Raw genomic sequence first — 144,179 nt, forward strand, 5'->3', positions numbered from 1 at the left:
TTGTCTGAGCCACCAAAGAAGAAAGAACAAGAAAAAGGGGCTAGCTCAGGTAAAAGAAAGAAAACTCAAGAAAAAACTGAGCCAAGTCACCCTAGTAAGAAGCTAGGGAGGAGGCTAGTCTTGTAGAAAGATGAAGAAGATAAAGAAAAATGGATTCTAATGATGTCATCCAATTCAAGGTGGTTGTGGATAAGCATCCAGCTAATGTGGATAAAATTTATCAGAACATCAGAAGCTATGTAGGTTTGTCAGGATTCAAATTCATTAAGTATGAGAAATTGACTAAAAATGATAAAGTAAAGATAGAACAAGGTATATTATAAATGATGGGAACTTTCAAGATGACCCCAATAGAAATCAAAAATATCATACCTAAGGAATTATACTTTAAATTCAATGAACGTTGGCAATTTGCAATAACAAAAAAAAGGAAAATAAGAGAAGGGACTCTAGCCCAAGTGATGCTTGATTTGACACCAAATAGAGAAAAAAGTTCACTCAAGAATACAAGAACATATTTTTTCCCAAATATAGAGAAATTTCTATATTGAAAAATAAAATTGAAGAAGTTGTTCAATAGAGCACTCTAATTTGGAAAGTGATTTTTGGATTATTGCCAGACAAAGACACCAATAAGGATGAAGGGACATCAAACCAAATTGAGTTTGATAACAAAGAAGGTTTTGAGGAGCCTAAAAGCTTGGAAGAGACAATAAGGATGAAAGTTGAGGAGAGTGAACAATGGGATGTTGTCACCATTGAGGACATGCCAAGAGATACTCAGTTAAATGTCAATGTTTTGACAGAAGAAGAGCTTAATAGTGAAGCAATCATGAACCCAACTTCTAACTCATCTCCCTCATACACTAATCCTATCCTCATCCAAATTAAAGATTATCCAAAGTAGAGAGTGTATCAACTATGAGTACAATATCAGATAGTTCCATAATTCTACTTTCATAGTTGGGATGAAGTCAAAGGAAGGAACTCCAATGATTGCCAAGGTCGTAATTGTTATTGATGAAGAGAAACAAGAATAAAACATACAAGTGCAAGCATATCAGTCTGTTGTGATTGTTAAAGTAATAAGATATTTCCTTATTAATTAAATTATTTTGATTTAATTATTAAGTCACTTATTATCTCTAGTTTACTTAAGCTAAACTTTAGGCATATAATAATTAATTATTTTATTAATTATTATAATGCAACCTAGGTTTTACACTGTTAGGGTTTTGATCTCCTTTTATAAGGATTGATCACTTTGTAATTTTATTTATTCAATTTTGATATTAGTAATCTCTTTTTTTGTTCATCAAGAATGTCTCATCTATGGATCTAGCAATTTCAACCTCCATAACTTTTTGCTTCTCTCTTTCTATGATAGGTGTTTGCATGTAGGTGATTCTTGGGAGTTGTGTCATTGATCTTTCATCAACTTCAACATGGCATAAAAGCTCCAGATCTTCATGCCCCTATTCTGTTTATGAGAAGTTTGGCTTGGCTTTCATATATGTGTTTTTTCTTTCAGAAGGTTTAATTTTTTAGAGTTATTTTGTATTGATTCTAGGGGGTCACTAATTTTTGGGTCACTTTGAGCCCAAACGAACATCATCATTGAGCTCAGAGTGCCCAAAAACCCCTATTTTCATATAAAATTTGTCCAATTTGGAGATAGTTGGAATTTGAGGCTAAAACTTATTGCTCCCTAATTGGGCAATTTTTTTGAGGCGATGATTTTCTAATTTTTTGCTTGCAAATCGAGATTTTTGGTTTCAAAATTGGGATTTTGGCATGTTTCTCGAGGTGACAATTTTATTATTTTTGGCAATAAAATTAAGATTTTTTGTCACAAAAATTAAGAATTTTTGTTCAAAAATCATTTCCCAAGATTTCATTTTGTGGTTTTTTATTTTAAAAAAATTGAGATATTTTGGCATGCAAATCGAGCTTTTTGGTAACAAAATTGAGACAGTTTGGTATAGAAATGATACGCTTCTCGAGGCAATATTTGGTACTAGTGGGCATGCTTTTTGATGCATTTTGGCATGGATCCTGAGGTAGTAAAAAAAAAAATTCTTTTCCAGTATTTTTTTGACCTACATGTGGTTTTTTGGGCATAACTTGCTCATCCGGACTTTGTTTTTTCGATCCAAAAGAAGTGTCAGAAAATTGATTTTGAGACCATCATGATGGTGTAGTTTATTTGGATTTTTGATACTTTTTGGTGGCCTATTTTGGCTATCAAAGTTAGAAGCTCTATTTTGCACTCCAAGAGACATATTTTGAGACATTCTATATTCCAAATTCTGCTCCAGGCACATCCCATTTAGTTGTTTTTTCTTTTCTGCATTTTAATGGATATCTTGGTTGTTTCAGGTCAAGGGATTGATTTTGTTATTTGAGATGATTTTTTATGAGTTGTACTATTTATTTTATCAGCCTTATGTCTCTTTATATCTTTTTTGGCATCCTTTTGTAGTATTTTTGCAAACGCACTGAGATAAGTGTCACTCTATTGCATTTCAGGATCTTGGACATCTTTTTGTTTTGTTGTACTTGCACAACATTATAAAGTACCTTAGGGGGTTTTATGTTGGCCATATTCACCATCTTCCTTTGTCAAGTGAGTGTTCCTTCCATGACATTAGCCTCATAATGTGTCAAAGACACGTACTAGTATAGGTGTTTGTACTTCTTTTGCACTCTCGATGTTCCTAGTTCTTCTTTCTGCATGAGATACTGCATTCAGTTTCAATGTTCATGTCTTACTTCTCAAGGTTAGAGGGGTTATGTTGGTTCTATTACTTTCTTAGTTTGATGGAGTGAGCTATGTATTCAATATTTGATCCTATTTACTAGGCAATTGCAGTGGTTGGATACCTATGCATTTCAGTAAGATGGATCATTTACCATAAAGACATTCTTTCATTCCTATTTTTGGAGGCCATGAAGAAACCTTCATGTTAGAAACAATAGTATACCAAGATAACTAAGAGGGAGGGTGAATCAGTTAGCCAATAATTAAAACATTTATCCACCTTAAATAATCTTAACCATTCGACCAAAGTAAACAACAACCATAACAAGATGCACATACACAATTACACTAGATATGTTAACTAGGGAAACCCTTGATTAGGGGGAAAATCCTGGTGGGAATGATGCCCACAAGATGATGTACAAATATAAATATTCCTTGTTAGAGGATAGACCCTATTAGGAGTCTATTACAACATTTAGTACATATGAGTCCTTGTTAGGAGACTTTGAATCCTTGTTAGAAGATTCCAACCCTATTAGGAGTTGTAGAAGATAGAAGGACCCACTATCCAAATAGCTTTTGAGGCAAGACCACTGAACTCTTTATCCAACTGATCTCTCAACTATTCCTTGTAGAATAATTGTCTATACTATTCTTTAACTTCTTTCCTCTATCTTGTCAACCAGACCAATCACTGTCAAACCTTGTAGACTAGGTCACAGACCTTGGATTCAAGTATCAAACTTTTGATCATACAATAAAAACCTTGGCAATGAAGTTTTCTTCACCTTTTCTCTACTTTTCTTATCTTCACATTTTGCTCTTCGTGCTGCTTACAATCATTCACTTTTTCTCATACATGATAAAGGAAGATTTCCTTCCTTTATACTAAATCCATACAACAATTCCCTGATTTGGCTATTACACCTTCTCAATTAATTATTATAGGACCTCATTAAGAACATGTTACACTTAGCGGTAACATTAATCTTTCACCTTGTAACTTGAATAAATTTATGTATATGTAACATTATGATGAGTGAGCTTAGCTACGTCATCTCCAGAATGTCTTCTTCACATCTTTAACTTTGGCTTCTCAAAATAACAACTCTGCTAAGAGATAAAACAAGTTTACTAGAACATGCCTCTATAAACTCTATCTTAGAGTAGTATCTCCCTTTAACCTCGCTGAGTGAAAATGCTCAACTGTCTATATGTACCAAATTGATCTTTTCATTGTTCTTCTGTTAGATATCAGAAAATTGGTATGTTGACATCAATGAAAAACACAATCATGAATATAACATATCATTATGATAATGATCTAATCATGTTTCTACAATACTCCCCCATAGGAATATCAGCATCATTCATGCTTCCAACACTTCCACCTTTGATTGATCAGCTTTCAGACTTAGTCTTCTCTACTTGGTCATGTTCTATACGGTAGAGGTTCTTCAAATCAACAATTTGGCAATGTTTGTAGCTTCATGCTTCAGTGGTGTTCTTCATGATCATCTTTTGTTCCTATCTTCTAGAACATTCTTTCTATCTCTTTTCGAGTAGGGTTTTTCCCATGTGGTTTTCTTTATTTCTCCTCTTTATAGAGATTTGGTTGTGCTTGGGTGCCTCATGAGGCCTTGTTGCTAGGACCCAATTTCCTTTCACTAGTAGTTTCTAGGTTTTAACTACTCCCTAATTTTATCTTAAGGGGAGGTGTTAGAGTAATAAGATATTGTCTTATTAATTAAATCATTTTGATTTAATTATTAAGTCACTTATTATCTCTAGTTTACTTAAGCTAAACTTTAGGCATATAATATTTAATTTTTTATTAATTATTATCATGCAACCTAGGTTTTACCCTATTAAGGTTTTGATCTCATTTTATAAGGATTGATCTCTTTGAAATTTTATTCATTTATTTTTATAGTAGGAATCTCTTTTTTTTCTCATCAAGAATGTCTCATTTGTGGATCTAGAAATTTCAGCCTTCATAGCTTTTTGCTTCTCTCTTTCTGTGATAGGTGTTTGCATGCAGGTGATTCTTGGGAACTGTGGGGTTGATCTTCCATAAACTTCAATAGTGATTACCTCAGGACCTCATGTTGAGGAAACAAAGGAGGTTGTACAACTAAGGACCAAGGAGACAAATGAGCCTAAAGAACAAGAGGCCATCCAAATTTAATGCAATTATCAAGTATAGTTCTAACTCCACAAGTTGAAGGAAAAAAAGGATGTCACACTTAAATAGCAGGTGATTGTTACTCAATCTAAGACAGTTTCAATGGGTATTGATAGTAGTCACATGAAGGGTGAAAAAAAACCAATAATTGATGTCTCAACATTGCAACACTTCTAAGAATAAGTCATTGAAGAAGGTAAAGTCCCCTAGTAACCCCATAATATTAGATGAGGTAATAGCGCTTCCTAAATATGATCCTAAAACCATTACTTTTGAGCAAATGCAAATTTTGTAAGAGCTATTGAAGAGGTGGTCAAAACAAGAATAGATGAGAAGGGAACATCAACAAAAGAAGGTATTGCATGAAATTAATGATATTTTTGTTTATGCCTTTAATATTCAAGATATTCATGATGATGCATCTATAATAAATAAATTAATTCAAATTTTTTATTAAATCAATGATAAAGATATAGAGGCCAATGAAAATTTGATGAAAGGGTCTGAGAAGAAATTTGAACACAAAGTTTTGGAGAAAGCTTCAACAAAGATAGCAATAAAATAGGTTGAAATTTCTACTCTTGTAAATAATTTAGAAGTATTTATAGTGAATTTATATTCCTTATGCAAAAAGCTACGTGATGCAAAATTCTTTACTCAAGACAATCAACAATTGGTTGATAAACTTCATGCAAAGTTGAAGTTATCTAGACATTCAATGAGCATGGATGCAAGTTCCACCTCTACTCACTTTAATAGATTGACTTATACCCAAGGGAGCTTTGCCAAATTGATGGATAAAGATGGTAAAATAAGAGAGAGAAAATGACTTATATTCAATCAATGCTCCTACCTCATTTGGAGGTCATGCAAAAGGAACTAAAAATTGCAAAAGATTTAGTATAGAGAGATCCTTATCTCTCTATTGTTAACAATCTAATTGCTCTAAGTGTTGAGCTAGAAATAAATATTTATAATTTTGAATCTATTATATCTAGGTGGGACAATGCTCTAGCTATGATCCTCCATATTCATAAACCATTTTTGGACAAGTATAATCTGACCCCAGCTCCCCATCAAACATAAGTGACAAAAACAAGGGAGAAATGAAATGATATGAAATTTCATGGATTAGTGAAGAGGGAAATAGATTGAAGTCATAATATATGAACTCAAATAGAAGAAATATAGAGAAAGGTATGACATCAAATTTTAACTGTAGATTATGTTCAAAGTTGTGTACATATGTTGTATATAGTTAAGTATTTCTAAAGACCAAGTCATAGCCAAAGGGGCAGTACTATTTTGTAATTTTGAATGTAATTATAATTCATTAAAAAGTTTTTTTTCCACTAATGTCAAAGGGGTAAATTATTGATCTCTAAGTCGTGTTTCCCATTAGTGTTAAACATTTAGTCATTTGCTAGGAAGAGTTGGCCAGTCATTACTACAACTGAGACAAACAATGAAGGTCGAGTGATGTATATTTGACTTGTTCACATTTTAGTTTGAGTTGAGAAAGTCTTTGGTTGCTGAGTACTCTAGTATGGACCAAGTTATAGCATATGTCGATTAAGTTAGAAGTCAGTGGATGAAAAGCTAAAGAAAGATAGTTCATGTCGAGTTACATAGTATGTGTTGAGCATTTAGAAGTCGAGTGATGGCATGACTTTTAGTCATGATCGAGTGTTAGGGTATACAAGTGCCAACCAAACTAATTTATATATATATATATGTTTCAAATGGAAAAAGACAATGAGGCAAACCATTTTTCCAACTTCTACACATGTTTAGATGATCAAGGATTAATTTAAGGAGTTAATTGTGCATTTTGTCAAAGATCATTAATCCCTATAAAGATAGTGTATCCAATTAGAAAAAGAGAATGGGTAAATGAAAAAAGAGATGAATCTAGATAGTCAATATTGATCTGGAAAGTTTATCAATTGGTTATTTAAGGAGGGTCCAAACCTTGAATCAATATAGATGTGAGTAGAGATGAAGAGATAGCAAAGGAAGCTATGTTTGTTTTCTAGAAGCAAAGAGACTAGATAGAGAAACCTAGCAAAGTAGTGAAGGATAGGAAAAAAATTTATCAAATAGGAGATAAAATTCAATTGGAAAGAGGAGATCATTAATCTAGCATCAAAGTGCTAACTGAAGGATTAGGTACCAATACATTCCAACAAGTGAATTAGAGTAAATCTCTTAACAGAGTGGTCCTAACAAGCCTATGTAAATCTCCTAATAGAGTGCTTAATTAGTTGTAAGTTTAAAACATTTTAATCAAGATATAATTAATAAGTCTTGTATGCTCTTAGCATGGTAGACCCCTCACAAGGTAGATCACTAGAAGTGATCAAACATTGTAGCCTTAACAGGCACACTTTATTGTTGTAGTAGTGAAGATCTGTGGGTGTCATCCCCACCCTAGTTTTACCTTCACCTTGGAGGGTTTTTGGATAACCAAATCTTTTGTTTTATGTGTTTATATTTACTTTCATGTTTATGGATATGATGCACACTTAGATATGTTTCAGCATTACAGTTTATGGTTATATAGTTTATGATCTAGATATGAGATGGGTTCATGGTGAATGCATTTGATTCGTTATTTGTTTCAAGAAGTCAAAATTTATTATAGATCATGATTCCCCTACCCCTCTCAATATCTTACTTTCCCAATAGAATTCCAAAAAAAGGATCTAACAAGTTTTAAGGAGAAAGCATTCACAAAAGTTAAGCAACAAGATTCTTTAACTAAGTAGTCTTTAACCTAACTTAAGAGTTATATTTGTGAGCTTATTGTAAATTCTTTAATGGGGTGAACACTGCAAAAGTGGGATAAAATATCTTAATAGAGTAGTCTCTAACAAGATCTTAAATACTTCCAACAGGGTATTAGTCACTCCTAACAAGGTGAATTTATTCAGAAGATGACATCATTGTAATCTCTTAATCAAGAACCTCGTTACTATAGTAATGAGTTGTGGGTACCATCCCCACCAGAGTTTTTCCCTCTAACCAAGGGTTTTCTATGAGACCAAAATAATAAGTTATGTGTTATGTGTGTGATTGTCTATGGTTTATGTTGATTACTTTGTAAATTTTATATTTCAATAATAGGTAACAAGTTATTACATATCAATATATTAATTGGTGAAACAATAGATATTAGTGAAGTTAATTCATAGTTTATCACTTTATAGTTAAAAGGTTAAGTCAGTGAGAAAAGTGTGATTTATTGATTCACCCCCCCCCCCCCCACCCCCCTCTTAGTAGCTGACCTGAATCTTTCCAACACCTATACCAAAGAAAGCCCAAAATGGGAAAATATCAAATACCTCAGGTGTGTAAATGAATTAGGGAAAAGTAGAGGAAATTGAAAAGAAAAGACATAAATACAACTATTTTCCAAGAGATCACTAAAATGGAGCCTAATAAGTCCTTGAGCTTCCAAATTAATAGGCTCTAACTTTTAAGATGGTACAATTACAATTAAAGTTAATCCACTACCATTTTTCCTAAATCAAGCTCATACTTAAGAGATCATTATAACATGTTATAAAATGACCTAAATATAGGTCACACTTAAGATACGTGCACTTAATATCAAATTGATAAAAATATAGGAAAATTTGATACCATTGGAACCCTAGAACCAATACCATGTCTAGATCAACAAACTTTCTACACCAACCAATAGATAAGAACTATTAAAACATATCTAGAATAAGACATAGTTATCATATCAAAACTTTTGATGAAATGCAAAAATGTCCAGGAAGTAGGAAGACTTGGAAGAACTTTGTAGGGACAAAAATAAATAGGTACTATCAAAAACACCATGCAAATAAAATAATTAAAATCATGTGATTATACCAAAAGATGTAGTCCATAGGTAGAATCAAGTACACCCATCAACAAGCACCATCAATGCACATATTTAACCAAAACCATTAATACTTCACTAACAACCAAATGATACCACCAAGATGTTGGTATGAAGGCTTTGACATAAATAACAAAAATGCCAAGAACATCTCAATATATATAACATATAGAAGGATGACTTGGGTGACATTATTAAGATAGAAATCAGAGGCATTTTGTATATTTAATTATTTCATAAATATGGCTAAAAAGAAATCATATTTGAAGATAAAGTGTTTGATATCAAACAAGGGTGAAGAATATACATTAAAAAAATTGAAGATTTTTTTGAACAATGTAACACTAAAAGATTTTTTTTCGCAAGGACACCTCAAAAAAATTAGGTGGTAGAAAGAAAAAAAACAAAAGAGTGAAGCATGGATATAACTATGATGAATGAAGCCAAGTTTCCTAATATGTATTGTAAAGAAGTTTCTCATATAGTTGTGTACACATTGAATAGGGATCAACTAAGGATCAAACTAAGGTACACAAGTTATGAGTTGTCTTATGGTAAATTAGCCTCTATTAAGTAATTTGGAATTTTTGGAGTTAGATGATTTATTAAGAGAGATATTGATCATTTTGGCATTTTTGAGTCAAATTGTGATGAAGATATTTTCCTTGGATATTCAACTTGCATTAATGAATATAAGTACTTAAATAAAATCTTAAAAAGGATAATTGAAAGTGCTAATGTTAAAGTTGATGAGAAGTTATAGATTAATAAAAGAAATTTAAAAGATGTTAAAGAAGAATCTAAATTGAAATTTGAAGTTGGCATTGAAGCTCTTAAAGAAGAAGAGAAAAAAAGAATATATTGGTTATCATGGTCAAAACTCCTTCCAAGACACTTGTAAACCATCATCCCTAAAAAAATGGATACAACAAGGTACAAGTTCAAAAAAGAAGGGCTTCATAAAAAATTTTGATTTATTATCCAAAGAAGAGCCAAATAATACATTAAGGAAAGTAAAGAAGAATGTATACTAAGGTCACAGAGAAATACTTGAGTCAAATTGAAAATAACAATAATTGGGAGCTAATCCCTAGGCCTAAAAGTAAGAATGTCGATGGAGAAAAATGGGCATATAGAAACAAGTTACATGAAGATAGTAAAGTTGTAAGAAAAAAAAAGACTTGTAAGTAAAATTTAATATCAAGTTGAACCATTGATTTTGTGGATACTTTTGCACCTATGGTTAGGTTTTGAATAATTAGAATATTCTTAGTTTTCTCAATTCATTTAAACTTCAAAATATACCAAATAGATGTTAAGAGAACCATTCTATCTTGGCAAAGAAGTCTATAATGGGAATCCTAAAGGTTTCAATATAAGGGAATATCTTATTATTTTTATATATTTAAGAAGCCTTATATTTCTTGAAGAAAGATCTTAATGCTTGGTACTCTAGGTTGGATAATTACTTATTGGAACAAGGGTTTACTAGATGTGGTGCAAACAACAATTTGTATGTTAGAATACTAGGTATAAGATGTATGTATATATATGTGTGCACACGTGCGTGCGTGTGTGTGTGTGTGTGTGTGTGTGTGTGTGTGTGTGTGTGTGTGTGTGTGTGTGTGTGTGTGTGTGTGTGTGTGTGTGTGTGTGTGTGTGTGTGTGTGTGTGTGTGTGCATGCATGCCTGCATGTATGCATGCATGTCTATATTTATGTATGCATGTATGTATGTATGTATACATACATACATGCATACATAGATACAGACATGCATACATACATACATACATACATACATACATACATATACATACATATATATATATATATATATATAACATCATGCAATCAAGATTTAAAATGTTCATGCTTTGAGGGTTATCCTTCTTTCTTGGGTTATAGATCTCCCAACTTGAAAAGGGCATATTTATATCTCAAAATAAGTATACAACATACATGCATGAATAGTTTCATATCGAAGAATGCAAAATAGTGAGTACACATGTGGTAATAGATATTAGGTTGAGTAAGATTAATAATTTGTCTAATGAAAAAAGGTATAGGTCCATGATACGAAGCTTATTTTATCTCACAACATCTAGTCCTGATATCTTGTAGGTAGTGTGTTTAGTTAAAATATTTCAATCATCTCCCATATATTTTCCTATAGATATTTCCAAGAAGATCTTTGAGATACATCAAAGTAACAGTGGAATATGGGTTGTGGTATCCTATTTATAATGACTTTATTTTAACTGCATATATTGGTGGTAGTTGGGTAAGGTGTTTGATGATAGGAAAAGTAATAGTGGTACAATATTTTCCTTGGGTGATTGGCTAGTGGTATGGTATAGAAAAATAAACAAAGTGTCTATGTCTCTATCAATAGTAAGTTGTCACTAATATTATCTTGAAAAAATCAAATGATAACCCCTATGAGGTTTTTCTATAGTCATGGTCTATGTGCTTAGGGCATTTTTTTTAAAGTATGAGCCACAAGTGTTCAAAAAAAATCATTTGCATGTCATTTTCTGTTGATAGGTAAGATTCATTTGTCTCCTTTTTTTCATGGTTTTCCAATTTTAAAGTTTTTTAGAGCTTTTTCTTTCCATTGCAAGTGTTTTTTTTTTTTGTATTCTCTATAAAACATTGGAATTTTTTATTATCAATTTGCATTTGTAATTCAAACATTTAGCCATGGCCTACATCTAAGAGGGCACTTAATGCACATATAGTCAAAAATAAAAAATTTGACAACAAGTGAAGTGTAATTAGTTATCATGTAGATGATTTTTTATTTCATCTAGTATTCCATCTTTGTCCATTTAAGCTTATTTTGAGTTTTTTTCATCATTCTAAATTTTCATTTCCCATGAAACACCTAAGCAAGCATATCTTCAAATTGTGGTGATCAAAACAAATCATTACCAAATGGATTTCTCACATTCATAATTATGCATTGTTTTTTCCTTCATGAGTAGGGCACAATTATTTCTTCTAATTTTTTTATTTAAATAAATGATATTTTAATAGAATTTTTTATTTTTAATTTTATATAATTTTGGGCCTTTTTTTTTAATCAAAACTAGAAGTTTCAAGTTATTTTTTGAAACCCTTCTCTTCTACATGTTTACTAAGATTGGTAATTTTTACTCTAAGAACATGTTCATGTCTACATTTTATTATGTCATTTCACAAACCATATGTGGTTTTTTAATATCCACTGCAATCAAGACATTTAGTTCTCAATGCAAGTACAATATCTTGCAAATATACTCATGGGTAGTTGATACTTTTATTGGAAAGATTAAGGTGCTAAGGGGGGGGGGGGGGGGGGGGTGTGAATCAATACTATAAAATTATTTACTAATTCAATCTCTTAATCTTCAAGCTATCAAACTAATTAACATGCTAATATAAAATAATTGGTTTCCTATTCTGAAATATAAATTTGTAAAATAATAAACATGTAAAATCAACACACAAACTTATAACATCATATTTTGGTCTCGCAAAAAATCCTTGGTTAGAGGGAAAAACTATGGTGGGGATGATACCCACGACTTGTCACTGTAGCAATAAGATTCATGTTAAGAGCTACAATGGTATCACCTTTTGAGTGACTCACCCTATTAGGAGTGATTGATACCTTATTAGAAGTATATGCATTCCTATTACAGACTACTTTGTTAAGATATTTTATCCCACAAATTTGACATTCACCTTGTTAGAGGATTTACATATAATCTTGTACAAAATACTTTTAGTCATGTTAAGAACTACCTGGTTAAGGGATTTCGCATACTTGTTGCTAACCTATTAGAAATAAAACAAGGATGTGATATATTGTTGCTTCCTTTGAAATCTTGGCTAATCCTTTAGGCTTTTCTTTAACTTTGTAACTATTCTTCTTTGTGATCACTCCTTGATTCTACACTAGTTCATTCACTTCTCCAACTTTCAACTACTCAAAATAATTTTTCTTGATCCTAATTAGGGCTTCCTTTGACTTCCTCTCAAATCTTCCTAAATATCAAACTTTCCATAATATGTTTTACTATGTTGGTTTCATCTAATTTTCTCTATCATTCCTAAGATAACTAACCTTATTTCATTCACTAACCTTCCTTGAATTCATTACTTAGATCTTTGTACAAATCTCTATAAATTATTTCCTCTAATTCTTAATCCTTGTACTACATTTCATCTTTTGTCCAGATTTAACGAATCTTGCTCCTTGATAGTTGTACATCTTCTTTTTTTTAATTATTCCATTTACCTATTCATTCCATCCACTATTTACTAATAGTATCAATTTTACCTTTGTATCGATAAGACTTCTCTCTTTCTATTTAATTGATAGCATTTTGTCTATTGCCTTTATTGGTGGTACTAAGGGTACTTGTTTTCTACTGTTCACCAATAGTGTATAACTGTTTAGCTATTGTGTTAACATGTTTACATGTTGATCTATCTTCTTAATAGAGATATTTACCTCTTCATGATTCTCCAATAAATGAAAAACATGTTCCAAAATATTCATCAATAACCAATAAATGATTTTGTCAATCAAAAATCTCCCCTTTTAGTGTTGATGACAAAAACTTCACAATTTTCAAGGTTGTATCTTCTTGACTAATTATTGTTCTCCTATTTCTTTACGTGTTTCCTTTCTCTTTAATTCTCCCCCTTAGGTAAAATAATTTTGAAAATTGGTGATAGCTAACTTCTCTACCCCTTTCTATTTTATTTTATTTGAGTACATATACTTCTCCCCCTTCTTTGGTAGCAGTTCCAAAAATCATAGCAAAAAAAGATGTGTGTATTGGGTACTCACCTATTCATATCATAGGAAAGGTATTTTTGAACTTGACCTTGATAGTCATCAAAAGTTGGCTCCATGACTCCTTGAGTCTATTTAGTTTAGTGATATGAGCATTTAGATGTATTGTTTTTTCTTCCATACTTTCTATAGTGTTATGATCATGTGTACTGATTGGATCTTCATTTATCCTCAACCATTTATGCATCATATACATGAGTGGTGTGATCATATTCTTAAATTCAAGCAATTGCATCCTTATCTTATCTTTTGCATCTCTCAGCTCTATTATGCTATATGATAACTCCATTGATTTTACTATATGCTTCATAATGGTTATTGTCATAACATCCATTTGATTTACAAATGTCACAATTTCAGCATTTACTTCTTCTATCTTGAAATTGGTTTCTTCGATAAAATTTTTAACAATGCAATTCTTGTCATATATCATATTCACCTCTATTAGATTTTCCTTTGTTTCCTTAACCAATTTAGATAATGAATTTTTAAGTTGTGCAATTCTCTAAATTAGTTTTTCGTCCCTATCTCTTCCCTTTCCTCTTTCTCATTTTTTGTTTTCTAGTAGGAATAGCTTCAAGTGATGTTCTTAGGACCTATACATTATAAGTAGAGGTATCAACATTTCCTTCCCCTATTCCAATGGTTTTACCTATTTCTATCACTTAGTTTTTCTCTTGTTGTTGGTGCTCCTCACCCTGTGTCTTCTAACTAATTTCCTTTTATTTCTCAATAGTGTCCTTGGATTGTTCATTTTTCTATCTGTTTCTTTGCCAATTTTCTCTATTGGTATCAATATCATCAGCATTATCTTATAACTCAAAAGGGTCAACTTATAATGATGCTTGGACTAGCTTATCTTCAACTTCAATTGTGTTTTTTTTTGTAGGTGTATTAGAATCTATAGAAATGTTGTATATATCATCATCATGTTCCTTAGAGAGGTCATTTTATACTTCATCTCTTACATTGTGACCAAACATGTTACCAATCAAATTTCTCATAATATACATGTTTCCAACTTTTCTTGTTTCATCACTCTCTAGTTCTTGAGGTAAACCAATATTAAAAATATGTTTCTAGCTATGTATTCCATCATCTTCAACTTCTTAATCTATTCTTGCTCATAGTTTTGCAGTTTTATTTATTGCTACAAATCTATAATTTAATCACTCAATTTTTGTATTATAATATCAATCATAAGTATAGGATGTATTACTGATAGGGGGTGAATAAGTAATCACTAACCCAATAAAATATATTGGCCCAATAAAACTTATCAAATTGTACCTAGTGAAGGTTACAATGATTGATCATAGACTATGATCTACTCTATGAAAGGTCTACCCTGTTAAAGGTTTACAAAGATTGTTAGATCTTACCCTATTAAAGGATTTCAACACCCTATTAGAAGTGTGCCTATTCAAAGGACTTCAACTTACAATGAAGGAAGCACTCAGCTAAGAGATTTATACAAAAGTGTTCTAGAACTTGAAACCTATTAAGGCTACTCTGTAAAGAGATTTTACTGATTCACCTCTTAGAATATCTCAACCTTGATCCTTCAATTAGCACTTCTTTCCTAGATAATAGATCACCTCTTTCCTAATGTATGTTTGATCCTCTCTAATCGGATGTATCACTTTTTTCCTCTTTTCTTTCCTCTATTTTCTCTAACTAATTTTGCAATTCATATCTCAATTCACAACTCCTTAGTCACCATGAATGCTTTGTCTGCACATGCAAACTTCTCTCTTCGCTTCTTACAATCTTTTAGGGTTTTCCTTCCTTAAGAAGACCTAGGTGACTTAGGGTTAGGTAAGAATCAATGATTGTGATTCACCCATTTTTCCACTTAAAACCTCCCTCAATCTAATTGGTTTCATGTGTTGCATAGGGATTCTCAATATAGATTCATCCTTATCATCTAGAATTGCAAAAAAAAATCCTTAAGTCAGCCCAAAAATGGTTTACATAGGAGTTTGTGCCATTACAAAAAACTATGTCCAAAATTATTTACTCTTCACTTAAAGCCTTTGATGCTCAGCATCCACCATATCTTCAATGTTGTAACTCATCTTCTAAATGAAATGGCATCCATTGTTCACTTGGCATCTGAATCACTCGACATATACTAACTTGCTCAGCACTAGAGTGACTTAGCACTAACTGTCTGCTCAGCACATACTAGTGCTCGGCACTTACTATATATTTCACTCAACTTGCATGATCTGACAAATTATGTTCGACGTTCACTACTTTCTTAGCATGCACTTTGTGGCTATGACTAAGTGTGTAGTCACTCATATGTCAAAACCAATCTGAGATTAACAATCTCCCTCTTTGACATGAGTAGAAAAAATACTTTGTCATGCATATATAATCTTAACTTAAGGATAACTCAAATAATCTATAATATTTACTTGACTTGCATGCTGTTGATCTCAGATTGGTTTTGACAATTGAGTGTCAATATGCTTAACCAATTCTTCAGTTGATGCCGAGTATAATACAAAAGTTGAGCTACAATGTATGTTGAGCCAGAAAATTCAATAGGTGCCTACTGAACTTCAAGTGCCGAGCAATCTTTAGGTGTTGAGAAAAGTATATATGTCGAGTCACTATAGATGCCAAGTGAAATAGAATTGCTATAGGAGCTAAGTGAGCCAGTTTTCCTATATGTGTCAAGCATCAGCAACTAGTATGTGTCAAGTAATACTGAATTAGCATATGATTTTGTGCCTTCACAAACTCAGATGTAACCATTTTTGGAGCCGACATGGGATGAATCTTGAAGGATCTTGAAGATAAGATCAAATCTCTTACATTACCTATGTAATCAACATGTAGAAAATAAGAAAAATGCAAAAGGCATGCAACCAATAGGAAAAGTACAATAAATAAGTGAGAAATGAATATTTAATATTGATTGTAGATTCATACCTAACCCTAAGTCTTCAAAATCTTTAAAAGATGGACAAAGCCACATTATGCAAGAGAGAGGATATGTAAGAAAGAAGTATATAGGTAAATTATAGAAAAATGCATAAGGGTAAAAAGACTTAGTGAAGAATAGAGTAGCATAGCAGAATCTAGTTGTTGAAGAAAAAAGTATCAGAACCTCATAGAGTGACATATCAGATCAAGCAAGGATTAGATCAGTAAGAGTAGAACAAGGATCTAGAATCAGCAATTGAAGATTGCAAAGCTATTAGGTCAAAGATTTTCTAATACTCTCTAGCAATTGTATTAGATATGGAAATCCTATGGACTTAGGTTGGCCTAGTAGCCATTTGTAAATCCTTTAACAAGGTGGCATTCTAAGTGAATGTACTAAAGTCCTTTAACCAGGCCTACCTTTAGCAAGGTAGTGAAATCCTTTAACTAGGTCACTTTTAACAAGGTGTAAAGTCTTTAACAGGATAGGCCTTTCACCGGGTAAACCATTGGAAGTGGTCAAAAATTGTAACCTTGAACAGTTACACATTGTTGCAGTGATATTTTGTGGGTGTCATCCCCACCCCAATTTTACCTTTTCATTTTGGAGGGTTTCTGGGTTACCAAATTTGTCTTTTGTCTATTTTCATGCATGTCTTTACTTTCATGTTTATTAGATGAATTAGATGCATGTGAATGGTTTCAGTTAAGAGGATTTGAAAAGGTTAAAGTTAGCTACTTTTGATTCACCGCACCCCCTCCCCCCTCCTCTCAGAAGTAGATCTTCCCACTAGTTAACTCCAACACATAAAAAATTTCAAAACTTCAAAATTTTGCAAAACTGATGACTTATCAGTCATATCTCAAAACTTCATAACTCCCCCTAAGTTGATAGTTCTGTGTTGTATCTAAATCTAACACTCTTGCAGAGTAAATTTTCTTCAACTATTGGCATGTTTTTTCTTGTACTCCCCCTTTGTGTAGTCTCTTATTTTTTTATCTCAATTCCCTTTTTTCTCAATTCCCCTTTTTTTTTACTCTTATGTCATGGGTGGTACACAAGTGTGTTTTTCCAAAAATGTTTGATGGACCTCCATTATAATCTTAAGTGTTGCATCCCAATTGTTGCACGCCACCTCTAGAGATTTAATCTAAACATCTAGCTCAGTAGCAAGGTCCACTAAGCCTTCATGAGTATAAAGATGATCATCTTTCTTCATTTCTATTTTTGCAAAGGCTAGTTCCTTGTCCAACACCTCCATCTATAGGATCAGCATGGCTTGAATATTTGTCAAGGTAACCTTGGTATTTGCATCTTGTGCATATAATGTAGCTATTTGACCTTGAGTAGATAATAACCTTTGAAAATGAGTTTGACTATGACCAGGAGATGACTTAAGAATATTACCTATCATCTTTAAGTCTCCCTACAACTGGTCATTAGCCCTCTGTGCTTCTTGTGTGAACAAATTCACATCACAAAGCTTTGTGTATAGAGAAAATATATTCTCTAACACCTTTTTCACATCTTCCATCTTAGTTTCTAAGTCAACCTTTCTGAGTGCAATGGCACTAGAAATCTTCTCATCAACTTTTGTTAGAAATCTCTTCTCATACCATTCTAAAAGTTTGGTGTTTATGTCCAGGTCTGCATCACTGATTTTATCCACTAAGTTCACCAGTTTCTCAATAATAGGTTTATCTTCATTAGGTTTTGGGAGGCTAAATGCATCAATAAATATGTCTTTAATGTCATAGAGCACTTGTCTTTTCTTATGCTTCCTTCTGAGTAACTCTTGATTCTTCTTCTTTGCGAGAGCTTCTTGCAATATGCTCATATGTTCTATGGTGATTGTTGCTAAATCAAACTTTGGAAGCTCAATCACCTCATCTAAGTTGACATCTCCATAATATGTGCCTTCTCTAACCTTATATTTATCAGTACTAGGCCTTGATGACTTCAATGTTGTAGCATCTACACTCAGCCTTTGAAGAGTTTGACTAGGAATAGGTGATGCAGAGCATGGTAGGGTAACCAATGTCTAAATTTCTATCTGTTGCACTAGTTTTGTAGTCAAAAACTAGCTTTTCATTCCTATCCTTCTCCTTCTCAATGTTTTCTTCACCTTGAATCTTTGAATTAGGTGCAGGACTTCCTTCTTGGCCTATTTGGACTTGTGTCTCATCCTTCTCAACTATCAATATTGCTTTCACTAAAGCATTTGGCACCAATGTGTTGACATGTGATGTCATTGTGTCCTTTCTTTGATATACCACAATGGGAATTAAAACATGAGTGTCAAAGGTGACACCAAGTTTTGCATCTGGACCTCTTGTCTCTGTAGATGAAAGGGGCACACTAGATGTGTTAGTGTTATGTTTTTCCCCTGCTGATACCTTGTCAATTTCATTTGTACTGATTAATACAGGATTAGTTTAAAGTTTAGCAACTAAATTTGCATCTTGTAAAATCCTCTTCAAATCATCCTCTGTCAAAGGATTGATTTTTTGCATAGTATTATCAGAAACATCCTTTTTCTTGATAGTATCTTATTGACTTCCTTAGTCCACATGAGGGGAACTGACACTCAGCATATGTACCTTAAGTATATTCTAATCTTGTTGTTGCTCTTCTTTAGTTGTTGCCTCTGTATCTGCTTCTTTTCCAATGCCTCCCTCATGTCTATCCTTGATAGATCCATCCTTGGTAATATTAACTACCTCTTGATCATCTTTGTCCTCACCTACCTCCTCAAATGCTTCCTCAATTGCCTTTTCTGTATGCAACCCATAGATAACTTTCCATATTTAGGTGCTTTTTTTGATAACCTCCTCAATGTTATTCTGTAATATGTTAAAGTCTCTCTATACTTGGGAGAAAATTTCCCCTTGTATTTGTTTATGGCCTTAGTCATAGATGACTTATCCAATTCTAGCATTACTCTGGCTAGAGTAGTTTCCCTTATATTCCTTTCACTAGTTAAACTGTATTGCCACCTTTTCTCAACTCTGTCATATAGACTTTTGGGTAAAGAGTTGGAAATCATCTTGTATACAAATTCCTCAACCTTATTTGTTTCTACATTTCCTAGTTTGTCAAACTCAACATGTGTGAACCTTGACAAATCTGCATTGTTCTTAATGTTATCACACAAGTTGTCTAAATCAGAAGAGGGATTGTGGCTTACCACTTGAAATTGACTAATTTCATCTGACTTGGTCCTCTCCTCATCTAATTCATATAGATCTATATAATTCCTCCTCTATGGTTGATCTTGTTGACTATGCTTTGCAGTAGCAGTTGGTATTTTTCTTTTGGGTTTGACAGCTTCCTATGTTTTCTTTGTAGTAGCCCTTGTGTTAGCCTTGGTGACAAGTACTGTTGGATTTTTTTGTGTTGGCTTCACAACCTTCTTAGATTTCTTTATTGTTGGCTCCTTGGGTTTTCTCTTCTTCTTCGTTGCAGGCTTATGTGCTTCACTGGCTTCTTCTCCCTTGGTACCTTCATCATGTTCCACTTACTCTTCTTCTTGATCCTCTCCTTGACCTTGTATTAGTACAAAAAGGGCTTGAGTAGGTTTCTCTTCTTCTTCATCCTCATCTTCTCCTTCTTCTTCTTCTTCTTCTCCCACTTCGCCAAATCTTTCTTTAAGCTTCTTGACAATTTTGTTCTTCTTTCTCACCATAGAAGTTGTCTTCAAATCTATTGTGATTTTGGATTTGGCTTCCTCATTATTTCCAAATGAGATTGCACTCTTGTCTACTTCCTCTATAAGTAAATTTTTTATGGTTGTTGATGCCTGATCCACATTGATTTCATAAGGAAATGGCCTAAGCCATCTGACCCTAGGAATAGCTGCTTGTACATAAGTATGATCAGCATCAACTAGAAAACAAACATCATCATAATATTTCTCTACTAGTGACACTGGTATCCTCATTTTTTGATTCATATACTTCTTAAAGTCTTCAAAATAGCTTGTCATGACTGACTCAAAATTTTCCCCAAGTTGCTATATGAACTCTCCAATTTGAACTGTAATAGACCTATTGCTCTTCCAAGAAACTTTGCTAAATGAAGTAAATGTATTATACACATAGAAGAATATGCAAAACCAGTAATGAACCAAATTTGCATTGTGCACTCTTTGTCTTTCTTATGGCTCCCAATTTTTTTCATATTTGTTGGAGTTGTAACTCGGCAAGGTCATAAGAGTGATCCTTCTTCACTATCTTGTAGCCTAAATCTATAGGAATACAAGATACATTGTTTAATTTGCTAGATTGAAATAATTTGTGAGTGATTATTCTCACTACAAATGCAATTAGGGAATCTAAAATTGTATTAATTGTCATCTTTCTTTTTTTCCATACAACCCCTATATTCTTCTCAATTACTTCCTTCACATCACCTTGCATGGTCTTGGGTTTATCTAGGGTAGGGTACCATTTTACTCATTGAATGATCATTTTAGTGATCTTTGTAGGGCCATTTTCCAACCATACTGAGTTATCATGTATTCTACTCAACATTATATTAATCCATTCTATTTTAAATATATTTAGAAAATCTAGGGCATGGGTTAACCCTTTTCTCTCAACAATCTTATTTTCCTCCTTCAGCATTCAATCAACACATAGTTTTCCATACAAATATTTGATTTCCATGTCTCTAATACTTCCAACCTTACAAGTGTAACAACATCTTACATCTTGTATCATTAAAACCTGTGGTGGTATCATCAATAATGCACCAGTTGGATCTCCCTTTTATGCAATCTCAAGAATAGCTCAGAAGGGTGGTTGTTTAATCTCATTTCTTATCAATTGAACATTAAAAACCTCTTTTCCTTCCTTCCTAACAATGGTAGAAGAACTAGACACCATATCAAATAACTAGGGTTTGCGATAATTCAAACAGAGTAATTCGACACACAATAAATACCTTATGAATCTAATGATTGGTGATGAGGAGTAGTAGCTAAATCTAGTTCACAAAGGCTTGAATCCTTCTCCTCAATTTTCCTTATGCTCTTTGTGCTCTTTTCAATCTTGAATAAATGAAAATGTGTAAAAAATAGACCATATAGCCCTTAAAACTTGGTAATAAATACTTGGTTCTTACACAGCTATAAGCTCGACTATCATAGAAATTTCAACTCACTCAAATTATACATGATTTCTTTTATGCTCAGAAACCACAACGAGCTTGACCAATATTATTACCTTTAATAACTCAGCACCAACTAAAATTTTTCATGCTTGGCAACAACATAAAACTAACAAATTTTATAGATTTCCTCCAGGTTCTAACTAATACATTGCATCTTAATTATCCATATATACTCTTTTCAGAACTTAGATTCTTGGAACTAATGTAAAATATATCAATGCAATATTAGTCCCACATACCTTTTGATTGCCTAGTTGGGGGTGATGTGATCACCTGATCCATTATATGAAGTGACCTCATCTGAACTTGATGTGCCACAATCTTCCTTCTTCTTCCATGTCTTGTTCATTTTCACTTTGACATTATCAACATCAATCTTCCCTTTGCCTTTGTTGAATTTACTACTAGATGTTTTTTACCTTGTTGGACAATTCATGCTGGTGTGACCAGTCTTCAAACAGCTAAAACATGTAGTTTGACTCAACTATCACATGTAGTCACTTCTAAAATGTGTTCTAATGCAAATCTCAACAACATGTCCATACTCTTGATAATAGTGACAATTATACCTTGTATTACAATCCCAATTGTGGAGTTTTCCATTGTGTTGTACCTTTGCCTACTTGTTTGATGTCCACTTGGCATTGGATATGCATTCATATGCTTTATGTCCACACTTCTGACAATTGTGGCAATATCCTTCAAATCTTTGTGTGCTTAAGGTCTTGGTCCTACATTCATGTTCCTAATGTCCTTGCTTGTTGCACTTATGATAGTAACCCATGAATTTCTTTTTAGGGCTCTGATTCGCATTGGTGCTTCTACAAATATTTGTTGTATGACCTAACTTTCCACAATTGTGATAAGTGGGTTTATAGTTCTTACATTTGTTGCTTCTTTGTTCACCACTTTTAGATGATTCTTCTTCCTCAGTACTAGTGTATCCCAATGCAATAGTATTATTGTTAGATCTAGGAGATCTCATCAATTTCTCAAAGTACTTGATGGCTTCATTAGGTATGTTGAAACTTTCAGCAAATTCCTTTTCTCTTCTTAGATCATTTCTCATTTGTTCATTCTCTAACTTCAAGGTTGTGATCCCTTACCATTCAATTCATGATTGGAAATCATCACTTGGTTCATTATTTCCAATTGCATGCTACCAATCCTATGTGCCTCTGGTGTCTTCTTTTCTAGTTTGTTGGTCAGTATCCTTTTGTCATCTTCAATCATGACTTTGTCTTCCTCAGCTTTTTTTCTACTCAATCACCTCACATCTAGAAATACTAATTTGACTTCTTATTCTATCTTATGATTTCTAACCTCTTCAATTAGGGCACCATTCTTTTCCATTAGATCTGCAATTGTTGTATGAAATTCACATGAGTTTCCATCTGCAAAAAATTCAATGGTGTCTTCCTCTTGGTAATGTGTGTCATTCTCCTCAATAGCTATATCTTTCCTTCTCTTTAGTGAGTGCTTCAACTCATCTCTTACTTCATTCAGTTAATGTAGGGCAAGTTGGATTTCAATCTTCTAGTTTTGACTTTTCCCAACTTGTAGGCTTCCATCTTCAAGATCTTTCCTCAAAGTTTCAAAGCTTTCCTTTTCAAAGAAAAGGGTTCTGATACCAATTGTTGGAAATACAATAGGGAAAGTAAACTTTGAGAGAAGGGGATGAATCATTCCTTCAAAACTTTATCCATTAAATCATTCACCACACATCCATCTCACAATTTGCATATGAATTGAAAAACCAAACTAAGCATGTTCATCCATAGCATGTAAATAATTAACATTCAACACATATATGATAAAAGATATTTGGTTACCCAAAAACCCTCCAATGAGAAGGTAAAACTAGGGTGGGGATGACACCCACAAATCTTCACTACTGCAATTGTAAAGTGTATCTAGTGAAGGTTACAATGTTTGATCATAAACTATGATCTACCCTATGAAAGGTTTGCCTTGTTAAAGGCTTACAAATATTGTTAGATCTTACCCTATTAAATGATTTCAACACCCTATTAGAAGTGTGCCTAGTTAAAGGACTTCAACTTACAATAAAGTAAGCACTCAGTTAAAAGATTTATACAAAATTTTGATAGAACTTGAAACCTGTTAAGGCTACCCTGTTAAGAGATTTTATTGATTCACCTATTAGAATATCTCAGCCTTGATCCTTCAATTAGCACTCCTTTGCTAGATAGAAAATCACCTTTTTCCTAATGTATGTTTGATCCTCTCTGATCAGATATATCACTTTTGTCCACTTTTCTTTCCTCTATTCTCTCTAGTTGATTTTGCAATTCATATCTCAATTCACAAATCCTTAGTCACTATAAATGCTCTGTCTGTGTATCAAATTTCTCTCTTCACTCCTTGCAATCTTTTAAGGTTTTCCTTCCTTAAGAAGACCTAGGTGACTTAGGGTTAGGTAAGAATCAATGATTTTGATTCACACATTTTTCCACTTAAAACATCCCTTAATCTAATTGGTTACATGTACTACATAATGATTCTCAATATAGATTCATTCTTATCGTCTAGAATTGCAAAACAATCCTTAAGTCAACCCAAAAATGGTTTACATAGGAGTTTGTGCCATACAAAAAACTATGTCCAAAACTATTTACTTAGCACTTAAAGCCTCTGATGCTTAGATTCTACTATCTTCAATGTTATAACTCATCTTCTAAATGACTCGGCATTTGAATCACTCGACATATACTAACTTGCTCGGCACTAGAGTGACTCGGCACTAACTATCTATTGGGCACATACTAGTGCTCGGAACTTACTATATATTTTGCCTAGATTGTATTATCTGACAACTTATGCTTGGCATACACTACTTACTCAGCATGCACTTTATGAATATGACTAAGTGTGTAGTCACTCATATATCAAAATCAATCTGAGATTAACATATTCTCCATGTTTTGACTTTTTGTCTCTTTTTCTTCTTCTCTCCCTTTTTTGTATCTTCAATCCTATCTATACCAATATTCTCCTCTTTATTCCTTATGTATGTCTCTACTTCTCCCCATATACTTTTAGTTCTATCTATAGAACATTATCCTCCCCTTTAACAAAATCTCTAGAGGTGTATAACTTTCTGATTTCTCTTGACCTAAGTTGTTCATGTTTAACCTTCTTCTTATGTGCTATTAATACTTCTCCCTCTCTTGGAGTAGTCCACCTATACATCAATCCATTCTTAAGATCTTCTACTTTGTGCATATGAACTAATACAACCTACATCTTTCCTCTTAATTGATATCAGATAGGGGTAGGACCCCTTTCTACCTCTGAGATATTCAAAGGTATCCTTCGAAATTGGTTTAGTAAATATGTCTACAATGTTTTCCTTTGTGGGAATGTATTTCAATCTAATCTCATTCTCTTGTACTTGTTCTCTTATAAAATAGTATTTTATAGCTCTATGATTTATCTTTTAATGCATTAATGGGTTCTTTGAAATATTTATAGCACTTTTATTATCACAGTGTATCACAACAGGTTCATTTACCTTCTAATATATTCCTTCAAGTATTTTCTTGATTCAAATTACTTGTTAATAGTTAATTGCAGCAACAACATATTTTTCTTTAGCTGTAAATTGTGAGATACAATTTTGTTTCTTGCTTGTCCATGGAAACAGTATGTTTCCAAGATAAAAAGATCCTCCACTTGTACTTTTTCTTTCATCAAAATTCTCATCCCAATCAACATTTGTATATACATTTAGATAAAAATCTCCTTTTTTTCATACCATAAACCAAAATATTCAATTCCTTTTAGATATATGAACATCCTTTTAATAGTTGTCATATGTGAATTCCTTAGATTTCATGAAAATCTTTCAACTATTCCAACTGCATGAGCTATGTTTGGTCTGTTATGAACAACATACTACAACTTACCTATCATTGATCTATACAATGTTTCATTTATCTCCTTATAATCATCCTCCTTAGATAATTTACAATCAATGATCATAGGTGTACCTACATGTTTTGAATCTTCCATACCAAATATTTTCAGTATCTCTTTAACATACTTGGACTATATTATGTAGATACCTTTCTTCATTTGTTATACTTGAAATCCAATAAAGAATTTGGTCTCTCCTATCATAGACATATCAAATTCCTTTCTCATCAACAAATGATCTACTCATTCCCGCCAAATATTATATCATCTACAAAGATTTCAGCTATAAGTATTCTATCCTCATTTTCATTTTCCAAATATACATTACTATTATCACTTACTATTATAAAGCCAATTAGAATTAGATAGAATGTAACCTCCCATACCATGATCTCAATGATTTTTTTAATCCATAAAATGATTTATCTAATTTACAAACCAAATTATTACCTTTTTATGTTATAAATCCTTCAGGTTGTTCTATGTATACCTCTTCTTCTAGTACTCCATTCAATTAAGCAATTTTCACATCCATTTGATAAACCTTGAATCCTTTGTATGTTGCATATGCTAGTAGTATTATGACTCCTAATCTAGCAATAGGTTCAAAATTCTTGCCATAATGAAGAGCTTCCTCTTGAGCATATCATTTTTGTGTAGTTAGGATGTTTAGTCCCAACTACATTCACAAGTTACAAGATTTATTATACAATTTGAACTTTAAATTGTGATTGCAATGTTTTGTCTATGTTACCAAATGCAATCAGAACTTAAAATTTTTATTATACTTAAGACACATATGTGTAGTGCTTTGTGGAATGGAAACTTATAGTCCCAATTTTAAAAACATACACATATATACCTTGTGTAATTACAATGTTAAGTTCTAATTACACTCTTTATCACATGAACTGGTGTAATCATGACTTTGAGTCCTAATTGCATTAGTCTTATATTTTTCTCTATGCACTTGGAACTTTTATTTCAATTTCATATTGTCTTTTCCTTGATTGTTTACTAGTAGAATCAAGAATTTTAGGATTGGTTACACCTTAGAACCATATTTTTCCTCATTTGTAATGCACTTTTTAAGACCCAAATTTTAACCTTTATCTCACGCGTGTCTCTTTTCTCCCATCATTATGTATCATCTACATACATGTTTTTCAAGATTTGTTGAATTAAGGCATATGCCTTATTTTTCAATATCTTAATTCAATGGAGAATGTAATAGTGCTTATAATAAAACATCCTAATATTCTATTTTTTTTTTAATTTTTTTTTTATCTTAGTGTTATAGATATTTACTTGATGACTAAAGAGGTAGCTACTTCTCTTGATAAAAATATGAAGTATAAAACAATATTTGCCAAAACACCATTGCACCTTACTTGGTGATCTCCAACATTAAGGAGATAAAAGATATGGATATCAAGCATGCACACGTGTCCAAGTTTATTGAGAGGAAATTACTAGCATCGTGCATGAAACAACTACTCAAGGGTCATATCCATTTCATCTTAACCTTCTTAGTGGTGGTTGATGAGAGCTATTTATGACCCATTTTATACCATATTTTAATCCATTTAATGTACCTCCATACTCACTCCCATATTATATCTATGTCTCATTTCACCATTTTATGTTGCATGTAATTTGAAATATGTGAGTAATATTTACCATGGTTTTGGGATTTCAACATAGAAAATATATTATTGATTGTTTTACTAATAAGAATTATAATCATAAGCTTCTGGAAAATTAATCTTGCAACATACAAATTACAAGAACTTTCTGCTATAAGAGCTTTTTGGTCTTCCTGTTGCTCTCTTCACAATAATCTGTTATCAAAAAATCATTCTTGTCATCTACCAACTCAGTCCCATTTGTAGTCACGTGGATTTATTTGATTATCCACTCCAAATTTTGTATATTAATATTTTTTACAATCCTCATACATGGAGTTATTTGATTACCAATTATTTCAACAACTTTATTGAGGATTATGGAAAAGAATGCATTTATTGGCTTTGTGGAGGATCTCTAGATATATTATAATATCCTATTATTATTTTTTGTTATAAAAATGGCTTTAATAAGTAGCTAGTATCCAAGATGTTGTACAGATTATTTGTTGGCCACAGTTATAACAAATTTGTTTTATTATGTGGCCAACAAATAATATATTATGTAAGACAATTATTTTTAGCTTGTTGGCCACGTTCAAAAACAAATTATCTATTTCCAGATTATTTGTTATAGGTTGCAATTAAATAAGAAGCATGTGTAAACATTTGAATGTAATTATTTTCGGTATCAAATTGCTAAGAAATAAAATAATTGTGTTGATCACTTCTATCATAGTTCTTTAATCTTTATCTCTATCATCTAATGGGAGGAAGGGCACCTATTCTCCAATAGCTAATAAACTATAAATAATTTATTCTTGTGAGTTTTGATAATAAAAAATTATGTTTCATAGTTTGATAGTTTTTGGTAGTTAATATTACATTTTTATATTTGATGAGTGTTAATAATCTATTTTTATTTCTATGTTGCAGATCTAGTTGATATGGCTTTCAGATTCAATATCTATTATAATATGTCTTAATTTATGTCTTGTAGTTCCTATCACATTTTTGTATTGTAGTTCCTATAGAATTTTAATCACAAAATTAGAAGAGAAAGTATTCTGCATTAAGGAATCATTTTACTAGATTAATCATTTATGTCTTATGCAAGTTTATGGTCTATACATTAGTTTTCTTTGGGTTTGTGATTTTTATTTTCAAAATTATTTGATTTGTTAAAATTGTTGTGGCTAAAAAATGATAGTTCTTGTCACCAAGAAGTGATAGTTCCTATCCCCAAAATTGCTTTAGTTTGTTGCAAGTTTATTTTTGTGTGTTCTAGTTGAATTCATAATCGCTCGGCTCACAATTATTAGAGTAAATTATTTATTACTCTAGGTGCTTTAGCTCTCTTAGGTGCATATAATTAATACTTTATATTAATTATATTTTGCAAACCTAGCTTTCTTTCCTTTAGGGTTTCATTCACCTTAAAAGGTTGAACTTTTGTATTTTGTTTTCAAAACTTAGAATACATTTTTTGCTCTCACATTTCTGAGAACTTCTAAGCTCTGCTTTTTCCTTTTTTTGGCTTCTCTTCATTGCAAGATATTTGCATGTAGGTGTTCTTGAGGGTCTATAAAGTTGGATTTCTCAACTTCTACATGGTATCAGAGCCTCCCTGTTGCTTCCTCGTCTGAAGATTCTCGAAGCCACGATTCGCAGTCAAAAACCCTAGCTTTTTTGAATTTTTTTTCTTCAAAAGGGTGAAGGAAAAATTTTTGGAGCACTTTGGGCTCAAACGGACATCGCCATTGGATCCGAAAGGTCGTTTGCAGTCAAAATACATTAAAAACTTGTTGTTTTTGGCCTCAGGGCATTAGGGAAAAAAATTTTGCCCCCCGGGAGGCCATACGAATGCATTTATTGCCAAAAAAAATTTAAAAGCGGGTTTTTGGGCTGCTCCATCCACCGGCCACCCCAGTGCCACCTCGCAGTCATCGGAGTACCACTTGCACCCAGCTTGCGCTCAGCTGCAGCCGACGCACCACCTGCGGCGCGGCCTCCGCCCCACCGCCACCAACAGGCCTCCCTACCGCCACCACCACCGGTCAAGCCACCAAATTTCTCCACCCACGTGCAACCACTGCCAGCAATGCTGTTGCATTTCAACTTGCTGGTGCTAACGTCATTTTGCGGCAATATTACGTCAGCAATTCGGTGCCACATCATCCTTACCGATAGTTTGACGTCATCACTTTTTTGACCAGTTGATGTCACTTTTCGATAAGATGATGTCATTTTTTGATTGGTGATGTTAGTAATTTGGTACCAATTTTTCTTCTGGTGATGTCCATTTGACGGCTATACGGCCATCAATTTTTTTCCCTTGTCTATAATTTTCCAAAGAGCTCTTTTTCTAGACCTACAGTCAGTTTTTTGCTCATAACTTGAGCATACAGATGTATTTTTGTGATCCGAAAGAAGCGCCAAAAAGATGACTTAGAGATGGAGACAATGGTGCTAGTTTCATGTGATTTTGAGTTCATTTGAGCTTCCAAATTTGGTATTGAAGTAGAGGCTTCTATTTTCCTCTTCTCTGCATCCGAATTCTAGGTTCTTTTCTCAGTTTTTGTGTTTTTCCATAGTTATTGCTTTGGTCTTGGGGGATATTTTTTATTCATTGTGGGGGGGATCATTTTCTATTCTGTAATTTTCTTCAAAATCAGACCCTTCTACTTTCATCTTTTCTTTCTCTCAATGTCGGATCTTTCTGTGATCTGGCTCACACTGCACAACTATCACACCTGGAAGACATAGATGACCAGGCTTCTCATGTCAAGAGGCTTATGATCTTGCCTGGATGCGAACTAGCCAGCTCTTATGTGCCCTTATGAGGTTCTTTAGCACAGAAACAAAATGGATGAAGCCATGGGACTGATTGCACTGAACAACTAAGATCCAATAGGTGGATGCCTCTAGCTCTTTCAGCCAAGCATTGGTTGCTCACACTTTTCAGGGGAAACCAAAACAGAAAGCCAAACCGAAGAAAGATGCACCAAAGACTAATGTCAAACCTCCAGCTAACCCTTCCAAGGGTAAATCTACTTCGAAGTCTACTGAGTCTACCTCCAAGACTAAGAAGAAATCAACTAAGACCTGCAATTTTTGTGGAAACGATGGACATCCCATTTCTAGGTGTTGGAAATGTTTGGAGGCTTTAGAGGAAGCCATGCAGGAGCATCACATTTTAGCTCCTAAGTCTGCATCCCCCTGCAGGGAAAGGTCACGCTCTTACTACACGAGCTATGACTTCTGGGCCTACTTGGATTCTTGATTTTGATGCCTCTCACCATATGACAAACACTCAGCAGTTGGTCACCTCACTTGCCCCTTCTCCTACTACCTAGATTGCTATTGGGAACTCATTACATCTTTTCATCATGGGTTCTAATTCTGTTGCATTAGCTGGGGGCTCTCTTCAAGATGTTCTTGTCCTTGACATTTTGACAAACCTATTGTCTATATATCAGATTTGCCACTCTGGCTCTGGTAAGACAGTTGAGTTCTCACCACATGATGTGGTTATCTAGGACTTACATGATTCTAAGATGATTGTGGCTACTGGGAGTGTTGATTCTGCATCTCACCTCTATAGATTTGATGGATTTGAGTCTTTAGATGACACAGGTTCATGTCTTGTTGCACATGTAGATTCAGTAAGTAGACTTTGGCATGAGCATTTTGGCCATGTCAATTATAGATATCTTTAGCAGATGAGCACACTGGCACTTGTTCTTGGGCTTCCCCAAATTTTTTGTACATATGGTGTTTGTCAGGGTTGTGCTCTTGGAAAACAACATAGGGATCCTTTTCCACATGGACGAGCCATTCGTGCTTTGGCACCACTGGAGTTGATTCATAGTGACCTCATGTCATTTCCCACTCCTTTTTCAAGTGTCAGATATCTGCTTACTTTCATTGATGACTTCTCTAGACGTGCATGGGTGTATTTTTTAAAGTACAAGTCTGATGTCTTCGATTCATTTCAAGTCTTCAAGACATTTGTTTAGAAGCAATCTAGTCTTTCTATTCGACAGATACACACAGATAATGGGGAGGAGTATGTGAACCAAGCTTTTAGGGATTTTTGCTCTGAACATGGTCTTTAGCATCAGTTTTCAGTGCCCTACACCCCTCAGCAAAATGGTGTGGCCGAGAGGAAGAATAGAACCCTTCAGGAGATGGCTAATTGTATGATTCAGGCCAGGTCCATGGATTCTTGTTTTTGGGCAAAGGTTGTCAATTGTGCCAACTACATTCAGAATCGGATGCCTCACAAGGTAGTTCAAAATATGACTCCTGAGGAGGCTTGGTCTCATGTCAAGCCTGATGTATCTTCATTTCGAGTTTTTGGTAGTGAAGCATGGGCATTTATACTCGATGCTTAGAGGAGAGAAATGGAGCAGAAGAGCCAAAACCTCATTTTTGTTGGCTACTATGACAATGTTAAGGCCTACAAATTATTTGATCCTGATTCCCATGAGGTCCTATTTTGATGAGATGTCCAGTTTGATGAGCGCCTTCCTGCAGTAGATACCCTGCATCCAGAGTCTACTTCACTTACCACCACTCCCTCATCTCTTCCAATCTCTTTTTCAGATGATGAGGATGATGATCATGTTCATCTCCATTTACCTCCGCCACAGGATCCTCCCCAGATGCCTAAATGGGCTCGAGCTACAATTAAGGTTGCAAGATCGCTAGTTGGTGACCCTACCACTTCTCGTCGCACCCATTCACATATTGTGGGTTCTAGTCTACTCAGTCATGCTATTTGTGATGATCCTCAGACTTTTGCAGTAGTGACAGGACATCCTAAGTGGGATAGTGCAATAGAGGAGGAGTATTCTTCTTTGATGAAGAATCATACTTGGGATCTTTGTTCTCTTCCTAAGGGAAGAAAGGTTGTGCGATGCAAATGGTTGTATCATACTAAGTTTGTTGCTAATGGTTCCATTGATAAGCGCAAGGCTCGACTTGTTGTGAAGGGTTTTTCACAGGTTGAGGGTATTGATTACACTGAGACATTTGCCCCTGTCGCCAAGATGAACTCTATTCGCATTGTCTTATCCCTCATAGCTTCACAGGGATGGCCCATTTTTTAGATGGATGTGAAGAGTGCATTCTTACACAGTGATCTTACTGAGGAGATTTACATGGAGCAGCCTTAGGGATTTGTGCAAGATTCTACCTTGGTTTGTAGACTTCACTACTCATTCTATGGTCTCAAACAGGCCCCTCGGGCTTGGTATGAGAAGATGGACTCTTTTCTGCTTTCGACAGGCTTCACCTATTGCCATTCTGATCCTACAATCTACATTCAGTGTCTTGAGGCTGAGGTTTTGATCCTTGTGCTATATGTTGATGATCTTCTTCTCACAGGTAGCTCGTCCTCTATAATTAAGGATGTTCAGAGAGCATTGATGGACCAGTTTGAGATGACCGATCTTGGCCTACTACACTATTTTCTTGGTCTCCAGATTGTTTAGTCCCCTGTTGGAATCTTTGTTTACCAGTAGAAGTATGCTCTTGACATGCTTCGACGCTTTGACATGCTTGATTGCAAGCCTACTCCTACACCTTTTCAGTCAAGTGTTACTTTGTCTACCTCTTGCACTTCGCCTTCAATGGATCCCACTTTGTACTGGCAGTTGGTTGGCAACTTGTTGTACCTGACACACACTCGTCCTGATCTCTCCTTTGTAGTGGGTCTTGTCTCTCGATTCTCCCATGAGCTTCATGAGAGTCATTGGCAAGCTACCAAGCGTATTTTGAGATACATTCAGGGCACCTTGATGTATGGCATTCATTACACAGTAAGGACTCCTCACATTGTTGGCTACACCGATTCGGATTGGGTCGGTGATGTTGATGATCGAAAGTCTACTTCTGGCTTTGTTTTCTGTCTTGGCTCTAGTCCTATCACATGGTCATGCAAGAAGCAGCAGGCTCACGTACATTCATGTACAGAGGCTGAGTATCGAGCCGCAGTGCTTGCTAGTCAGGAGATTTTATGGCTTCGACAATTGATGACTAAGTTTGGTTTTCCTCCTCATTGTCCCACTATTCTGTAGTGCGATAATCAGAGTGCTATTCACATTTCCCGCAACCCGATGGAGCATCAACGCACTAAACACATTGAGCTTCACATGCATTTCATTCATCATTTGATACAGGATGATGTTCTCTCATTGGAGTACATTTCCACTGATGCACAGGTTGTTGACATCTTCACCAAGTCATTTGCATCGCCTCACTATCTTCAGCTGCGGTCTATGCTTGGGATTACAGAAGTTGTCCTTGGGGGGTCTTCTTGAGGCCTTCCTTCCTTCATGTTTTTTTCAGCATGTTTATTCTATCTCTTTCTGGAGAGCGGTTTTTCCCATTGGGTTTTCTCCTTTGTCTCTGGTTCATAGAGATTTCCTTGTATTGGGTACCTGATCAGGCCTTGTTGTCGGGAGCCATTTTTTCTACTTTCATAGCTTTTCTAGGTTAGCTTCCTCCTAAGCTTCGCTTAAGGGGGGGTGTTAGAGTAAATTATTTATTACTCTAGGTGCTTTAGCTCTCTTAGGTGCATATAATTCATACTTTATATTAATTATATTGTGCAAACCTACCTTTCTTTTCTTTAGGGTTTCATTCACCTTAAAAGGTTGAACTTTTGTATTTTGTTTTCAAAACTTAGAATACATTTTTTGCTCTCACATTTCTGAGAACTTCTAAGCTCTGCTTTTTTTGTTTTCTGGCTTCTCTTCATTGTAGGATATTTGCATGCAGGTGTTCTTGAGGGTCTGTGAAGTTGGATTTCTCAACTTCTACAACAACATGCACCATTTGATGGTATATTACTCAGACACCTTTTGCAATCTTACGGCCCTCGATTGACACGAATAGGCCAAGCTAAAAATTATCTTAATTTATATTAAATATTTCTCATTATTTACCCCATGTTCTCCTATCAATGGTCTTAGAACTATTATTTATCTTGGCATGTGCTTCTCATTTTGATAAGAAAATTAGAACCATAAATGATGAGATGGTAAGGTGATAATGAAGTTTTATTTAGAAACAACTAATAATGTTTTCCAAGTTCTAGCTCTATCTACACATGCTAACATCACCATTGAAAAGGTCTGAGCCTACTAGAATTAGAATGAGAATGATTTCTCAAAGACTATCAAATATCAATTGTCTTTCAAAATCCATAATAACAATATCAACTAGATGGCCTAAAATACTCTATAGGAGTGATTTCAAAGAGGATATCAATAATAAAGCCACTCTTCTAAGAAGAATATAAGGATTAAATAAGTCAATTTTTTGAGAAATGTGGGCGTACAAATATACCTCTATCATAAAGAAAGGCGCACAAGAGATATATTGGGTTGATTTAGTTATTGATTCATTGTGTGAGTAGCTATCGCAAGTGTCTACTACTCTTATGCTTGCGAACTCTTGCCTAGTGTATATTGTTTCTTTATTCAGGTAATTTTCAAGACCTACTTATGAAGATGATTGATCTAAAAATACAATGTAAAAATACTACAATAAACTAACTTTTGGTACCAATACTCATAAAAAGGATTGAATGTTCCTTCTTCAGTGTACACATGTGTTCATTTGACAAAATACTAGAAAAGGGCAAAGTTTCTGAGGTAGCCTAGAAAAATATTAAAGAATATGGGTGCTTATTTTTACAATTCTCTACATTTACATACATGAGAGTTGGTTTATTTGATGGTCATTCATATCCTTTTCCTAAATATCCAAAAGATAAGATTATATCGATGCAGCTAGGGAGGTAGTTAATGGTTATCCATGCAAAATAATCAACTACTCATAAGATAGTATTTTTTATGTCTTCACAAGATCCTTTAGCTATAAGAAGGTACCCACTAGCATCTACCATCAAATCTTAGGTCATGGAAACATGAATATAGATAATCAAGTTGAAGAAATTGAAAAAAAATAGAGACTTGGATTATTGGGTTATGAAGGAAAATAGTAAAAAGGATTTCACTCATATACACCATGTTGAAGATGTTTGGATTTATTTTTGCATGAAAGAGGACATTAGAAGAATAGACTATTGTAGGCTCACATTGGAGTAGGTCATTGATCTAGACTTCAAAAATATCCCAAAGGGTATGGTGGGTGAAAGAAATATACTTGAGATGCTCTCCTTCCACCAATACAATGGTCACTAAAGGAATTCACTTCCACCTTAGATAGGTTCAACCTACTTGGCCAATACCAATAATTGGTTAAGAAGAAAAGGTATTTAGATTTTAAAAAAGTTAAAACTAGATCAAATGATGAAATGAAAGTATTTTTTTGACATAGTTTCTAGATGAGGACCAAGAATCAAGATGATGCTTCCTCTACTAGGACAAAAATCAAGATCACTCTCACGAAATATAAGGTGGATCTCCAAGAAGAAACATTAGAGAAAGCAAAAGAACAAGTTTACATAAAAAGATGTGAGTGAAGAAAATGATCGAGAAGAGGAAGAGAAAGAACCCCTAGCTATAGGTGGAAGCAAGGAGTTGGGTCTCAAAACCACAGAAGTTTATGGATTGAGATCTTAATCTTTTAGAAATGGTCATCCATTTTTTTTTAAATAAGTTGTGGATTGAGATATTACTCTTTTAGAAATGGACACCCTTTTTTTTTTTTTTTTTTTTAAAGCTCCTGTTTAGGCTCAAATGCCTAATCCAATTTTTAAAAATTTATTTTTAAAAAATAGGTGCCCATTTTATTAAAAATATATATTTAATATTTCTTAACAATAGATAGACTTTTTTTTTTCCAAATGGGTGCACAATTATTTTTTAAAAATTCAAAATGCATTTTCAAACGTGGATTTTTAATAATAAAAATGTACACCCATTTTTAAATTGCAAAAAATGGGCATCTGCTTCTTAGAACATGTGGCAATATTTTTTCCCCTGCCTCAATTTTTGGTTTGGGATAGGCTTGGTGGGACCAAGTCTATGCCTTTACCTCTCAATATTTGGCTAAGGCATTAGAACTGACAAATTTGGGTCTTGCCATAATTTGTAGAGGGTCTTCCCAATCAAATTTTTTAACATAATGAAAACACATTACAGTTCTCACTATCCTAATATCATTAATGTAAATTTTATAGTTTTATGATTTTATTTACTATTTTTGCATTATTTTTTAATCAAAAGTGATAACTAAATGTAAAATAGTGAGGTTCACTAAAACTTTAATAACTTTTTTAATTTTTTGTTTTTCTTAAATTAATGTATATGTCATCAATCTACATACAATTCTTTTGAAGTTCAAAAAAAAAAAAGGTGAAGTTTTGACCAGATTATGGTGTACGTACACAAGAGGTTTTAAAAATTAGCTTAATAGTCAATTAAAAATTAATAGAAAAAACATTATTGAATTAAAGATCAAGGAAAATTAGTATCATCAATCTTTGGTGTGTTAGGTATCTTTCTTTAAAAGGATTTACAAAAATTCATTTACTTGTATCAAATTATGGTGTTTGTACACGACTGTGGTATGGTCCTAAAACAAGCATTTTGAAAAAGTGGTTTTTAAAGAATCATACCAAAACAAAAAAATTATGTCATACAGGTATTCAAATAAATTACATATTCAAAAAGTAGGCTCCGAGCACTATACTTTGTAGTACCAAGGTTTTGTAATATTCAATATCTAAGTGCCTCAAATTTTGACATCAATTGACAAGAAATTTCAAAAATAGGAAAACACTTCCACTTTATGAAAGTGAGACCCAACTTCTTGCACTTACCCCTACATCAGATGTAGGATCTACCCCTATCTACCCTTATGAATAGTATTGTCTTCATGTTGCATACAAATGTTGATTATATTTACATAATAATGATACCCTATGTAGTGTTAGGATAAACTACGGACAAAAATAAAAAAACTACATGCAAATATAACCAATAACAGAAAAATAATAGAACACACAAAAAATGAACACAAGGCACCAAGATTTAACGTGGTTCACCCAATCCCTGGGCTACGTCCACCGAACAGCAAGTCTGATCTTATTACAATCCAGTGATTACAACCTGATTACAATCTGTAATCCCTTACAGCTCAATACTGCCGCAAGAACCAATTTCGCATCACAACATTATGAAAAATACCCAATCCTAAGCCCTTTTATACAAGTATTAAACCGCTTTAGGGTTATAACATGTCGGCCATAATATGTCGGCTACTGCCCAAAAAAAAAATTTCCCACTATTTATGAAGTATGTACAGTACTTTCCTGATCAGTCACCACAATCTAACAATCTCCCACTTGGGGACTGATCAGGCTCCACACTAAAAAACAATCTCCCACTTGGAGACTGATCCTATAGCAATACCACTACGACATGGGGCTCCCACTGGATCAAACCATCCTGGACTCTACTGTTCTTTTATTCATGTTCAGTCTAAAAGACCAACCGAAGCTGAAGAGGAGCTCAGCTTCTCCCTTGTGACAACCTTTGTCAACATATCTGCGGGATTGTCATTGGTATGTATCTTCTCCAGCTTTAACTGTCCATCCTCCAAAACTGAGCGAATGAAATGGTACCGCAACTGTATGTGTTTGGTCTTAGAATGCAGAGTTGAATTCTTAGCAAGATGAATGGCACTTTGACTATCTGTAAACAAATAATTATCCTTCTGAGGATGTCCTAATTCTTCCAAGAAGAACTGAAGCCATATCATCTCCTTGGCTGCCTCTGTAGCAGCAACATACTCTGCCTCTGTAGTGGAGAGAGCATTAATCTTCTGTAACCTAGAAACCCAGCTCACGGTTGCCCCACCAACAGTAAAGACATAACCTGTAGTACTCCACCTGGTATCAATATCCCCAGCCAAATCTGAGTCAACATAGCCCTGTAAATTAGTAGTAGAGCCCCCAAAGTGTAAACACTTATTGGATGTTCCTCTCAAATATCTGAGAATCCACTTGACAGCATTCCAATGCTCAAATTCGAGATGACTCATATACCTGCTAATGACTCCCACTACATGTGCAATATCTGGCCTAGTGCATACCATAGCATACATCAAACTTCCTACAGTTGAAGCATAGGGTACCTTGGACATCCTCCTCTTCCTGTGTCTTGGGACACATCTCCTTAGTCAATTTCAAATGACCAGGTAAAGGTGTGCTGACAGATTTAGCATTCTCCATAGAGAAACGTTGCAACACCTTCTCAACATAATCAGCTTGAGATAGCATCAATGTTTTGTTCTTCCTATCTCTGCAAATCTTCATATCAAGGATTTGTTTTTCTGCCCCCAAATCCTTCATAGCAAATGCATGTGCTAAATGGTGTTTCAGCCCCTTAATATGATCCATGTTAGACCCAGCTACAAGCATATCATCAACATATAAACATAAAATAATGTAGCTATCATCATCCAACCTCTTAAAATAAACATAGAATCTGAATGACACCTATTATATCCATGCTCATGCATAAAACTGTCAAATTTCAGATACCATTGCCGAGGTGCTTGCTTCAAGCCATATAAACTTTTCTTCAATTTGCACACTAGGTTCTCCTTACCTTTGACCTCAAAACCCTGTGGCTGAGCCATATATATTTCTTCATCCAAATCACCATGAAGAAAGGTTGTTTTAACATCCATCTGTTCTAAATGCAAATCTCCAGTAGCCACAAGACTTAAAATAGTACGAATAGAAGTCATTTTAACAACAGGAGAAAATATCTCATCAAAATCAATTCCCTTTTTCTGTGCAAATCCTTTTACAACTAACCTGGCCTTAAATCTTTTCTTACCTCCTTCCTCTTCTTTCAACCTGTAAACCCACTTATTCTGTAAAGCCTTTTTACCTGCAGACAACTTGCACAAATCCCATGTCTTATTTTTCAGCAAAGAGTCAATGTCATCTTTCATTGCAGACTCCTACTGAATCTTAGTATCCACTTGCACAGCTTCATCATAACTTTCAGGTTCACCCACATCAGTAAGTAAAATAGAATACAAAGAGGGAGAAAACCTTTATGGAGGTCTAATTTTCCTTGTTGACCGTCTAACATTCACTGGTGTGTGTGGTATTTGTTGTTGCAGTTGTTGCACATCATGAGGAATGGCTGGAACATCAGCTTTTGGAGTATCATCCAGCACTACATAATCATCTTCTTTCTTCTCATGTTGCTGCAACAGATCTTTGTACAACACTTTTTCATTGAATATGACATCCCGGCTTCTTATAATATTATGATTTTCAAAATCCCAAAGCCTATAACCAAATTCATTAATGCCATATCCAACAAAGACACATTTATTTGATTTAGCTTCTAGCTTGGTTCTATTTTCAGAGTCCATATGAGCAAAAGCTTCACAACCGAAGGTCTTGAGAAAAGAATAACTCACCTTCTTACCAGTCCATGCTTCCTCTAGAATACCACAGCCCAAAGGAGTAGAGGGACCTCTACTAATCAAATATATTGCAGTATTGACAGCCTCCGCCCACATGTGTAAGGGCAACCCAGCATGCAACCTCATGCTCCCTGCGCGCTCCATTATAGTCTTGTTCATGCGTTCAGCCACTCCATTTTCCTGTGGAGTCCTTGGAACAGTTTTTTGTCTACGAATACCATTAGTGGAGCAATAATCTTCAAATTCATGACTGCAATACTCACCACCATTATCAGATCTGAGACATTTTAATTTCTTACCAGTCTCATTTTCAACCAAGCATTTCCATTTCTTAAAAGTTTGAAATACATTAGATTTTTGTCTAAGGAAATAAACCCATACTTTTCTAGTTGCATCATCAATAAATGTAACATAATAATGAGAGCCACCAAGGGAAGATACCTAAGCCGGTCCCCATACATCTGTATGCACAAGCTCTAATTTCTCCTTTTTGTTTTCCTTCCCTGTCTTTACAAAACTCACTCTCTTTTGTTTTCCATACACACAACTTTCATAGAAATCCATTTTCACACATTTTAGACCTGGTAAAACTTTCCTTCAATGAAGTACTCTCATACCTTTCTCACTCATGTGCCCAAGTCTATTGTGCCGCAGCGCTGTATTAGAATCTACAGCAACTATTTGTTCTCCCTGCTCAACTGCAGTAATTGTTCCTGAATATTCATTTTTCTCTGAAACAATCAAAGTAGAAGGAACAATATGACCTGTACAAAGATATAAGGTGCCTACTTTCACACCTTTTGCTACTACAAGGGAACCTTTTGAAACCTTCCAATTTTTATCATTAAAAGTAACTACACAACCCTCATCACCGAGTTGCCCTGCTGAAATTAAATTTCTACTTAGTTTTGGAACATGTCTTACCTCATGTAGTAGCCAATGATTCCCATTCTGCAACTTAATTTTAATTTTTCCCTTTCCAACAATCTGACAGGGTTCATTATCCCCCAAATAAACAAGCCCAAAATCCCCTTGGACATAATCAATGAAATAACCTCTATGAGGTGTAGCATGAAATGAAGCACCAGAATCTAAAACCCATGAATCATCAACACTCTCTAAAGACAGAAGCAAAGCATCCTCTTCGGATTTGTTACTTGCCACATTTGCCTCCTTGTCTCCATCTGATTTATCTCCTTCATTTTTCTTTCGATTCCAGCAATCTTTCTTTTTGTGCCCTGGTTTCCCACAATACCAGCAATCATTTGGTCCTCTCAATTGAGACCTCCTCCCCTTTGACTTTCCTCTTGATTTCCCACGATTTCCAGAGTTACTTCCTCTTTCAGTCATTCGGCCCCTACTTTGTGCATTTAAAGCACTTCCTGATGTAGATCCACCTGAGGATTTTCTACGAGTTTCCTCACTTAAAATAACACCGATCACATCATCATATTTTAGGGTACTAGATCCAGGAACAGAATTACTCACTGCCATTACCAAGCCATTCCAGCTTTCAGGCAAAGAACACAAAATCAAGAGAGCCCTAATTTCTTCATCAAAATTGATACCCACAGAAGATAATTGACTAGTAATAGTATTAAACTCATTTAAATGATCTGCAACAGATCCACCTTTTGCCATTTTCATATTAAATAAACGCTTCATGAGAAATACCTTGTTTGAAGCGGAGGGCTTTTCATATAGTGTCGCCAAGGTTTTCATCAAATCTTCTATCGTCTTTTCTTTTGAAATATTAAATGCCACTGATGGTGCCAAGCATAATCGAATGCTTTCGAGTGCCTTTCTATCCAAAAGATCCCATTCAGCCTCTAACATAGTTCCCTGATTCTTGGCTTTGCCTTCCAACGGCTTCCATAAATCCTTCTGATATAGATAGTCTTCCATTTGCATCTTCCATAATTGGAAGTTCTGCCCATTAAACTTTTCAACCCTTAGCTTACCCTCATCTGCTATCACTCCCACTCAACCGTGAGACTCCCACTTAACCGTGAGGCTTTCCTGCAGAGGATAACTGAAAAAATAACCTCGCTCTGATACCACTTGTTAGGATAAACTACGGACAGAAATAAAAAAACTACATGCAAATATAACCAATAATAGAACACACAAAAAATGAACACAAGGCACCAAGATTTAACGTGGTTCACCCAATCCCTAGGCTACGTCCACCAAACAACAAGTCTGATCTTATTACAATCCAGTGATTACAACCTAATTACAATTCGTAATCCCTTACAGCTCAATACCGCCGCAAGAACCAATTTCGCATCACAACATTATGAAAAATACCCAACCCTAAGCCCTTTTATACAAGTATTAAACCACTTTAGGGTTATAACATGTCGGCCATAATATGTCGGCTACCATGTTGGCTACTGCCCGAACCCCACAATTTATGAAGTATGTACAGTACTTTCTTGATCAGTCACCACAATCTAACATGTAGCACCTTCCCTTTTCACTCAAGTCATTTATTCTTTAGTTACAGAATCTATCCCTAACACACCATAGGATAATCTAGTTATTGTGTTTTCATATGCCTCTCATCTAAGTAATACCCTACCAAGGAACTCATGGAAACATAAGGATAAATATGTGTTAGAGCAAATAATTAATTAATTATTCTATTACTTAAGCTTACTTAGGTAAATGCATGTAGTTAATAGTTGTAGTGATGAGTTGTTGACAAGACGGGAGTTTGTTCCCTTCTGGCATGTTCCACCTTTTTGTGGAAGAGTGCTTAGTTATCAACCTTATCTTCTACCAACTTCTGGCTTGTTCTACAAGCTTCCTTGAGGCCTTTATATTTGGTCTTTCTCTCATTGTAAATTCATCCATTCACATAGCAATTTCATTTTCCTGTTGTGAAATATTTTCTCTTGCTTTGTTTCCTTCAAGCTCTTGCTCCTTTGGTTTCTCTTTAGCAAGCTATTTGAATGCAGGTGATCTTGGCGAGATGTGGAGTTGGATTTCATCAACTCCTACATGGTATCAAAGCCTCCCTGCTGCTTCTTGGTTGAAGGATTTTTTAAGCTGCCATTCGGAGACACAAACCCTAGTTTGTTTGTGATTTTTTCTTTAATCGAGAGGAAGAGAATTTTTCCAGTATTTGGAGAAAAATGAAAAAGAGGGTTTGACATAACAGATCTATCATTTTTTGGGCTTTTTTCTTTATTTTTTGGAGGTGTGATGGCGGCGATTTAGAAAAAATAACTACAGAGGTGATTTTCAAATAGAGATATCTCCCTCATACGGACTCACTTTTTCAAGCAATTTTTTTTGTTTTGGGGTAAAATTTTGTGATCTACACATTGGTGTAGGTGGTTTGACATCTCTATTCCTGTATTTTTTTTGCAACTCATAAATCTTGATTTTTACCACTTTAAATGCTTTGTATGGGTTCCATCTAGACACATAATCAAGTTCCATTTTTTTTAAAGTGCATTTTTTTTTTCTACTTTCCAGATCTGCAATTAGATTATAGGTTCTGTGGACAAAAATATTACTTTCAAAAATAGGCCCTAAATTGGCTATTGTAGTCGCACTAAGTATAGAGTGCCCAAATCATGCATTAGGGGGGGCTTTGGTGTCTTTTCTATATCTCATGGGGGGGCTAGTTGTACTTATGGTTTTGAGAGAGTCTCTTGAAACATCTCCGATGGAAGTTGTCCTTGGGGGGTCTTGTTGAGGCCTTCCTTCCTTCCATCCTTCATTTTTTTTGCATGTTTGTACTTACCTCTTTTTAGGGGAGGGTTTTTCCCATGAGGTTTTCACTCTTTCTTCATCTGCAGAGGTTGCATCTCTTTGCATTGTACATGGGTACCTAATATGGCCTTGTTTTCAGGACCCATTTTTGCATTTCATATTAGTTTTGTGAGCTTAAGGTATTCCCCTAAGTTGCACTTAAGGGGGGGTGTTAGAGTAAATATTTATTTATTAATTAATTAATTATTCTATTACTTAATCTTACTTAGGTAAATGCATGTGTTAATAGTTGTAGTGATGAGTTGTTGACAACACAAGAGTTTGTTCCCTTCTAGCATGTTCCATCTTTTTGTGGAAGAGTTCTTAGCTGTCAACCTTATCTTCTACCAACTTCCAACTTGTTCTACAAGCTTCCTTGAGGCCTTTATATTCAGTCTCTCTCTCATTATAAATTCATCCATTCACATAGCAATTTCATTTTCCTATTGTGAAATATTTTCTCTTGCTATGTTTCCTTCAAGCTCTTGCTACTTTAGTTTCTCTTCAGCAAGCTATTTGCATGCAGGTGATCTTGGCGAGCTATGGAGTTGGATTTCATCAACTCCTACAATATGCGCACAACATTTTTTTGAACATGGAATAAACATCATGTATACAAGTGTATCACATAACCGTGAAGAATATACATGATATAATCATGCAAAGAAGTAAACCACAATTATGACACAATCATGCACAAGAGGAAGACTATCAAGCACTTCCAAACGTTCCAAGGCAACCCAATCACATACTTGAAATAGAGAACTCAAATTCATAAGAAAGCCCTATAAGGATTTAGACATTGTCCATGAATCACAAGAGGCTAGAGCCTATGTCAGCAATAACCCACAGATAAACAAGAGGATAAAAATATATTCTCAAAATCCATCTAAAAGATATTTATTTCAAACCCAAAGAAAATATTCCTAAATAATTAATCATACATGTTAATTGCAAACCAACCATAAGAAAATATACCAAGAACCACCAGAAAATAGTGCCATAAACATATACAATTCTCAAACCTAATTAGAAAGGATAACTGGGTGCATACATGGGATTTGGTTGAGGCACTAGTTGAGGAAGAAATATTGATATACACAAATACAATTTTCATATTGATAAATGTACAAGATATAGAAAGCCTAAGACCGGTGAATCACATGTGTTGATCTAGCAGTGCAGATGCGATTCACATAAGCATTGAATTAGACACAGCTCTTGATTCATGAATTTGGTAAAATTTTAAAGGGATAACAATCAAACATTGTAAGCCAACACCAATGTATGACATGTAAACAACTAGCTTCACACTAGAAACTATAAAATGTGTATGTTCCTTTATTAGTCACCTCAAAATTCAATGTACATCATGAGGTAGACATACTTTTCCAAGAAGGGATTAGGCTACTTGTGTTGCTTGGGAATATGACCAATGACATAGACAACATAGTTAATAGTTTTCTCTAATACATCCTATGATGGCCTTTTACGCTAAGCACTTCTTGGTTATCATTGATGGGATTATTACATGACCTAGCTACTTATCATGGTGTTGGTGTCATGCCTTACGCATCTCCATTGGATCTTTCAGAGTCGTCTCCCATTGGTTATGGATCTAGACCGATCATCATATGAGCAAAGAGGACCGAATTTGTCGCTTATGCTCCTTGTTAGAGGCCAAGATAGAGACCCACATCATCTTCCGCTACCCATCCTACTATGAGATCAGAGGGAGATTCTATTGTCTATTTGGAGAGTGTAGTTCCCTCACATCTTTCTTCATGTATACAGATTAGAGATGTGTAGCACTCTATCTCAGGGAGGTAGTGTAGTTCTAGGACTCCACTTTATAACGCTTGACCCCCCAAAAGGTCATGGATCAGCCCCTCATTACCACCTTCTTCTTCTCCCCCTTGTCTCTGACAATGGGGGATGAAGTGGACCTCCAGTGCCAGCAATACCCCCATGGTTGGCACCTCTAGATCAATGAGACCTCATACCAGGTTTCATACTACTACTACTCTTACTCTTTAGCAGCACTACTCCTACAATTCACATTGACAGACCAGAGGTCCTTCTTGCCTAGATTCATCTCATTCGGAGTTGGACTTATTGCAGTGGAGGAAGGATCCCTAGTTCATTCCTCCTTATTGGCTCCTTTGTTGCTTTGTTTATTTTGTTCTCGCTTTCTCTTTCCCAGACACCATTTGGTGTCTTATAGTTCGTTGCTTCTTTGTTTGTATGTTCTCAGTTCCTTAGACCCTTGGTGGTCTTTTGTTGGACATTAATAGATTTATCTTATCTTATCTTATCTAATAGGGATTACTAATTAATTACTATTATACTCATCCCCAACACAAGTTATTAGCTACCAATTATGGGGATATTTAAAAAGGTAAACTAAAAAGTAGTAAGAAACTTGGCAAAGCATATTTTAAAGCATAAATCCACATGGATGAAATGACTAGACTTGACTAATTATTTATACATTAGGCAAAATTTGACACTATCTTTATGACATCGAGTATCATAGTCGTTTAGTGTTTACAAGTGTCTTGGTTGTCGTTAATGTATGTGATAGGTTCACAAATTCTTTGGGATCTCTCCACATTATTGCATTTGTAAGTTGTGAAAAACATTCCCACATAGTTCATGTGTACAACATGAGAAATACAACAAAACTTAAGGTGCAATTTGAAAGAAAATAATGTTTATTGGTTATGGATTCTCAACCATCTATTGGTCATGGGACTTTAAATTTAATGTTGGTTTCAACATTCCATTTATAGGTAGTAAGGATTTGAATTCTAAATGAAATATTAAAATGCAATCTTCTACAGATAAACCATAACTAAGAAACTTTGTTCTAATCAATTCTTTGTAAATGCATAGTTCAAGAATGAAAACCCATCTAGATTACATCTGACAAAGGGAAAAAAACCTTTTATTAGGAGAGGATAAGCTCATCTAAACTTCATGTTTGAGCTTAATGGTCATGAATCTCAAAGGTATCAGGTGTACACACCATTGCAATGGTCATCGGTGTAAGCATTCATCATCCACTTGGTAATAGCTACTATAGAACATAATGTCATGTTTATAAAAAACTTATTTAATATAATACATGTTCAACATTGGTTGATTCATTATGCAAACTCAATATTGTTGTTGAAAAAATTAATGTAATGCCTTATTGAATATGACATTATATTTGTTGTCATAACATTTTTATGAGCTATCTGTATGTTCAAATAATAGTGATACATTGCAATTTATTTACCAATCTTTGGACCTAATATGTTAAATGGGTATTATGTGTTAATGCAAAAATTATTATAGTTTAAATGTTGTTGCGCACTGTGAAGCTTTCTTAAATCTTATTAGTCCAAAATATGAGGTCTATCAATTCAAATACTTAATTAAGTTTGTGTTTGTTAGCTCTAACATCTACTTAATTGTGCAACACCCTTGTACTAAACTAGTCTACAATCTATAATGCTAGAGTACAAATATATCATATAAACATACATAGAATTTTGTTAATTATTGTAAGAGATTCAAAATATATAAATAAGAAATTAAATTATAATTTTAAATTTAAGTTACTATAGTAATATCATAATCGACAACTACATAATACATTTGAAACAAAATTTAAAAGCAACTACATTAACATATTAGTGGAGACCAATAAAATATATTTCCTTTAAATAAAGAATTGAGTTTTTCGTATAGAAACACGAGTTCAAATCCTAAAGGTGCATCTAAGATGAAGTTCTTAGTTCCAACTCTTGATCTTCCATAGCTAGCTTCTAGAGTGGATTTATTTCTAATAAAAAGGTTTCCAAATTATGATTGTTAATTATAGGTGGTTTCTAATGTGATTATTCAATGAAGCTTGTATTAGTATTATCGTTGTACTTGTAAGAACTTGTATTGGTTTTATGTTCATACTTCTACAAGTAGAATATTAATAAACAATTAAGACTACAAAATATTAAAAGGAATTGATATATTTTTTTACTAAAAATTTATGATTATCATTTGATGGACAAATATGTATGCTTAAAAAATATTGATTTGAAAATCATTTTGATTTAAAGAAGGATATTTTAGTTTTGGTTCTAATATTTATTGATCATTGATTTTAACATCATTATATATCTTATAATATCATTGATAATAGCATGCAACATAATCCATCCTTATAGTGGCGGGGGCCCTAGCTTGGTTGGCTAAATCTTCCCTGTTGCAAGGGGTTGGTCACAGGTTCTAGTCTCCCCCGTCCTCGTGGTACCGGTGGGCGTGTCGTCACGTTAAAAAGTTATGAAGCTTTCATTGACATTCGTCATCTTAGAAATGTCACCATATTTATGAGAGAAACATAATCCATCCTTATAGTACACACTATGAATAAGTTATCGACAATCCTTATAGTACACACTATAAGTAAGGTAAACAAAATATAGAATCTTTACCTCCATCACAAGAACAATGACACGTTGAAGGAGATAATGAAAGAGTTTGTACAATATCACTAGATAGAAAAGAAAATGTATTAAGAAAAAACAGTTTTTTCTATAAGATATTAAAAAATTAATTTTGATTGTTTAACTTTATATTCAAATTCAAATTTTATTAAATTATAAGATTTTCAAAGAGTGAAGAAATACAAAATGAAAAGGAGCTCATGGGGAAAAATACATCTATATTATCATAATACAATGTTTCCTTTCCAATCAAATAAAGTTGAAGTAATTCACATTAACTTTTACTATCAAAAAAATTATCAAAATACAAAGAAAAAAAAAAATTGTAATCAAAGGATCTTATTTGCCTGAACAAATATTGATAGAAAATCAATAATGGTAACTTCTCTATAACTTGAAGAAAGCACCTCAAAACATCATTGGACATATATTAAAATAGTTTATTATACAAAACATAGGTTTGTTCTACTAAGAAAGATTCTTCAAGATTTAACAAATCATACAATTAAATTCTTCAAGATTTAACAAATCATACAATTAAATTCTTCAAGATTTAACAAATCATACCAATAAATTTCTGAAATAAAGAAACATATCTTTAAAACAATGAATGACAAATAGAATTTAAAAACTATATTCTATTTCTAGAATTCTCTTAGCTACTAATTATTCAGTAAACAGTTAAGAAAATCTATTATACTTAAATATAATCCTATTCACTCCATAAACTATACTCAAAGTAATAAATTGAAGATATTAAAAAGTAAAACTAAATCTAATTAATTGAATGAATATGAAAACTTCTAAATATAGAAATGTAACCTAAAATATCTTCCTCTCCGTATAAACATCACCTAGATGCCAAATGCACCACTTAAAACGCTAAATAATGAACTGCTAAAAGCATATATAACTACTACCAAACAAAAGAAAAGATAGATAAACAAGAAAACAAAAGCAAAGGTAAAACATGATACATAATCTATTAGCCTATACAAGAGATCTAACTTCACAAGCATTGGAGTCTGTCAATTTATTAGAAATCTATAGTTGCAAATTCACTCCAATGAGACATACAAAAATAGCAGGCCTATTCACAGGGACGTTATCCAATTTAAATACTTCCACAACCATATAAAATGTAATGCTTATTTGCCAATTTGATTTATGTCACTGCTCTCTTGTTTAAATTTTTAGTATTTATGAAATGATTAAATAACAACACGTGACCCCACAAAAAAAGAATTTTTTAGAGGTTTTTTCTAGTGTTTCAACTTTTAAGATATTTTACACGCAAAAGTTGGGGTGATTTCAAGGGAGACTAGTTGAGATGCCTGGAGATGCATCCCACAGCCATCTCCATAACCATGTATTAAAGATCACTGGTATGGTAAGAAAACCATTTATTAAAGATCAATGGTACTTAGTGTCATATTTTAAACCACCAAATTTCTTTCTCCTTTAAAAAGAGAGCATTAGATATCAGATTCAAGTGTCTTCTGAACTAATGTTTTCAGCCTTGAAACTGTTGTATAAAAAGTTAAATATATGAAAGTTAAGGGATATATATGGTAATATTTAATAGATGTTATAAAAAATTGTAAAATAGGGTTTAAGCTTCTGTTGATGTTAAGTCGTTCCCACTTGTTAGAAATAGTTGAGGATGTAAAAGTTGAGCTAGAGGATTAACAAGAGGTTGCACCATTTTGGATCCATAAAAAGAATAAGACACTTTTAATTTATTTTATTTTTTTCAAGGAGGTGATTGATCATTCTACTTCCCTATAGGTCCGTTTGATTCGTGCAATTATAGAAATCGAGATTTCTACAAATCTCGAATTAGCTAAATCAAGGTTTTGCTAATCTTCATTCTTATTTTTGAGATTTCACTTTTATTGTTTGTTTCACTCAAAAGATGAGTGGAAAGATCTATTTTTATGCGTAAGCTTGGAGTTAAAGACATACTCCAAAAAAATAGCCCAATCTAGTTTTTTAACACTTCTCAAAAGCATAACCAGGTTTTGATTTTCAATTCCAAGTTGCTACTGTGAAGTCTGATAACCTGATATTGAAACAAATTAGAAGTCTGGTATTCTAATTTCATTTTGCCAATTTCAAACAAACGTAAAAAATTTCATATCCGGATTATGTAAAGCCAATTCCCGTCATCTAATGGACCTAAATTGAATTGAATTATTTAAATTTAAATTCAGTGATTAATATTTAGAGCAAGTAATTTATAACTTATTGATTGATCATTGATCATTATTTCGTTTAATTTATGAGATTCACTTTTTCTTTTTTAGTCCATCGATGCTTTCTTGCATGTGAAAAATGTCACATAATTATGTGAGGCTCTCAAAGAAGTCTTACATGAAGTGGTGGAAGAAAATGTGGTTCAAGTCGTGATGGATAATGCAAAAAGTTATGTTGCTACAAGTAGACTTTTAAAGGACAAGTCTTCATGTGCGAACCATAACGTTGACCTCATATTGGACGATATTGGTAAAGCTTGAATAGGCGAAAGAATGTGTCAATGGAGCCAAAAACATCTACAATCACAAATTGGTCCTTAACATAATGAAACAGTACATATGACAAAAGAAGTTGGTTCATCTTAGTATGACAAGATTATCACATTATAATCCTTCATGCAATCAAATGCATCTTTGAGGTGCATGTTTGTTGGTGAGAAGTGGAGTTTCTCATCATATGCTACAACCAATGCAAGGATGGATATGGAAAATTGCATTTTTGAAGAGCCAGGTTTTTGGACCCCTTGTGCAAAGATCATGCAAATTTATTACAATTTAATATTTAAATTTTACTTTTTACGATTTTATATGCATTTGTTTTATTTGTCTTGAAATTTTGTTTATTTGCATGCACACTTGTGACTTAATTTATTTTGTTTAGCACTATTTGCAAGTCACTGAGCCCTTGGTAGTTCTCTAAGTTGTCGGTGGAGATAAATCCTCTATGGACTACATATATGAAGGAATGGATTGAGCCAAGGAGGCCATCAAATCTAAGAATTGAGGAATTGAGGATAAGTATGACCCCATTTGGAAGATAATTGATAGCAGATAACACAGCCAAATTCATTGACCCATCCATGCAACAACTTATTGCCTCAATCCAACATTGCATTTCTGCACTAATTTCAAAGTGAATAGGGAGGTTTTTAGTGGGCTATATTTAATAGTACAACAAATATCTACTAATAACACAACTACATTGCATAAGATGGGTGCATTTGACTATGCAAGGAGGGTGATTTTTTGAAGCCAAATGTGCAAAGGCACTCATACATAAATGTAGCCAGGTTGGAATATATGTTAAGAATTTAAAGTTGATGCACTTTGCAAAAAAAGTTGATGCACTTTGATTTTATAATCTAGCCTTACAATTGTAAATGAAACTGATTTTTTTCTTTTCATTATTTTCGATAAATGGTGGCAAATGTTTGGGCCTAGAGCCCCACATCATAAAATTGTCATCCACATACGGAGCCAATGATAAAGCACTTCTAGTTGTGAGTGTAGCTAAAGTATGTTCAAGTACATTCACCTAAAGAGGCGCAATAAACTCCGAATGGAGAAATTGAATGATCTAGTCTTTGTTCATAACAACCTTCATCTTAGAACTAGAAAAAAATTGGACAATGACCACCCCATCACGCTAGAGGAGGTTGCCTAAAATCTAAGAGGCTCGCCAAGTCTATCGATCTTGTCTTTACTAATGATGACTTGAGTGGGTATATAGAGAGGTTGAAGTTGTGGCAATGGAAAAGAAGGATAGAACACGACCAAACATAGTTGATATTGCTCAAAGTGACACCTCATAGGCACAAACAATGATGGTTCAATAATCCAAGACTTTTTTTTATTCACACATTTGGAACATTTGATGTCATGGATTTTATGGATTTTATATACCTTTGACAATATTTATAGTTATATATATCTAAGTTTGTTATTTCCTTCTGTTACAATTTACATTTGTACTTGCATTTGTATTCTTGTGATGGATGAATGTGATCAAATTAGCTTCTATTTGATGATGTTATTGTTTCTTTAAGCTCCATTCAATAATGGTGCATAACACAAGTGTTAAATCCTTAAAAAAATATAATTTAAAGGTTTTTTTTCCATTTCAACAAGTAAGCACCAAGTCAATAGTCGAGTCATTCTCACCAAGTCTGAGCTGAGTCTACATCTAGGAACTTTCCTAAGAACTTTAACCTATAGAAAACTCTAATGCAATCACTTATGAGCTAGAAGGACTCCATAATGAATAGATCATAAAAACAACACTTAGCTAAAGGCTTTGCAAATGAGGTAGCATGATAAGTAGGCTTGACCTTGGTAGAAACTCCACTATTAAGCAAACTTTGGTCGATAGTAACACTAGGACCCTAGAGAAGTCTCAATATAACCCATATAAATCACCTAGATGCAGTGAGTGTTAATGTACCATTAGATTGGTTCATGTGAACCACTACACATTAAAAAGTCAATAGTTTGACTCAAAAACTATCCAATTTAATGTAAATATTAATATCATAATTTGAGATACTACTCAAAATACTTGTCAATTGATGAGCTATTAGGAATCTACCGATGATTGCTTTGAGACACAAGACTTGCCAAAGATTTTGCAAATGCAGTAGCAAACCAAGTAGTATTGCTATAGATGATATCCCCAATTCCAACAAGCACCCTTGTGAACATCAAATACGAGTGCTAGAATGGACCATTTATTCCCACTATAGATAGAATTGTGCAAACCGATACCCATGAAATATAGTTTAATGAGTTCGACTTACAATCTATTAAGTTGAATCATTAAATTAAAATGTCACACACAGTAATAAGTCGAATCCTCGTATTCATGTCATAACGTGACACATAAATCCTTGGTACTTAATATTAAGTCAACATTCATGAAATACTCCAGCCTTCATTTTCAAGTGATACACAAGTGATAAAATATCGCCAAGGTACTTGTGATTATGGAGAAGAAGCTGCATCGATCAAATAATAAATGACTTTCGAAATTTTGGTTGTGTTGAAATCCTAGACCTTAGCACAAAGTGAATAATCTTTTACTTACTAATTAAGCTTGCTTTTTCAAATATGAATCAATTCAAAAATCATGTCAAAGTTTCAATCAAATTTATACTAGAAACAAATATACCATGGAGGCGACTCTAATCTCCAAATTCAACATTCCATTAAAAAATCATCACATAGGCAATGCTAAATGACAAAATGAGGCCTAAATTGCCTTTCATAATACACTAAACTACAGGATTAGCTTGTTTGTAAATGGTCTTGCACAACATTATATATTAACATCACGTATAAAACATATAATCATAGTACTCCAGCATTATTTTGTTGTAGACAGGCTTGCACAACATTATATATTTAACATCACTTATAGAAAAATATAACCAGCATTCTGACAAATTATAACAGAAAGAAAATATACGTCTCTCCACATAGATATACACAAGAAGATTACAATCATAGCAACAATATAGACAATTTTGCTTTGCTTTCAAACAAAGAAAGCAAAATTTATTTTTTAAACTACAGATGAAATCTCACTATTTGCTTAGCTGATGCTGAGGTAGTTACAACCTTAATCTGCACGTTTTGTAACATTCAAAGTCTCTGAGACAACTATTCAATAGGAATTTTCTGCTGTCTGTGAGTGGTAAGTACGCCGCCTCAGTTGTGATTCTGGTTCTGGCTGCTGTAAGAAGATCCTAGTTGGATCATTTGGATCCACGTAACTGCAAGACAAGAATATCTGCTAGTCAGGCCAAGCTGAGAAGAATATTTTCGTGCCCCCTTTCAGAGACCAGATAATAAGATCTTAAAATATGTTGGCATGACACAGTCCAAATTTAAAAAGTGGCATTCTGAATTTCCCGAATTTATAGCAAGAAACATGATAGGTCATAGTAATATTGAACAAATTCAAATAAGTAATTAGAAGCCGTCTTTCCAAAGCATGATTTAAGAGAGGTAGCTATTGGCCGTGACCAGAAAACTGGAAGTGGGTAGCTAAAGAATGTGCCAGGCAAAAATATCTCATTCTTGGGTTCGAGAAATAAACAATCAAAGGGCGAGACAGAAATCTCCTCTAAAGCAATGTTGAGAAAATAGCATCAAGCAAATAAGAATCGAACTTCTAGAGACGGAAAAGAAAAAAAATTCACTACCAATACATATTAGATCCGTCTGCTGGCACTTACTACATTAAACATAAATTGCTCTTTGTTTCTATTTTCCTCTGGCTGCCTGGGATGAGCTTGTCAGCCATCTCAGAGCGATCCAAGAAGCCAAAGCAAAAGATATCTCAGGGTTGCTTAATGTGATATAGTGTAGATGACATATGTTTAAGCCTTATATAGAATTCATTCTGTTTCCAAAGAACAAACCACATCATTGGTTTACTAGTACCTGTTCAAAATTTTAAATTAAGGAAGTTGCCATTTAGCTTTTGGCATTTTGATTTCACTAGGTGGCGCTATGAAATTCATGTGTGAAAGAGAATGCTGGATACTCATATTATGGTACATTGGAAGGTTAACAGAGCACATCATTGGTTTTCTAGTACCTGTTTGAAATTTTGAATTAAGGAAGTTACTAATTTAGCTTTTGGCATTTTGATTTCACTAGGTGGCACTATGAAATTCTTGTGCGAAAGAGAATGCTGGATACTCTGTATTCTGGCGTGTTGGAAGGTTATACTCCGCCTCTGAATTTTTTACGTAGCATTGAAGGTTATGAAAATTGACTGCTTAGAGTTTTTGACTGTTATTAGTTAACCAATCATAAGCATTGCTAATATCTCTGAATATAAAACTCTACCCTGCATTGCACAGGGATACATTCCCCAACCTCAAACCCTGTCCCCAACCCTAGTGGATTTTCAGGTACCTAGTGGCACAGATAACAGCAGCCATCCCCTGACCATACCCAAAAATTGATTAACTTCAAGGACTTTTTGGAAACACGATGTATTAGAAGGAAACATCTAGAGGATATTTGGCCAACCCTGAGGTAGCTGTGGATGTTGGAGACATCTGTTGACCATCCTAGAGATGGAAAACTTCTTTAAACTTATCAGTGTGGTAGGAAAACAATAATGAATAATGGTTTTAAAAGGGTCATGGAGTTCCAAAAACCCTCCCATGCACCTACTTCATATCTAAATCACAAAAACTGAAAGAAGCCTCTTTCATGAGTGATTTGAGAAACCATGGGTAATTTTAAGCCCTGCTGCCAGTTTCAGAATCAAGAGCTACTGTCCCTGAACCATGTAGTTGGATTTTAAGAAAATTCAGTTGGATTTCTGATCTTCAAAATTCACAGTAAATGGTTCAGCTCTTAACATATTTATAATTTGACTGCTTTGATTTTGGTATTATGATTCTACATTAGAGTGAGGGTGTAAGCCTGTTAGAGATTCAAAAGGACTTTGCTGACACTGTCCTAACCAAAGACTTGCACAAATATCAGCGCACATTTGAATGTTCTTTGCCTCTGAAAAAGGATGAAAATGGAAAAGAACTGTTTCCCAAGAGTCGTGCCAATTATATTGTTTTCTCACGCAGTGAACAAGAATTGTGTGAAAAGCAAATTGCTAATTTGTTACAAAAAGCTATCACCAGACCTAGTAAGAGTCCATTTTCCTGCCATGTGATGTATGTTCCAAAGAAAGATGAAAATGGCAATGAAATAGCAGAAAAACGTCTGGTTGTAGATTATAGACCCTTGAATGCATGTCTGGAAAGTAATCAACATCCTTTGCCCAACAAGGATTATATCTAGCAAAGAATTCAAGGATGTAATGTGTTTAGCAAATTTGATTTGACCAAGGGATTTTGGCAAATCAAGCTCAATGAAAGGGATAAGTATAAATCTGCATTCTCTGTGCCACAAGGATTATTTGAATGGAATGTGCTTCCATTTGGTATTAAAACAGCACCCTCTATTTTCCAAGGATTCATGGATCAAGTGTTTGCTCCTTATGCTAAATTTATCCAACCCTACATAGATGATATCCTCATCTTTAGCCAGGATCATAAATCCCACATGGAGCATTTAAAGAAATTCTTGTCCATCTGTCAAACTCATGGTTTGTGTTTGAATCCTACTAAGTTGAGTTGGTGTAGTGAAAGTTTGATTTTCATCGGTACAAGAATAGAGCCTAATGGTAAACTCTACCCTCAGAAACATCTGTTGCAAGCAATTCAAAATGTTGAGGTTAAGGATAAAAAGAGTTTACAAAGATTTTTGGGGCATGGTTAATTATATTGCTGGCTATTTCCAGAATATAGCAGCAGCCAGAAAAGAATTGAATAAGTTGCTTCGAAAGAATGCACCACCTTGGACAGCCAAGCATGATGAAGCAATCCAGAAAATTAAGCTTCAATGTCAACAATTACCACCTCTTTGCATCCCAGGAAAAGGTAAGAAGATTGTACAGACAGATGCTAGTGAAAATGCTTGGGGCGTTGTACTTCTTGAAATTGTGTCAGTTAATGGCAAGATGAAAGAAGAAATTGTCAGATTTGAATCTGGCACTTTTAAAGGTTCTGAGGTAAACTATCATTGTACACATAAAGAACTTTTAGCTGTTGTGAATGCTTTCAAGAAATTTCAGTTATTCATTGGTGATCAAAAGTTTATCCTCAGAAGTGATCTCCAAAATTTAGCAGGATTCTTTAAAAAGGAATCCAAGAACAAAGTTGTTCGAGCTCGCTTGCTCCGATGGGCTCAATTTCTTGATACTTTTGAATTTGAAACAGAACATGTAGAACGTACTAAAAATGTTCTGGCAGATTTTCTCAGTCGAGAAGGCTGTCAAGAAAATCATGTTCATGCTCTAAATCAAATTGTTAATACAGTTGATGGTATCCGAGTTTTACAGCCCAATCTGCGAGATTCACTATCAGATAGCCAACAAGATATCTTACAAAATCTGCATTACAGGATTTATGATGAACCAGGGTCATGGGAACGATATGCTCAAGATCGTCAGGTCATACTTGCAGAAAATACTCTAGGCAGGCAAATAGAAGCATATCGACAACAACAGTTGCGCAATGCTCGTGCTATTCGCACCAACCATCCAGGTCAACAACAAGTTCAACAACCTAATCTGGTGTCTGAAACAGAACGTGATCAAAACTCAAACTAATCCTGAAGATGAACAGCTGCATAATCACAGGTATCGTATTCTTCTCCATGAGTTTAATCAAATTCCAGTTCTAGAACATCATGTTCGTATGATTTGTGAGCGAAAGGAAGAATATACATTCATCAGTAATGTACCATGGGAAGAAAATTGTTTCTCTATGACACAAAAGATTTATCAAGAACAAAGAGATCTCCATTTTGCTGCATCTAGGAAATTGCTCACAGATTCTCTTATCCAAAAAGAGCCATGCCGTCCTTCTGATGATGAGATTAAAACGTATTTAGCTCACACTGCCACCAGTGCTACTTTATTTGAATGGCCAGTTCATATTCTGAGCAATACTCATATTCCAAATCAAAGAAGATGGCTGTCTTCTGGAGATCCGTTTGAAATGTTTTTCCGTGGTTTATATCCACACTCTCATGCGTTGATACCCACTGTGGTTAACTATAGTTATTTGCATAAACTGGATTTTTATTCCTATATCTCTAACCCAATAAACCAGTTTATTTTTTATCACTTTGGTCCAAGTCCTATGCAGCAGGATACCATTGACCTACGCAACCTTCATCATTTCGCCACTCAGCGTAAACCTCTCTGGATGTTCACTAAGTTTACTACCCTTCCTCAGATAGTAGGCGTTGGTACCAGTCAACCTAATGCCTTTGTTCGTCTTGATCATAGTATCCTATGGAAGGAAGAGTCACTTGAAGATCGTCTTGAACAACTATTGTGTGGAACTCATTCATCTCCTTCCAGATCAGATGAAGGATATGATTCTGAAGCTGAGTCACCCAAAAGGCGACGATATTAACCTAATCAGTAGGGTTGTTACTGATGTGAGTTACTTAATCCTCACAGAATAAAGATTAAGCATAGACCCTACCATGGTATAAAGGAGGTTAAGTTACACCTCTAAAGTAACTACGAGTTACCCTTCTCGTGTCAAAAAGATGTGTGTAATAAGAATCTCTTTTGTAAAGTAGCTTTAAGAGATTCCTGTAGGATAAGACTCCACTCAGCCGGACATGTGTCCGTTTTCTATGGACAGATTTCAAAATTTGTAAAGCTCTCTTGTATAATGTAAGTCGGTGCTCAGCCTATATAAGGACACTTGCTCCCTCATTATGAGGAAGAGGTTCTAAGTTCAAGCAGAGTCTAAGAAAGAGGTTTTTGAGTCGAAGAAGGAGTCTACAGTTGTAAGGCAAGCATAGTGATAAGTCAGCTTACAGCAAGACAGAGAGTATGCTCTCTTCCTCGTTTGGAAGATTAGAAATCAGGCTGTCTGCCCTGTAATAAATGTTATAAAGTGTCTTTTGTGTGTAAGATCCTATAAGTTTGTACAAACAGAGTGGATTTAACCATGGAGGAAACTCCATAGTTAAGCGCGCTCAAGCTGGAGTAGTACATGGATGGGTGACCTCCCGGGAAGTCCCGGTGCTTCACCTCTATGACCATCACCTAGATCCAATTTGTGCTAAGTGTTCCATTTATTGTCATGAGAGATGGAATCATGTGAATCACTACTCATGAAACATGAGTCAATGAGTTTGACTCCAAAGCTACACAGTTTCTGATTATTCATTTTCAGTTTACTGTCACAAAGAAAGTTAAAATGTTTCATGGTTCAAAGAAACAACAAACCTCTAAAGAAAGAAGGGCAGTAGCAGCAGCAATGGCACTGTCAATTGAAAATGGTGAAAAAAATAGAATAGATATCAAAAAGAGTTTCTGATTATTCATTTAAAGTTTACTGTCACAAAGAAAGTAAAAATGTTTCATGGTTCAACAAAACAACAAACCTCTAAAGAAAGAAGGGCAGTAGCAGCAGCAATGACACTGTCAATTAAAAATGGTGAAAAAAAATAGAATGGATATTTGAGTGTCAGAAGTCCTAGTTCTAAAAATCCAAACACAAGTCCTATTGAACTCCCCAAGACCATTTTACATGCCCTTCATTCTCTCTAAGAAGCTATGCAGAAATCCCTTTCAACACTGAAGATTAAAAGACAGTTGCTGCAATTTTCACCAGTTAAAACACTAATAAGATTAGAGATTCAAGGGCCAAAAAGAATTAATTGTGATTGCACAAATTAAATTCTCGGAGCTATAGTAGCTTGTATACACCAGGTATTAAGTGAGTAGACATGGTGTTACAGGTTGTGATGATATAACATTAAAACAACAGATTAAAATGGAAGATTGATTGGAGAGTGTATGGAAAAAACTATTGGAATTACTTAGAAACATTCATCAAGACCATTGCAAACTATCGATGAGTATTCCGTAATATTAGCTGGAAAGAGCTATGATAAAGGAAGGAGAAAGGCCACTACTTTTATGCCAATGGCATGCCATTACATTTGGCAAGGTCTCCTACTTCTAAGGTATGCTGATAGATGCAACGGCAATTGGACCTTCTTATGTTCCTCCTGGGGAACATAGATTGTGTACCTCCCTCCAGTATTTAAAGGTGAACAAATTGATGGCAAAGATGAAACAGGCATGGATTTGGAGTGATATTGTCATGGATGGGTCAACTAATACTTGACATTGGCCACTTGTTACTATTACGGTTGCATGTCTCATTAGTTCATACTTTTCTAGAGCTATTGATTAATAGTTATGATTAATAGTTATTGGACTGATTGTTGATTACCATTTTCACCTTTTGAAGGAGTCCGTACAGAAAGTTGGGTCTTCTAATGGTGTGCAAGTTTGTATGGACTCGTGTTCAAAAGCTAGCCAGTTTGATGGTTGTGTGATTACTAAAATAATTTTATCTTTTCGGACTCCATGTGTACATACTTTGAAGAATACATTGAAAGATATTGGCAAGGGAAGGTGGGGAGAGAGGGTACTTGATGCCCCTTGGTGGCCCAATATTCTGTAATAATTTTTTATTTATTATGTTTCCACTTTATTTTCTAAGTAAAATTAAGTTTTTTTTAATTTGTCAATAGCTTATAATTTTTTATATGCTGCTTGTAAATATATATGATCTATCGTATCATGTGCGGGGCAATCAGGTATGCCAATATAGTCTCTCCTAGTCTTGGAGAGACTGATGAGACTTTTGCAAGAATGTTTAACCAAATGAGGCAAGCAATTTGTAGCAAGGCTTCTAAATTGCTATTCTATGAGGGCATATTAAGCATATTGTCACAAAAAAGAGCTACACAATAAAAAGCTGCCTTTATATAGATACCATGCTCTTAATTGCAAGTGGTACCCACCTAGATAGACCTAGCCATAGTCTTCCATTTGAGGATAATGAGATAACAGAGAGGTCAGTGAAGGCACTTTGTAGGACATACGATGCTAAAGGGCAACCATATTTTGGGAGCAATGGCTTCACTAACCTAATTCGTAGTGACTTACATTCAAGATATTAGAGTTTGGCCGAATAGGACCACTACTGCACAAAGAAATGTGGTGGTAATTTCATTAAGACAAACCAAAGTTGAACAACTTGCTATTTGTCTACTCTTAACATGTTACTAGATCCTATTTTTTAGTTAGAATTCATCGACCTATGGCTACATCTGCTTGATTAATAGAAAAAGAAAATGCTCACCTTTAAAGAGAAGGAAAGCTAGTTAGAATCCATAGGGCATTGAGCCTTCATGATCAACAAACTACTCAATATTGACAACATGTTGGAATGTTAATCCTGAATATGTTATGTAGATTGACAAGAAGTGACTCATATTGCAGACATTAGATTTCCACAGTCCATAGCAATTGTGTCTTTCTGGATTCCAGTGTTAGTTTTATTTGCATCAATATTTTGGATCATACCCAATGATCCATCATCAGGATGAAAGAGAGTTGTATGAAGAATTTCAAGAAAAGTTGCAGACCCAGTTAGATATAAAATAAGGGGGAAGGGGAAGAGTGCACAAATTATGAGAAAGGAAATAAACTCGTAAAGCTAGTTAGCCCAAAACCAAAATACAAAAGCACAAAAAAAAAAAATGAGGGCCAACTAAAGTCAAATAATAAAAAGAGAACAAAAAATGGAATGCCAGATGGGAAAAATGAAGGACTAATATTAAAAATTAAATAAAGAGAAATACAAGGATTGCATTAACAAAAACAATGTACCAAGAAAACACGAATATTTAAACACTAATATATGGTAAAAAGCAAGCAATGTATAAATACTAACATACACACACACACAGAGATATATATATATATAATAAAAAAGCCCGTGAATGGGCTCAGATAGGATAATCCATCATCTGAGGTGGTTGGTGATGTTCTGTGGGAAAATACAAGGATTGGTGGAAATATAACTTTGATAGTGCTTCTAAAGGCAAGCAAAGGCCATCAGGAGCAGGATTTATCATTCGAGCTTTGGGATGGTAAATTTAATTTCATTTGGGGGAAAAAGACTAGTCGATGAAACAAATAATGTAGCTGAAGCTGAAGCAGCATTACTAGCTGTCAAGGCAGCAAAAAGTTTAGGAGCTTGAAAACTCATGTAGAAGGAGATTCACAAATAATAACGAATGCAATAATCAAAGGAGACATGCATCTTTGGTATCTTCAGAATTATATAGATCGAAGCAATGAGGAGTTGGCACCCCTACAAGACTGTAAAATAACATATGTTTGAAGACAAGGGAATAAAGAGGCAGACACACTTTCAATTGGGCTTTAGCATTTAAAATGGAAGAGACCAGAATTGAGGATTTCGAAACTTAGTGATGGAGGAAGACTGAATTTAATAATCATTACCTTCCCATCACCCTCAAGAAACAAAAAAGAGTATTAAAAGAGGTTTTTAATTTCGGCGGCGGCATATGGGTATGAAATGATTGTGGATGAAGGATGATGTGACATGCAGCCCCTCAAAGACATTGCATTTATTGTGTTGGGGGGGGCAGGGTAGGCTGAAAGTTTAGCCTTTAAAACATGACAGTTAGTAGTTTAACTCACAAGCTTTTGAGTTATTCAGAAAGTGTGTTCTGGCTTGAGAGTGAGAGGATGGAGACAACTTTCACTTTCATGTCCCCCAAGCAACAAAACCCTTTTCATGGCCAGATAACAAAGAAGCAGATAGACAAGATGTTCATCTTTGAAGATAAGAAATTAACAGACAATGTGATGATCATTTTGGGAGAGATGTTCAATCAAGTGAAGAATCGTCGCAGAACGAACACAAATGTGTTCTCAATGATTTTGGTGTTGGGGCTCCAGCTAGGAGATGAAAAGGACATTAACAGAGCAGTAATGGAGACCATTGTTCCAAGAGAATTCCTTGGGGGCATGGATGAGATTCTTGAGAAGTCTATTCCAAGTTTGGGGATAATCTTGGCTGGCAAACAAAGTGGACTTAAGAAGATTGAAGGAACCAAGTACACCCTGTTTTTGTGGAGGTTTGATGAAAATCGTAGGAGGCAAAGATTGAAGAAGGCTTGTAAAGGTTGGTTAGCAATTAAACAGATTATGATGATTCACTTGCTAGACAAAGACATTTCAGAATTGAAGCAGGCGGCTGGGTGGACAACAGAGGACGATGTGAAGATGAATGAATGGCTCCAGATGCGTAAAGAAGCGAGAGGCAAAAATAATGTTGCTGCAAGACTCAAATTTAGAGAGGCAAAATTGAACAAGTGGCTGTGAGAACGCAATGGCAGAAGGAATGGGCACAAGGATGCATCAGCAAGCTGAGGAAGATTACAAGGACTCCAATGATCAATTTCATCTCCAAGTGTTGGGTTTGTTACTTTTGAAGTTGAATTAAATGTTTATTAGGGTCTGATAAATTTTGTAAACGGTGTAATTAATCATGTTTGTGATAGGTGGCATGAGAGATTGCCAGCTTTTTGTGTTTCTGAAAAATTTGAAAATTTTGAAAATGACACTATTACAGCCGTGAAGAGCTAGCTGAGGGTAGGGGAGGGGAAGTTTGCAGAAAAGTTGACCCACATTTTGATGTTGATGGATAATTTAGGGTCACTACTGCTCTAGAAAATGTACCTTTGTTTTTCTAAATATAATTTATTGTATTACCGAGAAATATATATATATATATATATATATATATATATATATATATATATATTATAAAAAAGGAAAAATAAGGCCATCACTAATATGTGTGTTTGTGTAATATATATATTGTTCTTTTGTGTTTGTAGGTACTAATTCTTTAACCCATTTTTATAATTTGGTTCCAATTTATTTTTCCTCTTCTTTATAATATTAGTTTATCTGTACGTTTTTCATATCTTACTAGTTATTGCCTTAGTTTTCCTTTTGATTATATATATATTATATTCTATTTTACACCATTGCAATTATATATCCCTGACAGGGGGAGAGCCCTACTATTTTAAGGGCAGTTGAAGAGATGTACCCGGACGGGTGAAAGGAGCTTGAAGTATTGTGCCCATTGGCCTTGATGTCAAAGGAGGAGATAGTTGCTTGGGTGGTACACGTGTGTGTGTGTGTAGTATTTAAATATACATATATTTTAGTCTTTATATATTGGTTTCTTTCTAGCATATATTAGTAAGTGCATTGTTTGTTTTTGTTTTTACAATCCTTGCATTGCTCTTATTTAATTTTTCACTAATAGCCCTTCATTTTTTCCATCTTGCTTATTGATTTTTTTTGTTCTCAATTTATTATTTGACTTTAGTTGGTCCTCATTGTTTTTTCTTGCTTTTCTATTTTGGTTTTGGGCTAACTAGCTTTCCAAGTTCATTTCCGTTCTTATTTCTTCTTTCTTGTAAGCTGTTCACTCTTCCCCTTCCCCCTTATTTTATATCCAACTGGGCATGCAACTTTTCTTCATACTGCTCTCTTTTATCCTGATGATGGATAGTTACAGTAGGATCCAAAACGTTGATGCAAATGAAATTGAAATAGTAGAATCCAGAAGCACACAACAACTCATGTTGGTGAAGCTTCCATTGAACAAACGACAACTTCAACCATTCTCTCTCTCTCTCTCACAAACACACACACACATTACACTACTAATATTACTCACCATCACAATACTAATATTACTCTCATCACAACGACGCCTGCTGATAACATGATTTAGACTTTAATTTATAAATATTCAACAGAATCTACAACAACCAATTCATCCCAACAGTAACAAAGAACTAATTCTTTAAACAATAAGTTTTCCAATTGGCCAAAAATCCTGAACCATTTAACAATAGCATGCATAAAACCTAGTTGCACAAAAATGATGACTCAAATATGAGCAAAATGTACTTACGCGCATCTCATCATCTCATCAACTGGAGGTTGTCCAACTTGTAAAGGATCAGCTCTATAAGCTGCATCTGCGGCAGAAGCTGACATTTGATTGTACTGTCTAACAGAGCGGATCAGATTTAAAAACAAAGGTACAAAAGTCCCACAGCCACCTTCCTTGAAAAGGATTTTAAATGAATGTGTAGAGTAAAGTGCTCTATTTGCGTTCTCAGGTACTACCTGCATAGATTTTGCAATCAAAGAAACCCATTTACTAAATAGCTTCTATCTGTGCAATTCAATCAAAAAAAATTATCAAAACAAAATTGCATCAATATAAGGCAAGAGCCTACAACACAATGGTAAATTGTGAACCTATTATCTCGGAGGTCTTGGGTTCGAATCTACTCAAGCTTAACACATAATAATAACTAATCTTAACAAATAATAATAAATAGTCTAGGCTTAGGCCAATTACCGATTAAAAAAATAAAAAACAAATTGCATAAATATAGAATACATATCAGTGGAAAATGTGGTGAAAGAAATCAAGAGCTGGAAGATAGAAATGAAACACGAGCGACAGAAATGCTTTTATAGTGGATTTAGGTGTAAGGGCGTTTAGGATTGCTAAGGATGTGAGAGGCTTGCGGGCCCCTCACATTCCTTTTGAATTTATATTTAAATTTTTCATTTTTTTTTTTTAAACTGACAGCTGTCAGACACATCTGATTGTCCCCAAGACAGTTAAGCTACATCCCTAGCTGTTTCAGGGATACATCAGCCCCATGGATGCTATCTATGGGACACATTCCTGCTAACCGGGTGTGGCTGTCCCAGGAATGTTGGTTGGGAGGACATCCTCGTGTAACCATGGATTAAGTGTATATTGCAGGTTATTTTATAGTTTATACTCAGTTACCGGATTCTCCCCTCGCAGGCCTGGCTGCGGATTCGGGTCCGCAGGGAGCAGGATGCGGATGCTGATGCTCCCTGGATTCGCCCAGAAAGCACATCAAAGAGCTGTGGGTGCATTGGAAGAACTGATAAACAGGTAAATAGTGGACTAATTTCTGTCAATGATGGTTTCACAACCAAATTGCTTAAACTAATAGTTTTACAAAATGAGCTACTATTTAACAAGCGATTTTGGCTTGCATAAGGAAGTGGTGTCATTATCATCACCCACATAGAGCAGTGGTGTCATTCTGGTGTAAAAGTAGAGGGATAGGATGCAATCTGGAGCGTTTTTTATACATTTTGAACTACAGAGGTACTTTTCTGAGCCTACAGAAAGTTGTAAGTTTTCCAAGGACCTCAAGCAGTTAGATAAGGCAACTGGGTGCGAAAAGAAGCCATTCTATGCAAGAGGAATTCCTAACATTTTCAGAAAGACTGTGAACAAATTGGTGAAAATCGTGCAAATAAATTGTGAAAATTGCATGACCAAGATGGAGAATAGTAATCAAGTTTTCTGAGAATGAATGTAATCAATAAACTGCAGAGGGCACTTGCAAAGGATGCCATGGAGAATGTCAGTGTGCTTGAAATCCTCAATAAGGTAGTAAGCTGTAAAATTATAAACATCATTGACGAGAATGGGCATCACTGCCTCGTTCTTCTAGAATTTTACCATACTGAATTTCTTGAAGGAAACTTATTATGTACGGTCTCCCTTTTGTGTTTGATATACTTATTGCAATTATTTATCTATTCTGGAAATCCTAAGGGAGCTTACAAGAAAAATTAAATGTATAAGCACAAGCATAGTGATTGTTCTGAACAACAATTGGGAGTAAGGTTAATATTAATGGGAATAAGCAATGTTTAGGGATGGAGCATGATATGAAATGTAGCATCTAAGACTGCCTTTTGAATAGGAAAAATCAAATTATGATGTAGTTAACAGCCATAGGGCTATGGAAAGAAACAACTACGTAATATCAATAGCATAGAAACATTAAATATGAAACATGAAACAGTAAACTTAATGAAATATTTAAAAATTAAAACAATAAACTCGATGGAATATTTTGAAATTAATACAATGAACTTAATGGAATATAGCAATAATGATTATATTGTGTGCAAGGGTATATCCTTGTTAATGATCAAATATTCTTGGGTCTGGGCAGGATTCTAGAATGGAATCAGGATTGTCTGTGGATATTAACTGTTTTAATTTTTAAATATGAAACATTGAAATATGGCTTGTGATTCAAAATTTCAGCATGTAATGACATTTTTAGACTTTTGCAAAGTATGAATGTCATATATTGACAATTATGGATCTATCATAATATGAGAATTACACTTACTATTATAATTATATGTTTGAAGAACTTTGAAGTTTTGAACTAATGATGAATAAGCATTGACATGTTACATGTATGGAATCTATGAATACACATACATACATACACATAAATATATTTGAAAATGTCTATACATACATGCATACATACATACATACATACATATATATATATATATATATAAAATCGAAAATATCTATATAGCCGCGGAATCAGGGTCTGGCCCAAAAAAAATTGCCAAATCCCCGAATCCGACCCAGAATCAGGATCACCCACTTAGTTAAGAAAGCTTAAAAAATTAGAAATCACATTGATATAATATACCACAATTAGCTAACCTGAACTTCTACAAGGAACTGCACAGCAACAAAAGTGGGAGACTCAATGTTGGAAGTACTCCTGCATCTAGTTCTAATGAACCAATTGCTGATATGGATGCATTTGACGGTGAGGAATATACTAACATGCTCAACTAGTTCTTGAGTTTGACTCTGACCATAAATATTATGGCTCATTTAATATTTTGAGTAATTAATTATCATTAATGTTTTCTTAATTTTTTGTTATTATATGCAATAATATTAAATGAACAAGAGCTGTGTACAGCAGGAGTCCCTGCCTTATGTAAAGAAATTAGATAAAGTAGAGGGAAAGATAAAAGTGTAGAACAAACAAGTAGATGACTTCAATGATTTTGTAAAGAGTGAAATTTATCTAATATTGAAAATAAATGTTAAATTTTCAAGATTCAGTGCTAAAGAGTCAGTTGACAACAAAATATTTAATAGACATGCACCTAACTTGTCGATGCTCCCCTGTACCCATTGTGCTATCTTAAATCCAATTTCTTGTAAGCATTGTTTGTTATGTGTGATAGAATAGGCTTTCGTGATCCTTCAATTTTCTGGCTAGATATTTAGAAATTAATAAATTATGAATGTGGCAGCAATTGATCTTGCATAGGCAACAAGAGTACTGAATTGGGCTACAAGATTATAGCCATAGTCTATGGTTGAAGAATGAGCCAAAATGAAATAGAATTGCAAAGCAAGATTATTATACAATATAGTAACAACGAAATTATTCTCCAATGTGGTTGGTAGATATTTTAAATATCTCTGTGCTATTTCCTGTGTGTTATCTATGCAAGACCAATGAATGGAGCTATAAAAGTATTGACATAGTCTATGCTCGAACAATAGAGTAAAAACAAACCAAAATAGCAAAGCTAGACTTTTTTAAAGTTTGTGTGAAAGCTTATCCTTTTCAAACATAAGATCTATAACTATTGGTGTCTGAATTCTTCCTTGCCACAATGTTGAAGCCAAGAGAAATTAATGTGTATCTCTAATTGTGGGACTATTGCAAGGATAAGTTGACTTTCACCTTTAAAGTTATATTAAAATTTAACTAATTTCATTTATTAATTCAAATTTTATTTTACTTTAAAAGTAATACAAAATTTTAATTTTAAAAAAAGTTAAAACCTTAAATAAAAGCTTATTTAATAAATTATTTACGTGTGTTTCTAACATAGAAATGTATTTTATATAGAATACATTCATTTCAAAATAAAATAAAAATTGACAAAATTGTATACCATGTACTTTAAATATAATTTATGATTGGATGACATATCATATATTAATTATATTAATTTAAAAAAATGGATTAATTTTATTATTATTTATTTATTACTATAATTAATATTTAAAAATATATAACAACACTGAAATTACTATATCTTAAATCACTATTCGAAATATATATGTGCTTTTTAAAAATTTTAACTTTAATTTTCTTTTAAAACTTTTGATTTCTTAAAAACTAATAACTTTCAAGAAGAATTTATTAAAAAATAAGAAACGATAATATGGAATTTTACTTGGTAATAAATGCATTAATTGATATTTAAAACTTTCAACTGGCACAACAAAATACATTGATTTATATTTAAAAATTATCTAAATTGTGCAGAGGATGATGAAACGTTTATGAAACATTTATGAAAGGGAAAAAAATACTGACATTTATGTAAGGTGCAAAGTACTGACAAGTAAACTATAGTCCGTCTCGTGCGTCTAATAAAAAGTAAACTTTATAATAATTATAACAATGCGTGCCAAAATTTAGTATTTTTCTGCTTGGAAAATCTTTTAAACCATTGAGAAAATTCAAAAGAACCAATCATAAAAAAATATAAAATATTTAAAACTAGATATTAATAAAATATTTTAGGAAAAACTATACTTTAAACTATGTTTTAAGAATTTCTAAGAAAACGTTTAATAGGTAAAAGTGAGGTGAAAACTATAGTCTCCTGCCTATAAGGCAGGGACTAATAATAAATCAATCAAACCCCACTTACCGGGTCCACTTTTCCAGAGATATTGTTGCAAAAAAATATTGGCTGATTGAACTTCTCCCCATGGATGTAAAGCTGTAGATACAATAACACATAATCAATTATAAATTAATCAAGATTACAGTATCATAATTTATGTATGTTCACATCATTAACCAGACTCTTTCAAAACATCAGAAAATCTGAATAAATAAACTCTCTATCATGCATTAAAATACTTTTGAGAACAAATGTTTCCTGAAAATGGTGGGAGAATGTATATTATAGGAAAAGATGTTGGTTTCATAAATTCAAACACATGACAAAGCACGTGCTATAAATGTATGATATATTCATTGACTGGAATAGAAAGCAATTAATAATGCTGCTCATTACTGTAAAGCGTAAAATTGTGAAAACAGATACTCCCTTTCTTGAATTGAGTGTTGGCTCTCTGCTGTTCCTGGTTTCTTCACCTCTGTTTCTTCCCAAATAGGATCAATAGGGTGGTGAGGGAATATGCCAACCCAAAGGGTTTACCGTTCCATCAAGCACTAGGTTGTTCAAAATATTCTGTCACGGAAACTGAGATAACAGCAGTTATTACTGCAGCTGGGATAAGGAATATCTAAAACAACTTGTAAGCAACAATTGCACCCCAGCCATAAAAGAAATTTAGCTGGTTGTCTGGATACAGGATAATTCACATTAAATATCTCGTCCCTGCAAGGCAGGAGTCTGATCTCCAGATTTCTGAGAGCACGGTTTTCTTTGGAGAACTTACACACATGGAATCTGAACAACTGGCAGCCCAATAGAGAAATATGAAACATATCTTGTGCTAGGGGATGCTTTATTGCTATATTCGCCAACAAATTGGATAGAAATAAGATTTCTTCAGAAATGTGAGGCTTTTATCAAACATTGGCATCTCAGTTTCCGGCTCTGTACATACCAAACCACCCCAAAATGGAGCCCAAAGATTTCTGGTCAAAATATGTTCAAAGATGACTGCGTGTTCCTTGAGCAAAGAGATCAGTGCATCTAGGTTTCAGCCCATGGAGAACAATACAATCAGCTACCCCAGATTAGAACCACATTATGCTCCACCCCAAGAATTCTGGTGAAAATATGCCTTTGATATGACTGCAAATTCCTTGGGTCAATGTGATCAATACTTTATGACCCTACCACGGCAGAGGGTACTCCAACTATGCCAGGACCTGAGTGTAGTTGGATATCTCAAAAGCTCAGCTGAATAATGCATTTTGAAAGTGGGGCAAGTAGAATGAGATAAAAGCCTCATCTCTTGTAACATCCCATTTAGGTGTAGAACCTATCATGAATATAATCATTTGAAAAGAGAATGCCCGTCAAAGCAAACAGAAGAAATATAAAAGAAATTAGATCTAAGAGCCAAACAAAATGAAAAAGATTGCACCAAGACAAAGCAGAGAAACACAATGAGGAATAGCAATAATTGAAGAGGAACAGAAAACAATCACAGAGAGGCCAAGAGGGGCCAATATTTCAATGAAATTAGATTCAAAAGTAGTTGGAAAAAAAATTGTTGACAGATCGTCAACTTCAGGCAGTTTCCGTCAAATCCTAGGAAGAGATATCTCTGCAAATAGTTCAAGGTGTTGCTGCTATCATTAAACAAATGGAAGAGACGTTTGAGATGATGAGACCAACAAAGCTCCAAATGGATGCTTCTTGGAAGACCGTAGAACAAGAGGCTAGCCCTACTAAAAAAAGGAAAATAGAAGTAATGTTGAATGCCATACAAAGCCTTGGTAAGAGATTAGGTCCTAAGGAAATGATACATTGAATACCAGATTTCTAAGTATTTATTGTTTATGAAGATATTGTTGATCCAACAAGGAAAAAAATTGCTAAGACTAAGCTGAAGGGTCCTGTTACCAATTGGTGGAAAGAAAATCTGTTGGAAAGATATAAGAAAGGTAAACCTAGCATTCGAAAATGGAATAGAATGTTACTCCTCCATCATTTAGAACTATTGATGTTGCTACATAACTTGAGGCAAAGAGATGTGAATAAAAAACACTATTTATGAATACTAGAGGCTTACCATCTGACCAGGATATTGTGATGAGAAAGATAAGAAGATGACAAAATAAATTAGTGGTTAAGGAAGATCAACTCAAAAAAGGCAGAGTCTAGGTAACATCCAAATAATGGAGGAAACATATCACCTGACATTACGAGAAAAACCAAAATTGAACCAAAGGACTGAGTATACATAGAACTAGCAAAGAGAAAGGGAAGGAACATTCTAAAGGAATGAGTCACAATGCAGTGACAGGAGATAATACGGGTAAGATTCTAAGAGAGTTAGCTCATACCACAATGGGGAAGGATGGCATGCCCCTGCCATGAAGGAAATATTAATGACCAAGAAAATTGTCTTACAATAAGACTTGAAAATTTCCTGCAAATGGGCAATCGGACAGGATAGAAATGGGCAGAAGTAATTATTTAAGCAACAGTAATTGGTATAAATAACCATGTATTAGACAGTGATCAAATATTACAAACAGTAATCATTAGTACAGCAATGAAGCAAAAAGGGGTGTAATTAAGTGAACCATCAATATGTTACCAGTTTGAGTTCAAGTTGGAAGAACCGGTTCGCTGGTATGGCAAAATTTTGAACAGGGTTTTAGGTTTGTTTGGGTTTTTTGTACAAAAATATGTACATATGTATGCAGCCAAGAAGAATAAATTAAGATTAGAATGCCACATAGAATCATAAAAACAATACAACGACTATAAACTTGTAATCATAACATCATATCTATTATCAACACCAAAATATTAAATAATATCGAGTCCAAGTATCATTATTTTGACTTTCAACAATTAAAACTTTATACTAAGTTTTACTCATCTAATGGATTATCTAAATCTTCAGCTTCCACTTCTCATCATCAAAGGCATTAGTTGATTCACAATCAGTGTCGATGTCAATGGAATCAGTTGCACTTATGACATTCCTGGTTTCTAAGTTGTCAAATACTTATTACTTTTTTATTGTACAGAGAGCTTGTTAGTTTGTAATTAACATCCTACTTGAAATATGTTGCTCCCTTCATCTATTGAAGATGTTGTTCAATGTTTAAAAAATGATTTATCACAATACAGAGCTTCCAATTAATCGGACAGGGGTCATTATCAGCAATTGGATATAAAAATTTCACTAGAAGGTATCTTGAATGCTAGTTTAATTTGATGTAACAAATATCTGAACTTCAGCAAATTTTGTTATATAATGTTATAGATCTTTATTCAAATTCTGTAATAATCATTTTCTGCACTAAATTATAGAATGTTTCTCAGTGGAACTGTACTTGGTTTGCACTCTGTTTGCCTCGGACAGCCTGAGTTCAAACCCAAGTGGAACCGGGACCAGAACCAAGGACTGGTTTGAAATTTGCCTACTTTGAAGGGTTGGGGGGAGAACTGGGTAACTAAGAGAAAAGGTATCACTGCAGTTCAGTTCAAAGAGGCACTATCCTTTCTTAAACAGCAAAGTATCATATTATGTTATAGATCTTTATTCAAAATCTGTAATAATCATTTTCTGCACTAAATTATAGAATGTTTCTCAGTGGAACTGTACTTGGTTTGTACTCGATTTGCCTCAGACAGCCTGAGTTCGAACCCAAGTGGAACCGGGACTAGAACCAAGGACTGGTTTGAAATTTGCCTGGTTCGAAGTGTTGGGGGGAGAACTGGGTAACTAAGAGAAAAGGTATCACTGCAGTTCGGTTCAAAGAGGCACTATCCTTTCTTAAACAGCAAAGTATCAAATTATGATAAAGCTTTCTGTAATATCCCTACTAAGTTTTAACCATTAAAATGTGATCTGAAAATGATAAAACAACCTAACATAATTAACGACAAATCTCCACACACAATGGTAACTAGTCTTTGACACATTTACACCAAAATGCACCAGAAACTAAATATGATTTTATAAAAATATAATCAAGTTATTCATCAAAAGATATCTCATACTACCATTCAACACTAGCAGCAGCAACAAAATATAAATTAAAATATAAATTGAAATATAAACTGCAAACTCTACATAAAATCAATACAAACTAGCAAACTAGTCAACATTGACACTGCACCAAATGAAATTATATGCTTGCAAACTTTTTATAATGATATTTTTCTGATTTTTGCAACAAATAGAATTTTTATGACAGTCATTACAACATCTGCAACAGCTCATACATAACAAAAAACAACAGCAACAATACTACTAAAAGAATTGTTGCAAATTTCATTTAGTCTTGACTGAATCACTACCAAACTATGCCCGCGTGAAATGTAAAAGCTACAGCTGGATGGAATGGTTTAAAGCATACATATGCCAAAAAAATACACACCAGACAACAGCAAAAACAAATACAGAAAATCTGGAAACCAAACTGCAAACCACACCTACACAATATCACACTGAAACTAGCTGATGTGCAATAACCTATGAATCGTTGCACTCCCTGTATGGGAATATCCTGCAGAATCAAAGGGTTCTTGTCCTTTGACTTCTATAACCCATTGGTTTTCATCTACAAGCCAACAACTGTCAATGGTTTTTCATCAACAAGCCACAATTGTCAACAGGTTTTTGTCCACAAAAGGATATTATAAAACAGTGTGTTTATAAAATAATAAGTTGGTAAGAATAAATGGCAAATGCCAAAACATACTAAAATGTGAATTTGCATGCAAATAAATAGAGAGCCATATTCAAATGCCCCTCTCTAGTAAAAATATTTAAAATAACATTACTTTTGTAATTTTCCCATTCAAAGAAGCTCACCGCTTTGACCATTACCAAATGCCTTCACCAAAATCAGACAATAGTGCCTCATGCAAACAATCATATAATTCAAAAACTATAACAAATGATTGACTGACACCTGAACCTAGAGGTTAAAAATGACTTCACAAGAAACCCCATTCCCCATTTTGGGTTTCTACTAAGAAAATATAATTAATATTTAATCCAACCCCCATGAATATTCTTTAAAAAGTATAAATTCCCATTGGCCCAAGACGTATATATCAATATTATTTTATTAAATCCCACCTTAGTCGATGGAAAATGTTGGAAAGAGCATTGTGTCCATGAAATTAAATTAATTAAAAATGGGGCATGACATTTCGTGCGATAAAATGTCAATGGATGCAAGTACTTTCTATTTGGGAGGCCATGTAATGCACAGAATGGTATAGCTCAATGGTATGGACACTTCCACTATACCTGATGACATACTTCTACACACCAGTCAGCACTTCCACCATAACACAGACACTTCCCATACCACGCACAGTTGCACATCATATAATGCACACCGCACATGCATGCACTCCACACAACATGCCATCCGCACGCTGCACACCACCCATGCTCCACACACTGCATGCACTCTGCACGCCACCCACACACACTCCATACAATGCACATACTTTGCACGCCACCACATGCACTCCCCACACCACCACGGACACTTCCCATACCACACACAGTTGCACATCATACAATGCACACCGCACACAACATGCCACTTGCACGCACTCCGCACACAACATGCCACTTGCACGCACTCTGCACAACATGCCATCTGCACGCTGCATGCCACCCGCGGGCACTTCATACAATGCACATACTCTGCATTCCCCACACTGCACACCACCCGCACACACTCCATACAATGCACATACTCTGCACGCCACCCGCACGCTCAACCTCCAGTGTACAGCCAAGTGAACACATAGCTCAACTCTCAAAGTGCATAGTAACTGCACAAACAAATATTTCTCTAATTCCAGAATTGCACAAAGATAGACTTCCTATACCAAACAATATTACTGATGCAAGAATAAATGGTTGCAATCCAAATATTGTACTTCTAGATCTCAGATATATTTCTTACCAAGCTCAAGGGAGACTTCACATATTTGGCATTCAAGTACAAGGTGAAATATCTGACATGATATTTCCAATAACAAACTAGAGTGGTTGTGAACCAGCAAAACCGTGATTACAGAAAAGGGAGGGTATTGCGCCTCCGACGCTGCACACAAACTGAATTCCAACCGAGATTGAAATTAGACAAGATAAATAAAATCCACGATGATTTCCTACAATGCCAACCACAGCCTTATTAAGAACTCCAAGAAGTTTCCAGGAGGATTACAAGCAGACTAACATAGTAATTACTTTTATTATTTTACCTTATTTTACAATTTAATTAATTAATTAAATAAGTGTTGTAAGGTTTTCATACCATCACCCCAAAGGAATAGTGGTCTTAGGTGGTTCTAGTTGGCAACATTTTCAAGTCTCCAAGTCGAGGGAGTGAGTGTAAATGTAATTAAACTTATTATCAGACTGATAGATGTCTTGTGATTTGTAGATTTCAATGTGCTAATCTCTTCTTACTAATTGCAGGTTATGATCAGAATTTATTCTTGGAGGAATCTGTATATCGGTTACCATGGAATACAAATCTAAATCTGAGAATTTAATTGGTCTTCAAGTCTGCAATTGCCAAACTCCAAATGAGAGAGCATTTGTCAATTTTCGATGTCTCTCTTGGTCTTTCAGCATGGGTATAAGCATTGTTTTCAAGAGACATGTCATGAGAGGACATGTCTCCACAATATGGAGCCATGTACGCTCATGACATGGCTCTTCACAAATAAACAAAACACTTAACATAACCCTGATCGGGACAGTTAACCAAATTTAATCTTGCAAATCTCCATTCTGCATATAAGTTTATACATCATTTGCCTGACCCATATTATGGTTCAACATTAGTATACTCGATCATTACGTGATCGGTTCTATGAATACATAAGATCATTGCTCGATCTATGCCAAAAGAAGAGAAATAATATTAGAATCTGCTGATACAGATTTCAGTATGCTTAATCTGACATGATGCATAGAGTTTCGATTAAATACAAGAATGATAGTTTTATATAGTTTTATATAGTTTTATCTCCGAAGTATTTAAAATGTTTATTCTTATTGAGCACAAGAACTGTGTATTTATGTCAGTTCACATAGCGAACTGACATACATACATACATGCACATATGTATATAATCAATACAAACTATCATCCTTATATCTGACCGAAGCTACCATGTTTAATAGTGAGTTTAAGCAAATTTTCTCTGTTGGAAACTTATGTCTGGGGTGTGAACGAGTGTTGAGCTATTTCTGTCAGGAATATGGAGTTGAAACCAAAGGATTTGGGATGAAATGAGTTGAAACCATTAGAAAATCTTTTTCCAACTTCAGTTTGACCTCAGAAAGCCAGGATAGGTTATGGGAGGTTAGAATGTTGAAGGTGTATTGAATCCTGAAATTTGGCTGTCTGGAATTTCTTTTAAAATCCCAAAATATAGAATTTGCATCTTAACTCCTATGAAGCTAAAACCTATCCCAAACATCCTAACAGTATTTATACAAATGTAACTTCTATCCATATAAATCCTCTCACCTCCTGAGCTAAAATTGATTAAGTGTTCAATTCTGAAACTTGCAAGCAAAATTTCCCAATCTAGGACTGATTCCACCCCTCTTTTGGGAAATAATTACCAACTTCACCTAATTTCCGCCCCCTCCTATCAAGCCTTCAAGGCATAGCATGACAAAGAACTCTGGAATTTGAATGAAATAGCACAGGATGGGCAGATTTTGATGGTGCACTTCTTGAAATTTCAGTTCTGACTGAAATTACCCAAGTAGGGGGAAAATCCACCCTATCTTGGTTATTAAAATCCACCCTATCTTGGTTATTAAAACCCACCATCATGAAAATTCTACTGCCCTTTAAATATGCCTCAATGCATAACTCGGTCTTCAACTTGCAAATTTGGAGCGAAATAATGTGGGAAAAGGGGCAGATCTGAGAGTCTGGCACTTTGAAATCTCTGCAAGATAACTGAAAATACCCAAGTAAGGGTGGAATCCCGCCTTGGGTAAATTTAGCCAAAACTCAAAAACTTTCCTTCCCTTTCATTTTAATATATCTTTTGGTGCCATAAATTTTGTTCATGGTTTGGCCAAATTCAAAGAGGGAATAGCTAAGTGGTCTAGGGATTTTGGTAAGAATGATTGTGCTCTTAACTGAGAAAACCCAAGTAGGAGTGGAGTTCACCCCTGTCTTGGGTAGTTTTAACCAAAGTCATCAAATTCCCCCCCGCCCCCCCCCCCAAACCAATAACTTTCACATGATTTGAGATGTGCATTAAATGGGATAAGGAGTGAAAGATTTGGAACCATGAGTCTAATCTATAGTGTTAAGAAAGGGCAGATCTAAAAGTTTTACATTTAGTATTTTGGTGAGATGACTGAGAATACCCAAGTACGGGTGGAATCCATCCCATCTTAAGTAATTTTACCCGAAGGAGAGTGAAATCCACCCGGTCTTGGGTAATTTTACCCAAAATACATAAAATTCCCACCCTAGGTCTAGGCTTGGAGTTTATGACTAGGAAAACAAGAGGGAAATGGGTGAAGTTTTGGAGCCAAAATCTTATTGAATGGATTGGGAAAGTTCATGTTGGAGGCATTACCCAAGCAGGAGTGGAATCCAACTCATCTTGGGTATCAATACCCAAACTTGTCCGATTTCCACCCCACTTAACCATACCTATTTTTACTCTATAGATCATTCTTTGTGAAGGTGGGGGCACATGATAAGTTGATAGTCGCCAAGTTGGGCATCTTGGGGGCATGTTTTCTCTTCGCAACTAGAGCATTAGCCAAGAGATGATGGAATCCGCCTTCTCCTAGGTGTTCTTACCCAAACTCTGCGCATTCCCGCCCAATGATTGAACATGGGCCAGGTTGGCCAGCAAGGAGGGGCCCCAAAGCATTTAATTTTTGTCATATAGATGGCCCAGGTCGGCCCTCTAGGGAGACATGCCTTTTGGCCCCAGCAATCACCCATATAACAAAGGCCTTACAAATCATTTCAACATCAATTCAGACCTCTTATTGTCTGCTCTACAAGGCAGAAAATCCCTCTGTTAGGCAGAAGATTACCAAGATATTGGCAGTGATTTTGATCTCTAAAATGGCAGACTTTGTCAACATCAAGAGGGCCAACTTTCTGCTCTATTTTGGACAGTGAATTCTTCCTTCATGCAAGGCGGTGATTGCATGGAGTAATTTCAACACGGAAGAAGACAAAATTCTGAGTTTTTTTTTCCTAAGGCAAATCTCTCTCAAGGATTTAGAGAAGGATTACCCAGATATTGGCAGTGATTTTGATCTCTAATAAGGCGGAGACTTTGTCAACATCATGAGGGCCAACTATGTGCTCTGTTTTGAACAGTGAATTCTACCTTCATGCAAGGCAGTGATTGCATGTAGTAATTTCAACAAGGAAGAAGACAAAATTCTGAGTTTTTTTCCTAAGGCAAATCTCTCTCAAGGATTTAGAGATAATAAAGGAAGAGAGGAGTAAAATCTGGGGTGTGATGTATCGAACTTCACTATTCTTTTCCAGATTTTAGAATGATACTATTTCATCTCCAGTTCATAATGCAAAATCACATTCTTATGCCAAGATGATTAACATTTTACAAAGATAAGTTAATTTATTACGTCCAGCTAGAGACCACCAAAGAAGGAACTGAAAGTTACAACCAAGAAACAAGCAAACAAAAGGAACACCAAATGGTGTCCACGAGAAAGAAAACAACCAAGAAACTGAAAGTAAGAACAACAACAAACAACACCCTCAAGAGACCGTTGGCCGAGGGAAGCCGAGACCAGCAACTAGGATCTCTCAGACATAGTGAAGTAACCTTGCACAGAAGGGTACATGCCAGGGTCAAAGAGGGTGATTTGGGACCATCTCCAAGGACAACTCATTAAGGAGGGTTGCGATCAAGGTGTGTAGTCTCTGCGAGAACTCACAATCTTGGTATGAACTAAAGTAGAGGGGTCCCGCAACGCTTGGTGCCTCTAGCAGAGGTGACCGGCATGAAAAAGGAGGTAATGAGCTGAATGGATCCAAGTATCGAAGGACACTAAAGTTGTAAGGTATGGTCACAAAGACATGTGGCCTTGCGGAGGTAGAGCGCCAAATACTTTTGATCAATATATCTGAAAAAAGGAAGCAAGGGACCGACAATCTCTAAACAGACAATGGAATCTCCCACGGACGTCATAAACTGCAAAAAATGTAGAATAGGAAATGTCGCTCAATCTCAACAACCCCCATGTCATAGAGCTGGCAAATCTAATCCTCTATGTTGATCTAATGGTCAGTCTAAAATGCAGAGCCAATGAAAGCCCACTCTGAAGGAGCACAAGGCAAACAAAGGGCATGCGTTCAGCACCGCATAACATAAGGGTGAATAATGATCCCATCTTGAGTATCAATGTAGTGCTCAGCATAAAAGGCCACCCTACGATGGAGCCCCCCGAAGGAGTCGATCCAAGTTGTGTGAATATATCTCCATTAAATATCCATCCTAACATACTCGTTCAACTCTAATTGGGTGGGGAGGAGATGAGCGGGGGCATCCAGTGAGTACTAGAAGGGAGGTAGATGGTCGATATCAATGCCCACCGAACTAAGGAGAGTAGACGCCTCAATAAACCAACAACAACCAAAACAGTTGAGTCGGTTGTAGCAAGTGCTTTCGAGGAGCGGTAAGCCAAGCAGGAGTATATGTCCAGCCATCAGTAGAGTCAACAAACCCCCGAAGTTGAAGAAGAAACCAAGTAAAGTCAAAGATGGTCCTAAGTTTAAAGGGATGAGCCCCAAACTCGATCAAAATGATACTAGTAGGTGTAGATTGGTGGCATCTGATAATGCATTGAAGGATAAGTGTTTGAATCCACTCAACTGAAGCCCAATTAGAGGCGAGGAAGGAGGGCTTCCAAACCACAAAACCATAGAGGATCGTCAGCCTAATCAAAGAGTAAATAAAAGACATCTTCAACGAGGTGTCGTGGAAGTGATGTTGAGAGCATTCTCTCTGAAGCAAAGAAAAGGAACTGAGTCCCTTGTTCATCTGCAACTGCATAGCAAGTCATACTAAAATGGGGTCTAGAGAATTTGATGTCCAAATATGTGTAAGTAGATGAGATCTCGATCTCCGCCCCCTGGAAGAAGTGCAAGTGGGATGTCTCCAATCAATTGAATATCATAACCCGATTTTTACCCAGGTTAATCGTGAGCTATCTCAAATCACCAAAGGAAGCCAAGTCGTCTAGGAGACAATCAAGTCCCTCAGGGGAGGAAGCTAGGAGAACCACATCATCAACAAAAAGAAGGATGGGGATCATAACCTAGTAAAGGTAACAACCATCGCAAGGGAGTGAAGAGTCTCGGAGCACAGTCTCAAGCTCGTTTATATATGTCAAATAAAATAGGGGAGAGCAAGCAGCCCTGCTTCAACCTAGTGGTACTATGGATGGGGTCGAGAAAAGCCTAGGGAGTCCCAATCCGACCCACAACACACTTGTAGGGTCTCAAAATGGTAGTCACAATGATCTTAAGAACTCAATATCTCTTAGTCTCTAAAACAAGGGCGAACGAGGAACGAAGTCAAAAGCTTTGCAGAAATCCACTAAGAAGAATAAACCTTCGTCGAACAATGTCGAGCCTCCTCAAAGATAGCACAAAGTGTCAGAATGCGGTCCATAGTTTGAAAGTTTGTCCACAGACCCGCCCAACCCCTCACATGACAATGTCATCTATCAAGCTCTATGTAAAGAATGGTGTGCAGGACAATAGCATATAGCTTTGCAAAGGTGTGCCTGATCATAATTGTCCTGTGGCTACTTGAATCAAAAGTCTGGCCAGTTTTGTGAATCAGGTGGATGATGTGTCGTGACCAAGTTGAAAACCCATATAAACCACTCTAATAAAGAGCATAATGAAGAAAGAACCCAAGATCAAGATGCCCAACTTGAAGAGTTCCGCCTAAAACACTTCCACATCAGTCCTTCTACTATTGCTCATGGATCTAATAGCCTCATAAATGTCGGTGAAGGTGAAGAGATGACAATGAGAGGGAGGTGTGAAGTGGGTGGTTGATGGGTCGAGGATGTCAAGGAGGGTGGAGGTGTGCAAGACCAATGCATCAAGGACTAAGGTGGAGGGGGTAGAAGGTACCAAAGGAAAAGAGTATGCCAAAAAAGCTTGGGGATTGTAGGAGGGAGGCGTCGAGGGATCTACACTAGGAAAGGTAAAACAAACACTTCTTATGACAAAGGCAGCGATAGGAGATCTTCAACAGGGGGAATGAGGGAGCCTAGATAGAGAAAGCGATGCAAACCAAGTAGTGGAGGGATTTACAATCATCGTCGAACCAAACGTTCGTGGGACAGGATCTATAGTGTGCGGGGCGGTAGGAGGGGGAAAAGGTGTAATGGGGGAAGAAGAGGACGGCACACTCATGGATTGTAGTAGAAATATGGCCAAACATGGTAGAAACACAAGTATCAGTAAACAGCACCAGAGAGAGGAACTGCCTGAGGTGGGACGTGAAGAAACTCTGTTCATGTCATCTTTGTGAACTTTGTGCCTCTTTTCTTGTTTTGCAAGGTAGGAATTTGATTGGATGCTATAGAGGGTTAGCTTATGCTTAGACTTATATTGTATTTAGATCTAAATATAATATGTTGTAACTCCTTTCATGTCATCTTTTTGAACTTTGTGCCTCTTTTCTTGTTTTGCAAGGTAGGAATCCAATTGGATTCTATAGAGGGTTGGCTTATGCTTGAAGGTTACAAGTGAGAGGGAAGATCCAGCATCAATTACACCGAAGTTCAGATTTAGATTGAGATCAAAAGGACAATTCTAATCAAATGGGGATTTTGAGAAGTTCAATCAAGTTTACGAATGCAAATTCAAGTTCATAAATTAGGATTAGAAGGTTTAAGTTTGCAAATCCAAGTCAAGCCATGAAGAGAATTTCCAAGGTATGAAGAAGACTCAAAAGATGAAACAATTTGAAATCAAGAGACATTGTGATCATCCTCAAGAAGTTGACAACCTTGGAAGAGTTAATCAAAGTTACTTTTTTACAATCAAGCAAGAAATATTTGTAGTTTAAAAAAACATTTTTTCAAGCCAAGATCCAAAGGAGGAGATTAATTAAATCTACAAGACAAAGATAATGAGGTAGTTGCTGGTTGTCTCCTCCAATCATTGTAATTTTCTCATCGGCCCATAAATTGGTGCCTTCGTGTATTTGGTTGTGAACTCAGCAACCTTGATTAGGGTTTCCTTGATCTTCAATTGATCTTGGCCCTTCATTGTATTTGAACATCTATATAAGGCCAAGATCTTCTCATTCGTATGGGGTTAGATTCAAGAAATTAGGAAATTAGAGAGAAGTTAGCTAGCTAGATTACAATAGGTTAGCTAAAGAAGAGACTTGATCAAAATTGTTGCTATGATACTTTCAAAGTAATGGGTAGTTCACTGTTGATTTTCATGGTTTCCTTTGAAGAGTTGCATGGTTTCCTCAGACTTTCATTTAGATTAGATTTCTTTTCATGTTGAAGTAGTTAAAGTGGAATTAAAGTTTTTGTTGATGTTTACTTGCTTGCCCCAAACTAATCCAGGCCAATATCCTCTTGTCTAAGGTAAGAGTGCCTTGTGCGACAAGCTGATGATTGAATGCACTATCACTTCAATTGATATTTAATATTTTGTTTGCATCCATTTGATAAGATTGAAGAGGAGATACTAATGTAAAAACTATTTGAGTTTTCCTCAGAAGCTTGCACTAGGTGGGTGGAGTCGTTGATTAAGCTGCATCTAGCAAAGTCCAAGTTATCCATGATTCCTCGCATTCACAGTTAGGGGTACAAGTTAGCCAATTAAAGTTCGAGTTGAAATGAAAAGGTTTGAAGATCAAGACTATATTTTCATTGCACATTATGACGCTATTTTTTTAGAAATGCAAGCAGTTAATATCCATTGAATGAATAGCATACATCCCCTAAGTGATTACCAACAAATCACATTAGTTCACCAAGCGAGTAACCACAATAGAAGGAACCTTGAAGTCATTTCATGACCTTACGTTCGAGTCTTAGAATATGACCTTATATCAAGAGAGGATTGTGTAGTTGATGTTTCATCTCGAAACATTAGGTATTTGATTTTACATGTTATAGTGGAACAAAACTCACATCAACAAGTAGTCCGTATGAAATTTTAAATTATTTAAATTTGGGGCCACTTAATAAATTAATTTAATTAAATCACTTCCCATTTATTGGGGACATCACAGTCCTTGTTGTCCAAGGGTTGCTTTCCCTCAAGCAATTTGTCATCAAACCATTTGTTGACTGTGAAGCTCCAAGATCCCAAAGCAAGTGCAAGTGTTGGTAGCCATAACTGATGAAAGCTTAATGCCACATCATGACCATGTCCACGCACCTAGATGAAGGCGAAAATAGTAAATCTCCATCAAACTTCCATTGCTCCACTCTGATATCAACATTGTCATGCTCAAAGTCATCAAGATCCTAGTAAAGCCAATCTTCAAACACATCAATGATTCGATACTAAGCTTTCATGTTATCATACTAATCAATCACTTTCAAAAAATGATAGTCTGGAATATCAAAGCTTAGAAGCAACTTATTCTTCCCATTAGAAACGCCCAACCAAATGGTAAACTCCATATTCAACCAACTAGAAAGATCATTCCTGCGAGAGATCATTGGTAGAGTTTGCATCTCCATGAGGTTGATCAACCACTAGTAGAGCCTACTCCTTTCAAAGATCACTAATAGAGCCTGTATTTCCATTAAGTTGATTAACAAGTGTTGGTTCAACAAAATTTGTGCAAGCATCTCCTTCACATTTTTTGCCTTGGAGATTTGGATGTACTACATTTGAAGGGAAAATTGTTGATTCTTGCTTGTCCATATTCTCCCATGGCTGCAATGAGTTGTAGGCACAACTTCATCCTTCATAGGGTTCATGGTGTTAAGAACCTCACTATCAATTTCTCATCTAAGATTATTCTTGTAGGTTCTATTACCTTGAGAGGATGGATACCTCATCCTTAGATCTATGTAGTCTTTGAGAGATATGTCCACCTATTATGCACCATCAACCTAATCCTTCTTGAATTGCTTCAGTGACTCAACTAAAGTGGGTATTTGTGTTTCTTATTACTCCAACTTTAAGGTCTTGTGTTGCAGCACTGTGAATCTCTTGTTGGGTAGTCGTTGACTTTTTATTAACTCCCTCAACATGGTTGTCATATGGGCATTTCACATTACATCACTTGGTAATATTGACAAAATGGATTTGCTTCCATTTTCTCGATGGTGATTGTGAGCTCTTTTTTGCTCATCTTTCGAGACTCCTCAACCCTTCGTGCTTCTCTGACTTGTGCGAGGCTGCCTCCATGTTTGACTTGCTTGCGACGGCTATCCAAAAATCTACAATCATTTCCATTCCTCATCGTCCTCCTTTGGCCCTTCGCAGCAAATGTCGTAAGTCTTGTCCTATGAACCAGTGGTTCGATCCGGACTACAAATCCTTCCATCGTTATATTCGTTCTACTTTTGAGGCTCGCTCCACTGACTTTGTCCACCTTCGCTCATCTTATCTTCGTTTTCTTCATAGTAAGAAACGTTCCCTTGTCACTTCCAAGTGCAAATCCCTTTTCTCCATGCTGATCTGCAATCCCCAATTTTTCTAGCGCACTCTTTTCCCCTGCAGTTCTCCTCCACCCTCCACCCTTGACTTTCGCTCCCTTACTTTGCACACCACGGCTCTTTCTAACATTCTAGGGCAGCCTTCTATCCACCCCATTTCGCCTCCTTTCAACCGCTTGTTCACCCCTTCCCACATTTTTGAGGCCATCAAATCCATGAAGTGTAGTAGAGCTGCTGATGAGGAGGGATTCTAGGGTGAGCTTTTCAAGTTCGGTGCCTCGGTTCTCAATGAAGTGTAGTAGAGTTGCTGATGAGGAGGGATTCCAGGCTGAGTTTTTCAAGTCCGGTGCCTTGGTTCTGGGCCCCTATCTCTCTATTCTTTTTAATAGAGTGATTCACACTGGGTTTCCAACTCCTTGGTCCAGGCATCTGATTTATCCTATTCATAAGACCAGCCCTACCTCCGATCCAAGGAACTATAGAACCATCATGATTGGGCACACGTTTGCCAAACTGTATGCGAGAACCCTTAATGCTATGCTATCTGCTGAGTTGGACAAGAAAGGTTGTAGGGCTAGAAGGCAGGCAGGTTTTTGGGCAGACTATCAAACTATGGATCACATCTTCACTCTACGGGCTATTATTGAGGAGGCTAGACACAGATCGGAGAAGGTCTACTGTTGCTTTGTTGATTTCCGCAAAGCTTTTGATTTTGTCCCTAGGATGGCTCTGTTTGAGAGGCTTAGGGAGATTGGTATTTCTGAGATGTTACGTACCGCTATTATGAGAATATATGAGACTATGGTTGGCAGATTCAGGACTCCTGAGGGCTTCTCAGATCCGATCCATAGCACCATTAGAGTTAAGCAGGGATGTCCTCTCTCCCCTACTTTGTTTGGGTTATATATTGATGAGCTTGAGGACTTCCTCCTGAAGTCCTTGCTCCCTAGGGACGGCTGCTATCTTCACCAGGTTCTGATCTCCATCCTTTTTGCGGATGATGTGGTTCCCCTTGCTTCCTCTCCAGACAAGTTAAAGAGACTTCTTGATGGCTTGGCTTCCTTTGTAATCAGCGACAGCTTGTGGTTAACTTGGGTAAGACTTGAGTCATGATCTTCAATTGTTTAAAGACTTCTCATCTTCACTTCTTTTTTCAAGGTCAGGAGATTGAGATCACTTCATCCTATACATATCTGGGGGTTAAGTTTTTCGGACCATGATTCAGTATGAGACCAACTATTTAGCCCAGAGTTAATAAGGGTATGGTTCTCTTGCTTTGCTTGAGAAACAGTGTTTCAAACATCACTTCCAGGATACTTCCATCCAAGTTATCCTTGGACTCTCTTCTGCAGCCAACTATTCTTTATGGGTCTGTGGTTTGGGGCCCCATCTCTTCTTGGTTCTAATTGGGCTTCGATCGAGCAGGTTCAGACTTTGTTTTTGAGGCGCATCATTAGATGTCACAGGTTCACTCCTCATAGTGTCATTCTTGCTGAGTTCGGGGCTCATCCTTTTAGTCTCGCGGCCATTTTTTATTTGATTTGGTTCCTCCATCACCTACGTGGTTTTGTGGATTGTGCTAGCGATCGTGATCGGTACTCCTATTTGGCTTATTGCTCGTTTGTTTCTACTACGAGTGTAGAGTCTGGTTCTCACGCACACTGTTGGTATGCACAGGCCTTTTCTTTGTTAGGTTCGATTGGGATCGCCTCCCCCCTTGTCAGTTCTCATTGGGTGCCTCGGCTCATCTTCTCTCCTCTCGACAAGAGTTGAATGGGCATGTCAGACTTGGAATTTATAGATAGTACATTGCCACTACCTGGGTTAACCCTTCTGGTGAGTTACACCCGCAAATGTCCTTCTATGTGGAGCACTTTTTGGAGATTTTTGATGGGATTATTGTTCATCCTAGCTACCTTTCCCAGCGGTGGTCTCATGCCCTGCATATCTCCTTGGGATCTTTCAGAGTTGATTCTCACCGTCTTCGATTTCAGACTAACCATCATATTGATAGTGGAGAGCGGATCTATAAGCTTTGTACTTTAGGTGAGGTGGAGACTGACTCACTTCATTTTCTGTTGCCCTATATATTATGAGATCAAAGGGAGATTTTTCTGTCTGTTCTGGGAGTGCTTCTCTCTATGATTTTTTCAGCTACTATGATTAGCGATGTGTTGCACTTTATCCTCGAGAGGCCACTACACTTCGTAATAGCATGATCCAGTCACTGCTTCCACATCGGCACTCGTCTACTCAGCTCATTACTGCCTTCTTCACACCATTATCTCCTTTTCATGGTGTGAAAAGGCCTTCAAGCTCCACTAGATCTACCGGACATTCCAGATGTGTTAGATCCCGTACCAGTTATTTGCACCAAGGACACTCCTCCGCGACACTCCTCTGCGATGGCCAGAGACAAAACAAGGCCTCTACACATCGGCAAACTTATCATTCAACGACTAATTTCTTTTCGCCTAGATAGGACTCCTAGTCACTCTTGGCCTTCTCTTTGTCTCTTTGTTTTCTTTTTTTGGTTGTTTCATTTATTTTCGAACACCTTTGTGTGTTCCTACTGTTGTCAGCCTCATTATTGTAATCTTCTAGTCCCATAGACCTCTTGTTGGTCTTTTGCTGGACATAAATATCATTATCTTATCTTTGATGCCATTGTAATGTTCCGAATGGAACATCTCAATGATATGGACACTCCTACCATACTCAATGATACACTTCCTAAATCATGCAAACTTGCATGTCATGGAACACACACCACACACCACCTACACACTCCACACATCACATGACACCTGCACTCCACACTTCTCACGCCACCCACTCACTCTATCTCCACCATATAGCCAAGTGAGCACGTAGCTTGACTCTCTGAGTGCACAGTTATCGCATGGACAAATCTTCCTCTAATTCCAAAATCACACATAGATATACTTGCTATACCGAACATTATTACTAATGCAAGAATGAATGGCTACAAATTGCATATTTTACTTCCAAATCTGAGATATATTTTTGATGAAGTTCTACAATACAAATTTAACCAAGGAAGACTTCACAAATTTGGCATTCAAGTACGAGGTGATATATCTTAAACGACATTCCCAAAGACAAACTAGGGTAATTGTGAACCACCGAAATCGCAATTACAAAATAGGGAGGATCATGCACCTCCAAAATTACATACAAACTGAATTCCAACTAAAGTTGCAAATACATAAGACAAATAAAACCCACGATGACTTCCTACAATGCCAACTGCAATCTTATAAAGAGTTATAGGAAGTGTACCGAAGGGTTACAAGCCTCTATTACTAAAAAAAAATTATTTTATTTTTTTAATTATTTTATTTCATAATTTAAATAATCAATTAAAGTAGTGTGTATGAAATTATTTAAATTAGGGGCCACTTCATAAATTAATTTAATTAAATCACTTCATATTTATTGGGGACATTACATGCAATGACAATTTGATAGGAGTACTATATACCATGGGAGAGTTGATACTTACACTAGAACAAAGTGGGGGAAAAAGCACAATTTGATTATACAAACCAATGAAAAGGAAATGCTTGCAATAGCATTCAAATTTGCTTTGCATTGATTCCATGCATATATAGCGACGCAAGTTTAGTAGACACCGCAACACATGTTAAGGAGACAGTGCAAAAGGAGATTTTAGGGTTGTAAAAAATATAGGAGCATCATACCAATCAAAATATCAAACAGGTTGCCATCAAAGAAAAGTCGGTCATCACAATAATCTACTTCCAACAGCAAGTTTTCCTATTCAAATGGCATGGAGACTAATTGAAAATAGAAAAAGAGCAACGCAAAAGTAGTAAACTTTGTGGAACATATGAAGCATGTATGGCAATAGAGGGCTAGTTACAAAAGTTGTATGGTTAATATAGAGACAAGAATAATGAGAAAAGGTGACACAAGGAATTAGCAATTTGAGATCTATACTAGTATCATGACAGAGAATGTGGGGATGACTGCAACATAGTACAATGGAAGGACAAAATACTGCAATATCCCAAAGAAAAAGTAGGAGAGATTTTGCACAATTACATCAACAAGACCACTCAAATGAAAAGTTGTGACTCACTCAATATGACATACAAAAGGGAGAAGAGACCATCATTGGAAAAGAGGGAGAGAGAGGAAGAGAAAATGGAATTTGTGAATCCAAAACGAATTAATGGAAGGAAAAAAAGAACTGAAAGTAAATATGAAGTGTATCCTTCAAAAGGCAAAAGTTACGAAGGGATCCAGCACTTTCATAGAGTGACAAGTATGAAAGGTCGTGACTCTTTCAAAAGGAGCAGAAATGATAAAGGGTTGTGACTCTTCCAAAAGGCGGTAATTGTGGAAGGTTGTGACCATTGCAAATGACAGATATGATGAAGAAGTGTGACACTTTCCCACATTGGAAGATGTAAAGGGGAGAAGCTTTCATTTGAAGACATCTGCGGGAGCTCATATATTGTACTCAAAGGTGACGATGGAAAGCGGTGACTCAATTCTTATGAAAGGTGGTGAACTTTTCACCATCAAAAGGAAATTTCATTCCAAGCATTCAAAGATGACTTATCAATCATCACTCATGAATCTACTCAAACAAATATTTTGTCCATCAATTATTAATCCCTCAATAGATCAAGCAAACAGTCACGGAAACCATAATAATCATCACTTCATCTTGGGGTTAGGAAAATCTTCAATTCAGCAACAAGCATCAATTCATTCAATCATCACCCATCAATATATCAAACTACCAATTCTTATATTGTCACTTTTCAATCATCTAATCACCAATTGCTTAATCATAACTCTCCAATCTTTGAATCATCAAATCAAAGAAATTCATTCAATCACTCAATAGTTCTCTTCCAAAAGGTGGTAATTGTGAAAGGTTGTGACCATTGCAAAGGACAGATATGATGAAGAAGTGTGACACTTTCCCACATTGGAAGGTGTAAAGGGGAGAAGGTTTCATTTGAGGACATCTAAGATATATTATACTCAAAGGTGACAATGGAAAGTGGTGACTCAATTTTATGAAAGGTGGTGAACTTTTCACCATCAAAGGAAATTTCATTCCAAACATTCAAAGCTGACTTATCAATCATCACTCATGAATCCACTCAAACAAATATTTTGTCCAGCAATTATTAATCCCTCAATAAATCAAGCAAACAGTCACAGAAACCATAATAATCTTCACTTCATCTTGGGGTCAATAAAACCTTCAATTCAGCAACGATCATCAATTCATTTGATCATCATCTATCAATATATCAAACTACCAATTCTTATATTGTTACTTTTCAATTATCTAATCAACAATTGCTTAATCATAACTCTCCAATCTTAGAATCGTCAAATCAAAGGAATTCATTCAATCGGTCAATAGTTCTTCCAAATATCTCTCATTCAACAACAATCGAATTATCAAATGAAGGAAAGTAATTTAATAAGCATTGGTGCTCATAAGAGCAGGTCAACAAATATTATATCAGCAATAACAATCAGATTAGAATTGTTGCAGGCAGTAGCATTCTCATTCATTCGTGAGAATGCATAAATATATGTTTGATATGCATGCTTGATATAGGAATAACTATTATCTCATGTCTATGGTCTTCTATTATCTTCACTATATGTTAACAAACTTGTTATGCTTCGTAATCTATCCTCATTATGCAATCATAAGGGAATGAAAGGAAGTTCCCTGTAAAGTTCCAACAACAGAGCCAAAATGGAAGCTTAATTGAGAGATTGAAAAAGGGGCAAAAAAAAGAAAATCAGCTCCATCGACATAGTAGGTGATTCCATGCTTTGTGTAAAAGGAATAAAATTCAGAATACAGAAAAACTGGAAATTAACAAAGAGGACTGATGTGATTTGCAATTGAATGGAAAATTACTCCATCAAGTGCATCTACCACAATTCCAATTCCACAACAAATTACCTGGTCAACCAAAATGGCGAGCAAGCTAAGAAGTTAAAGATGTCTAGTCGAACTGAAACTGGGAACAGTTTACATTGAATCATAGAATTCGAGGGAACTGCAAAGCATGATAGAATGAAGAGAGCTGACACACTTATGCAAGTGGATATCCCCAGATATTATCTAGTGATATGTTAATCAGTATGGTAATCTGGTTGCTTCTTACAAAGTAGTTTTTTCATTTTGATAAGGATTCTTTATGGAAACCATGTTAAAAGGAATTTTTGGGCTGAAGTTAAAACTTAAAAGGCAGGCATGTGCATTATACTTTCATTGTAATGGAGTTTCTGATGACACTTGGCAATTGCATTGGGAAGGGAAATGCCCAGGAAGCTAGTGGCCAACAAGTTGGCTAACAGTTTCTAGCAAGGCAGCCAAATAGATATTAGCAGGATCTTCAGCAGAAAAGTGATGAAGGAGAATGTTGTTTTTAAGGTAGTGTTTTCAGCTGATAAATAAATGCATTTTGTTTTATAATTTTGACAGGTGCAAGAGCTACATGGCCCACAGCCCAAACTTGCTTTCCCACATTAGATGGAGAGGTTGTAGGAGTTGCAAAGAGGTCTTTGTACAATTGATTAAATAGCAATCGAGAAAGACTTCTGGTCTGTACATACCCTCAGTCTGAAGGATGTGTAATTCTTGTTGAAAGCTAAAGCCTTGGCATCATCTTACCTATCAACCAAAAACTATGGCTGCAGACTACATCATGAAATACTCTAAAATGGAAATCACTAGAAAGTTATGTGGTTAGGCATTCACAAAAGAAAGAATAAAAAATTGAAGTACAACATTATTAAAAGGCAAATAGGAATAATAAACCCCACTGCTAGCATATTTTCAATACTGCTCTGAAATTAAAAAACTTGCTAGAGCTGGACGAAAAAAATGTTAAACAAAGAAGAGAGTAGATATCAACTACCATATAAAAAAATAAAGAAAAAGACAACTAACATACTAGCATGATAAGTAATTCATAATTGAAGTTTATAACAGTACCAGGGGTAAGTCAAATGCCACAAAGGCCCCAAAGGGCTTATTTGTGACAAACACCATTCGAACATTTGACAAATATATTGTCCCTCTTGTATAAACTTTACCTCCAGGAGCTCTGTCCAACAACATTCAAATAGAAATTCAGTATAATCCAACTGCTTAAGCTGAAGAGAAAGATAGTCATTTTTACTAAAAGATTAAACAAAATAGCAAATCACTCAACAAAATTCATGGCATAACCACATCCACTCCTTTGTAGAACACTGTTTGATAGATTAACATATAGCTAAACAATCGCATCAACTGATAAGAAATGTTTTCTAAACCATACAATCATGTGAATAGAAACAGTCTTCTTGATGCCATGATTCTTATTATTATTACTAGAATTTATATGCTGAACCAAGCTATGAACTTTGTTTTCAATAAAGAAGTGAAATCTAAATACAGTCCAATAATGAAAATTATTTTTCCAACCCCTTATGATATTTGTCTGTCAAACTTATTATTTCCAGAATATTTAGTAATAAAGAAAGGTCACAACTTCATAATTATTTTTCCAACCCCTTATGATATTTGTCTGTCAAACTTATTATTTCCAGAATATTTAGTAATAAAGAAAGGTCACAACTTCATAACTGTTTTGGACCAGAGTTTTAGGCATCCCTACTGAGATAATTTGCCACAGTTTACTTTGTGTGCAGACCAAAATGCCAATATACATAATGGTTTTGCTGTGACCTTTTCACACATCGTCTGATTGTAAATGGGTAGCCCCTTTAGCTGTTGGCCCTGTCTTTTTGGCATTCATTCTTGGCAGTTTCGAGCAATCCCCTAAGTTTCCCCGTGTTCCGAATAAGAAATGGTAAATTGGCCAAGTCTAGTATGAATGAGAATTGATCTTTCAGAAAGAATATTAGTGAAATTCTGAACATCTTGGCATACTTGCTATGTTTGGAAATTTCTATTTTTAGTATGCCTATTTTTAGTGAGTTCCATTGCCTCCCAGATTAGCTTTATTTTCACTTTGGAAAATCTTACTATTTTTAGCTTGTCTATTTTTACTAGGTCTATTTTCAATAAATTTCACTGCCTTGCGGATTGACTTTATTTAAGTCTATTTTCAATAAATTTCACTGCCTTGCAGATTGACCTCATTTTGAGCTTGGAACAACTTACTATTTCTAGAAAATCTATTATTGGCAGGTCTATCTTGGCCACAAGTGAGCTATGACTAATAAAAAGACAAAGGGGTATCCAGTTCTGTACCCAGAAGAATGAAAGAGGCAGTCAATTAGAAAAAATGGTTTTGCTTGAAAAAATTTCCTTCAAAGATGTAAAATGAACTTTAAGTGTTGAAAAATTTCTCCTTCAATTATGAAAAAATGGTGTTGGAGAATTTCTCCTTCAAAGATAAAAAATGGCCAAGTGTTGAAAAACTTCTTGTCCACGGAAGAAAAAATGGTTGTGCTAGAGAATTCCTCCTACATGAAAGAAATTGCAAGGAATACATAGAATTTGGTGTATGAAAATTCTCTTTCCACATCTCAAATTTTTTAAACATCTTTAAGTTTGCGCCCAAAGGTTGAGAAATGTTGATAAAGATAAGAAACAAACGAGGAATTCTTGGAAAATAAAAGAAAATGCATGACAAAGTGAATTTAAAGCATGAGATGAAGAAGGTGTGGAGTTTTAGAGAGAGAGAGAGAGAGAGAGAGAGAGAGAGAGAGTTTTTGGAGACAAAAAATTTCTTTCTAGAGAAATGAATTTCCAAAGAGTTTAAAAAATCAGAGGAGGCATGAGAATGCTAGAGAGAAGAATTTTTTTTAAGACGGAGAAAATCTTAGAGAGGGAAAATATGAAAGAATTTTTATGTGACTCTTATGTCGATTATTTCATTTTGCAAGGGGAAGAATTCCAGCCCCACATGATCAAGGTCAATGATCAAGTTCCACAACTCCAGTTGTAGTGTTGAAGCTATCCAAGTTTCAAGTGACCCAGTTTAAGGCATTCAAGGTTCAGGATTTTAAAAGATCAAAGTTCAATCCAAAAATCTGAGAGTATGGCCAAGGGAAGTTCTATGTGAAAAAACACTAGAATGGCAATCATCAACAAAGGATTCCAATCCATCTTGCCAAGAAAGTACATGGATGGATGGAAATGTTCAGGCACTTCATTTTGAGACCTTTTAGCCCTCCTTAGTGTGGTTTTGGTCTCTCTCTCCTATTCCAATCTTGCTCAAATTTCTCAGTCATCTCTCATTTCTATGCATGGCCCTTTAGGTAGTATTTTTTCACCTTTTTGATCAAATCTTTTGATACTTTCATTATTTCCCAAATCTTTGAGCACTTTCCCCTAGACCTTAGGGTCCCCTTTATTGGGAATACAATCAAGGAAATGTCAACCACGTCAACCTATAACCAGAGGGATTCAGGTCTTGGGGCCCAAAGTGTCTCAAGTGTTTAAATTGTTTTATTATGTTCATCGGTCGACATGCTTTGTTTTCGATCCCAAAAACTAGTATAAAAGGAGGCTCGGGCATTTCATTTTCATCAACCATCAATCGGTAAGCTCTCAAAACTGCACATGATCAAGCACTAGCAAAATTCAAACAAGCATTTTCACGAATCTTCCTTGAAGATGGTAGTCATGTTTGACTTCTAAGGAGGAGATCTTCAATTCATGTATTCAAGTTCTTCTATTCTTCATCAAGGCATATCACAAACATTTTGATTCGTGAGGTTTTGACTCCTATGGTTCCTTATGGTTCCTTTAAGTCAAGGCTATTACATTTGCATACTTTATCACATACTAATCCAAATATATCTACAAAGGTAATTGTATTTCTCATTGTTATTCGATTTCTACTACATGCTAGTGTTTCCCTTATCATTATTTACATTTGAATTTCAAGGTCAATTCCTCAATCTAGGGCTTGACCAAGGCAAGCCCTCATCCAACAAAACAAAATCCATTTTTCTTGTGTACAACAACGGGTCATTAGCATTGCGAATTTGGGTTCGAAAACTATCAATCAAGGGCTACAGGGAAAATATGGGTCAACTTTGTTTTAGTGCTATGGGAACATGTATGTCATATCATAAGCCAACCAGTAGACATCAGCCAAATTGACCGGGGTTTTCTTGGTTTTCTAGTCTAATCATAAATCCACAATCGGATTCCCAGTCACAGTTTCAAATCCACAATTTTTGGAGCAGAAAAGCATTTTCCTTTACATCTTTCAAGGTTCGTTTCTCACCCTCCTTTTTATCTCTTGGCTTAGACATATTTTCATATTTCAATTGGGTGGATTGCATACATATTGCTCCTAGATCTATCTTACCTTTGCCATTTAATCAATTGGTTCAATTTACATTCACGTTGCACACATCTAAAGTTAATTAACATTGCATGAAAGATGAGTTGCTTGCATACTTCCTTAGTATTGTTTGGGTTTAGTATTGGCATCCCTTCATTTTATTGGGTTTTGTTACTCTTAACTTGAATTATATTAAGAATTTTGTTTGGAAGCTCCTCTTTCTCTTGTATTGAATGGCTTAGTGTAAATATGTGTTGTTAATGAATTCATCTCAGCTAGTTTACATTAGTAAATCCATTGATGCCATATTTTCCCCCTAAACAAAAAGGAGTATTCAAAGTTCGATGTGGGTTACGAAATGATGCAATTAAAAAAGACCCAAGCCTACATGACACCCAATATGCACACATAGGGCTTGGTCATCTCCACCAGCTAGTCAAATATCCCCAAGTAAAATTCCATTGCATTTAAGGAAGGTAATCAAGGATAACTTATTCAAGGAAGACAAAGCATTTAATTCATAGTGAGCATTCATGTAGCCTCATTATCCTACTAAATGCAAATGCATGGGGGGACTTATTACCCTACTAAGGAAGTGGTTATCTCTTTATTGGTCTATATGGACCCATTAATTAATTGTAGATTCTTTCTTCTTGCCCTAACCTTAATTAGGGCTGAGGCAGAAAAATTTAGGCCATCAATATTGTTTTGATCTAGGTGGCTCGTTGTAATTAGGGATCTATATAAAGGCCTCTTCTCTCATTAGTAAAGGAGTGAATTTTGAGATGGTTGATATCAGCTACCAAGTAATAGACCTTTCATTTTTTGTTTCATGGTGATTACTTGATGTATTTTGGTGCTTGCCTGATTTCATTATTCCCTCACTTAAGAGTAAAAATAGGTTTGTTAGCTTAAGTGCTTTGGTTTCAATAGAGAAAAGAAATGGTGTTTGATGAATTTCCCTAGCTCATAATTTCGGGAGTTTGTTGATTGTAAGTTGTCGTGTAAAGTTAGCTTGAGCCTCATTTTATATGGATGCTTAACTTCCATTAGTGTATTCATTGTTCAAAATGTTGGTGCATATGTGTGATGCACAAATTATTAGCATAACCCTTTGAAAATTGCAATAGTTCTTGCAGAGTTGTAATTCATCTTAGCGAAGTAGAGCTTGGTTATTAGGATTTTGTCAACTGGAGCACTATCTATTGATATCATTGCCCTTAGGAGTAGATTTAGATCCTTCTAACCCCATCCTTTTTAATTTCAGTTGTGTCATTCAAAGAAGCATCACAAGATTGCAATATCCGATGCAGGAGTTCAAGCCAAAATTACAGACGAAGTGAAGAACGATCCAAATGTAAAACCCTTTGTGATACCAGCATACCACATCAACCATTGAGCTTATCCACAAGTCAAGACCAGACACAAAAGGAACCTTGCAGTCACTTGAATGATCTTTTCACAATCTTAGCATACAAGGGACTTTGATCAAGAGAGGATAAGGTATCTTGATAGTTTGTTCTACTACTCATGAGTCACAAAACACACATCAATATTAATTGGCACTAGAAGGGCATGAACATCAAATTGTTCATTTAAAAATCAGAACCATCAAGTGAAGAAATTCAGTTGGCTGGAACTTGTATGAGCTTTCAATTGTCAAATCAGAGAAATGGTAAATCTCTCACTTATCAAAAAATTCCTATAATAGTGAAAAAGGTCAAAATCTAAAATAATCAGAAATCAAATAATCCAAAGAAAGCCTTCTTGTTGGAGGAGCAGTTGATTCATATTTCTTGGTGTCAAGACCAAACACAAAAGGAACCTCGGACTCACCTTGTATGATCTTTTCACAATCTTAGCATACAAGGAACTTCAAGCAAGAGAGGATAAGATATCTCAATATTTTGTTCTACTGCTCATTAGTCATAAAACACACATCAATTGTAATTGACGTGAGAAGGGCATGAACATCAAATTGTTAATTTAAAAATCAGAACCATCAAGTGAAGAAATCTGGTTGGCTGGAACTTGTATGAGCTTTCAAGTCAGATCTTAGGATGAAGTCAGATCTACAAGGCTGCGAACTATGACTAATATCATGTTTTTCATGCACATCTTGAGGAATCATGCTAGGAGTTTTGTATATTCCAGTGTTTGAGTCTTGTCAGTGCAAAATTTAGGTTCGGTTAGTCTAGGTTTTCCTTTTGTTCTTCATTTGGTTTCCCTTATTGCTTTGGGTTGCCATTTTTGTTTTTTTCTCCTTTAAAAAGGAATTTTGGATTGCTTTCTCGTTTGTTTCCCTTCTCCCTATGGGATTTTGGTTTGCTCGTATAGGTGGTTTTTTCTCATAGTTTAGGTTCTGTCTTCCCTTGAGCCGTTTTGCTCAAGGGGTTTGGGTTTTCCTTTCTTTCCCTTTGGTTTTGTTTTTTCTAAGTGAATTGAAAGTTTGAGGGTTCCCACTTCATGAGAGAGGTAGTGTAGCTTAAGAACACTCTAGCACATGTGCCTAGCAACGTTCACTCCATTTCTTGGATCAATATTCATAAAGTGCTTTAGAATACAAGCTTGTTCTTTTTTCAACTTCGTCATTTTGTTAGGACAACTCCTCGACTTGGAAATTTAATCGTTTATTGTGTCTTCACATCGAGACTTATTGATTACTATATCTTTTCTCGCCTAATCAATTGCTCTCTGTCATTTTGGATTCTTACAGAGAGAATTCGGCTAGTGTTAATTTTAAATCTTGCTTCACCGCCATTGTTATTTCCCTAACCCATAGTGAGATTCATTGCTCACAAGCTCAATAAAAGGAAAGAAATGTGGTATCAAAATAAAGAAAGAGGAAAAAACAAGAAAATTAAGATGAAAGATCAAATAAATAGCTTTCAAGTCTACATGGAAATATCTACAGGTGTTTGTAGAATAATTTGTTGGAAGTAGAGTCATCTCCATAGGTATTACAGTGACAAATCCACCAAGGCCATGGACACTTGATTGGCAGCAAGGCAATGTCCAGGATGCTTTTGGAGTTAAGAGGAATGTATAGCTTGTCATGACTAATTTCAGGGAATCTGAGGGCTCTTGTCGAGTGGAAATTAATGCATTTGCACACATCTAGGTTATCACAAACGAAGATGTTCTAATCCAATACGTGTTTTCCTCCCTTAAGCTTTTTCCCTAGTCTTTTGACAAATTCGAGGGACATTTCCATAGATGGAGCAATTATTTATCCTTAAAATGTTCAAGAACATTTATTGGAATTGGTGCTAGATGTTGTGACATTTTCACACATCGCCTGATTGCAAATGGGGATCCCTCTTTTTTATCTTGGCCTTGTCTTTTTGGCTTTCATTATAAGTAGTTTTGAGCTCAATCCCCTATGTTTCCCCATGTTTGCAATGACAATTGGTAAAATTGGCCAAGTCTAGAAAAATGTTCTCCACCTTGCACCTATAATTAGAAGTATGAATAAGAATTTATCTTTCAAAATGAATATTAGTGAAATGTTGAACCTCTTGCCTGTTGAGTTTTATCTAGAAATGAAGATAAACAACAATAAGAAGAGCAAAAACAATACAAAAGAGTCACAACCTTCCATAATCACACCCCATCAAAAGAGTTGCAACCCTTCATAACTTTTGTCTTTTGAAAGAGTCGCTTCCTTATTTTCTTCTCTATTAATTCCTTCTTAATTCACAGTTTCCCTTTTCTTTTCCTTCCTCCCCCTCTCAAATGACTTTCTCTTCTTCCTTTTATGTATGATTTTTTGATGGAGTCACAACTCTTCATCTCATTTCTTTTGACCATTCATTAAACATAACTAAAATTAGTTATGTTCCATTTTATTCTTTTATATTTATAATTAAAATTTTATTTTAGAATTCCTTTCTATTTAAATTTTATTATTATTGTTTTTTATTAAATCGTGTTAAAAAATGGACATTATAGAGAGTGTTATGGCTTAAAATGGGTTTTTAAGTATGTTTCCTTTATGGCTAAGCCAAGGTGATAATGGTTAAAGTGATGATTAAGATATGTTTGAGCGTTGTAAGCTGCATTAATCCATGACTTTATATCCCATGATAGACATCGGTCTTTCTATCAATATGCTCCAATCTCAAAAAAAATTACAAATCTAAAGCCATTTATAATTTATTTATAATAATTTGATAGCTTCATACTAGGGTTGTGATGTTAAATATTTTAGCTGTATATGATATTTTGAACACTATAATTTAGCATTGGCAAATTTGTATTACTTATTAATTAACATTCCTCTAGAAGTTTTTTGTTTTACGCATCTGCTCCAGGTGAATTATATTACATATTCTCTTGCATTTCGGGTCCCACAAATTGACTGGCAACAATTACGAAGAAGTCTCTTATCTGGCAGTGGTTACATTTTTGGCTAAGAGATTATCGAATGAAGGCAACTCCACTTAAAGGAAAAACGGCTAGCACATGGGTGCTCATTTCTTTCTTCTCTCCTACATCACTAACAACTCTTGTCAGTCTTATGTTATTAAAAAAGTGTGCAGCTGGGTCATTATATATGATTGATCTTTATCTATTAGTTGCAGTTGTTCGTTTTTCTGGAAAATATAATCTGTTCTTTAGTGAACTTTCTTGTGAAAAACAACACAATATTCTTTCTTCCCTATTGATTCACGAGTTCATATATTTTTTTAAGACATCATCAGAGTGTGCGTTTTTTTATCTTATCATAGTTGTGTTCAATCACCAAGAAGCTGTGATACCGTTTTCTCTTATGCATTCTATATCTTCGACTTTTCAAGTCTTGATCAAAGAAGTTACAAAGGAGTCTTTTGTTCATGCATTTATAGAGCTGAAGCTCTAACTTTTGTAAGGAAATTTTTCTACATTAATAAAGGATTCATTTTGAGGCTGGGTCGTTTCCCTCATTGCAGAGGGTTTTTCCCAGGATACATGTAGATGTTTGCTTTTCTGTTTCTAGTCTAGAATTAACATGATATCAGAGCTTGGTGCATGATCCTTAAGTCTGGACTAGATTTCTTCTTTTTAATCATGGTGTTTGGTTTAAAGGTTGAAGATCGTCTGGAAGGAGCATCAAATTTCACTTCTTGGAAATCCAAGATCTTATTAGTACTTAAGGAAAATGATCTTCTTTCATTTGTGGAATCTGAAGTTCAAGAACCCACTGACACTACAGAAAAAGCAACTTGGAAGAAGAATCAAATTCTGGCCAAGAGGATAATTATTGACTCCATGAAAGATCATTGAATACCTACTGTCTCCAAGCTAAAAACTGCCAAAGAAATGTTTGATTCTCTGCATAGTGTATATGAGATAAATAATACTAGCAAAATTCTAGCACTTCGTATGCAGCTCCTTCATACTAAGATGGGTAAAAGCAACTCCATTTTCTCCTTCTTGAAGATTTTTGATTTAAAGGATCAGTTAAGTACCATTGGAGAGATTGTCAACAACAAGGAACTAGTTATGCTTGCTATGAATGGTCTTCCTCATTCTTGGGAATCATTCATTCAAGGCATCAGCAGCAAGAGTGATTTACCAACCTTTGAAAGGTTGAGAACTGACTGTATTCAAGATGAATGTCGGCTGGAGGCTAGAGGGAGTTCCTGTAAATCTCATAATATGGAAGATCAAGTCCTCACTTCTCACACTTCAAGGAAAAGAGGAAGAAAGAAGTATTTCAGAAGGTTTGAAAAATAAAAATCCCTCTTCATCTTCTGATTTTAAAAGAAAAAAAGACTTCTCCAAAATTAAATGCTTTAGGTGTGAAAAACTTGGTCATTTTGCTAAGAATTGCACTGTGAGACTCAATCTTCATAATGTGGTTGTGTCTGATTCGAAAGATTCTTCTCCTTCAAAGATTCTTGTGATCATTCAAAAGGTCTTGTACTTATATCAGCTTTCTCTAGTCATGTACAAGCTGATCGCAATACTTGGTTAATAGATAGTGGTGCTTCCCGTCACATCTCCGAGTTCAAGCAACACATTTCGAATCTGATTGTATCATATTCTCATCTTCAAGTTATCATTGGTGATGATGCTTCCTATTCTGTTAAAAAGGGGCAGTTGCTTGGAAGAAAGATTTTGATTTCAGTTCTGCTCATATTATTGGAGAACACCATGGAAGTCTCTATAAGTTGTTAATCAAGTTCAATTTCTCAATCATGTTGCTTCCAATAACAATTTATTATGGCATAAGAGATTTGGGCATCTCAACTTTAAATCTCTTTCATCATTAGGGAAGTTTGTTGTAGGTCTTCCTCTTCTTAGCCCCTCTCATGATGGTGTTTGCAAAGGTTGTTCCCTGGGAAAATTTTCAAAGAGTCTATTTCATTCTTGTTGTCCTGCATTTTGTCACCACAAAATGTAAGTAACAGTACGAAACTTTTTCAAATTACTTTCGCATTTCTCTGAGTTTATTTCATTATTTAATTTGTTAGTATTGATCAACCAATCGGTACCAATTGATACAATGAATCTTTTTATTAAAGGTCTTCGTCAAGTCTTTTTTGTTTTGCTTTTTGTCGAGCCTTTGCTTGATTTTTGAAGCCTTCAAAGTCCGTTTTTTGCTTTTGAGTTTGCGTTTGTTTGTTTTTAGCGCTTTGATTTGCTCATGTTATGCCTTTCGATCTCCCTTTTGATTCGATCTAACCTAGAGGTCAATCGGAGTTGTCAGTCAAGAGATATGGTCATTTTAGTGCCTCAAGAGTCAAAAGTGAACATATTAGGTGCAACAGCACAAATTAAAAATATGATGTTATATTTTCATTTTGACATTCACTTTTTGAAAATATAACATTTTACTCACTTTTTGTTATGTTTTAAAGTTACTTTTCATTTAAATTTATAACTTAAAGTGACTATAGTGCACTTTATGTTATAATTTTAAGTTGAGTTACTTTTTAATTTTTCACTTAAAGTGACTATAGAACTATATAGTTACTTTGTAAATTTTTTATTTTTAAATCAAATACTTATATAAATGTCACTTTAACTTAATGTTTATGACTTATATTGATTAATATAATACATAAATATTATTTTTGACCCATATTGTTGACATTTTTATAAAAATAAGTGAAATGCATAACTTAAAAGTCTAAAAGTGGACATTTTATATGCATGTAAAAAACTATGAAAAGTGGAAACTTTTCATGCTAATGCATATAAAAATTCATTTTGAGGACCTTTTTCAAGTCATTACATCAAAAGCTTGTAAAAGTGGACCTTTTTGATGCAATGACATGAAAAGTTGAGTTTTCATGCTTGTGCAAAAAAAAAGTGAGATATGTTTATAAAATATGTAAGTGACTCCAAAAAGTGAGATTTTGGAAACTTGCACATTTTAAAATATGTAATGGGTTTCAAAAAGTGAGATTATATCTCAAGACATATTTTAAAACATGCATTGGACTCAAAAAGGTCCTCTTTTGCCTTCCAACATGTTTTAAAATATGTAATGAACATAAAAATGTCCTATTATGTGAAGAAAACATGTTCTTGCTCCAAAAACTTCCTATTTTGATCATAACTTTTGATTTTCTCCATGGATTTGAATGAAATCAATTGCATTCATCATGTTTTGGAGAGGTGGTCATTTTGCCCTCATCAAAAATCAAGTTATTGCACCAAAAAACGTGTTTGAAACTTCAAGCTAGGGCACCTTTTTTGCATAAAAATTCATAAATCTTCAAAGTTTGATCACATTTTTGTATGGAATCAAATCGTTTTGGCCCTATTTGCTGATTACATCACATGGTGATCACCATCTTTGTGTTTCAACATCAAATCGTTTTGTTTGGAAGATCACATTTTTTTTTTTGGAGAAACACGTTTTTGCTTAAAATGCCCAGAAAATTGGGGTTTTAATCCACTTTTATGCGTTTTGAAGCCACTTTTTTGCATTTTGATCCATGTATATGCATTTGGGGAAATCGTGTTTGCATTTACAAGTCAAAAATGACTTTAAAACATGCATTTTTTTAGTCACGTTTTTGCAAAAACGGCCCAGATTTTTGAATTAAAAAGTCATATTTTTGTTCAAAAAATTGCATTTTCAGCCCATACCTTTGATCAAGAGGGATTGTTTTTGAGAACTAAATGCATGATATTGTCTATAGAGACCATTTATTTGGCACTTTCATGTCAAATCCGACCATTGAATGTCCATTACATACAAGTGCGGAAAAAGTCAAAAGATTGTTTGAAAATCTGGATTTAAGGGAGAATTTGTCTTAAGTCTACAAAACTTGCTATTTTAGCTCTTTCTCCTTCTTTTTTGGCATTTAATCTTCATACAAGTGGACTCTTTCTTTCTTTCTATTTAATTTGTGCTAATCTTGCTATTTCCATGCATATTTTAGCTTGAAATTGCCTATTTGTCCATATATATGCCATGAAAAGTGCATTTTGCCTTTAAAAAAGATGAAAACTCTCATTTTCACACTTCTGAAATTTCTCCAAACTCCAAATTCGAATTTGCATATTGAAGTGGTTTCCTTGTTGACATGTTTGAGTATTTTGCCAAAGGCATGTGTTTATTTTTATGTTTTGCTTGTTTGCATTTCAGTTTTTTCTCCATTTGGAAGAAATTGCAAGTTCTTTCCAAGAACTTGAGCACGTTTCACTTCAATCCACTTTCCATTTCCATGTCACAACACTTCATCTCTCACTCAATTAAATGTGATTACATGTTTTTCATCCCATTCGCCATCCACACATGCATGTAATCCCATTTTTCGTTTCCATTTTCATCCATCTCATTTTCCGCTTTCATTCGCACGACACGATTATACGAAATATTTTACGTGTAATTGCATCAAAAAGGTCCAATTTTGACTAAAAGTCACTTTTTGTAAAGTCAAAAAGATGTCATTTTCTCCTCTCCATATGCATTCACACCTCCATGAGCAAATACATGTTTACGTATCTTTCCATGCTTTCCATCTTAGCCTTCATCCGCATATGCATGTAAAGTGTATCTTTCACTCACACTTGCATCTCATTTCAGCCTCCACCTTCCGTTACATGTAATCCATTTTCCATGCAGTGACATCTTGAAAGCTCAAGTCACTTTTTGAAAATCGACAATCTCCATTTACACAGATTCCCATGCACCAAGCACTTTACTTCAAAAAAAAAAAAAAGGAGTTAAAAGTGCTGATGGAAAGTTGTTTCGAGTGTACATCCGAACATCGTCAAAAAGATTTTCAAAAATTCAAAGACTCCAATTTGTGCTAATCTACAAAGGAGAATTCATGACAACTTGAGCAAGAAAAGATGGATCACATCAAGTTTCCACATGATAATGGACAATTCATCAAAGAGAGCTAGAGGTTATCAAAAGACACAACACTATGGTTATCAATGTGAATGCAGCAGTACAAGATATAGGAACTCCCAATCCTGTTATCATCTAGGATTGCATCATCAAGTACAAGGCCTTTCAGAATTGTTCTTTTCTCTTCCGTCTTCTTTCTTCTTCTTTTTTCATGTTTGTAGTTGGAAAAGATGCATTACATGAAAAAGTGTAATTACATGTAATGCGAGTTACATGTGTATGTAAAAGATGTAATGCGAGTTGCATGTGCAGTTGCATGTAAGCTTTTAGTTTCTGTAATTAGACTTGGTCAAAGTTGGTTGAGTTGCTCCCACTTTTTCCTCCCCCTTTTTCTCAACTTCTTTGCCTATATAAAGGAGTGCCCCCTCATTGTAAAAATTATCTTTTGTTGTATGCAAGAAAGCTCTACCACATTTGTGCAAGCATAACTTTGATTGTGTAGTACGAATTTGGGAGAAAGTTCGAAGCTTTGACTGGAAGCAATTGTGATAGAACAAATTAGAAGCTTTGACTATAATTTGTGCCTATTGTCTTGATTCATGTTATTATTGTGTGTTCAATAAAAGAGCATATAGAGTTAAGAAACAATTGAAGCCTGAGCTTTGACCAGGAACAATTGTGAAAATCCATAGCTAGAAGCTTTGTCTGTGGCTTGTATTTTCATCTTAATTCGCAAAATAGTTAGATTGTTTTTACTTTTAGGAGTCTTTGTGCCCTAATTGTAAAACTTTTACCATATAGAAGTACAACAGGACTCAGAGCCAAACTGGTACATTTTGGCTAGCCTTTGAGTTAGTTAAAATTTATCGGTATCACTGTTTCCAGCTCGTGATAGAAGTGTAATTAGAGATTCACCTTGCCCATTATTCGCCTAACAAATAAGTGGATCCTTTCTTGAAAGTTAAGAAGAAAGGATAATAGTAACACCTTCTTTATAAATCTCTCAATTTCTTGCTTACCTTGAGTTGATCCAAGGAACAGTGAGAAGGGGGAGCCTTCCCTTTAAGGTAGGAGAGACTCTGTCTCACACGCTGTGGCTGGTCATCCTATTTTGCGATTGAATTTTTTACCCAAAACTGTTGGTTGCAAAATATCCACCCAACAATTCTAGTGTAAGAAGAGCTAAGCATGTTTTAGAGCTGATTCATTCAAATCTATGTGGACCAATGTCATCAGCTTTCCTTAGTGGTTTCTGGTACTATGTCACCTTTATTGATGATTGTTCTCGCAAGACATGGATTTACTTTCTTAAATCCAAAGAGTCTTATGAAGTGTTATCCAAGTTTAAGGAATTTAAAGCCCTAGTCGAAAACATTTCAAAAAGGAAAATTAAAACACTTAGATCTAATAATGGAGGTGAATTTATTTCAGGTTCTTTCAATCTTTTTGTGTTGAAGCATGAACCAAGAGGGACTTTTGTGTCCCTTACAATCCCCAGTAGAATGGGGTTGCTGAAAGAAAAAACAGGACTATTGTTGAGGTTGCTAAAGCAATGATTCATGATCAAAATTTGCAGATTTTTCTTTGGGCAGAGGCCTGCAGGACTGCTGTCTATGTGCAAAATAGAAGTCCTCATCATGTTCTTAATGATATGACTCCAGAAGAAGCTTTCTCTGGGTCTAAACCTGACGTTAGTCATCTTAAAATTTTTGGTTCATCTGTATATGTTCATATTCCCAAAGATAAAAGATCTAAATTAGATCCTTCAAGTAAAAGGGGAATCTTTATTGGTTATAGTGAATCTTCAAAAGCTTATAGGATCTACATTCAAGGGGAAAAATCAATTGAACTAAGTAGAGATGTTTCTTTTGAAGAAAATATTAATACTTGCAAATCTGTTGATTCTTCATTTTAATTATGATTTAGATGCTCCTCAAAATCTTCCAGATACTGCTCCTACTTCTTCCAGTTTCTCTAAGAGAGAGAGAATCCTCCCCCTTCTCCTAAGTGTCTATAGGATACCTCTAAAGCTGGTCCTAGTGTTTTCAAAAATGAGAAGAAGAGATCTTTGTGGACAAGAAACATTATGCAAGAAGCTGAAAATTTTTCAGCTCCTAAAGGAACATTTCTTGACAGAAAAAGACCTTAATCTTTTGAACATTATGTTGCTTTGATGTGTAATCTCATTGACGCTGAACTTTCTTGTTTTGAATCAGCTATAGGACAGTAGGTTTGGAAGGATGCCATGCTAGAAGAATATAAGTCTATTATAAAAAATGAAATCTAGGAGATTGTTCCTCGTCCTAAAGATAAATCAGTCATCTCCTCTAGGTGGTTATTCAAGGCAAAGCATACTGCTCATGGGAGTGTGGACAAATTCAAAGCTAAATTTGTAACCAGAGGTTTCAGCCAAAAGGAAGGTATAGATTATGATGAAATTTTTGTTCCCGTAGCAAGGTATACCTCCATTAGAACCATTATTGCTATTGCTACAAGTAAAAAGTGGAAGCTTCATCATATGGATGTCAAAACAGCTTTTCTCAATGGTTTTATTCATGAAGAGGTTTATGTAGAGCAGCCTGATGGTTTCCTTATTTATAGCAAAGAAACTCATGTGTGCAAACTAGAAAAGGCTTTGTATGGCCTTGAACAAGCTCCTCGAGCCTGGTACGAGCCCATTGACGGATATCTCTTGAGTTTGGGTTTCACAAAAAATGAAGCTGATCCAAATATCTATCTCAAAAGGTATAATGATCTTATGTTGATCCTTGTTCTTTATGTTGATGACCTCTTTATTAGAGGAAATGATGAAATAATTGTCAAATGCAAAAAAGATTTAAGTTCAGAATTTGAGATGAAAGATCTGGGTTTAATGCACTACTTTCTTGGTCTAGAAATTTGGCAACAATCTAATGAGATCATTAGCAGTCAAGGTAAATATGCTCCAGACATCCTTAAGAGATTTGGTATGCTTGATTGCAAGCCTAATGTGACTCCTATGGAATCTAACTTTAAAAAACTTCAAGAAGCTTCAGCTAATTCAGAATTAATTGAGTGTACTCCTTATAGGCAGTTTATTGGTTCTCTCATGTATCATGTCAATACAAGGCCTGATATTTGTTTTGTTGTTAACACTTTGAGTCAATTCATAAGTGAACTAAGAAAATACCATTTCATTGCAGCTAAACATATTTTGAGATATGTCAGAGGAACTTTACAGTATGGATTAAGCTTCTCTTGTTCTAATGATCTGCAACTTCATGGTTTCTCAGATTCTGATTGGGCTGGTTGTATTACAAACAAAAAGAGTACCTCAAGTTTTTGTTTCAGTCTTGGTTCAGCCATGATTGCTTGGTGCAGTAGAAAGCAAAAATGTGCAGCTCAAAGTACTGCTAAAGCTGAATATGTGGCAGCCTGCTCAGCAGCTCGAGAAGTTGTTTGGCTTCGCAAACTTCTAAGTGAACTATTTGGAAAATCTTTTGAATCTACTACAATTTTCTGTGATAACCAGAGCTGCATAAAGATTTCTATAAATCCAGTATTTCATGACAAGTCAAAACATATAGAAATCAAGTATCATTATTTAAGGGACATGGTGCTCCGAAAGGCAATGGAATTGAAATACATCAGCACTGATGATCAGACGACTGATATTCTCACCATGCCTCTTGCTAAGGTGAAATTTCATTATTTATGAGATAAGCTAGGTATGGTAAATCTTAAGACTTAAATGGAACAAAGTCTAATTTTGCAAGATTTATCTATTACCAGTTTTTTATGTGTGAACTAATAAATATTGTAAGATCAGCTATGACAGCTCGTTCACTATGCGATAGTGAATATCATGTTGAGAGAGTCCATGATATCATCATGTTGAGAAATCATGTGATGCGAGTTGTATGTCATGCTGAGAGATTCCATGACTATTCACGTTGAGAGAGTCCGTGAGTAAAGGATTAGCTGTGAGTCTTACATATTTTCATGTTGGGCAAATCCACGATTATTAGTTATAAATAAATTATTTTTGTGTGCTATCCCGTGATTTTAAATTATTGAGCATATGAATGCTTTTTCATCTGGTTTCTAAATTTCATATCAGCTAAGAGGGAGTGTTAAATATTTTAGCTGTATATGATATATTTCTAACACTATAATTTAGCATTGGCAAATTTGTATTACTATTAATTAACATGCCTCTAGAAGTTTTTTGTTTTACGCATCTGCTCCAGGTGTATTATATTACATATTCTCTTGCATTCCAGGTCCCACAAATTGACTGGCAACCATTACAAAGAAGTCTCTTATCTGGCAGTGGTTACATTTCTGGCTAAGAGATTATCGAATGAAGGCAACTCCACTTAAAGGAAAAATGGCTAGCACACGGGTGCTCATTTCTTTCTTCTCTCCTCCATCACTGACAACTCTTGTCAGTCTTATGTTATTAAGAAAGCGTGCAGCTGGGTCATTATATATGATGGATCTTCATCTATCAGTTGCAGTTGTTCGTTTTTCTGGAAAATACGATCTGTTCTTTAGTGAGCTTTCTTGTGAAAACAACACAATATTCTTTCTTCCCTATTGATTCACGGGTTCATAAATTTGTTGAAGACATCATCAGAGTGTGCGTTTTTTATCTTATCACAGTTGTGTTCAATCACCAGGAAGCTGTGATACTGTTTTCTCTTATTTATTCTGTATCTTCGACTTTTCAAGTCTTGATCAGAGGTGTTACAAAGGAGTGTTTTGTTCATGCATTTATAGAGCTGAAGCTCTGACTTTTGTAAGGAAACTTTTCTACATTAATAAAGGATTCATTTTGAGGCTGGGTTGTTTCCCTCATTGCAGAGGGTTTTTCCCAGGATACATGCAGATGTTTGCTTTTCTGTTTCTAGTCTAGAATTAACAAAGCTGATGGGTAAAGAAGTAGACATGTATGTAACTATGCAAAAACTTCTTATTATGTATGAAGTTAAACATATACTGGACATCATGTTACAAATTTGTGATGTAATTGCATTAAATGTCACAAGAGGAAACTGGCCTAGGTCCTACAAAACCTAAAGTGCAATATAGAAAAGTATGACAACTTATCTTCTGTTCCTTGGCCCAAATCTTTTGGTGCCTTTGACCATGAGGTTTATCTAATCTTTCGAGTATGTTGAGGTGGAAATACCAATAAGGACATTGGCCAATTATATCTCAATACAGCATGCAATAACAATCGTAACATTTTTTATATAATAAATGTTGATATTGACCATTATCATTGTTCAATGCATTTATAGTTTCAATTGTTAGTTCTTATGCATTTTTTTGTTATTGCTAATTTTTCAAGTGCTATATTGTACATGCACTATTATCCCAAAACATAGCCCCTTGGTCATCATATCTCCAAAATCTCTTCCACTAATTTTGAAACTTATGGAACTATGATCTCCAAAACCTCTTCCACTAATTTTGAAACTTATGAAACTATGATATACACACACATGCATGTACATATTGCATTCATACATGAATAGATACAATAATATGTATAATTATGCTGTGTAAACATGTAAAAATGTGTACATATCTATGTATGCAATTGTATTGTCCCTTAATGGTAAACTCTTAGTTTACACTCACAAACAATGTTAATCATTAAAATCTGATATTAATTTCCTAATCAAGAAAGGACTTCACAATTCTATAATCAAAACATAATAATCATATGCAAAAAAATTAAGACTACTCAAATTGATACATCAAATATTCAAGATACTAACAGACTAACAATCATAACCAGATCCTCAAAATCAATCAAATCATGAATTATGTGTGTATGATTTGGCTATGAAAGTAACCACCACAGATCTAGAGGCATGATGGAGAGCACAATAACAAAAGACAATAATATACAAGAATAAATTGTATTCTCACCAAGAATGCATTAGAATAGAATAGCTTAATTGATAGTACATAGAAGACCCCTTGGTGAAATAGGCCAAGGTGAAAACATAGGAACGTATAAGATTATGAAAAGTATCATAAACTTATGACATGATAACCAAAGAGAACTTATCAACTACCTAAGGTGGAAAAGTGGAAGTATCACATGTCTGCTAAAGCTGGATCACCCTCAAAGGGTGAAAAGTGATAAAGTGATAAGTGCACTGAAGGTAGAGGCATCACATAAAGTGGAATGTGATAACATGAAAACACCACCTAAAGTGCAGATGCTCCTAAAAGCTCTTATTCGATCCCTAAATTAGCTAAAGTGATGTGTAATTAGGACGTAGGTGAGGAATAACGAAGGTATAATGCCTTAATTACACCAACTCTTTGGAAATTAACTTACCCAAATCATGGATGCATCCCCATACCTTACAACTCCTAGCCCAAAAGCATGGAAGCATTACATCCTTCTACTGCCTAGCACCAGAGCGTGAAAGGATTACATCCTTCCAACTCCTACAAGATACTAGCTAAAATTTGAATTGAATGTTTAAGGGATTTGCTTGATTAATGTTGATTGATATTTCTTGATGGGGAAGACTTGAAAAAATAGATTAAAAATGTTTACAACTATACGTATTTCTTTTGCTGCTCTAAATTGTGGGTCCACTGCTCAACATATTCCTCTACTAATACTCTTATATCAGTACTAATTGATGTATTGACTCTTATACCAGTACTAATTGATGTATTAACTCTTAATGATTGATATTTGAACTATTTGAGGCTAGAATGGTTGATGTTTGAATAATGGATGTTTGTATGTTTAATTGATTAAATGAATTGACAATTTAATGTGATAATTCTGATTGATTGTTTTCTTGATTTGCTGTGATGGATTCATCGGTGATCACTGAAGGAGTGCTGATTTTACGAATTGGTGAATGGCGAATTGTCAGTGATCCTCAAATTCTTGGATTGTTTTCTCCTTTATACTTTATTGCTGAAAAGGTATAAGGATTGAGTCACTACCTAGCATTGCTGTCTTTTAAATGATAAATTGTTTTTCCAAAATTGATCTCTCTTCTATGTCCTCCTCAACGGAACCTTTTTCCCTTTATATCTTCCAATGCAAGAGAAGTCACACTTCACCATCATGTATGGCTTTTGCAAGAGTCACAATATTTGACAATTACCACCCTTTGAAAGAGTATAACCATCTAAAATTTCTTCCCATTCCTTCTATTAATCCTTCGTTGATTCATGTACTCATTTGTTTACTCCTTCCCAAGTGATGATTGATGGATGTTCTGAAATGAAATAATCTTCCTTTTATAAACAAATTTACACATATTTGCAGCAAAAATATATGCATCTAATTTTGTATCTATGCACTATGCGTATAAACATATAAACACGCAGCATTTACATGCAAGCTAAGACATAAATACATACATGTGCATGATATATATATATATATATATATATATATATATAATGTGTATCTTATACGTGCAACATGTACATGTCCATTCATACACACACACACACATTTACAATACGCACATTAATTTACATGCAATATGTATATATATACAAATATATTTGCATGCAACACATATATGTATATGTATTATGCATACACCTATACATTATATGTGCACACACTAACACACAAACATAAGTCGAAAAGTAGGAAATGATTCAGATAGCCATGTAACAGGAATAGAATAAATAAAACCATCATCAAGTACTGCTCAAGAATCATTTTGTCAAACTCAATTATCATATTATATGAGCCTATTGTAAAAATATTTCCAACCCAGTATTTTCATGTGCCATTCAGATGTACTCTCTCAGCCCCAATTTGTTTGTCATTGTCAGGTTGCAAAACATATCTAACCCCAGTTTTTTCACTGTACTCAGATGTGAATGTATTGTAAAAATGTATCCAACCCCAGAACTTTCACTGTACCAGCACACTCAGATGTGCTCTCAATCCCACCTTTTCTGCCATACTGGCATACTTGAGTCATCAAACACATTGATTTTAAATGCCTAAAATGAAAATACGAATTGAAAAAAATCATCTGGGTTAAAGTTCCAGCTATTTAACTTCATATTGTCTAGAAAAATAATCTGTGTGAAATGTAGTGATTGCTACCACCTGTAAATCTGAAGACTTTTAAAAAATTAGAGGCCAGGGCTAATCCATAAATATCAAAGTTACTAGTAATAGAATGGCCAAGGGCCATCACATTCTGAATCCAATGGAGAAACAAGCATTATTGGACTGTCTTCTAGCCTGCATCAAATGGCTGAGGAAATCGGCAAGAAAACACATAATAAAGCTTTAACCTGGCAACCAGTCCAAAGTATGTTCACAGTAATATAAATTATGTCTTCACTTTTTTGGTTTGATTAGTCTCCTGTGGAAAAAATTTAATAAATTTTCTACCGTGCATTTCATGTTTTAAATTTCAATTAAGGCATACCGTCTGGTGAAACAGAAAGTATGCAGAAATTAAAATAGATGTCCTTTGTGAACAAGGTTTGATAATTTTATTCGTATTTATTTGCTATTACGAACCTGATTAAGATATCTATTTATCCTTGTAGGAAGTTATATAAGTTGTAATTTCTTGGTTGTTAACTTGTTGGTGATTAATGTAACTTGATAAGATATTTCATCAGTGTTTAAAAATATAACATTTCCTATCCTTAAACCACCCATTCTCTCTGTCCAGGCCTGTTCTCATTAAATCTTCAGACAGCCCAATTTTTATAACATAGATATGTATAGCCACCTGTAAATCAACTGGTGCAGGTCACCCTGACAAAGTCATGGAAAGGGGGGTCATTTGAATGGCTCTTGAAGAATGATCATAAATATTATAGGATCTAAAAGATCAAAACATGAATATATCAATGTAGTTGGGCTTATGGTCCATTTTGTGAATTTGATGGAATGTCATGTAATAAGCCTAAATCCATAAAGGCATAAGTTGATGTAATAGGAGTTAGATAGTATAGGAGGCCTAGAAGGCTAAAGGATAAGTCTTAGAATATAATAATGGATTTAAAGTTACGTCAAGATCCTACATGGAAAAACTTTGAAGTCCTACACTCTACAAAGTTATTTAAATAAGTTTTAAAAATTAAATATTTGAAAGGTAACGGTCAAGTGTGTTTTAGAGGGAAATTGTCAAATAAGGATTAGTTGCTTTGTTAGAGGATCCAACTACTTTGGATCGGTTAAGGGAGTTGTTTTAAGTATATGTAAGCCTCAGAAGGCATAAGGGTACAGTGGTGAAAGTTGGAGTTTTAGATTGTATCATTGTACAGACTGTGTCCATATTGGAAGTAATAACAGTTACTTTCTTGCAAATTTGAAGTCTTTTGATGTTGTATTGATCTATTGATTTGGAGATAGATGTGTAATGATTTTTAAATTCCATTAAATCTAGTTCCAAGTGATTTCTAATACTGATTCAATCATTAAGATTGACTGTTCTGTAGAAATCTCTAATTTTTGTTTTAGTGCCAGTCATGGATTCATGAGATCCATCCACTTTTGTACATATTGTTTCTTGGGGATGGATCCACACTTGTAATATAATTTCCTAACAATGATTATAAGGAATGAACCCCATTTGCAGGAGAATAAGAGAGGTTGGTCGTGTTGGAGGGTAGAGAAGTGACTGGACAGTCACAGGAGGAAGGAATGCTTGTCTCAGTAAATTGCAGTTCAGTGCGGGCATCATTTCTCCAAAGTTAACCATTGGATCTTGCCAAATTTTGGATATGTTGAAGGGAGCCAAATTGCGCCAAATATCAACGGTTGGATTGAGCAAATAAGGTCTGGTTCAAAAGTTATGAATGACTGTTGTCAGGTCTATCTAAGGGGCAGTGACATGGCGGTTTGTGATGAATTTTCCCATGAATGTGTTAAGGGAGTTTTTGTGAAGGGATTAAATGTTGTACGGGGATCTTTAGAGAGTCCTAATTTTTGATAAGGAGTAGTGGGTCCATTGATATTGACCCTAGTGGATAGGTCTTTGGAAGAAGTTGAAGCAATAGTATTCTGAGAACAGTCACAATACATACGATCAAATATGCATTGTCACATGAGAGGAAGATTTCCAAGAGTACAGTCATTAGTATGTGGAGTCTAGTGGAGTCTAAAGTGTTCGGAGTTGACCTTTGATAGGTCTATAGAGCAGAGTGGGTCCAAGAGTGATCAGTGATTGGAGAAGGGGAAATTTTCTATCAAACAAAGAAGGAAAGAAGTTATTAAACTATGAAGGAATCATAACATTCCACTAGCCTCTACATCACCAACGAGGTAAAGCATAAGGTTCGATACACGCAAATGTTAATACCATATCCACAACTATCTCTCCTTTTTCAATTCTATCAAGGTATATCAACTATTAGTAAGAGAGCTAGGCAGTTAAAATAAAATAAATTGTTCAAAATGTAGAATACTTTCTCTTTTTTGGCAAACTGAAAACAAGTTAAGCAGTCAAGTGAGAAAAATCATGTTTTAACATGTTTGAGCCACAAAAGTCCTACTACAGGTAATATCCTCAAAGGTCCCCATTATTATGTGAACACCCAAGAGATGACATTGTTGTGCAAGTTCATTAATAACCGATTCCAAACCCACCTCCACCCCTCTTTGCATCGCCTAATGAAATGAGTGACATGTGGAACCTTAGTTGCTGGATTCGTGTAACAGAGGCCGGATCTGATCCGCATCCCCGCTTGGAGCTGTAAGGATTCAGGCAAGATCCTTGTTCCTGCCTGTGGATCCATCAGGATCTGCGATTCGTAGATCTTAACGGATCCACAGGCAAGAACGAGGATCCGAGCCCGTGGATCTTGATAGATCCACAAGCAAGAATGAGGATCCTACCCGAATCCTCATGGATCCACACCACAGTGCGAGGATCCTACGCAAATCCACAGCAAAGCAAGAGGCAAAAATAAGGAATGGTGGGCCCCACTTCATTTTTTCATTTTTTTTCCTCTAAACCCTAAAAACGCCCCTTTCCACTGATCCACAGGCAGGAACAAGGATCCTACCCGGATCCTCATGGATCCACAGCACAGCACAAGGATCCGCACGAATCTGCAGCAAAGCAAAAGGAAAAAAATAGAATGGTGAGCCCAACTTCATTTTTTATGTTTTTTTCCTCTAAACCCTAAAAACACCCTTTTAATTCATTATGCAAGTTGATTTGCTCTCAATTTTGCTCTCTCATAGTTGCGAGTTTGGAGTAAAGTGCTTGCATTTGAAGGAAATCGGTTGTGGAACTGCAAATACCTTGCAAGAAGAGTTTAAGGTATGCATTTCAACCATTTTCTTTAGTTCTTTCATAGGTTATTGGTTTATTTCTAGTTTTTCAAATTTTCATGTTTTTGGATGAGTGTTGAAGCATGGTTTTCTTTCATTTTTTTTCTAGATTGCAAGAATAGAACAATGAGTAGTCAAGGCTCAATGGATGGGGCTAGGTCACCAAAATTCCAAATTGATAAGGGGTCTCCTTTATGGAGACACACAACAAGAATCACACAATATCCTAGGGGTGGGTCATACATATGGAAATGTAATTATTGCAATGTACACTATAGAAGCTCCTATTCCCGAGTGAAACTACATTTTTTGGGCCCTGGGGGTGAAGGAATTAACTAGTGTGAGGGTAGTGGGGGAGATAAGAAGGGATTACCAGCTACACAAATAGTAGTGTTAGCAAAAGAGCAAAAAGATGTTGATAGAGCAATTGCAAAAGGAAAACATACTGCTTCCAAAAGAACAAATACACCAACACAAGAACACATCCTTTTTTGCCTATGTCATCTACAAATGATGAATTTGTAGACCCGTTTCCACTCACCCACAAGAGAGGCCCACTAGATAGGGCATTCCAAAATGAATTGAGAGACATTGCTGATCACAAAGTTGGACATTGTTTAATTGCAAATGGTGTTTTATTCAATTTAGTGAGATCACCTTATTTTAGGGAGATGGTGCAAGCAATAAATGAAGCACATTGTGGTTACAAAGCACCTGGTTATAAAGTTGCGCACTACCATATTACATGATGAGAGGAAAAATGTAGAGGATGAACTTCAACCAATAAGAGATTCTTGAGTTCAATCGGGTGTGTCTATTATTTCAGATGGATGGAAAGATTGTAGAAATCGTCCATTGATCAATGCTATTGTTGTATGCCCTAAGGGAGCAATGTTCTTGAAGGCAAATGATTGTGAAGGGCATGTGAAAGATTCAGAATTTATTACCTGCATTCTCATTGATGCCATAGAGTCAGTGGGTCCTGATAATGTTGTCCAAGTAATCACGGACAAAGCGTAAGTATGCAGGGTTGCAGGGTTATTGGTAGAGTCTAGATATGATCATATCTTTTGGACACCATGCACTGTCCACTCTTTCAATTTGGTGATGAATCCAATTGGCACCAAAATAGATTGGGTGAAAAAGATATATGAGGAGGCTCAAGAGATTCAAATGTTTGTGACAAATCACCACATGTCACAAGCAATTTTTAGGAGTTTCTCGTACTTGGAATTATATAAGGTAAATCTGTAAATTTAAAATTTAGTTTATATATTATTAGATTACAAAATATTATTTTTTGTTGTTGTTTACATTAACAAGTTTTAAATGTATTACTAACTTGAGTTTAACATGTTCTTAGGTTGTTGAAACCTGCTTTGCCTCTCACACAATCGTCTCAAGACGACTTGTGAAGGTAAAGAAAGCATTGAAAGCAAATGGTCATTAGCCCCCAATGGGGCATTTGAAAGAATTCCAACATAGCAAGGGCCCAAAATGTGAGAAGAATGATACAAGATGAGGATTGGTGGGGTCTTGTGACTTACGTGTTGGAATTCATCGATCCAATCAAGGCAATGATTCGCTTTGCAAACAATGATGAGCCATGCCTTGGGAATATTTATGATTCCATGGACACTATGTTGGAAAAGATTAAAATGGTAAGTTCTACATTCTTTTACAATTGTTTATTTGATAGATATCTAGATTATAAAGTTTAAATTAACATAATCACTAATTATAATTATTATTTATATCTCATATCCTAGGTCATACAGAGGAGGGAGAATGATCCTTAGGGCACCTTTTACAATAAGGTGGAAGCAATTGTTCATCATCAATGGAACAAGATGACCACACCTTTACACCTCCTCGCATATGCTCTATCCCCAAGGTACTATAGTGCTTATCAATTTTTTGTGCTTATGTTATCCAATGTTTGTACTATTGATATTTGATATTGCTCAATTCTATTATGTTATCCCCACGTACTATAGTGCAAATGTACTTCGCCTTCCAGGCAAAGTGGCACCATTTAGAGATGCAAAGGTTACAAATGGCTATAAGAGGGCACTAGCTAAAATCTTCCAAGATCCAAAAATTGGGGCAATTGTGAGGAATGAATTTGTTGCCTTCATCTCAGGAAATGATTTCCACCCTATTGTTATAGCGGACCAAAGCAGGATGGATGGCATTAAATGGTGGTACCTTCATGGGCAAGACTTTACATACCTCCAACCTCTTGCCATAAAGATCCTATCCCAAGTAAGTTTGTGAAATTTAACATAGAATTAATTTCTTAAACTTAAAGTCAACACTCTCAATTCCTTGAATTTATCTTGATTGTTGTATTGATATTCTTTTAATTTCTCCCTAGGTTGTCATCTCTTTTGTAGCTGAGCGGAATTGGATTACTTACTCCTTTATCCACTTGGTCAAACGCAACGGTTGGCTGCAAAAAAAGCAGAAGACCTTGTGTTCATTCACAAGAAGTTGCGCTTGTTGTCACGGAAGGATCCTAAGCACAAGAAGGGGCTCAAAAAGCTTTGGGATGCAGCACCTGAGTCTCCTGATTTAATATGACCATCCGAGATCTTGCTAGATCCACTTTGGTTGATGTGGATGATGAGGAGGATTATGAGTTCACAATCCCCTCTACTACTAGTGGAGCTGGTTTGGGTTCCTCTAATGATGTAGATATTCATCATTACCCCTCTGATGCGGATTTTCTTGAAAATCCATTTGATGATTGATATCAAAAACTTTAGTCTTGACTCTTGCCTCTTTTATTAGTGAATCATGTTACAAACTTTAAGTTTAATGATTAATATTTTGAATGTTACAAACTTTTAGTAATTCAATGTGAATGTGTTGATTTTCTTTATAATCGTGAAAATAGATCAATTATCAAGTATACCAGATTCATAAATGCATACTAGAATCATAGATTCATACTATGAAATGATTTAGTTATAGAATTATGTATATTTCTCTTATTTTTTAGTACACACACACACAGTTGCCAGCGCTTCTATGTGAACGTGTTGATTTTCTTTATAATCGTGAAAATAGATCAATTATCAAGTATAGTAGATTCATAAATGTATACTAGAACCATTCGTACTATGAAATGATTTTGTTTTAGAATTATGTATATTGCTCTTATTTTTTAGTGCATACACACACACATATATATACATGAATCATTTTTTTTTTTAAATCCTAAATCCATGGATCCGAATCCACATGCCCGAATCAGATTCATTTCACGAATCGGCAACTGAGTGTGGAATATTCAAAGTTTTTGAAAAATGGGCTATCTAATTATGTGAAACTGAGAAAACCCGTGTCCATGCCCTATTCTAAATGCTAACTGCAATATTAAGAAACGATATGTACATGTCATGCCTAGAAACCACCCTTGCCCAACAAACCTTTACAGACCAATGAAGCTAGCAAGCAGACCCCAGCATAATTTTACCTATCTTGCAGGATATTTATTATCAAGAAGTATTTTAAAACTCGTCGAAAGCAACCACTGGATGATTAAACATGGCTAATGGGTTGGAAATTGGGTTGCCCGTGAACGACAACGCTACGCTTACCCCTACTCACATTTACCATGATTCAGAGATTTCGACCAATAAACATCAGTTCGTATGTCAAAACATATCAAATTAATTTATAAACCCAAATTGACATACAACGAAAACCTAATTGGATCCCTTGAGATAACCCTAAACGACCGCAATGTTAAATAGCAATTGCAAGCCAGCTCGGTTATCTCGAGCTGACCCAGAGAAAAATACTGTCCAACATCAAATCATATGTTTCCAATCTACAATCCATCAATTATCCTTTCATGGTTAGCTCCAGATATACAAAGCATGTTTAGGGTAATTACCATGGATCTAATAAAGCATTTGCTACACAGAATTATATATTGTAACAAAATTTTGAATAAGAAAGGAGTTAAGAAAGTACTCGGGAATCTTGTCCACTTCAAAATCCACAGCTTCTCGTGCAAGCACGAACAATTCATTAGTAAAAGGAACAGGCATGCCATTCTGAAACAACTGGGGATTTACCGCCATTGTTATTCTCTCTCTGTGAGTTCGAGGAAAATTTCGAAGGACACTAAACAGCTATCCGCGTATTTATATAGTCGATGTCCCCGCTGTACGAAGAGGATTCGAGGGTCTTCCGTCTGAGTAGAGGAATAATTAGGCTATTGTGTCACGGAGAGAACCAATTTCACAAATTTCAAGTAACGTTAACAAGCAAACCTAGGAGCCTTCGTAGTGAGGTATAAGAATTGTTAATAGTTAACGGTTACCGAGAAAATAACTTTTGATTATATCTGTTAGTCCCTGCCTTTAAAAACGCAGAGACTATTGTTTTCATGCGAATTATAAACTATTAATATGTGCTTCCAAACTTCGAAAAGAATCATATATCGTATGTTTGATGGTGTTTAATATCTCCAATTTGTAAGTTAATTTGAATTTGCCTATTTTCCTATTGGTCCATTGGATTTTGCCAGTGGTTTAATTAATTTTTTAAATAAAAAATATACAAATGCGGCAATATTTTCAAAAAAAAGTAAGACAACTGTAAAGTTGTCGTTAGTATTGGAGAGGACAGTTCGCACGCTTGAATATTAAGTCTCTCCGTTATTAATATTCATTGTCGCATTCAAACCTGCAGCTGGCTTTGTTGGATGCGATGAAATCCATAATCCAAATTTTCTCAGTCTTCATGTGATGTGGAGAGACGGTCCAATGCAGAATGCAAAGAAAATTTACAAAGTTGTGTCGTCTAGTCCGCACCATAATTTCTCAAGTAAGTTCAATTTTGGAACCGATTAACTTCATGATTTTTCCTGCATATTGGTGTTTTCGACAGCTGTGTTGATTTGTAATTATATCATTACATTAATTTTGATAGTCACGATTTACTTTTGATTTTTTCCAGTGCCCACAACTGCATTCCACCTGAAAAAGTCTTTTAATTTCACTAATTTTGGTTCCATTCACTATGATATACGACCCAAAGAAATAAACCCTAATGTACGACCTATTCATGTTTCAGCAGTCATTCCAAAAAATTGTGCTTCATCCTAAATTCTCATTTTCTACACATAATTAGTTTAACTAAGATTTTCATTATCTAAACTTTAAACTGTATGCTTTCATCTTTTGTTCAGTCTGATAAGAAAGCAGCATTAGAACCAAAGGCTGAAATATTTATCAAATATGAAGCATCAGTTTGGCAAGTGCTTCAAGTTTAAACTATACAAGGGATTTTAACTTTACTAATGTCAGAGATATTGCCTTAATCTCCCATATTTTATACACAAGATGTATTCAGTGTAAATCCATACAATAACTAATCTCCCATATTTTATACATCTACTTTCTAAGATAATTAGTGAATATCGAGCCATTCTTTGAAAGTATTGGTACGGAGAATTGTGATATCCATAGATTGTTGCCTCCACATCAATTGTTTATGAAGGAAAATTAAGCTTTCTTGCAACTCTGTCAACTTTGAGCAACATTGAATTTCCAACACATGAGCTTGGGAAACTTTACAAAGAGCACCCAAACCCATTTAGTTTTTCTTCAAAAGAACTGCAAAATTAACTACAATTCTATGAGAATCTCAAAGATAGTAAGGCTTCTATTGTGAGAATCATAATGATTTTCAACCGTTTTGGAATAATATGCAAGCGACTTTCCTTATGACGACTTGACGGCTTTAGAATGATTTTGATGAACACCGTCACCAACATTTGTAGTTACTGAATTCTCTTCACGGCTACATTTTTAGGGCTTACCAGGACAATTCATGGTCGGATGATGTGTGGCCTGAGTTTCAATCCTCTGTCCGGGGGGAAAATCCTCAGCCGTCTAGCTTGACGCCACAGTGCTTTCAGGTATTGTAATTACTACACATTTTTTTAATCTTTTCGTTTGGTGATTTGCTCAGGTTTTGTTTGAAAATTAGATCGAATCTATAAAAATATTGAAATTTGGGATAATGGCGACAAGTATTTTTTGGTTTTGGCGGAGGTGATGAGTGACAGATGATTGTTAGAAAAAATTAATAAAAATTTATGCAATTCATATAAGTTTTTGAATTTAATTGCGCTCTTGATCACTTACTGATGCATACTTAAATTTCGTTTTCCTAATTACTAATTGATACAATTTTACTTCCAATTCAAAAGTTTTAAAATTTGAAAAATGTTATTTAGGTATTTTTCAAAAAGCTTTTTAATCTTTTTATATTAAACTAATATTATTGATATGTAGAAAGAAAGATACAACATAATATAATATAATTTAAGTCTATTATGTATATCAAACATAAAATAGATATAACAAAATATTTTATCGAGACATAAAGAAAAATATTAATAAGTAATTGAAACTGAATTCTCTTCATTTGAATTTTGTATCTTATTCCAATAAAAGTAAAGTAAAAAGAAAAAGAGAAAGTTGAGAGATTAAATCTATTTCTTTTGAGCAGTGTAGTGCAATATCATGAAAACCAGTATGATCAAATAGTTTGGCACGATCCTGGCCTCATCCCTTATGATGAAAACAAGTATGATCAAATAGTTTGGCACGATCCCAGCCTCCCTTATGATGTCGAAGCCTTGCACTCAGCAAGACATCCCATTGACATGATCAAATAATTTTATCTTACTAAAAGATGTCAAAAGAATCTTCTATGTATAATAGAATTATCTTCAAGTTGAGAGATATAGAAGGTGAAAATATTTCCAGTCCTGAAATTATGAATCTCAAACTAATCGAATCTATGAAGGTGGGAGTGGAAATTTGCAAAGGTTGGACTATGCTAGGAGGCAAGATAAGAAATTGATTGTTATAGGATAAATTGATTAAGCTCTTCGATACACACAGTTGGAATGACTTTTGAAAATTAAAAAACCTCTACATGCATTAAAAAGCATCTCAATTATGTGAAGTTGATTGCTCCATCATGCCTTGATGATTAAGAATTCAATTTATTTTATCAGATGTAGTAAATGTGGTTGATAAAGCCAGTTTAGAAAATCTAAAAAATATTGACTTTATACTATTGGATGGAGTAGATGTAGTTAGGAAAGCCCTTCCAAATGATTTTCAAAGCATAATGATAGAATGAGGAAATTCAGCTAATAGAAAGAATGACCAAGTTGTTGACAGCTTTCAACAAAAGCATTCTACACATGTTCATGAACTATAAATTTGGGGGTGTGGAAGAGTTCGACTCTTCTGATATTTTGTTTTCAAAAATCAAACAAGTCAATATAATTACTTGTGGAACATTACCTATTATTGGAGTTTCGGTTTTTGGACTTTGCTCGGTGCTCACCATACAAGCTTCTGTTTTCGCACATCCCACATAATAAAGGCCTAAACTCTGTATCAAATAAATTTACAAAATCTGAATATAAAAGACCATCTATTCTAGTTTATTGTTGTATTAGTCTGCAAGTCTCATGCTATGATGGGATTGGTATTTTAGAGATTACAACCAATCAAACAGTTTACTTTCATAACAATGTCTATCATTGCATAATAGATTTGGGACACGGCTTCTAATCACTTTTTTGTGGTTCGGAATATCTTAGCTATTCAGTTTCAGTTTATCAACAATTTAAATTATAAGATCACTAGTAGAATAATTCTTATATTCTCAAGTTTAGTTTATAGCTATGCAACATTTTAGTTTTAAAATGTCTTGGATTTACCCATCAGTAAGTGATTTTACCATTTTATAATACTATGGATTCCTAAAGTGTCTATATTTAAGGTTGATCAAGACAGAAATAGTGATCATTAGAAATGTCCATCTACAACATATATGATCGAGTATTGGGGCCTCAAGATTTAATTTGAATATTTTAGAAAGGGCTAACCAGATTTTATGTTTAGCTTTAACGTGCTCATCTGATTGGGTATTGCGCCCTTGCTTAGTATTATCTTATAAGAATTTTTTCTTTGCTTGCTGAAGTCATGAATAACGGAGCTATTTTTGACACTGGTAGATAAACCTCCATTTGACCTTATTGACTTATCACATTGTATAGTATATGCACTAAACAATGATTTTGTCATGCAACTTGGAATTGCTCTTGGTAGCTTATTACACAAAAAGAAGAAGTCAAAAGACGTTGTTCATAAGACAAGAATATTTTCAATCAATTTGGATTGCAAGGCCCGAAATACACAACTACAGTTTAACTAGAAATCTTTTATTTTTTGTTGTTCTAGCAATTACTGAAACCAAGAAGCTAAAGCGCAGATGTGAATCTATAAACATATCTACAAATACACAACACTAAATCATTTATACTAACTGAATCTAATAATTTATCTCTTTCTTCTTCTTATCGCAATAGTCAGGGACTCTAGCTCCCACTGAGCTCTTGTTATCTTTATTGTTTTGAATTTTATTGTTACAAATAATATAATAAGTAATCTAGAATAAAAACATAAGATTAGATTTTCTTTTTCTTGAAAATAAAGTTCAAGAAAAAAGATAAATTCAAGTTTTCATAGATCTATAATAGAAAGGTCTATTATTAATTTAAAAACTATAAAAGAGGTGCATTATAAAAGAGGTGCATTAGTTAGGGTTATAGACATATATACACATGGCATTATCTTGTACATTCATGAAAATTATAATAGATATAGACAACATATGTGTATTTTAGATGTGTCATATTTAAAAAAAAAAAAGAACTTAGATACTTGTTGGTAAAAAAATTTGTCACTTAGAAAATACCTAATTTGGCCCAATGGAGTGTGTGGCAAATCGATTTCTCCAACAATTGGATAGGCCCTTGATATCCGACCTTCCTCTATGTTTAGAGGGGTAGCTCCCTCGTAAGATAGATTTTTTGATTTTTCAATAAAGATGATTAGAACTTAGAATATAAAAAGGAAACCATTGATAACAAATGCACCGCACGACTTCAATGTTTCCATAAAATCAATGTAAACAATTAATGAAAACAATCAAGAACTACGCTTGAGAGCTATCACTCACAATATTGATTCAATCATTCATAAACATTTGCACAATACTGTAAAAACCTCCATTGCAAAGGAAGAATCAATATTTCAATGTTTCAGATATGTAGAAAGAGATAACACAAAATGTACATTTCTTTATTTCTTAGCACCAAGAACATAAGAATATCTGACTACAAGAACAACAATTGTACACACTTTCCAAAAATTACTTTATTATCAAAACATAAGTGTTCCCTATCTCCAAGTCCAAAAATTCCCTTATTACATTGAGATTTCAAAATTTATGGCTATTCAAGAATAACTAACCTTTCAAGTTCGTAACTACTCAAAAAGTTAGAGTTTGGACTACTCCGAAAATAGTTCGTAACCAAATCTAACTTTCAATGCTTAACTACAGTTAGAAAAAGTTAAGACATTGACCAAAACCAAAATTAATTCTAAAGTTGACCTCTTTACAAAATGTATAAACAAAAACCTGAGACAACTTTAAACATGTCTACTTCTAACTTTTAACTACGATCACTGATATTTCCTGAGCTTGCTCTCTAATCTGCAAGTGTTGTGAGTAGCTGAGTCAAGTTTGCCTTGTACGCTCTAAACGATTTGATGACCTAAGCCAAAGCCTTGTTTTTAATGATGATTAAGCTCTGCATTTTCAACTTGCATAGATCATGTCTCTTTCTAACTTCATCCAACTCTATGACGTAACCTGGTAAGTTTTGAATGCAGGAGTCTAAAGTCGCTAAGAGACTGCTCAATCTCGTCATAATGCTAGCATCTGAACTTTGTTTACTACCAAGTTCGGTATTAGGATTAGGTTAAAAAGTTGGAGTGCGTAGTGAGAGAGTATTTTAGTACATGGAGAGAGAAAAATTTGAATGAGAGAAGGCAACCCAAACTCGTACTTCTCTCTAAAAGTTGGAGTATGTAGAGAGAGGTAGTACGAGGAGAGAGAAAATGTTGAGGAGAGGAGGAAATCTAAACTCAAACCCAAACTTCTCTCTAGAAGTTAAAGTACAGGGAGAGAGAATATACTGGATTAGTGGAAAATAATTTCTTTCTCTGTCTATCTCTATTAATTGACTTAATTAATTCTCTCTCTTAAAAAAAAATCCAAGCAACAATACTCAACCTTATGATATTTCATAGGAAAATCATGATGGTGAGAGTATCTATTTGTAAAATAAAATATAGAAAAATTTTAAACAATCCTATTGCTTACATTTAATGCTAACTCTAATACTAATTCAACAATCAATCTAGCCATGAGTTTGATCTTACAATGATAATCACATACTTGAATACTAACATTAAATCTAAACCTAATTAAATCTTGATGCTAACCCTAACCATACGCTTTGTTTTAAAATAGAAGCATTAATTTAACTTAACCTTAACCTTAATCAACCTTATTCTTATATAAGATTATTCCTAACTTCAACTTTATTCTAGCCTAACTTTTTTTATAACTTCATTTAAATCTTAATAAACTTTCTATATCTAATACAAGTCATAACAAAAACTCAATTCCAAATCTAATGAATCTTCATCTTCTATTTCCTACATCTAGCATATTTCAAGATACTCTTGAATTCACATGTCAATACTTCTTCCATTATAAGAATGTTTTCTAATGTCCAAGCTTAATTCTACACAAGGGTTGAGATTTTATAAATCAATTCCCCAAACCAATCTAACTTACTCTCATCAAAGTTCTTTTAATTCCCCTTCTTCCATTCTAGTCCCAACCTTCCTCCTAAGTCCCCTAGGATCCAACACAACATGCTCAAAGGGCTCCTTTTTTGTATTCTAGAATAATTGAACTTAAATAAATAAATTTAGTATCCATAATTTGATAACTATAACTCAATATATCCAAATGAATTCATATATAAAAAGAGTTGTGATACAACTAGAATCCTACCTAAGCTTAATGCAAAAATGAATTAAGATTGAAAGGAAATATGTTGGATGGCTTTGATAAAATGTGACGTGTGTGCAATTTATTAAATATTCAAAAAAATTAAAAAATAAGTATTTTAAAAAAAAATCACATTTAATAGTGGAAACCAAGACGTTGAATATTATAATACATATTGTGAATGAGTAGGAAAAATCATTACATATAGCAATATGTTGTGTATCATCAAAGTGAACTATGGAAAACTTTGAAAATTTTGAAAATGTTAATTCGCATTGATTATTTTTACTCAATTTAATAAATGATATTTATAATGTTAATTTATTTATTAAAAAAAAATTATTATATTTAATGATTTTCTATAATGAAAAAATTATATAATTAATGTATATAAAACTATATTAAAAAATTAAATGTTTAGATATACATTTTCATAAATATTTTCTAAACGTAATCTATCATTTTATGAAAAATGGTGAAAAAATAAAAAATTGTGAAAAAAGCAGCTTCGAGCAAAAATCATTTGTGAATTTATCAATACCCCCTTCATGGTAAACACAACACAGGTAGATATGTTGGAGATTCATCAAAACTAGCAAGTGAATTAGTTGGAAGGCAGGTGCACCCTTGCATTCCAACCAGGAATAAATTTGAAGTCTTAGCAGATGAGTGGAAGGAAAAACCCAGACAGAATTTTGCAAAAAATTCAAGAGTGGATAATAGAAGCAAATGTGAGGCAAGAAACCCTAACTTGTAGCAACTGAAGGATAATAATTCCAAGGTGATGTTGGAATCATGGAATAAAACACAGAGCATCCCTAGCCAAAATGACATAGTTAGGCTCGATTATAATATTAGATCGGTGAATAAACTCTCTAGTATATAGGGATTGAAGGATCAAGGTCAGTATCAACACAATGGTGGATACATCATTCAACAACAGGATTCGAGAATTCAATTGAGCAATAGTTTTCCTCAGCACACTAGATCCAAGCATGTATGTCCAGTTAGATCCTCAAGATCAACGAAGTTCCAAAGACCCCAACCTGTTATCTTCTCCACCGTAAGCTTGGATAATCAATTCAAGGTATTTAACCTTGCTAAGTATGCCCACTCAAACAATTTTGGAAAGGTATTTAAACAGAAAGGGCTTTTCACGAAGGTGTCAGTAGAACATCCTCACCCTCAGGCCAGTCCTAATAGGCAAGGATTTTCCAGCCCCAACTTTTCTGGTGATTTGCCAAGTGCATATGTCCCTCCCCATCGGAGATCTGAGGAGGCGAGTTCTCCAGATATATCGTTGCCTAGTAAGTCATATGTTGTCTCTGTCTTGCCTTCTCCTGACAATAATATCATTATTATCAACAATCAGGATAGTGAAAATAGATGGCAAGAATGCCAAGAGGTTGGACTATTTGCATTTTGGAATGGTCCTAAGAAGGAATTACTCAGCCTCACTAATTGGCTACAAGATAATTGCAAGGGACAGGTAAGTATTTCACACTTTTCAGATAGAATATTGTTTTTGGATTGTATTGATGAATTCATTAAAAAGACTTTCTTTTTGTTTCTGAATGTTTTTTTAAAGGATATGTTGTTAAATTTTTAGATTGGTTCCCAGATTATAGAGAAGATCTGTTAGATATTGTGTTACCAATATGGTTTATTATTCAGTCTCTTCCTCCGGAGTTACTTCAAATAGAGATTCTTAGGAAATTAGGATCGTCTATGGGAGATCTAGTAGGTATAGATTCTTCTTTCCTTTGTTGTAATAATGTGAAACTACTTAGCAAAAGTAAAATCAACCACCTGGTCTCAATGCAAAGGAAAGTGATCACAAATAGAGCCATCTATAATCTAGACTTCCACTACTATGAAGGTAAGATATCAGAAATTATTACATTAGATGACACCAGGAAAATCATATTCAAGACATTGCAACTTACTTCAAACTTCAATAGGGAGTTTCCAATGATGAGAATAAAAAAAAATAGAATGTGTCAAGTGATCCCTGATAATAAGTTTTCTACACATTCTCAAAAGAATTTTGAGAATCACAAAGTACCTACCTTCATTGAATAGGGAGTTAACAGTGGGAAGGCAGACTTGACATTAGTAGATAGATTAGATCTCACCACAATCACAAAGGTCAATCAAAAGGAAAATTTGAGGAATAAACAAGTAGACAAGTCAACAGACATGTAGAGGATAGCAAAAGGGAACTAGTCAGTATCAAAAAGTGGTAAAGGAAAAGATAAGACAATAGAAGTAGGTAAGGACATAGAAATCAGTGTGGGTACAAAATTTCAGCTTACAAATGCAAAATCGAAACCTAAGGATATAGGAAAAGGAAAATCCAACATTTGTAACACAGAATTGTAGGAGTTAGATAGGAACAATAGTAAAGACAATGTGTGTAAAAATCCAAGCCAAAGTAATAGAATCCATGGGAGTTCAGCATACTGATAATTTACTTGGCAATGAAGAGGTTAGGTAAGAGGATGCAGAAAATTCTCTTATTTTCGAAAAGGAAGTAGTGGGAAAAAGGGAAGTTAAAATCCCAATTGAGGATAATAGATATCAACCGAGTCAATCATAAATCATAAAGGAATCAATGGATACTCCTAATAAAGATATATCGAACAGGTTGTCTAAATTTTGGCAGAAACCATCATCCGCAATCAGTTCACCATTCTCATTGATTAGCAACCAAGAGGATGAAAGCAGTAAACTGAATAAAGCAGCAAAACCTCTGTCACAAGAGCTTCACAATTTCTTACATAGGGATTCAGTATGGGAAGAAGATTTGGAGAACATGAGCATTAATGAGATGGACGAAGATCATATAGATGAACTGACCGAGGAATTAATCCAAGTGTTCAATTTTGACAATATAAATAATAGCACGAATGCTCAAAAAGATGACCTAATTCAAAAGGTTCTCAAATTAGGAGGTGACAACTATACATGTGAAGATTTAAAAAGAGATTTGATGAATATTGAAAATGAGGACATAGAAAAGAAAGGGTCACAACTAAAAGATATAAAGAAAAGGGAGGCAATCATGAGAAAGGATAGCAAAGATTTGTCAGACCTAGAAAATAAGAATCAATCAAATATAATAAATCAAATTTTAAAAGAATTAGAAAATGAAGATATGGAAGTAAAAGATATTAACAAGTTGGAGGTTGCTCAAAATGTGCAAAGGAACATGGGACAACTAGGGCTTCAAATGAATCATGAAGGTTTAAACTCACCTCAGTTTGGCAAACCAAAAACTAAAAGAGGAAGAAAGTCACTTAAAGAACTCAGAGAAACAAAAGGCCAGAATAGAGAGAAACAAAAGATTAATTAGATATTTCATAATGGGAAGGGGAAGTGCCTTCCCAAGAAAAGATGAAAATTACTACATGGAACGGTAGGGGTTTAAATGCCCCTAGCAGAAAAATACTATTAAAACAAAACCTAAGATTATTTGAATATGAAATAATTTTAATACAAAAAACTAAACTAAACAAGATAGAAGGAATTAAATTAGGTAAGAAGTTAGGAAATTAGAGTATCATTTTACACAAATCATTAGGTGCCTCCGGAGGTTTATGATTCATTTGGAACCATAGCAAAGTCAACCTAGACATTCTAAGCACAAACAACAATTGGATTAGTGGCACAGTCAAGAGTTTGAAATCTAACCTCAAGTTTATTGTAATTAACATTTACGGTCCTACAAACAATGTAGATAAAAAATGAGTTTGGGAAGAATTAAGTCTATTCATGAAGGAGCATAAAAATATTCTAATCTTCTAGGAGGAGATTTCAATACCATTTTAAATTTGAACAAAAAAATTGGGGGTACTCAACAGATCCCTCAATTCTCTAAAGATTTTTTAAAATGGTGTGAAGTCCATAATCTGATTGATATCCCTTTTAACAATGGGAATTTCACATGGAATAATAAACAGAAGGATTTTGCATATATAACAAAAAAATTAGATAGGTTTATCGTCAAAGGAGAACTAGATATCAATAACTTGAATATCCAATCATCTATTTTGGCAATAGTTGGTTTTGATCACTTCCCAGTTAGAATTGAATTTTCTGAGCCTCATAAACCTTTTAGAAATTTATTTAAATGTGAGAATATGTGGTTTTTATACTCTAGATTTTTGGGCAATATTAAGGAGTGGTGGTCTGAAGGTAATTTTGAAGGATCTAAAATGTTTTTTTTGTTTATAAAATGAAGATGCTCAAAGAAAATATTCTTTGATGGAACAAGGAACATTTCAATAACATTTTAAAAGAAAAATTGGACATTGAAGAAAGATTAAAGGAATTAAACTTAGAAGTCATTAAAAATGGTATGAATAAGAAGAGCTATCATTTAGAAAAAGAATCGCTCACAAGACAAGAGGATATTTTATCCAATGAAGAAATTTTCTGGAGGCAAAAATCCCAAGAGAAATGGTCAGAGGAGGGAAACTAGAATACGAAATTCTTCTAGAACTCTACATTTTATAACAGAGCTAAAAGTAAAATATCTAGTATTAAAAATCATTTGGGTATTCCAACAGATAAACCAAATGAAATTTCAATATTAGTGGATCACTTTCAAAAAGCATTAAATAATTATGAAGGATCAAATAGAGAGGCTCAATCCAAGCTTCTCAAAGTAATCCCTAAATTGATTACAGTGGAAGATAACAAAGTATTAAACAAACCCATTACTTTGGAAGAGGTCAGAACGGTGGTGTTAAATATGAATCCTGATAAATCTCTAGGCCCATATGGATTTCAAGCATTTTTTTATATCAAAAATGCTAAGACATCATTGGTCAAGATCTCTAGAAAGCTCTTGAAGCATCAAGCAATGGGGGTTCATTGTTATCTGAAATAAACTATTCCTTTTTCACTCTGATCCCTCAGAAGATAGAGCCTGAGAGTCCAAGTGATTTTAGGCCCATCGCATTGTGTAATACTATTTATAAAATTCTATCAAAGATATTAGCTAACAGATTGAAAATCATCCTTCCAAAAATTATTTCGAAAGAACAAATAGGCTTCATACCAGGCAGATCCATTCTCGATGGTATTCTTACCATCCAAGAAACTATTCACTCTACCCAAAAGAACAAAGAGGCATGCATGTTCATGAAGCTTGACATCCAAAAAGCCTATGATATGATGGATTGGTGGTTCCTTTGCAAATCTCTAGAAGCTTTCAATTTTTCCCATCAATGGATCAACCTTATTTATAAATGCATCTCCTCTACAAAAATCTCTATTCTCATTAATGGGTCCCCCGAAGGATTTTTTGAAACTTCGAGGGGTATTAGACAAGGAGATCCTCTTTCTCTGTTTCTTTATATAATTATGGCTGAAGCTTTTGGGAGATCTCTCACTTTGGCATATAACAAATAGGAGATTAAAGGTATTACTATCACAAAGAATATTCCTAACATTACTCATCAACAATATACATATGACATAATTCTGCTAGGTAAAAGTACAGTGCAAGAGGCATTCATTTTAAAGTCCATCATAGAGCAATATATGAAAGCATCCGGAGAGAAAGTGAATGAGTTGAAATTTGAGATCTATTTTATCAATATAGATCCAAAGGTGGAAAAACAGATTTGTCACATCATGGGGTACAAAAAAGGTTTGTTCCCATGCAAATATCTTGGCATTGAATTAGAAAAGGGTGTGAAGTCAAGTAAGGTATGGTATAACACTTTGGAAGTGAGGATTGGCTATTGGAAAGATAAATGGCTCTCGAAAGCCAGTAAGAGTATCAAGATAAGTTATGTTTTGTTGTCCATCCCGACCTACCCTTTGTCTTGCCTCCCTTTACCTAAGCTTCTTCATCATAAGTTTGATCTAAACTCAAAGATTTCCTTTGGAATGATTGCAAGGAATCTAAAAAACTAGCTCTGATAAAATGGGAAAATGTCTGTAAACCTAAGGTATTGGGAGGATTAGGTATGAAGAACCTAAAATGGCAGAATGAAGCTTTAGGGGCTAAATTAATTTGGAGCCTCTTTATGGAAAGAGAGCATAAATGGGCTAAGATTTTATACAATAAGTATCTAAATGTAAATGATCCTTTGTCAATTTTTAGGGTGAAGTCACTCCCTAGAGGTTTGAAAAGTTGGAACTTTATGGTTAGATGTCGACCTCTTATTAGTAGATTCCTAACATGGGATGTTGGTAACGGTGATGAAGCCCTTTTTTGGGAAGACTCTTGGGATGGGCATCCCCCAATAGACAACAACCAGATTGTAGGAAATCTTAAAGAAAAGTTAGTCCAATTATGGGAAAATAAAGTCAGTAATTACAAGACAAAGAGTACAATGAAAGGTATCTCTAGGTGGATCTGAAAACCTCTGAAAGACATAGAGATGGATCCGAACACTTTAAAGGCATACGAAAAGATCATGCAAGATAGGCAAGTTAAGCAACTTGAAACACATGACAAGCTCATTTGGGCAGCATCGAATGATGGTAAATATAGTGTGAAAAATGGGTACAAAGCTCTGATACATTCACAAAGATGGGATGAAGTGGAAGTTCCACTTAATCTATGCTGGGATCCAACTTGTCTATTGAAGGCTGGATTTTTCTTATGGTTGGCATTTAAGAATAGGATTTTGACAATAGATAGATTCCATAAATTTGGTTTTGAAGGCCCTTCTAGATGTTCGTTGTGTAAGCAAAGTGACAAGGATTCTGATCATCTATTATATAGCTGCCCATACTCTCAAGTTTGTTAGGATTGGCTCAAACAAAGGTTAGGATGGTCTTCTCTGCTACCTAATTCATTAACTGATCTTCTCAAAGGCTGGCCTATCAATCTTTGTAAGGGCATATACAACAAATTATGAAACATAAGCCCTTCTATCTTAGTGTGGGAAGTATGGAAAGAAAGGAATAGAAGAATTTTTTGTGGAACTGAGATGAAGTTAGATGAGTTAATCCAAAAAATAGAAGCTAGCATAGTTGAAACAACTAATTCCCATCTCAGGAAGACTAGAATAGAAGAAGGCTCCTTCTCTATATGGGATGGTCAAGTCAAAAAGGTCTGGCCTAGCTTAATTAACCCTCCTCTCGTCTATCTTAAGAAGAGCAAGGAGGCGAGGGATAGGTGTAAATGGTCTCCCCCTCCGAAGGGATGGGTGAAGCTTAACTTTGATGGGGCAACTAGAGGTAACCCTGGGATAGATGGAATTGGATGTATTATCAATGACGACATAGGTCAGTGGATTGCCAAAAAAGCAAAGCCTATTAATCTCACTTCCAATAATCTAGCAGAGTTTGAAGCATTGGAGGAAGGGTTGAAGCTTTGTCTAGATTTAGGCTTATCTAACATCATTATCGAAGGTGATTCTCAAATCATCCTTAATGCTATAAGGAATAGAGCTATCCCTAATTGGGTCCTTAATTCCAAGCTAGAAGAAGTTATTAATCTGGTGGATTAGTTTGCAGAAATCAGGATTTGTCATATCTTTCGGTAAGGTAATTGGAAGGCAAATCTTTTGGCAAATAAAGGGGTAGATGGTATTAATCTTTTGGTATTCAAAGATGCCATATGAACTGATAGTCTTAGTGAATTCCTTTATTTAGCTTGGATGTTCCTGATATTGTTATTATTTTAAGTCAAGATTTATAGTATGGGTATGTCTTGAATAAGGAAAGAAGTTATAGGAATTTTAGCATATCATAGTGTTTCTTTCCTTATTTAATCTCCATTAGTTGTTTAGTAGTGAGTCAAATGGGTGATGGGTTTGGCCCTATTTCTTCTAAGTCCCTGTGGCCTTTATCTTCTTTTATCGGGGTCCTTTATTACTCTTTTGATCTTGAAGTGCTTTTTGTCTCGGTAAGTCTTGAGTGCTACCAGTAGGTTTAGTCATGATCGCGAATAATAATGAAAGTATGTTTCATAGCGAGTGCCTATCCGAGTCATGATTCCTAGGTGACATCAAGCTTCTCAGAAGAAGTTGGTGGTTTCTAGGTGATTCTAGAGTTTTCTTGGCTTGGTTCTTTTTCTTTTGCCAATTTTCCCCTGTCTCTGTCTTGTGGCTCTTTTCTTCATGGTATGGATACTTTTATCAATATCTTACACACAGTTGTGGTTCACACTATGGCCTTTTGAGGCAGCATTAAGCCAGAGAGATGGAACCGGTTTCTCAAGCCGATTGATGGGATGACTTGCATTGTGGTTAGTAGGGCGATTGGTGAGGGCAACTTTGATTATGAATTTTCCTATAAGACGAATAGTGACATTATAGGCATATTCATCGGATGCATGGCGAGAGCCAGGATTAGCAAATGGGATATGGTAAGGCTCTACTTAAATATTTTTAATCTTGTTTGGTGTCAAGGTGTGGTAGAAGTCATCCCGAGTTTGGATGAAAATTTAAGGGTTCCCCTCTTGATGATGTACATGAACCACCCACCAGGGAGTCTAGTTGTGGAAAACATTCCCAGGTCGCCTACTTTAGCAATTAGGGATATGGTAGCCTTCAACATGGTGTGGTTGAAAATGGAATCTTGCTTTCACTTCCTACACTGATGGAGAAGGATTTTGTTGGATATAGGAACCAATTGGCTCAAAAATTACCTCAGCCTTTTTAAGGCCTATATCCACCCAGTAGTGGGTTTTGGTAATCTGAAAAAGTTGGAATTTTGTACTCCCAATCTCGAGATGTTTAGTAGAGAAAAGTCCTCCTTTGAATTTCCCCCTCATTTTCATTTGGAAAATTTGAATGACATCACCGAAGTCATCATGGTTTTCCATAAAAAGTAAGGAGCGTCAAGTATCCTTTCAGCTCTGATTTTGATTAGTTTCTAGGTTTGCAAAGCCCTAATTCGATGACTGGCTTGTGGTTCATTGTTCCTCTCTCATAGCAGGAGCTTTTGGATATCTTTGGTATTAAACATAAGTTCTATAGGAATACAATCTATGGTTAATTTCCCAAGTTGATATCTTCTAGCCCACAGCAGGGTTTTTGGTTGGATATATTTTACAGTAATTTTTATCGGAATGTAATCTGAGATAGGGTAGGTTTGTTCTCTCTATTTATATAACTATCTTGCATACTTGAAGATTATTGTATCCATTGTATCTATGAATGACAATATGTTTAGTATGTTTAAATATTTGGATTGTCTGTTGTGACATTGGATTGAGATGTCCTTTTACTATGCTTATCATGTTATCCAATATGCTTTGGTTTTGGTTATTGCGATTTATTGAAGTTGTTGAGGATTCTCGGTAGTGGCATTGTGTTCCTTAGTTGAATAAATGATTTATTTTCATTCAAGATTCAACTAACAATATTAGCAACAGTAAAGCGATTTGCTCACAGCTAGTTCTCTGCCATTAAAACCATTATGTGTGGTTTGAAGGTTTTTAATGATGTTGTGATTTGGTCAGGTGTGATAATGATTCATTTGTTTGCAGATCGTGATCAGCTGTTTTGGCTGAAGGTTTAATTATTTAGGTCTTTGTGCTATCGATTTATTATATTTGTGACATGACTCTATAAGATAGGCTATGTATCTAATTTTAGGTAGCCTCATATGGTCTATTCTATTACTATTGCTTTGTATATAGTTCGAGGTTTGGTAATTTGGACTGATTAATTGAGATGTTTTGGTCTAACTTTAGGAGAACTCTTATTTTCTCAACGGACAAGGAAAGGTTATTTAAGATTGTTCTGTTTTCCAATTTTGTTTCCATAATGTTGTTGCATAGATATTGACTATTAATTATCTAATGAGGTCTTCACGAATTAAGTATGGTAGAGTGGGAAGATTATATTTTATTAATCGAAGGATCCATTTATAGTAATATAGGATGGAGTAACACTATGTTTAAAGGAAAGGTTTATGATTTCATCCCCTTCAGTTTTTCTTATTTAGTTTTAATCAGGTAGCATGATTTCTATGTTAATGCTAATCAATCTAATTATTAAGGTAACAAGGCAGGAGTAGATTATCATTCAGCAATGGAAGGGTGTATAATATAGTGGCTGGCGTGATTCTCCGACAATAGGCATTTGCTTCTATTAGAGTATATAGATTATAAGCATCCTTCAGATTTTGATCCAATCTTTGTATTAATATTATTTGTAACTGGGGTATGCCTCTTTTATGTTGTAATAATAAAGGACTTTGGTCCCGAGCTAGACTGAAGGTTTTCTTATCTATTCTTTCCTACCACTGCCTGTTTGAATGGAGGTACTTTGTTGTAATCTATTTTTTCCTATTTAATAATATAATCAAGGCCTCAACCATTTATCGATATATATATATTTATCGATATATATATATATATATATATATATATATATATATATATATATATATATATATATCGATAAATGGTTGAGGCCTTGATTATATTATTAAATAGGAAAAAATAGATTACAACAAAGTACCTCCATTCAGACATTCTTTCCTACCACTGCCTGTTTGAATGGAGGTACTTTGTTGTAATCTATTTTTTCCTATTTAATAATATAATCAAGGCCTCAACCATTTATCGATATATATATATATATATATATATATATATATATATATATATATATATGTATATATATGCATATATGTATACATATATGCATATATGCATATATGTATACATATATGCATATATGCATATATGTATACATATATGCATATATGCATATATGTATACATATATGCATATATGCATATATGTATACATATATGTATATGCATATATGTATACATATATACATATATGTATACATATGTATATATGTACATATATATATGTATGTATATATATATATATATATGTATATATATGTATGTATATATATATGTATATATATATATATATGTATGTATGTATATATATATGTATATATATACATACATATATATACATACATATATATATATATATATATACATACATATATATATACATATATATATATACATATGTATATATGTATACATATATATACATATATATACATATGTATATATGTACATATATATATGTATATATATGTATACATATATATATGTATATATATGTATGTATATATATATGTATATATATATATATATGTATGTATGTATATATATATGTATATATATACATACATACATATATATATATATATATATATATATATGTATGTATATATATGTATATATATATGTATGTATATATATATATATATATATATATGTATGTATATATATGTATGTATATATATATATATACATACATATATACATATACATACATACATATATATACATATATATATATATGTATATATATATATATATACATACATATATACATATACATACATACATATATATACATATACATACATACATATATATACATATATATACATATATATATATATATAGTAAGAAAAAAAATATTAATTTATGAAATGTAATTTTATTATAATTTATAATATAAACTTGTTGAATTATATAAATATAAAAATAAGTATTATAAAAAAAATTCATATGCATATCAGAAAAAATAATCCATCTTTAATTTTAATTTAACTATCTTAAAAATGCATACACCACAACAAATATCAACATATAAGTTATGAGAGAATAATTTCTTTTTGCTTATTTTTTATTGGTTAGACAAAAAATATTTTAAGTTTTTTATAGAAAAATGAAAAAAATTGCTAGCAAAAATATAAGAGCCAATTAAAAACAAGAAAAAAAAAAAAGGTTACACAAACATTACAAATATAATTTAATATTTTATAATGCACGCAAAGTAATTGTAGAATATGAGGTGAAAACATAAGTCTCCGCCTATATAGGCGAGACTAATAAAATTGAACTTACAAGTCTACAAATATTTAAATAAAAATAAAAATCAATTGTTAGCCTTATTAAAATTGAAATGTTAATAAAATATATAATCAATACGTTACAGTGGATATTAACATTATTAATTTTTTATAAAAAGTGGACAGATTTATTAACTATTTTATTTATTATTATACATACAACTTGTAAATATAGTATTTTTTTTTTTTCTAAAATTATTTTATATAAATATCAATATTTAATTTAAATTGAAACAAAAAAGAAAAATATTTCAAAAAGTGAAAATGTGTGATGGGCTCTGCGTTAAGAGTGAACAATTTGAATTATACAAACACTAACCCTTATGAAGATTTCAATAGGTATTTGAGACAATGTCATGTCTTCTGGAGAACTATCACACCCCACTTAGGAACCCAAGAGAAATTAACCTACTATGTTACAATGGTTTGCTAAACTTTTTTTTTTAGTTTAAATAACATAAGATAACAATGCAGAAGAAATATACACATACACATCAAGTATACATAAGCAATTACAAACACAATTATCATTCCTCAAGGGTTCCTTCACGTCGAGTCACATTCAAGAAAGTTTTATCAATTAGTTTTAATCTTTAGCACAATGCACATAATCATAAAAGAATAACAGATGCATAATCTCATAAGTAGATACATAAGTACAACTGATACAATGAAGCACATCGAAATAACCACATCCACTACACATGTTGTAGGGTATGTAATAATAAATACAAGTACATCAAAATACAATACATCATCCCATAGGATCTTAAGGCACAAGATACATGAATACATAGATACAACATCTGAATAGAAAACTCTAAGATAAGAATAAGAATGATAATGGCACAACCACATCAATGGACATCCAATATTGGTGCCAATCTGAGAGGGAACCCAAATGGTAAGAAGTCACAACCTCCTGACTGCATGGTCACCTAATCAGGCTCTCACTCCCATTGTGTAAGGGAGATAATGTACAATCCACACACGAATAATCAAACAACAAAATCAACAACACAAATCCTAGGCAAGGATCCTAAAAGCTCTCTACAACAAGTGGTACTACTCATACAAAAGAATGATCCCAAAGGCAACCCAAAATAAACACATAAATATAAATATATAGGAAACTTAAGATGAATACGAGAAAGTGTCATCACATGAGTCAACTCTAAGGTTTCCCTTGTTGGAAATGTATGGTGGGCTAGGTGACTAAGAGGGAGGGTGAATTAGGAACCAATAAAACTTTAACTTTAATTCACCAATTAATCCTTTTTAAGCTAATTTGATCTAATTGCATGCATGAAAGATTGAAGCAATAAAACATTCATAATAGTTGACACAATATTTGGTAACCCAAAAACCTTCCAAATAGAAAGTAAAACTGGGGTGAGGATGATATTCACGAGCTTTAGTACTACAGTATAAAGTTGGTCCGCTAAGGCTTACAAATGATTACTTCTAGTGATCTGCCCTGTTCAGAGCAATAAGGATTGTTAGGTCCACCTTGTAAAAGTATTTATACAATACAATCAAGTATGCACTTGGTTAGGAGATTTAGCATAAGACTATTAAGTCCACCTTGTTAGAGGATTTGACTGATACACCTATTAGGATGAACCAATGGCTGATCTTTGCTCTACAACTTGGTTTGTTGATTGAGATTCCTTTGATTTAGAAATGATCACCTTGCTGCGATAGATGAGACTTTGCTTTTCCTTATACTACTTGTAGCCTTTTACTCTTCAATTCACATTCATACTTGTTACTCACACGCACTTCTCATTTAGATATGACATGATATCTTACATATATACCAATCCAAATAGTTACCTTTTGAAGTTGGCTACAATACCTAATTCAACAATCTTCACTAAGTAGGCTCAATGTTGAAACTTGGGTTCTGAAGACCACTCGGGTGATATTCTGACACTTGGAAACATAGTCAACTTGGCAGGCTCTGGCACTCAATTAACACTGGTGCTTGGTCCACATTGATCACTTAGGAGTAAAAATGAACTTGGTTAGCACTAATGACTCAGAAAACATTGGAGAACTCAGTTGACACTGAAGGGCTCGGTTGACACTGCAGCTTGGTCAACACTACCTTCCTTCTGCTTGGTTAACACAGCTAGCTCAATAGACACTGTTAGCTCAGCTTACACTACTTTCTTCTTATGAAGTTTGGTAGACTCTGTAAAGCTTGACTTACACTATTTTTTGCTTGTGAAGCTCAATAGACTTTATGAAGCTCAACTTACGCTATTTTCTACTTGTGAAGCTCGATAGCAATGTAACCAACCAAATGATTAAGTGTTTAGGAACTAATTGACAATTGATTTGACCATGAGGTCAAAAATCTCCCCCTTTGGCATTAGTGACAAAAACACTTATCATACCAAAATTATGAATACTTCAAAAATATAAGTCAAAACTCCCCCTATCAATGTGCTTGGGTCTATAACTCAGTTTTGATTGATGTGTTGATACTTGGCTAACATTGACTCTGTTTTTTCTTTTTCAAAATTGTTTTTGTAGCTTTGATGTACATATATTTCCCTCTTTCTATATTTATCCTTTGATGTTGTATTCTTCCTTATATACATATGCTATAATCTATGTTCCCTCTTATAGGTATATCCCCCCTTTCTTGACACAAATGCCAAAAAAATGCATAATTACAAGGTATCAACAAATGTGAAAGCAAATCACTATGTACCTTCAAAATTGTGGATATTGTTTTGTCCCAATTATCTTGCAAAACTTTGGAGAGAGTGCAAATCTATCTGTACTTCATCAACAATAGAAAAGTTGTCATGGATTAATGTTCTAGCATGAACAATATGTTTTTGAATAACATCCATGTTGGGAATAATAAACTCTGAATATGTATCAGTGTAGCCCAGATTTTGGCTTCTTCTCTCAACAATTTTGCCTGCAAGTCTATCATATACCTGATCTTGATGAAATGTGTAGAGCTAGTACTTGGGTCAAGTGACAACTGATGTGTACTTGGCTTCAGATTAGTATCTATCTTGGACAACTTGTCCTTTATTTCCTTGGTGAAATTTGCAGTATCACTTAACTTTACAAATAAAGTAACAACATTATTTACAAAACTTTTTAAATTAACAAGAATAGTGAACAATTACACTTGACAATCTTTTGTGCCACTTTCTCCAAAAAAAATTTATCGAAATTTATTTCTACCCTTTGCAATAATTTTTCTTGGCCACTTAGATCTTCATTAAACTTGTGAACTATGTCAACAAGTTGGTCCAATACAGGTTTCTTTTCATCAATTTGAATACTAAGTGCATCAATAAATATACATTTTATGTCTTCTATCACTTGATTCCTCTTCTTCCTTTCTACTCTCAGCTTCTATTGTTTTGCCCTTTCCTTCCAAAGCTCTCCAAGCGTGTCCATCTCTTTAGGATTGATATTAGAGGTCTCCCAATTTGGAATAATTATATCCTCATCTAGGTCAATTTCATCAATGGAGGCTTCTACCTCTTTACTCTTTATCTTTGAAACAAAGGAAGGAATAATTTCCTTTCCTTTGCTCAAATCCTTAGTGCTTGGTTGAGGCTTAACCTCAACTATCATTGCACTTACTGTTGAAACACTAGTAGCAGAAACAACATTACTGATTTGAGAAACAACAACAATAGTAGGAGTATTTACAATACCTTGTCGTGACTTGGTCTAGCCTGGAGCTATGAAGAGTAGATCCTGTTGCTTGGTAGATGAAGTGGGAGTAACAACACTCATCATTACACTTGGTAAGATAGCTCCAACGGTAAATTGAGTACTCGGTGGAACAATGTTTAACTCAATTGACTGTGACTCAGTAGTAACCTTCTCTGAACTTGATATAACCAATGTTTTGCTTGAAGAATTAGGAAGGGAGGCCATTACCTCTACTATAATCTTTTTAGGATCAGAATCTTGGATCTCTTGAATCTCAGGTAGATCCGTACTGACTGTTTGATCATCCTATTCCTCTTTATCATCATAAATATCATCAATATCATCAACATGCACAACTTCCTTAGTGGGCTTTATCTCAAGCAATCCATAGATGTTCTTCCATGCATTTGTATTTGATTGCACAATAGATTCAATATCATTGAACAAAATTAGGAATGGATTGAACTTAGGAGTTAGTTTTTGTTCATGCTTGGTCAATGCTTCCTTGTTGAAAGATCTAGTATAACCTTCCTCAAGATTTGTTCCCTGATATCCTTGGCAACTACTACAACATTGTCCCATCAAGGTACAACTGCCTTTAGTATGATATCTAGAACTTGGCTTTTCAATTCACTTGGAGAGTATTTCCATTTAGCCATTTATACCACTAAGGCTTCTTCAATTTGTGTTTGCTATTCCTTACTCCTAGTTTCGTACTTAAGAGATCTGAAATATGTCATACCTCCTCCTTTTACGAGTCTTCTCAATCTTTCTTCAAAGGTAGGAGAAAACTTTTGAAAAGTTACCTATTGCTCTTCTTCTTCATCTTCATCTTGAATTTTGAGCTTCTTCCTTGACTTTGTGGGTCTTCTGCTGGAGACTACAGGAGAGGACCTTGTAGCTCTCTTTGTTATAGTTACTTTTCCCTTTTTCTTTGGATTTTCCTTTGTTGTTTCCTCCTCTTCTTCTTCTTCATGTTCCTCTACTCCTTCTTCTTCAATGTCATCTCCCTTTCTTTCTGTGAGCAAGAGAGGGGAACCAAATTTCACAGTCTCCTTCTGAATCTTTTCAACTTTCTTCCTTCCTCTCTTCAAGGCTTGAGGAATCTTGATTTTAAGTGAAATCCTACTCTTTGCCTCTTCATATGTGCCAAAATATGGTGCCTTTGGATACCGTTCATAAATAGGACTTTCCATCATTTAACAAGCACATTTACTTACACACCATGAATTATCCACCAAAGTTTCACAAAAGTATTAAACACACCACAAGAAAATGTTGAAAAAAAATTATTCATACTAAAATCTAAAGGATGACTATCTTATTCTTTTAGCAAAAAGTCAAATGTAAGATAATTATATAATACCTCTTCATGTTTTCAAGATTCTACAAAATCTCCACTTCATAGAGTTTTTTTTTTTTTTTTTTTTTTTTTTTTTTGGTATATTAAAATCCCTTCTATTCTTTTGCAAGGGAATGAAATTTCACATAATTACACTCTTAAAGAGTCAGTCCTGTCCAAAATTCTAAATGTGTAACAATCAAATTTGGTGATAGAACATGTCTAATTTTTTGGCCCACCCTCCAAATAAAGAAATTATAGAAGAATTTAATATTTAAAAGCTACAAAATTTTCCAAATCGTACAATAGAAATCTTCATATCACTGCATATTGTATTTTGCCCAAATCCAACTAATGTGCAATAAAATCTCAAAATAAGTCTAGCACTTTGAGAAAATATATCAAAATTATATATAGTTAAGAAAATTGGTTAAATTCCTTTCAGATCCTTTAAATTTTAAACACAATTATTTGCAAAGAG

General features: G+C 34.6%; 1 protein-coding gene across 1 annotated transcript; it reads right to left on the bottom strand.

Annotated features, from left to right (window-relative positions):
• Window positions 1–53,464: 53,464 nt before the first annotated feature.
• LOC149540395 (classical AGP protein) lies at window positions 53,465–120,203 on the bottom strand. The gene is made up of 5 exons (XM_089801501.1): window positions 119,795–120,203; window positions 91,901–92,012; window positions 69,183–69,254; window positions 64,522–64,739; window positions 53,465–53,853 (listed from the first exon to the last, which is right to left on the bottom strand). The coding sequence occupies exons 1-5, from the start codon at window positions 119,902–119,904 to the stop codon at window positions 53,745–53,747; spliced, it is 621 nt and encodes a 206-aa protein (XP_089657627.1). The 5' UTR covers window positions 119,905–120,203; the 3' UTR covers window positions 53,465–53,744.
• Window positions 120,204–144,179: the final 23,976 nt, after the last annotated feature.

The sequence above is a fragment of the Cupressus sempervirens genome, chromosome 9 (genome assembly GCF_028749045.1).
Source record: "Cupressus sempervirens isolate cs-2001-9-10 chromosome 9, ASM2874904v1, whole genome shotgun sequence".
Classification (NCBI taxonomy): Eukaryota; Viridiplantae; Streptophyta; class Pinopsida; order Cupressales; family Cupressaceae; genus Cupressus; species Cupressus sempervirens.

Bases quoted from the DNA above. Each gene is read 5' to 3' on its own strand.
- LOC149540395 (XM_089801501.1), bottom strand. From the start codon at position 119,904: ATGGCGGTAAATCCCCAGTTGTTTCAGAATGGCATGCCTGTTCCTTTT. The intron at 69,255-91,900 runs GTACTGTTATAA...TTGTATCTACAG, and splicing joins TGGCATTTGACTTACCCCTG to CTTTACATCCATGGGGAGAA. The intron at 53,854-64,521 runs GTAAGTACATTT...CTTGTCTTGCAG, and splicing joins GATGAGATGATGAGATGCGC to TTACGTGGATCCAAATGATC.